This window comes from Somniosus microcephalus, chromosome 8 (assembly GCF_052327205.1).
Source record: "Somniosus microcephalus isolate GS21.2 chromosome 8, FLI_Smic_1.0, whole genome shotgun sequence".
Lineage (NCBI taxonomy): Eukaryota > Metazoa > Chordata > Chondrichthyes > Squaliformes > Somniosidae > Somniosus > Somniosus microcephalus.
In genome coordinates, this window is record NC_140994.1 from 238,674,835 (window position 1) to 238,819,013 (window position 144,179).

The 144,179-nt window shown below is 45.4% G+C and overlaps 1 protein-coding gene across 3 annotated transcripts; it reads right to left on the reverse strand.

Moving 5' to 3' along the window:
* Positions 1-50,259: 50,259 nt before the first annotated feature.
* Positions 50,260-100,515, reverse strand: ndfip1l (Nedd4 family interacting protein 1, like). Of its 3 annotated transcripts, XM_085995829.1 has the most exons (9): positions 100,426-100,515; positions 100,309-100,393; positions 92,754-92,844; positions 75,994-76,124; positions 69,523-69,610; positions 66,867-66,991; positions 65,294-65,360; positions 52,848-52,953; positions 50,260-50,918 (listed from the first exon to the last, which is right to left on the reverse strand). In XM_085995829.1, exons 2-8 carry the CDS (start codon positions 100,336-100,338, stop codon positions 52,850-52,852), a joined length of 636 nt encoding a protein of 211 aa, XP_085851955.1. In that variant the 5' UTR covers positions 100,339-100,393; positions 100,426-100,515; the 3' UTR covers positions 50,260-50,918; positions 52,848-52,849. The 3 variants fall into 3 exon arrangements, with proteins under 3 accessions (XP_085851955.1, XP_085851956.1, XP_085851954.1); XM_085995830.1 differs by having other exon boundaries at positions 52,842-52,953; positions 100,309-100,514; XM_085995828.1 differs by having other exon boundaries at positions 100,309-100,512.
* Positions 100,516-144,179: the final 43,664 nt, after the last annotated feature.

The following is a 144,179-nucleotide window of genomic DNA, read 5'->3' on the forward strand; positions in this document are numbered from 1 at the left end:
GGAGGGATGTGCTGTCGTAGTGAGCATGGAGGTGCATCTATCGTGACAATGCTCCACTAAAACATTTCTTCTTAAACTATATTTTTTTAAACTTCGAATGAGCTGCCACTGACTGATTTGGTAAGTGCACTGTAAAGTGTGGTAATGAGCCATTTGAACCCTGAAAGTTCCAGTGTAACCGTATAGAACCATAGAATGATACAGCACAGAAGGAGGCCCTTTGAACCATCATGCCTCTGCCAGCTCCCACTCCCCCGCTCTGTCCCTAGAGCCCTGCAATTTCTGCCTTTTCAAGTATTTATCCAGTTCCCTTTTGAAAGCTACAATTGAATCTGCTTCCACCACTTTTTCAGGCAATAACAACTCGCTGCGTAAAAAAAAAATTCTCCTAATTTCCCCTCTGATTCTTTTGCCAATTACTTTCAATCTATATCCTTCGGTTATTGACACATCTGTCACTGGAAACAGTTTCTCCTTATTTACTCGATCAAAACCCTTCTTGATTTTGAGCACCTCAATTAAACTCCCCCTTAACCTTCTCTGCTCTAAGGAGAACAATCCCAGTTTCTTTATTCTCCACTTAACTGAAGTCCCTAATCCCTGGTACCATTTTAACAAATCTCCTCCGCACCCTCTCCCAGGTCTATAGTAAAAGTATCCTATGAGCAAAGGCGGGGGAGATCAGACAGGGTCCCCACTCCTGCTCACTGTCCTGCGACTCCTACTGGAATTCAATCTGCGCACGTGCATGTCAGTGGAGGACAGGGTTCGGCTGCTTACTGACACTTGTTGCCTAGGTTCACACATGAAGAACAGCCAGAAGGGGTAGGTATCAGAGGGTAACAACTGCCTGTGAAGCTGTACTCCACCCTGAATCAGCTCCTTCAGGACAGGAGGAGGGGAAAGGAAAAAGAGAAACAAATCAGGGGGACAAATCATCAACATCAGGAACACTTGTTTTTTTAAATTCATCTGCATCCCACTTCAAGCCTGTTTTAAGGCCCAATTTGCAAATCTCCATGTAACCTAGTGACTCACCTCTTAAACCCAAATTCCCCCCAAAAGGGAGATGATTTACATATTGACCAATTCTGCTCACACCTGAAGAGTGGTTACTTGAAGGAGGTGCCAGAGAGTGACCGTAGAACGTGAGTCAGGAGAGGGGAGGGGCAGGAAAGGGGCAGAGAAATCCAAGAACACAGGAATGGTAATGGAATGTTGGTGCTGCCAGCAGATATGACAGCGTACGTCAGGGAGAAGAAAAGCCTTCAGTGTTTGCTGAAGGGTATAGACCACCAAGAATTTACCAGAGCTCAATGAAAGTTTTGCTGGTGGTATATAGGAATTGCTAGACAGAAAAAGACCAAGATCCATCTAGTTGGCCTTCTACCATCCTGGTAGTCGCATGATACAACGATAATGGAGTTCTTGACAAATCATCACAATCAATCTGTATCAATTAGTCTATAACGGACCCAGTCAAGGAAATGCCCAGTGGTGGAGAGCTTTGGGAACCATAGTTCCAAAGCCAGCTGTTCCTCCCAAGCATGCTACACTTACCACACGTCATGTCTTAAATTACTCATATTCTGTATCCCAAAATAATATTTTTTGAAAGCAATCTGTCTAATTTCCATTTGAATGAATCAATGCTAATTGCTTCTAGCATCTCCCTAAGGAGCCTGTTCCACAGTGTCACCAGCCGCTCACTGAAATAATGTTTCCGCAGTTTCGTTTTGAATTTACTCCCCTTCAAGCGCAGGCCGTGCCCTCTGGTTCTGCTGTTCTGGACAAGGAGAAACAGCTTGTCATGGTCTCCGGTGTCTAGTTACTTTGGAATAGGAGTAGGCCATTCGGCTCCTTCAGCCTGTTTCACCATTCAATTAGATCATGGGGCTGATCTGCAGGTCAACTCCATTGACTTGCCTTTATTCCATATCCCTTAACACCCTTACCTAACAAAAATCTATCAATCTTAGTTTTGAAATTTTCAATTGACACAGCCTCAACAGCTTTTTGGGAGAGAGTGTGAAGAGTTGCTTCCTGACATCACCCTTCAACAGCCTCGCTCTAATTTGAAGGTTATGCCCCCTTGTTCTGAACTCCCCTACCAGAGGAAATAGTTTCACTCTATCTACCCTATCAAATCCTTTAATCATCTTAAACATGTCAATTTGATTACCGTTTAATCTTCTATAGTCAAGGGAATACAATCCTAGTTCCTTTAGAATCCTAAAAACAACAATCATATCACCTCTCAACATTCTCTTTTCCAGTGAGAACATGCCTAATTTATATAATCACTCCTCATAATCCAATCCCTCCACTCCCTCAATCATTCTGGTTGCTCTCTTCTGTATCCTTTCAATAGCAGCAATATCCCTTTTGTATTGTGGTGACCTGAGCTGTACACAGTATTCTAAGTGTGGTTGCACCAATAAATATAAAGTGGCAAGGTTACCTCACTATTTTGGCTCAATACTGACCTTTTACTATATTCCAACATCTGATTTGCTTCACTCACTGCCACCAAGCATTGTTGCGATAGTTTCAATTTATTGCCAATCAAGATCCCCAGGCACATAGTTTTCTTTCCATTTAGTCCCTTCCTGGAATTTTTGTCCCCATGTGAAGCACTTTGCATTTCTCTACGTTGAATTGCATCTGCCACCTTTCTGCCCAATTCCCAGATATATTCAAATCCTCCTGTAATTTATCCTGTTCAGTTTTGGAGTCTACCACCGTCGTTAGCTTTGTACCAGGGCCTCAAACCCAGCAACAAGCTCATGGTCTACGGAGCAGTAGTGATACCCGCCCTCCTGTATGCTTCAGAGACATGGACCATGTACAGCAGGCACCTCAAAGCGCTGGAGAGGTACCACCAACGCTGCCTCTGCAAGATCCTGCAAATCCATTGGCAGGATAGGCGCACCAACGTCAGTGTTCTCGCTCAGGCCAACATCCCCAGCATCGAAGCTTTGACCACACTCGATCAGCTCCGATGGACGGGCCACATCGTCCGCATGCCCGATACGAGACTCCCAAAACAAGCGCTCTACTCGGAGCTCTGACGCGGCAAGACAGCCCCAGGTAGGCAGAGGAAATGCTTCAAGGACACCCTCAAATCCTCCTTGAAAAAGTGTAACATCACCACCGACACCTGGGAATCCCTGGCCCAAGACCGCACAAAGTGGAGGAGAAGCATCCGGGAAGGCGCCGAACACCTCGCGTCTCTTCGCCGGGAGCAAGCGGAAACCAAGGGCAAACAGCGGAAGGAGCGCACATCAACCCAATCACCCCACCCACCTGCCCCTTTAACCACCGTCTGCCCCACCTGTGACAGAGACTGTAGGTCCCACATTGGACTCATCAGTCACCTGAGAACTCATTTTAGTGTGGAAGCAAGTCATCCTCGGTTCCGAGGGACTGCCTAAGGAGAAGATCTGAAAATTGAGCCATTGTGCTTGTGAATCCTAGCTCCAGATCATTTATGAAGATACAGTATTAAAGAAAAGATGTCCCAAAACAGACACCTGTGGGACCTCACTGGTAGCATTCTCCCAAGTTGATGACAATCCCTGTACCACCACCCTCTGGGTTCTATCGATCAACCAATTACATATCCATTGTAAAATATTTCCACTGATTCCCGCTTTCTTTATTTTCAGTACCAGCCTTTCATGAGGAACTGTACACCACATCCACTGCCTATCAAGCACCTTTGTCACATCCTCAAAGAAAACCAATATGTTAGATTGGCAAGACCTCCCCTTCGTGAGCCCATATTGGCTATCTTTTATGATTTTATTTCTATCCAGATACTCCACGATCTTATCTTTAATAAGGGTTTCCATAATGAACACAATGAACATCAAACTCACTGGTCTATAGCATCCTGAGTCACTTTAGCTACCTAGTTTAAAAATAGGAGTACCATCTGCCTTTCTCCAGTCCCCAGGCACCTCTCCGGTATTCAGTGATTCTGGAAGATTCGTGCCAGAATTCCTTCAATTTCCTCTCTTATTTCCTTAAGGATCTTCAGATGCATCTTATCTGGCCCCTGAGATTTATTTACCTTAAGGTTGTACAGCTGTTCAGCAACCATGTTGGGTAGTGATGTGAAACCTACCTCTGCAACACCCTTTAGTTCCCTTTCCAAAAGACCGAGGCAAAAACCTTATTTAGCACTTTCACAGCCTGTGTAGCATCAGTTGTCATTGCCCTCACCCGATCCCACTTTCAGTGATCCCCACTCCATTCCTCGTTTTTCTTTTTCCTCTTAATATATATGAAGCAAAGGTGGTTGTAGTTCCAGCCTATCGTGATGATTGATATAAGGTGAATGCAGCCCTCACCTTTGGATGGCAGCTGCAATGGCACCAACAAACACTACTGTCACCACAACAACTACAATTTGCATTTATATAGCACCTTAAACGTAGTAAAATGTCGCAAGGCACCTCACTGGAGTGTTACCAAACAAAATTTGGCACCAAGTCACATAAAGAGATATTAGGACAGATGACCAAATGCTTGGTCAAAGAGGTAGGTTTTAAGGAGCATCTTAAAGAAATGGTGTGGAGATGCCGGTGTTGGACTGGGGTGGACAAATGTAAGAAATCACACAACACCAGGTTATAGTCCAACAGCTTTACTTGAAATCACAAGCTTTCGGAGCGCTGCTCCTTCGTTCACCTGACGAAAGAGCAGCGCTCCGAAAGCTTGTGATTTCAAATAAAGCTGTTGGACTATAACCTGGTGTTGTGTGATTTCTTACATTCATCTTAAAGAAAGAGAGAGAGGTAGAGAGGTGGAATCTTACGATGGGAATTTTAGCTACGAGGAAAGATTGGATAGGCTGGGGTTTTCTTTGGAACAGAGGAGGCTGAGGGGAGACCTAATTGAGGGGTATAAAATTATGAGGGGCCAAGATAGAGTGGATAGGAAGGACCTATTTCCCTTAGCAGAAGGGTCAATAACCAGGGGGCATAGATTTATAGTAATTGGTCGGAGGTTTAGAGAGGATTTGAGGAGACATTTTTCACCCAGAGGGTGGTGGGGGTCTGGAACTCACTGCCTGAAAGGGTGGAAGAGGCAGAAACCCTCATCACATTTAAGAAGTACTTGGATATGCAGTTGAAGTGCCGTAACCTACAAAGCTACGAACCAAGTGCTGGAAAGTGGGATTAGGCTGGATAGCTCTTTGTCGGCCGGCATGAACAAGATGGGCCAAATGGTCTCCTTCTGTGCTGTAAATTTCTAGGATTCTATGATTCTATGGAAAGGTTTAGTGAGGGAGTTCCAGAGCTTAGGGCTTAGGCAGCTGAAGGCACGGCCGCCAATGGTGGAGCAATGAAAATCATGGATGTGCAAGAGGCCGGAATTGGAGGAGCGCAGAGATCTCAGAGGGTTGTAGGGCTGGAGAAGGTTGAAGAGATAGGGAGGGACGAGGCCATGGAGAGATTTGAAAACAAGGATGAGAATTTTAAAGGCAGGGAATTGAAGCAGGGGAAAGTAGGGAAACGTCAGTTACAAATGGTGGTAGCATTTTTGCCAATTTTGTCCTTTTTTTCTGAGACTTACTGGGGTTCAGTTGAACAAGTACACACAGCCCTTTGGTATTTCACCCAAACATTCAGTCTGTTGGTGTCCAAGAAAGAAGAAAAAAAAGAACTTGCATTTATATAGCACCTTTCATGACCTCAGGACATCCCAAAGCACTTTACAGCCAAGTACTTTTGAAATGTAGCCACTGTTGTAATGTATGGAAACATAGCAGCCAATTTGTACACAGCAAGGTCCCACAATGTGATAAATGTTAGTAATGTCACTTGAGAGGGGCAACTCCCCTGCTCTTCTTTGAAATAGTGCCATGGGATCTTTTACATCCACTTAAGAAAGCAGATGGTTTAACATCTCACCTGAAAAACAGCACCTCCAACAGTGCAGCACTCCCACAGTACTAGCACCAGGAGTGTTAGCCTGGATTATGTGGTCGAGTCTCTGGCATGAGACCTGAACCCACAACCTTCCAACATCAAAGAGCAAGCATGCTGCCAACTGAGCCATTGCTGACACCTCACTGAGTGAGTCTAAACTCACTGTCTAAGGTCTCACACACAATGAATGGCCATTTCTGTGAGGGACCAGAGAGCTGCTGGCACCTGTGGAGCTGAACCCAGTCAAGAGTCAAGAGGGCAGGAGAGGAGAAAAAACAACTGGAAAAATATAACTTAAAAAGGCTTCTAAACTGTATTGGCGCCATAACATAAAACCTGGCAATGGAGTGACTGTATTTAGTGTCTTGAGCTTTGAAAACCAGATAATTGGGGAGTATTTTGTGCTTGGATCAGGATTTTTCTGTTTAAATATTATGCTTGGAGCAGAAATTCTATACAATGGAAGTCAATGGGAAGTGGTCTGGTACATTGCTGTACTAGGTCCAGGATTATGCTTGGATCAGCTATGCATTGATTTGGAGTTGATTTCAACAGTTAAACAGGATACTGTATTTTTGCTCTTTCTTCTGTTCGTGAAACCAGCTACCTCTGTAAGTCCTTGACCCTCCAATTCTATCCTTTCTTCTCCTAAGGCACGGACTCCTTTCTGAGGCACAGTGGATACTGGTCAACTCTGATACCTCACCCATTCTTTTTGTGTCGATCCAGAGAGTGAATACTGATAGACTATTTGATGTGGGGGCAGCATGTGTGAGGAGGGAGAAGGGGCATGCCCAAAACTCTTCTCCCACGATTACATAGAATTACATGTTACACACGCATGTAATATACATAATATAGTAGATTTGTTAGCAAAATTAAAGCCCATAGGATTAAGTGACAGCATGGATACAAAATTGACTAAGTTGGGACAGAAAGCAGAGAGCAGTGGTGAATGATTGTTTTTCAGACTGGAGGGAAGTACACAGTGGTGTTCCCAGGTTTCGGTATTAGGACCACTGCTCTTTTTGACATATACAAATGACCTGGACTTGGGTACACAGGGCATATTTCAAAGTTTGCAGATAACATGAAACTCGGAAATGTAGTAAACAATGAGAAGGATAGTAACAGAATTCAGGAGGACATAGACTGGTAAAATGGGCAGACGCATGGCAGATGAAATTTATTGCAGAGAAGTGTGAAATTCTACATTTTGGTAGCAAGAATGAGAAGAAGCAATACGAACTAAATGGTACAATTTTAAAGGGGATGCAGGAACAGAGAGACCCGGGGGGTGTATGTACACAAATCTTATGAAGGTGGCAGGACAAGTTGAGAAGGCTGTTAAAAAAACATGTGGGATCCTTGGCTTTATTCATAGAGAATAGAGTACAAAAGCAAGGAAGTTATGCTAAACTTTTATAAAACACTGGTTAGGCCTCAGCTGGAGTATTGTGTTCAATTCTGGGTACTGCACTTTCAGAAGGATGTCAAGGCCTTGGAGAGGGTGCAGAAGAGATTTACTAGAATGGTGCCAGGAATGAGGGACATCAGTTATGTGGAGAAACTGGAGAAGCTGGGGTTGTTCTCCTTAGAGCAGGGAAGGTTTAGAGGAGATTTGATAGAGGTGTTCAAAATCATGAAGGATTTTGATAGAATAAATAAGGAGAAACTGTTTCCAGTGGCAGAAGGGTCGGTAACCAGAGGACACAGATTTAAGGTGATTGGCAAAAGAACCAGAGGCGACATGAGAAAACATTTTTTACACAGCGAGTTGTCGTGATCTGCAAAGCACTGCCTGAAAGGGTGGTGGAAGCAGATTCAATAGTAACATGCAAAAGGGAATTGGGTAAATACTTGAAGGGAAAAAAATACAGGGCTATTGGGGAAAGAGCAGGGGACTGGGATTAATTGGATAGCTCTATCAAAGAGCCGGCACAGGCATGATGGGCCGAATGGCCTCCTTCTGTGCTGTATCATTCTATAATTCTATGATTCTATGTACTTTCTAGTGGAAATTATTGAATATTTCCCATCCCCAGTCTGCAGAGGCTGAGGTCAATTGCATTATTCCCACTGCCAGCCTCGCTGCGACCAGCTAGTTCAGGTTGAATATTCAACAAGAGGCGTTCCTGGTCTACAGAGCTCAGTTCCAAACAGGTAATGGTCTTATCAGTTGAGCCTTCAGTGAGCTGCTATCAAATATAAGTTCTGTATGGATAATGGCCAATTTATATAACATTTTAGCTACCAAATAAAAGGAGGACTATGTGAAACAGTAAGGGAGGGAATTTTGTCGGTGCTCAGGGGGTGGGTTTGGAGGCGGGACTGCTTACAAAATTGCAAAGATTGACAGCGGGTCCCGAACCTGCTGTTAACCCGCCTCCATACAATCTTCCCAAGTGTCGGGTCCCCGATTTGCGCATGGACCCGACACCTAGTGGCAGGAAGAGGATTATAGGCACCTAACTGCTTGTTAACAGGTAGTTAAGAGGCTTTTTTCAATTTTGACAGGTCGACTGCGGGCTTCCTGACATCCGGACACCACACCAGGGTAAGTGTGGCGTGCTGTGGGTATACTGTAAGGTTTGTGCATTGATGACAGCTGCAGAAGTGGTGTGAAGGAGCCAATGGAACACAGGTGAGTTTCAGAGCTAAGAAAATGTTGGGAAAATTATTTTTAATGTATTTAGACTTTTCAGTAGGTAACAAGGTTTGTAGTGTTTGTGTAGTCCCACCTCGTTGGGAGAACCTCTCTCACCAGTGACAGATCGCTTCTGAAACCTCACCTGCAGCTGCCATCTGTTTTATCCTAAGGAGGGAGTCACTGGAGAGCCTGGGTGCAAGGGCTCACCTTTGTACAGTGCTTGACAGTATTTGCAGCATCTCAATGCTGTCAAACACTGAAAAATCATCTGTAAAAAAAAATGTGCGTGTCCCCTTTAAGAAAACCGGCAGATGACGTGTCATCAAATGATGTCATCTGACACCGGCTTTCTCTTAATTGGGCGGCAAGCCCACAGGGTGGGCTTAACAAGGCAAGTTGACGTAAAATTACATCGGTGCATCGGGCGTCGGGGGCGGGACTGCAACCCGGAAGGCAGCTAACCCGCTCCCAACGTGCACTGAAAGGTAAGATTGCGGCCTAAGTGTCTGCCGTGGCTCAGTGGTAGCACTCTCAGAAGGTTGTATGTTCAAGTCCCACTCCAGGGACTTGAGCACAAAAATTTAGGCTGGCACTCCAGTGCAGAACAGAGGGACTGCTGCACTGTCGGAGGTGCCGTCTTTCCGATGAGACATTAAACCGAGGCCCCATCTGCTCTCTCAGGTAGATGTAAAAGATCCCATGGCACAATTCGAAGAAGATCAGGGGAGTTATCCCCAGTGTCCAATCCAATACTTATCCCTCAATCAATATCACTAAAACAGATTATCTGGTCATTTATCTCATTGCTGTTGGTGGAACCTTGCTGTGCTCAAATTAGCATTTCTTACATTACAACAGTGACTACACTTCAAAACTACTTCATTGGTTGTAAAGCATTTTGGGATGTCTTGAGGTCATGAAAGGCGCTATATAAATGCAAGTCTTTCTTTAGGTTAACATATTATCGTTTCATTTTTTATGGCCTGGGTTTTCTATGCAGCCTAGCTGATGTTATGAAAGTTGTCTTTGTCTATAGTGATCCTTTTGTGAAGTGCGTTTGACTGATCTTGACCCATTTCTTTGTAGGCACAGGTATTTAGCACAAATTAGAACTAGTTACTGCTATATTAGTAGATGCGTAGAAAGTAGAATTAGTTCCATTGGTATGGTAGGAGGTTCTCAGGCACATCACTGGGGTATAGTAGGGGGATTGTGCATTGCTACATATTACCTAGAAGTGTTTGAAGTTGATACTGGATGCAAAAAAATTTAGAATGATTTTAAGTCGCAACAATGACATCCTTTATATTCATAAGAAAAAAATTGAGCAAAAGATTTAAATATTTTTGTGCCTTGCACTCCAATTGTGCAGGTCTAATTTGTGTCAACACTTTAAATTGATCAACATCGTTCTTAAATGTCAAAACACAGCTATATCATAGTGATTGGAAAATGGATATAGAAATGGTGTTGCAGTCTTTAACGGGTTAATGCCATATTGTGACATTTTAAAAGCATTTTTCTAATAGAAGGAGGTTGCTGTGCATTTAATTTATGCACAAGTTTGAACAGAGAGACAGCGAGAGAGTTTGTTCCATTGCTTCCCCTGACAGTCTCTCACAGAAGCGTTATCACATTACATGTATTGTATAAATAGGAAGCCTGATTTCCGTTGGCAGATAGAAAATGCAGGTATCTTTTTACAAAGCTTCTACTTCAGTCACCCCTCATGCCTTTTGCAGTGCCTCCGAAATCCCACACTCTAATCCCGACTAACAAAGATCTGTTTCTTTCCTCTGCAGAAACCACACTGCAGAGGTTGTGCGCGCCTCGGCCTGTAGGCCAGGAGCAGCCTGTTTACAATTTCCCTGTTCCTGTTTTTAATGTTGCTCTAAGAGTAGTCACAAAGGGCCAGTTTTGTCCTTCAGGAACAAGGGAGCTATTAGAGACAGACTGAGGAAGGAAGGAAGGGAGATCCAAGGGGAAAAGCCCAGGAGGGATTAATGTATACTGGCATTCCCTGAGGGACTGTGTGTTATAGTTTGTTTTCCTACTTTTTTTTCTGTTCTAATCACTTTTTTCTCTATTATTTTTTTCTTGCATTATTCCTTTTGCTATTTGTTTCCGTCATTTTGGGAAAAAATGCCTTTTTCTCATTCTGCATTAGTTTTCTCCTTTCATCTCCTTGACTCCTTGCTGTGGTACTGTTCCACGGCGCCGGCTGCCCTTCTGGTGCCTCGCGCTGAGTGACCGTTATTCCTGTGGGAATCCTTGGCAGCGAGCGCAGCGTGCTGTTCAGCCACAGGGGTCGTCACATCCGAACCCAATCATATCTTCACCTGACATTTACGCACACACACGCACACACGCGCACACGCTTCCAGCAGGTGTCACTGGATAGCCATCAAGAGAAGGAACCTTGGACAGTTTTCTCCTTCCTAACCCAGGGGCGCTGCAACCAATGGAAGTGCCTCTGCCAAAATCAGCTAACTCTGCACAGAGCTGAGATTGAACTTGGGACCTTCCTGGTCTCTGTAGCTCTGCTATTCACTGGATAAACCCGTTGTGGCATCAAAGGGACCCTTGTCACGTTGTTTTAAGTCTTGTTCCCATTTTCATAATTCAATTTTCTCTATATTTTATTTTTTCTTTCTGTATGAGTGGCCTGTGCTACATTTTCATGTTTTTTTTAACCTTGCCTTTTTGATTTTATATATTTTTTTTGTTGCATTCAGTCATCTAAGGTTTCTTTTCCTCCCTTCACATTTTTTGTTCTTTCCCATTCATCCACAGCCGAGGCCAAATGGCCATCCTTGATCTCTGCCTAATTCCTGTTTGACATCTCTTCGACCGTGAGAGCTCTCCAGAGCCAGACCCCCACACTGGATGCTCTTTCAGTGGGTGTTTGACAGAAAGCCAGCAACATTTGGTAAACTCATCCGTGCTCCGCACATAAAACCCTTCCTTCCTGCAAACCCAGAAACGCTTCAAAGTGGAAAATGGAAATAAGTTATGAGCATTTTTCAGTATTTTTACTGAGTTAGTGCACAGATGTAGAAATCGAGGACATCGTGGAAAGTGCAACTGTAATTAGATAAGATTTAGCTGCAAGCTGTCAGAGGATTAAATCAGAACCTGTTTTTAACTCTAGGACTGCACAGTTCCTCAGAACTGGAAACCTATGACATTGCAAATTCTCTGGAGGGGGAGCCTTGCTAATAATTTCACTTCCTTCCGAAGATCAATAAATTCGTAGCTTCTGCGGTCTTTAGTGTGATTTCTGATATATTAAATTTGCTATGTTTGCTGTGAACTCTATATTTGGATTTCATCATTCTGTTGTGCCTCTAGGTGGCACCTCACAATGATTTTCCCATTATAAAACTATCTCCTGTTTCCTACATTACAACAGTGACTACATTTCAAAGGTTCTTCGTTGGCAGTAAAAAGTCTGTGACATCCTGAGGTCGTAAAAGGCGCTATATAAATGCAAGTCTTTCTGTCACACAGCCACCCTTGCACTGCACACCTCTACCACTAGATGGTGCTTCATCGTCACTACCCACTGCAGCACGAATGCACTGAGGAAAATTCACTGTCCTGACTTTCCATGGGCAATATCATGGGAGATCCACTGTTTTTTTAAATATTCTCTTCAAATTTGCTCCCCTCTTTTCCTGAAAACGCCCACGTTTTTTTTTCCCCACAGCCCCAATGATTATTCTTCATGTGTGAGCTTACATCATGATTTTTCAGCATGCTATTCGACTGTGAGGGCATCGCATCTGAGCCTGACATTGTCCTGACCTGACATTTGTCCCCGTGAAAAGTTTTCAGCAGGAGGCACTGAATACTGATTGTGATTAGAAAACTGTGGTTGATATTTGTTTCCTCCTTGCTACCCCAGGAGGAGAGGCAGAACATTGAGAAATTTCCCAAGTGCCCCTTTAATGGTTCCCGAGCACCCCTCCACTCTTGACAGCTGAATTTGGAGCATTCTAACTTTCTAAGCCAGTCTAGGGATGCCCCAATCCAGCGAACGCACTTTACACTGTTGGTTTGTTCTTGGAAAGTCTATGACTGGGAATTTTCTGCTTGGACTTGCTCCCTCTCCTCTTCGAAGCTTAGGCTCACTACCCTATCTTCTCAAAGAAATTGCTTGCTGACAATGTTTCCTTTTCTCAAAGGCACCCGTGGAAAAGAAGATCAATGGGATCCTCCTCGGGAACTTACTCGTTACCAAGAACTAGCTTATGACAGTTTTAGGAGTTTTACCCTTCGTAACATGAGCAATCCCGATGCTAAATTGGCTGAAATCACGTGCAAACCTGCTTTGCCTCTATAGTGTTGTACCTGCATACAGGTGACCTATCTGCATCCCTATACAATGTACTGTTGTTTTATTAGTTTGAAAGCAGTCAGCCTGGTACTTTCAGTTCGAATACCACTACACAAGCATATACAGTATGTTCCAGTTCATGAATTCCTTCCAGGGGAATGGGTGGTACAATCGCAATACAGTACTTTCATTTCTGAGGCAAACATCCAATTTCAACTGGGGCAGAGGTGATGGAACTTTGTCACTCCCTTATAGGAACATAGGAAACACAGGAACACAGGAAACACAGGAACATAGGAACATAGGAAACACAGGAACATAGGAAACACAGGAACATAGGAACAGGAACATAGGAACATAGGAAACACAGGAACACAGGAGCATAGGAACATAGGAAACACAGGAACATAGGAACAGGAACATAGGAACAGGAACATAGGAACACAGGAACATAGGAACATAGGAAACACAGGAACATAGGAAACACAGGAACATAGGAACATAGAAAACACAGGAACATAGGAACAGGAACATAGGAACACAGGAACATAGGAAACACAGGAACACAGGAAACACAGGAACATAGGAAACACAGGAACATAGGAACATAGGAAACACAGGAACATAGGAAACACAGGAACATAGGAACACAGGAACATAGGAAACACAGGAACATAGGAAACATAGGAGCATAGGAACACAGGAAACACAGGAACATAGGAAACACAGGAACATAGGAACACAGGAACATAGGAAACACAGGAACATAGGAAACACAGGAACATAGGGAACACAGGAACATAGGAAACACAGGAACACAGGAACATAGGAAACACAGGAACATAGGAAACACAGGAACATAGGAAACACAGGAACATAGGAACATAGGAAACACAGGAACATAGGAACATAGGAAACACAGGAACATAGTGTGGTAAACCACTGTTTGTATTCCACTGTGTACATGCCTGGACATGCCTCGGCTGACTCCTCCCACAAGTCCTAGTATAAAGGTGACTGCTCCCCAGCCCTTTGTATTTTCTGGACCGGTCGACCACTCGAGGCAGACCTTCATTCTTTTGTTAATAAAAGCCTTTAGTTACTCTCTTAACTCTCAGTCTTTTATGAGTAATTGATAGCGCATCACATAGGAAACACAGGAACATAGGAAACACGAGAACATAGGAACACAGGAAACACAGGAACATAGAAAACACAGGAACATAGGAAACACAGGAACACAGGAAACACAGGAACATAGGAAACACAGGAACACAGGAAACACAGGAACATAGGAAACACAGGAACATAAGAAACACAGGAACATAGGAAACACAGGAACATAGGAAACACAGGAACACAGGAACAGGAGGAGGCCATACAGCCCCTCGAGCCTGCTCCATCGTTCAATTAGATCATGATTGATTTGTACCTCGACTCCATTTACCCGCCTTTGTTCCCTTACCTAACAAAAATTTATCTATCTCAGTCTTGAAAGCTCCAATTGACCCCAGCACCCACAGCCTTTTGGGGGAGAGAATTCCAGATTTCTACTACCCTTTGTGTGAAAAAATGCTTCCTGACTTCCCTCCTAAATGGGCTAGCTCTAATTTTAAGATTATCTCCCCTCATTCTTGATTCCCCCACCAGGGAAAAAATAGTTTCTCTGTATCTACCCTATCGAATCCTCAGTCAGAGAGCCCCTCAGTCTGCTCAACCCAAGGGAACACCTGGCAAGTTTATGCAACATTAATGATTGTAATAGCTTCTAAATTAAATGAGTTTATGCGATCACTGGTTTCTGGATTTTGGTGCGATGGTATCCCCTTCCTATGAATTGGAGCCCCTCCATTTTACAGACTCTATGAAGAGAGACTGGACAGGCTGGGGTTGTTTTCCTTAGAGCAGAGAAGGCTGAGGGGGGACCTGATTGAGGTGTACAAAATTATGAGGGGCATAGATAGGGTAGATAGAAAGGAACTTTGTACCTTAGTAGAGGGGTCAATAACCAGTGGGCATAGTTTCAAGATAAGGGGCAGGAGGTTTAGAGGGGATTTGAGGAAAAACTTTTTTTCCAGAGGGTGGTTGGAATCTGGAACTCACTGCCTGAAAGGGTGGTAGAGGCAGGAACCCTCACAACATTCAAGAGGCATTTGGATGAGCACTTGAAACGCCATAGCATACAAGGCTACGGACCAAGTGCTGGAAAATGGGATTAGAATAGACAGGGTTTGATGGCCGGTGTGGACATGATGGGCCGAAGGACCTCTTTCTGTGCTGTATAACCCTATGACTCTATGACTCCCGAGCCCCTTTGGGGAGCCAGTCGGCCACTGTCCAGGCGCGGCCCTCCTTCTGCCACAGCTGAGCCAAGCTCACTCAGTTCGATGTTGGGATGTTCCTGGTTTTGCTCAGTTTCTACCCCACTTATGTTACAGAAATGTCCCTTCGCTGCTGGTGTCACTTTGTTGTCAGAGATACCGAACAAAGTCCCCATCCAAGGAATGCTGTTGTGCCTCTGATTGGACTGTCACAGGCCATTTACATCACAGTTTACTCCCAACACTGCCCCTTGTGGCCAGAGGCAGCCTTGCAAGGTAAAAAAGGATGTGACCAACTGAGCCATTGGGAAGCTCCAGTATTGTATTGTGAACCCCTTCAGTACAATGTTTCCTTTGTAGGTGAATACAAACTATCCTGAATTTAAATAAGAACTGTACTAGTATGGAAGCAATAGAGCATAGAAATGTGCAGCACAGCATTTTACAATACAGTACTGATATAGCATAGAACTGATATAGCACAGCACTGGTACAGCACAGCATTGTATGCAATAGCACTGGTACAGCACAGCATTGGAACAGAGCAGCATTGGTACAGGACAGTATTGGTACAGGACAGTATTGGAACAGAGCAGCATTGGTACAGGACAGTATTGGTACAGAACAGTATTGGTACAGCACAGCATTGGTACAGGACAGTATTGGAACAGAACAGCATTGGTACAGGACAGTATTGGTACAGAACAGTATTGGTACAGAACAGCATTGGTACAGAACAGTATTGGTACAGAACAGCATTGGAACAGAACAGTATTGGAACAGAACAGTATTGGAACAGAACAGTATTGGTACAGAACAGTATTGGTACAGAACAGCATTGGTACAGAACAGTATTGGTACAGAACAGCATTGGTATAGAACAGTATTGGTACAGAACAGCATTGGTATAGAACAGTATTGGAACAGAACAGTATTGGAACAGAACAGTATTGGTACAGAACAGTATTGGTACAGAACAGCATTGGTATAGAACAGTATTGGAACAGAACAGTATTGGTACAGAACAGTATTGGTACAGAACAGCATTGGTACAGAACAGTATTGGTACAGAACAGCATTGGTATAGAACAGTATTGGTACAGAACAGCATTGGTATAGAACAGTATTGGAACAGAACAGTATTGGAACAGAACAGTATTGGTACAGAACAGTATTGGAACAGAACAGTATTGGTACAGAACAGTATTGGTACAGAACAGCATTGGTATAGAACAGTATTGGAACAGAACAGTATTGGTACAGAACAGTATTGGTACAGAACAGCATTGGTACAGAACAGTATTGGTACAGAACAGCATTGGTATAGAACAGTATTGGTACAGAACAGCATTGGTATAGAACAGTATTGGAACAGAACAGTATTGGAACAGAACAGTATTGGTACAGAACAGTATTGGTACAGAACAGTATTGGTACAGAACAGCATTGGTATAGAACAGTATTGGAACAGAACAGTATTGGTACAGAACAGTATTGGTACAGAACAGCATTGGTACAGAACAGTATTGGTACAGAACAGTATTGGTACAGAACAGCATTGGTACAGAACAGTATTGGTACAGAACAGTATTGGTACAGAACAGTATTGGTACAGGACAGTATTGGTACAGAACAGTATTGGTACAGAACAGTATTGGTACAGAACAGCATTGGTACAGAACAGTATTGGTACAGAACAGCATTGGTACAGCACAGCATTGGTACAGAACAGCATTGGAACAGAACAGCATTGGTACAGGACAGTATTGGTACAGAACAGTATTGGTACAGAACAGTATTGGCACAGAACAGTATTGGTACAGAACAGTATTGGAACAGAGCAGTAATGGAACAGAACAGTATTGGAACAGAACAGTATTGGTACAGAACAGTATTGGTACAGAACAGTATTGGAACAGAACAGTATTGGTACAGAACAGCATTGGTACAGAACAGCATTGGTACAGAACAGTATTGGTACAGAACAGTATTGGAACAGAACAGTATTGGAACAGAACAGTATTGGTACAGAACAGTATTGGTACAGAACAGTATTGGAACAGAACAGCATTGGTACAGAACAGTATTGGTACAGAACAGTATTGGTACAGAACAGTATTGGTACAGAACAGTATTGGAACAGAACAGTATTGGTACAGAACAGTATTGGTACAGCACAGCATTGGTACAGAGCAGTATTGGTACAGCACAGCATTGGTACAGAACAGCATTGGTACAGAACAGCATTAGTACAGAACAGTATTGGTACAGAACAGTATTGGAACAGAACAGTGTTGGTACAGAACAGTATTGGTACAGAACAGTATTGGTACAGAACAGCATTAGTACAGAACAGTATTGGTACAGAACAGCATTGGTACAGAACAGTATTGGTACAGAACAGTATTGGAACAGAACAGTATTGGTACAGAACAGTATTGGTACAGAACAGTATTGGTACAGAACAGTATTGGTACAGAACAGTATTGGTACAGAACAGTATTGGTACAGAACAGCATTGGTACAGAACAGTATTGGTACAGAACAGTATTGGTACAGAACAGTATTGGTACAGAACAGCATTGGTACAGAACAGTATTGGTACAGAACAGTATTGGTACAGAACAGTATTGGTACAGAACAGCATTGGTACAGAACAGTATTGGTACAGAACAGTATTGGTACAGAACAGTATTGGTACAGAACAGTATTTGTACAGAACAGTATTGGTACAGAACAGTATTGGTACAGAACAGTATTGGTACAGAACAGTATTTTTACAGAACAGTATTGGTACAGAACAGTATTTGTACAGAACAGTATTGGTACAGAACAGTATTTGTACAGAACAGTATTGGTACAGAACAGTATTGGTACAGAACAGTATTTGTACAGAACAGTATTGGTACAGAACAGTATTGGTACAGCACAGCACTGGTACAGAACAGTACTGGTACAGCACATCACTGGTACAGAACCGTATTGGTACAGAACAGCATTGGTACAGAACAGTATTGGTACAGCACAGCACTGGTACAGAATAGTACTGGCACCAATGTTCCATCACTTTTTATGCCACCGTACAGCCCTTAAAGGGGCTGCACAGCCCATTCAAAATATTGCACATGCGCACTTTTTGCATTGAAGAGCCGGCTGCGCAGGATTCCCTGGAGCGCTGCATGGCCATGTGGCTGTGCAGCTTAAAGGGAACGTTGCCTGGCACAGCATGGCACTGGTAATGTTCAGCACGGGAACAGAATATAAATGGGACGTTTTACCACGTTGAAGGTGCTGTATAAGTGCAAGTTGCTGTTGTTGGGGCAGTACAGCACTCCCTGTTACAGCACTGGTACAACACTGCATTGTATGGTACAGCACTTGCACAGTATATTACAGTACTGGTACAACACAGGACTGGTACAGCATAGCACTGGTACAGCAGAGTGCAGTACCAGTACAACACAGGACTGATACAGCAATGAACTGGCACAGCACAGCGCAGTATTGGTAGAGCGGAGAACTGATGCAGCTCAGCGCTGGCACAGCGCAGCACATTACTGGTCTATAATGAGTGAGAAAGGATGGCCTAGAAATTGAGTTTTGGCGCTGCCAGGGCTTTAGCGCCGGAGGTTAGTGCCGGAGCTAAGTCGCGCTGGTCGGGCCCAAAATTCACTGGTTCTGCGCCCAAACGGCTGCCGGCGCTGCTGAAAGCTGTTAGCGCCTGAAAACTGGCGCTATGCGCTGAATTTCGGCGCTATTCCGGCGCTGCGGCGCCCGCTGCGGTGCGGCAGGTTCGGGAAGTGCAGGCCTCCTCCTTCCCTTAAGGAGGAGCTGCCTGCACCCGGCCGCGGCCCGCGATAATCTTATTAAAAATGAGCCCGGCACCTCGGACAAGTGCCGGGCTTGCTTCTGTTCCGGGGGGGGGGGGGGGGGGAAGTCCGGGGAGGGAGCTGCGGCCAGGCGGGCGGCGGGAAAGCGGCCGGCCGCCGCGGGGCCTTTAATGCGCCGGCGCAAACTTGTGCAAGGCACCTCTGCCAGAACGTTGCTTGCGGCTGCCACGGGCGAGGCGGCCGCAAGTCAATTTCGGCGCTGGGGCCCGTCACCACGGCAACCGGGACGCTGCGCACACCGATGACGTCATCGGTGCCGGCGCAGCGCTACCGGTCTACCGCGGCGGAAGGGCCCCAGGCAATTTAGGCGCCGGCGCCAATTGCAGCGCTAGGCCCTCTAGCGCCGCAAAATCGGCGCTAAGGGCACTGAATTTCTAGGCCGATGTCTGTAATGGAGCAGCAGTCGACCCATCTTTTTTGTTCCTTGTTGCCATTAGATCCTGTTCACTGGCCTGTGCGTAAAATCCAATTGCTATGCCGTCTGATCCGGTAAATAGCGGAACCATACGCTTTCAGGTGCTGAGTTAGCTGATCTCGACCGGCATGTTACAACTGAGCTCAGCATTCCCAAGTTAAAGAAGGGAAGGCTTGCCGGGATTCCCAATATGGATTACTATCCAACCATCCCTGTTGGCACCGAGTGAGGATGTGATTGGACTCAGCTGTAATGTCTCCCTGTGGTTAAAGAGCTTGCTGGCACTCGCTGTCAAGGCTTACGTATATATAATGGCCACTTTGGTGAGTTACTGGAGGGTACCTGGTATCCCTGGAAACAAAGAGTCACCTTTCAGATGAGACGTTAAACCGAGGCCCCGTCTGCTCTCTCAGGTAGATGTAAAAGATCCCATGACACTATTTTGAAGAAGAGCAGGGGAGTTATCCCCGGTATCCTGGGCAATATTTATCCCTCAATCAACGTAAGAAAATTAGATTATCTGGTTATTCTCACATTGCTGTTTGTGGGAGCTTGCTGTGTGCAAATTGGCTGCTACGTTTCCTACATTACAACAGAGACTACACTTCAGAAGTACTTCATTGGCTGTAAAGCACTTTGGGATGTCCTGAGGTCATGAAAGGCGCTATATAAATGCAAGTCTTTCTTTCTTCTAACACCTTCGGAGTGGGGGGGGCGGATGGATAAATCCATTTCTGTGTTAACCTGAAATGTTCAAAAAGTGTTCAAGATGGTTTGAACCTATAACGACAGAACTGAATGGGGTTTCAAACTAGGTTAAATGAGTCAGTCACACCAACAGAGGGCAGAATCCAGATACAGAAGAATTATATTGCTCCATTTTATTCAGAGGAAGTGCAGCAGGGGTTTTACTGTGCTGTGCTCAATGATGTATTACAAAAGCCACTACGGGTTATATGTAACACAACAGACAGCAAAGAATGAATTGGAAGGGTTCAATTTAATTTAGGGGTTTAAATGACATGAATCATGAAAGCAAAATTGGAGTGTTTTCGAAACATCAAGATTAGCTTCTGACCTTGAAACCACTCACAGCTATGTTAGATTTTATTATAATATATATAAACACGACAATCTTCATTAAATACATTTAATTTTGTAATTCTGACTTTTCAGGTAAAGTTCCACTAGATTAGTTCTTTATCAGGCTTGTGAGGTAAAGTGGGAGCAGTGCATGCAGTTGCACTGAGAGCGAACTGGAGTTTTTTGCGGGTAAGGAGAGACGATTAACACCAGCTCTCCCAGATCTGCTCACAGCTCCTCACTGCAAAGTCGGCTTTTATCCCCAGGTACGTTCTGATATTATGAAGGAAATACGAGTCAGGAACGGTTCAAGATTACAGTTACACCGCGGTAAGGAACGTGCCGTTCACCTGGGGAAGGGGAGGTTCATTTTCCAGTGTGCTGGGGAATCGCTGGTCTGACTCCATGGCCCCGATTTCAACCCCCACCCGCCCAGCGGGAACGGTGCGTAGGGTTGAAATGTAAAAATTCTGCCTCCCGTCTCCAACACGCTGCCTTCCTGACCGTTTAAATTTTTACAAACCCAAATCAGGCCATCGATAAGGCTCCCGCAAAAGGCAGGCGGGGGCATAGTTGATATTCAACAGTCACTGCCCGATGACATCATCAGCGCCGTGACATAAAACTAACTGAACGTCAGGGGAAGTCCCACTCTGTCAGCTGCCCAGCCGAGACGGGAAGTGCCGAATGGCCAAGTTAAGTATTCAAGATCTGCTCCTTTTAGAACTCCTTGTGGGCCAGGAGGAGCAGGAGTGATCCCCCCGAGGCTCCTCAAGGAGTCCTTGGGCCTCCCCGAGTCCTGGCCTCCCCCCCCCCCCCCCCCCGTTATAAATCTCATCATTCATCAAGAAACTACTCGTGAAATAACGCTGGACGCCCAGCTGGTGGCGCCGTCCAAGGAGTATAAATACTCGGGCATCGGCCCCAGCTTTCCAGGGACATTTTGTAAGACAAGGAACTAGTGAAGTACAACTAGACCTCCATGTTCTGAAACAAGTTGATTAAAGCCTTGCTTTATGCTCAAACCAAGTGTGTAGTGAGTTTTATTACGTCACCACCCTCCCCGATCTCACTGGAATCCCCAATCTCCTGCAATGCCCTCCTTCTACTGACTGCCAGCAACCGTTCCCACGTGTCCTGGGCTGTGGCCTCCTGACGCTAAATATCTACTCCCGCCCGCCAGCCAGACAGTCAATCTAGGCAGGAGTCAAGCGGGAGTCAGCGAAAAGTTATTTAAATGAGGCCCTGTCATTGAGATCAGCCGGGTCTCCACATCCCCAGCCTTGCTGAGTTCGTCACCCGTTACTGAGCTCTCCCGCACCCTTCCTGCCTTTCCGTTATTACCAAGGCCCATGTGTTTACTGTTGCAGAGAAGTGGGAGTCACTCTGCTGTCACCACACCCACACCAGGGTATCAAAGGAGTCTGCGTGTCCACTACAGGTCTACTGAGAAATTCGTAATTAACTTCAGGGAAATTCTACACGGAGTACATATTGGGAGTACATATTGTAAAGTGGTATCCTACAGTCCAGAGTCTCTGCTATGTACATAAAGAAAGATTGCTTACTGTTGACTGTAATGGACTGAAAAATGTTTCCTATATCAAACGGTTGACTCAAAGGGTTAAACGTTGATGTGTCCCTGCCCTTAATTAAAAATAGTGGCTGTATAAGCAGTGAGCTGATGTGGATCCAGCAGATTTTGAGGGTAACCTCTATGAACCATAGCCTGAAATATTCTGCCCTACTGTGACATTAGTGACAGCAAGCCAGTAATGATTAATCAGTACTCACCACTCCTCATCTGCTGGATAGTGTGCTTGTATAAAAAGGAAGATTTGTATTTATAGAGCGCCTTTCATGACCTCAGGATGTCCTAAAGCACTTTACAACCAAGGAAGTACTTTTGAAGTATAGTCACGTAATGTAAGGAAACGTGGCAGCCAATTTGCTCACACAAACAGCATTGACAAAAATGGCCACATCACTTGTTTTAGGTGTTGGTTGAGGGATAAATGTTGGCCAGGACACCGGGAGAACTCCCCTGCTCTTCTTCGAAATAATGCCATGGGATAAAAACAGAAAATGCTGGAAATAATCAGGTCAGGCAGCATCTGTGGAGAGAGAAACAGAGTTAAGGTTTCAGGTCGATGACCCTTGAAGGATCCACATCAGCTCGCTGCTTATACAGTCACTATTTTTAATTAAGGGCAGCGACACATTAACGTTTAACCCTTTGAGTCAACCATTTGATATAGGAAACATTTTTCAGTCCATTACAGTCAACAGTAAGCAACCTTTCTTTATGTATGTAGCAGAGACTCTGGACTGTAGGATACCACTTTACAATATGTACTCCGTGTAGAATTGCCCTGAAGTTAATTACAAATCTCTCAGTAGACCTGTAGTGGATGTCGCAGACTCCTTTGATACTCTGTTTCTCTCTCCACAGATGCTGCCCGACCTGCTGAGTATTTCCAGCATTTTCTGTTTTTATTTCAGATTTCCAGCATCCGCAGTATTTTGCTTTTGTATTAGTGCCATGGGATCTTTTACGCCACCTGAGAGGACAGACGGGGCCTCAGCTTAACGTCTCATCCGCAAGACAGCACCTCCAGCTATGCAGCACTCCCTCAGTACTGCAGTGAAGTGTCAGCCTAGATGATGTGCTCGAGTCTCTGGAGTGGGGCTTATTTGAATTGAGTTGGAACCCACAACCTCCTGACTCATAGGCGAGAGTGCTACCATTGAGCCACAGCTGACAATATAATGTATTGGGTAAGCACAGGAATGATTTCTCCGTTTTGATGATTCCCATAGTAAAACAGCCAACATTTATGGCCTGGTCCCACACATGAAAAATGGCCTCTGGGCAAGAGCCTGAAAGGCTGCTATTAGGTGAGATAGCATGAGTCAGCACCTGCAGGCGAGAAGGGCAGAAAATTGGAATCAAAATTCTATAAACGAGGAGCTAATGGAGGTATATAGCTCAGTTCAATGAATCCATCAGTCTCTGGATGGCAAATTGTCAACATATGCCAAAAATAAAATGTCATTACTGAATCTAACGACATAGAAACATAGAAGATGGGAGCAGGAGTAGGCCATTCAGCCCTTCGAGCCTGCTCCGCCATTCAACGAGATCATGGCTGATCATCCAAACCCTAGCACCCAGTCCGTACACCGACAGCCATCCCACCCAAGCTCTATCCCCGTAACCCCACGTATTTAATCCCCCCTAACACTAAGGGCCAATTTTTTTATCATGGCCAATCAACCTAACCTGCACATCTTTGGACTGTGGGAGGAAACCAGAGCACCCGGAGAAAACCCACGCAAACACGGGGAGAATGTGCAAACTCCACACAGACAGTCACCCGAGGCCGGATTTGAACCCAGGTCCCTGACGCTGTGAGGCAACAGTGCTAACCACTATGCCACCGTGCTGCCCAGTGGCATAATCAGATGGCCTTTGTCCCAAGACCTATCTCTGATATTACAGAGGTAATAATAGAGAAGGGGTGAGAGTAGCTGCTCTCAACATCAAGGCAGCATTCGATTCAGTGTGGCGCCCAGGAGCCCCAGCAACAGTGAGGTCAGTGGGTTTCAAGAGGAGTGTCATACCTGACACAAAAGGAGATGATTGTGGTTGTTAGAGGTCCAACATCGTAGCCCCAGGACATCGCTGCAGGAGTTCCTCGAGGATGCGTTCTTGTCTCCATCATCTTCAGCTGCTCTCTCATTCTCGCCATCATAAGGTCAGCAGTGGAGCTGTTCGCTGATGATTCTACAGTGTTAACAAGTCCTCTGATAATGAAGCAGCTCATGTCAGCATACAGCAGGACCTGGACAACATCCAGGCTTGGGCTGACAAGTAACATTCGTAAGTGTCAGGCAATGACCATCGCCAACAAGAAAAGAGCAACCACTGCCCCTTAATCTTCAACAGTGCCGCCATCACTGAGTTCCACCCTCATCCCCTAACAGCATCCTGCCGTCACAACTGACCAGAAGCGTAACTGGACCAGCCATATCAACACCTATAAAAGCAGGGCAGAGGCTAGGTGCTCTCGATGAGTGGCGCTCTTCCTGACCCCGCAAAGCCTCTCCACCCTGGCTCTCCACCACAAGGCTCAATTCAGGAGTGTGATGGAATACTTGCCACTTTCCTGGATGAGTGCTGCTGCAAAAGTACTCAAGTAGCTCCACACCACCCAGAACAGAGCAGTTGACTTGATCGGGGATCCTGCCACTGGAATCAATATCCATCCCCTCTGCCATTGGTGTGCTGTTGCTGCAGTATGTACTATCTGCAGGAGGCACTGCTGCAACTCGCCAACCTTACTTTGACAGCACCTCCCAGCCCCTCAACCTCCACCACCAAAAGAAGGATGCAAGCAGCAAGATCATGAGAACACCATCACAAATAGTGAACAATGAGCCCAGATTTGTACTCCTGATATCGATCCAATGACCCCTGCTGGGAAATGCATGTGTTTGGGCATTGGTTGAGGACAGAGTCTGCGATGCCAGCCCAGTCAAACAGCCTGCTGGCCCTCATTGTCTTTCTTCACGCACAAAGAACGAACTTTAGGATGAAATATCAGAAAGCAGCAGCAGCTATGGAACCATAGCCCAGGAAGCTGCGGCTTCAAGGAGCAGGAGATAACTGGAAGTTATGGTGAAAATACAGAACAATGGCTGCATTTGAAGTGATGCCGCGTGTTGATGATCCAACATTCTATCAGGGTGGTGAGAGGCAGATTCACTTCCCCTCCCCCCACCCCACCTTTTTGCCCAGGTGGTAAATATCCGAGCTCAGTTTCTGCTTTCCATCAAATACACACAGAAACGAGCTCCTCGACTCCATCACTTTGCTTTCTGCCAGATGTGCTAGCAAATTTAAAAAAATAAAAAGCAATGTCTGCCCTAAGAGTTTGCATTGCATTCATTTGTTGTCCAATTTCAGAGTTATTATAACATGAGTTGGATATTTCAGGTTAATGACTGTTAATCTTAAGCTACTTTGATATTGAATATTTTTTATGTTCTTATTGCATGATCTGCTCTCCCTCTTTTATTTTCAAATTGCTTTTATATTGGTATTTTAAGATGGATTGCAAGAATCCAGTGCCTATGTCCTAGCTCTCACTATTCACACTGTTAAATCTGATCTTGATAGACTGGCAGTAGATGTGTAAACGCAGATACATCCTGCTCAGAGATGATGTGGCCTTTCTCACTAAATGGGGTAAATTGCATGTCCCTCCATTCTCCACTGTGCGCTCTGTTTATGCCATTTAAAGGGTTAACCCTGGACTTTCATATGTCAGTACTTCCAGAACACAAACCTACAATAAAGATTTCATTCATTCACAAAATTCTCCTTCCCCTTCCATTATCCTCCCTGTTGTCTCTGAAATTCCTGTGGGTTTCCACCATTTCCCTGAAGAGGTGCCAACTATCACCTTACACTCAGCCAAGCAAATTTCTGAAAAGGAAAGAAAGCAGACAAATTGCTTAACGAGCAGGTGAACTGGGCCTTGGGAACACTAGGCTTCTTTAAAACCACCCGGCCACACCATCCATATGCACCTGGGGCTAAAGCCTGTTCACCTCCTTAAACACTTCTACAAAAATGTCTGTCTGTCTTTAAGCCGCCCCTGCACAGCGGCCAGTCTGTGCTCGATGTGTAGTGAATGGTCACTGGTGCTGTGTTTCCCCCCACCCCAAAAATGTGGCAGTTTTAATGACCTGGTTCTGAGGAATGTTTCTCCACCTGAAACATTAAACTGTCCTTTCTCTTTTCAGATGCTGAAGGACCTGCCGTATATTTCCAACATTTCCTGTTTTCATTTCAGGCTTTTGATAGCATTAAAATTTCCTTCCCATTTCTCCCCTCCTCTCCTAAAGCTGGTGACTTGTGCTCGCATATGGCTCCACATCCAACTGGCCATTGTTCATATATGTGACCCTGGACAGTGAGTGTCGACAGGAGCATAGAAATAGGAGTAGACCATTCAGCCCCTTGAGCTTGTTCCACCATTCAATTAAAACATGACTGATCCGTAACCCCATTTACCCGCTTTGGTTCCATATCGCTTAGTACCCTTGCCTATAAATCTCAGTGGAGCTAATCTACAGAACAAACGGGAAACTGCTCAACCTCTGTTGCCTACAGATCCAAGGTCGTCCCATCCTCTGTCATCAAATTATAGTATGCAGACGACACTTGCGTCCATGCACACTCGGAGGTCGAACTCCAAACCATCGTCAACACCTTCACCGAAGCGTACGGGAGCATGGGCCTTACACTAAACATCCGTAAGACAAAGGTCCTCTACCAACCTGCCTCCGCCACACAGTACTGCTCCCCAATTATCAAAATCCATGACAAGGCCTTGGACAACGTGGACCACTTTCCATACCTCAGGAGCCCACTGTCAACAAGGGCAGACATCGATGACGAAGTCTAACACTGCCTTCAGTGTGCCAGTGCAACCTTCGGTCGCCTAAGGAAGAGAGTGTTTGAAGACCAGGACCTCAAACCCAGCACCAAGCTCATGGTCTACAGAGTAGTAGTGATACCTGACTTCTGTATGCATCAGAGACATGGATCATGTACAACAGGCACCTCAAAGCACTGGAGAGGTACCACCAACATTGCCTCCGCAAGATCCTGCAAATCCATTGGCAGGATAGGCACACCAATGTCAGTGTGCTCGCTCAGGCCAACATCCCCAGCATCGAAGCTTTGACCACGCTCAATCTGCTCCAATGGTCCGCATGCCTGATACGAGGCTCCCAAAGCAAGAGCTCTACTTGGAGCTCCGACATGGCAAGAGAGCCCCAGGTGGGCAGAGGAAACACTTAAAAGGACACCCTCAAAGCCTCCTTGAAAAAGTGTAACATCCCCACCGACACCTGGGAATCCTGGCCCAAGACCGCACAAAGTGGAGGAGAAGCATCTGGGAAGGCGCCGAACACCTAGAATCTCTTCTCCGGGGGCAAGCGGAAGCCAAGCGCAAACAGCGGAAGGAGCGCACGTCAACTCAAGAACCTCACCCACCTGCCCCTTCAACCACCGTCTGCCCCACCTGTGACAGAGACTGTAGATCCCGCATTGGACTCATCAGTCACCTGACAACTCATTTTTAGTGTGGAAGCAAGTCATCCTCGGTTCCAAGGGACTGCCTAAGAAGAAGAAATCTCAGTTTTGAAATTTTCAATTGACCCCCAGCCTCAACAGTTTTTTTGGGGGGGGAGAGTTCCAGATTTCCACTACCCTTTGTCTAAAGTGCTTCCTGGCATCAGCCTTGAATGGCCCAGCTCTAATTTGTAAGTTATGCACCTTCTTTCTGGACTCCCCCATCAGAGGAAATCGTTTTTATTTACCCTATCAAATCCTTTAATTATCTTAAACACTTCAATTAGATCATCCCTTAATCTTCTGAACTTACCGGCTTTTAATTAGGAAAAATGGACACACTTTTTAGCAGGGCGGATCACTAAATAAAGAGGGAGCCCTGGCTGCCATTTCTCAAGTTCCCTCGTTCAGGAGCACAAAAAACAATTGGAGCACTTTCACCACTGAGATTAGCTACCTGCACAGACTAGGAATTCAACCTGGGACCATCCAGATGTGTATTTACTGTACTGAGGGAGTGCTGCACCGTCAGAGCCGTCTTTCAGAAGAGACGTTAAACTGAAGTCCCGTCTGCCCTCTCAAGCGGACGTAAAAGATCCCGTGGCACTATTTGAAAGAGCAGGGGAGTTATCCCTGGTGCCGATATTTATCCCTCAACCAACATCACTAAAACAGATTATCTGGTCATTATCACATTGCTGTTTGTGGGAGCTTGCTGTGCGCAAATTGGCTGCCGCATTTCCTACATTACAACAGTGACTACACTTCAAAAGTATTTCATTGGCTGTGAAGCGCTTTGGGAAGTCCTGAGGTCGCAAAAGGCGCTATAGAAATGCAGGTTCTTCTCTCTTTCTTATGGCTCAGACCACACCGGGTGGGGACTTTACTCACTGAAACATCATCAGAAGAGCTACCTGTTTCTATTCCATGTGCTGGGAGGAAAGCATTTTAGTGTCAAATTGACAAATGAGTTCTTAAAAATTTCATAGTATTTAACTGCCAAATTTGGATTAAACTGGCAGCCAAGCTGACTTTCTGGCTTGCTTAGCTAATTCTTTTATTATATAATTTTCACTTTTCTTTTCCTTGTTGGCGGGTCTCCTTGTGCTACTTTGGTTGTTGGAATTTGTAGCTTCCATTACTGCTACCGCTATTGTCCCTGAGCATCCCAACTACATTCCATTACTGTGGCCAAGCGGTCAATCTTCATGCGTGATACAGCTGGCTATTCAGCCCAGGGAGGCACCACAGTGCATTATCCAGCAGGAGTCATTGGTCAGAGCAGCAACAACCCAGGCTATTTTTTTTTTCCTTCCCAGAGGCCAACATATACCGCCCAGAACAACCGTCATTCCGGCTATTGTCAACTAACTTAGGATGAACCAAGGATCAAACATGGGGCCTTCCTGCTCTATATGCCTCAGCAACTCAATCATTAAACTCAAGGATTCATTGGGGAAACCAAATACAATGTTATTCCCTTTGTCAGAGACTTATGAGTCTCTTTCACTAATGCAATAATCATATTAAACTCCTAGGCCTAGAAATTCAGTAAGGCCCCGCCAGGTCTTTAGCGCCCGAAATTTAGCGCTCGCCCGGATTCCCGTAGCGCCCGCCTGAAATTCAGTTGCGACAGGCCAAGACGGAGGCGGGCGCTATTGCAGGGTTTGGCCGCCTCGCTTGGGGTGATGAAAGTCTATTTCAGGCGTCCAGCTGCCGCTGCGCCACCCAATGCGGTGCGGCAGGCTGGGGTACTGCAGGCCTCCTCCTTCTCTTAAGGAGGAGCTGCCTGCAGCCGTGAGGTCGCCGCTGGATTCCCCCGGCAAATGAGCCCGGCACCACGGAGAAGTGCCGGGCTCGCGGGAGTCAGACAGCAATGCCACGGGGGGGTGGTGCAGGAGTCCGGGGAGGGAGGTGCGGCCATGCGGCCGCCGGGAAAGCGGCCGGCCGCCCCTCCACCTTTATGCGCCGGCCTCTCGGAGCTGCAAGGCCCCGTTTTTCAAACGTTGTTTGCGGCCGCTGCGGGCGAGGCAGCCGCAACTGAATTTGGCCTTCGGCACGGAATCGCATTGGAACCGGGGCGCTGCGCACACCGATGACGTCATCGGTGCCGGCGCAGCGCTACCGGCTAACGCCGCTGTTAGGGACCAACTTAATTTCGGGCACTAAAAAACTTCCGGCGCAACCCACTCTTTCGCCCCTAAGTGGGCGCAAACGCGACTGAATTTCTAGGCCCTAGCCTTTATGGCATCATATTCCTGAGAGGTACACTGAGGTGTGATATACCTGGATTGACTATATTTACCAGGGGGATTACAATTCAATTTAAATGCTGCGGCTTGGGTTTACTATGCTACTGTTTCCATGATTTAGGGCAGATTACAGTCTGACGTGGGTCATTAATATATTGGTTTACACAAGAGAACAACTCACTTCACATCACATAAATCTGAACTCACTTTTTAATTCCACCAATTTTCTGTCTCATCTTCTGGAAGCATCAACTTCTTGTTGGGATTCATGGGCGTTAGTTGCCCTCCTCTATCTCCCCTGGGAGAGCACACTTCACATGTGAGGGTTAACAGTGTCAGTGAGCTATTTGCTCATCAGGGGATGGAGAAAGAGTGGGGCTATCGGTACCTTTATAACCTCTACATCACCAAAGGTCCACTTCCAGCAGGGGGTCACTGAATAGCAATCACGAGCAGAGATGATGTCCGATTTCCCCTCGAACACAGGATCACTGCGCCCATTTGTGGTGCCCTTACCGCATCCCTGGCTTAGATCTGCTGACTGGAAATGGACAAGTGATCGAACCAGCTTCCTGGTTTGTGCAGCTCAGCCACTCACTGGCCAGACTCATTCAGAGGCGGGAGGGTGAACAGCCAGAGGTCGTGGTCTGTATCGGTACCAACAATCAAAGGCTTAGTCAAAGAGGTAGGTTTTAAGGAGTATCTTAAAGGAGGAGAGGTAGAGAGGCGCAGAGGTTTAAGGAGGGAATTCCAGAGCTTAGGGCCTGGGCAGCTGAAGACACAGCCGCCAATGGTGGAGCGATTAAAATCAGGGATGCGCAAGAGGCCAGAATTGGAGGAGCGCAGAGATCTCAGTGGGTTGTAGTGCTACAGGAGGTTACAGAGATAGGGAGGGGCGAGGTCATGGTGGGATTTGAAAACAAGGATGAGAAAATCGAGGCATTGCCAGACTTGTAGGTCAGCGACAGTTCAGATCAACTTGCTGTTCAAGCTTGGTTTAAACCAGGCCTTCTCATTTGCTGTCAAACTCCAGATCGGGCAGGGGAGTAAAGTATTCAATGTAAAAACGATTAGACAAGGGAGCTAGTATCTTTTGCTAAATACCACAAAGCCTCTGGGAGCAGATGTTCTTTCGCTGAAACAACTTTCTGAATCCGGTGCCCAGGGATAAACTTGCGTGCATGGCTCCGCCCAGATTTATTGTCAATGCATTCAGGTTCTGACCTGCTGCAGCTGAAGTATTGCACAGGAACACACTATAAATCCTTCTACCTCCCTTCCACAACTTCATCAGTCTCTTCCTCCTTTGGTATCCAGGTCAAATAATTATCCATCGTTTCACTCCCAATTTCTTTTCTAATTACATTACAACAGTGACTACACTCCAAAAGCACTTCATTGGCTGTAAAGCGCTTTGAGACATCCGGTGGTCGTGAAAGGCGCTATCTAAGTGTAAGTCTTTCTTTAATGGCGGTAACAAACTCAAATGAATAAAAAGCCCAGGGTACTCCGGTGTTGAGCCCCAGAGGGCTGCATATACTTCCAATGAAGCTTTTTGCTTTCCACAGAAACTGTCCTTATCCATCCCAACAGGTGCACTTAGTGCCTCTCATCACTCGATCTCACTTAAGTAAAAGCTTTCTCTAGCTGTTTACACGGTGTTGATAACATAGGCCTCTCCCCCGCCATCCAGATAAGCGCAGATTGCTTTTTTAACTCCTGGCCTACAGAATAAAACATGAAACCATTGCTGTACAGGGGCACAACCAGAGAACAAAAACCTCCATTTACACAACCAAGTTTATACAGGAATGAAAGCAGCATTGAGACCATTCCAATATATAAGCTGGTTCTGTAATGCAGGCTAGCATACACCGGAATAAAAACACCTCTTAGCTCCAACACTTTTGGTTCCCTTTTGTGTCGTTGCTTCTATTACGAAGTTACTTACAATTAATCCAGGGCTGGTAACCCAAGAGCAGGGATAAAAAAAAACAAGAAAAACAAAATTAATTCATAACCGAGGCTCCGACATTATACCTCACTACAGAATTTCTGAGATTTCCTTCCATGCTATTTACCTCATGCATGCCTCTGCAGTGGCACCATTATGAATGCGAGAGGGAAAGCACTGAAATCTGCTCGGGTTTCTCATGCTGTCTCCCAAAAGTTGCTGCTATTCTGAAGGTGGCAACTCACCAGGTGGTAATGCTGCCCACCATACATCTGGCACTGTTGGTGACCATTCTGCACAGGAGCCAAGACAGCAAGTGTTGGCATGCACATTAACTTGGACAGCAGAGCCAAGCCTGATCCTGCCCTCACTGGACATCCACACAGCTGTACATACCAGCAGGGGTTACTGCATCATTTGCAGGACTGGGAATCATGGCTGACTTATTTTCCTTGCTCCAAGTCCAGAGATTCTGAGGCCAATTTAGCACTTTCACCACCTCCCATGCTAACAACGTAGAGGGTCAAAGGTGGCATTGTCCCACTACAAACAATGCAGGTATGGGCCGAACCATTGGAGCTTAGAGAGTTCTAATTCAACCTGAGTTTTTTCTGCTCAAACACCTGATTTTAAAATCCACATCGGTAATCTTATTAAAATAATAAGCTGGTAAACCTATAACAACAGAATCTTACTCAAGTAGCGAATAACAAACTTCCTCCTGGATCAACAGACAATTCTTGATCTTGGCTAAATAGGGTTAAACAGATTTAGAATCATAGAATGGTTACAGCACAGATGGAGACCATTCAGCCCGTCGAGCTCATGCTGGCTCTCTGCAAGAGCACTTCAGCTAATCTCACTTCCCCACCCTCTCCCCATGGCCCTGCAATTTTTTTTCCTTCAGGTACTTAACCAATTCCCTTTCGAAAGCCACGATTGAATCTGCCTCCACCACCCTTTCAGGCAGTGCATTCCAGATCATAACCACTCACTGCGTAAAAAAGTTTTTCCTCATGTTGCCTTTGGTTCTTCTGCCAATCACCTTAAATCTGTGTCCTCTAGTTCTCGACCCTTCCGCCAATGGGAGCAATTTCTCTCCATCTACTCTGTCTAGACCCCTCATGATTTTGAACACCTCTATCAAATCCCCTCGCAACCTTCTCTGTTCTAAGGAGAACATCCCCAGCTTCTCCAGTTAAATTTCATCGCGACGTGTCCGCCCATTCTACCTATGTCCTCTTGAAATCTATCACTATTGTAGTGTCCGAGGATCAATAATACTCAGACTGCAGGAGAACAATAAAACAGGTATTTACTGAACAGAGAGTAATTCAAGACTGAAGTACAGAAGCCTGCTATGGCTTTATATACAGGGTGGTCACTGCCGGTACTGCAGTATAAAATCAGTTCTTCTCTTACAGGCACATACACAACAATTCCTCCCCTTTTAGATAAACAGTACGTAACATTCATTTAACAACTAAATAATAACTAATTACAATTACAATTTTCTCTGTACTATATACATCAACTGAAATAATCATTTATAAGTTCAGTCTTTGAGGAGGCTTCCTGATCCTGACTGGATAACACCTTTCTCGAGTATCCTGTTCTTGCGGTGGAGTTGATTCTGGCTCATTGTCATTGGTTGGTTCGTCAGCTTCCAATACCACTGCTTCTGAGGTAGACGCAATCTGTACTTCGGGTTGATTACCAGATGCACCTGCTCGTGGTATGGGTTTGGCTTGTTCCTGTGACTCTAGAATCTGGTCAGCATGGCATCTCACGATGCTCTCTCCAACGTCCACTGTGTACATTAGTGGTCCCTGCTGTGTGCATATCATTCCTGGCTGCCATTTTTCTGTTCGGTCGTCGTGGGCCAAGACTGATTGCCCTATCTTGAAGCTCCTGGTTGGCTTCTCATTTATGTGCTGGAATTGCTTATCCTCAACATCTCGTCTTATGTTTGGTTTGAGCAAATCCAGGCGGCATCTTAGCCTTCGGTTGAAGAACATTATGGCTGGAGTTTGGTTGGTAACTGCATGTGTCGCATTCCGGTAAGCAAACAAGAAATTATCCAACTTGTGTTGTAGAGGTATGTCATCATTATGCATTGCCTTTATTGCCTTTTTAAAGGTCTGAACAAACCTCTCAGCCAATCCATTTGTGGCTGGATGATATGGGGCAGATGTGTAATGTTTCACCCCATTATTCCTCAGAAACCTCCGGAAATCCTCGGACATAGACTGTGGCCCATTATCGGAGCAAATCTGTTCTTGCAAGCCATTCCTGGTGAAGATGGTCTGTAGGACTGCAATAGTTTTCTCCGTGGTGGTGGAGGACATTTTGATGACCTCTGGCCATTTTGAATGGGCGTCCACAGCGATTAGGAACATTGAGTCCATAAATGGACCAGCAAAATCAATGTGTACCCATTGCCATGGAGATGAGGGCCACTCCCATGGATGTAGCGGGGCCTGTGGTGGAGCGTTTTGGACCTTCTGGCATCCTGTGCATCTCTTGGTCATATCCTCGATTTCTTTATCGATTCCCGGCCACCACACAAACGCCCTGGCTAGGCTCTTCATTTTTACCCCTCCCAGATGACCCTCATGAAGCTCATTGAGCACTCTATCTCACAACTTGGGTGGAATTACCACTCGGGATCCACACATCAAGGTCCCCCGGCACACTGACAGCTGTTCTCTCCTTGGCGAGAATGCTGGCAACAGTGGGTCGCCATGTGCTGGCCATCCCTTCACCGTCAAATCATAGACCCGAGAGAGTGTCGGGTCATTTCGGGTTTCCTTCTCTATACTTGAGTTTGTAACAGGTAGACATTCGACTATGGTCGCACGGAATATCTCAACAGGGTCCACTGCAGGTGCTTCCTCTACTGTAGGCAACGGTAGGCGCGACAGCCCATCAGCGTTTCCATGCTGTTTCGTACCCTTGTACTCTATGTCGTACTGATGTGCCCCTAGAAAAAGTGACCATCTTTGCAGCCGTTGCGCCGTCATCACCGGAACGCCCTTTCTTGGGTTAAAAATGGAGACCAGGGGCTGATGATCAGTCAGTAGGGTGAATTTCTGCCCGTGCAGATAGTGATTGAACTTCTTCACCCCCCACACCAGGCTGAGGGCCTCCCTGTCAATCTGGGCGTAGTTACGCTCGGCTGAGGTTAACGAGCATGACGCAAAGGCTATTGGCCTCTCTGAACCGTCAAGGAATTTGTGTGGCAGCACCGCTCCGATGCCGTAGGGAGACGCATCACATGCTAACCGAATCGGTAGTGTTGGATTGTAGTGGGCCAATACTTCTTTTGAAGTGATTAGGCATTTACATTTCTGAAAGGCACACTTACACTCATCACTCCATTTCCATGTTACTCCAGTTTGCAGTAGGGCATTCAGTGGGTGCAGAATTGTAGATAAATTCAGCAAGAACTGATGGTAGTAGTTCACCAACCCAAGGAACGACCTCAGTTGCGACACATTTTCCGGTGCTGGAGCCTTGACTACAGCCTCAATCTTGTCCGGCGACTTATGCAACCCTTCCTCATCAATCATGTGGCCACAGTACGAGATTTGTCTCCTGAAGAACTCGCATTTGGGGCGGCTGGCTCGTAGCCCATATTCCTGTAATCTCGTGAGCACCTGCTCCAGGTTGGCAAGGTGTTCACTGTCATTTTTGCCCGTAACCAGGATGTCGTCCAAATAACACTGGGTCCCCGGCATCCCTTGCAGGACTTGTTCCATCGCCCTCTGCCAAATAGCCGGGGCTGATGCTACCACGAATACCAGTCGATTGTACTGGTAAAGGCCTTTGTGAGTGTTTATCGTGAGGTATTTCCTAGATGCTTCTTCCACCTCCATTTGTAGATACGCTTGGGCCAGATCAATCTTTGTAAAGCGTTTCCCTCCAGATAGTGAGGCAAAAATATCTTCTATCCGTGGAAGTGGATATTGCACTGTGTGCAGGACTGGGTTCACAGTTACCTTGAAGTCCCCACAGATGCGAACCTTCTTCAGTTCCCCAGGCGTGCTGCTCAATGATTTCTTCATTACAGGAACGATGGGTGTGGCCCACTCGCTCCAGTCCACCTTGGACAGCACACCCGAATGCTCCAGACTCTCCAGCTCTGCTTCAACGGCTGGGCGGATCGCGTAAGGTACCGGTCTGGCCTTAAAAATTTGGGGTTTGCGTTATCTTCGATTTTTATCGTTGCCGTTACTCCTTTTAGAGTCCCAAGTCCTTGTTGGAACACCTCGTTTGCGTCAGTTAGAATTTTTGACAGTCGTCCAGGTGTGACGTCATCATCCTTTTTATCAGTCACAGTTAGCGCCTGAATGGAATGCCAATCCAATTGTATTTTTCGGATCCATTCACGTCCCAATAGTGGTGGTCCTTCATCCAGTAGTATATATAGATACAGTTTCTGTGTTTCCTTGCCGTTGTATTCAACTGGCACCCTTATTTTTCCTCTGGGATAGACTTTTTGCCCCGTGTATGTCTTCAATACAATGGACGTGTCCTTCAAGGGTATGTGTGAGAATAGCTGCTCATAGTCTTGTCGATTCATGACAGTTAGGGCTGATCCTGTATCCAATCCCATCTTTACTTGGGACCCTGCTATCATGAGGGTGACCCAAATGGTTCAGTGATCCTCCTTTGCAATCACGTTGTGTAACTTTAGACAACTTAGTCTCCTGCTCCCGGAGTCATTATCACTCTCCTGATCTTCCGAACTACTGTCTGTCATTTTTTTTTTTTACTTTCTTGTACTTTTCCTTAGTAGTTCTTGTAGTGTTGGTTTTCTTTCCCGACCTGCAGACTCTTGCTATATGTCCCATTTTCCCACATTGCCTGCATACTTTGTCCTTAAACCAGCAGTCCTTCTGATCATGGGTTGTTCTGCCGCAGCGATAGCACTTTTCTGCTCCATACGCCATTTCGTTAGCGCTGTATTCTTGTGGTTTCTGTTGTATTTCCGCAGCTCCCCGTGCTGCTGCTTCGTAGGATACCGCCACGCTGAAAGCCTGTTCTAGCATCAGGTCCTTTTCCGAAAGTAGTCGTTTCTGGGTTCCTTCACTCTGGAGCCCGCAGACAAACTTATCCCGTAAGGTGTCTGCCAGTCCTGCTCCGAACTGGCAGTGCTTCGATAACTTGTGTAGTTCCGTAAGATAGTCAGCATTGTTCTCATCTTTGTGCTGGTTTCTTTTATGGAACTTGAATCTTTCTGCTATCAGCAACGGTGTAGGGTTTAGGTGTTCCTGTAAGATATTAACAATCTCTTCAAAACTTTTCTCCATTGGTTTAGCTGGGGTAATTAAATTCCGCAATAGGCCGTACATTCTCGTGCCCATCAAATTTAATAATACCGACGCCTTCTTTCCATTGGCCACCTCATTGGCATTGCAGTACACTTCAATTCTTTCCACATACGTGGTCCAGTCTTCTACCTCGTTGTCAAAAGCAGTGATACTGCCTCTCTTCGGCATCTTGGGTGATTTAAAATGGCGCCTCCCGCGCTTTTCCTTCTTCTCCAATGGAATAAAATGGCGCCTCCCGCGCTTTTCCTTCTTCCCCTTGCTGCCACGCTGCTCCTAGCATTCTACAGGGTAATGGCTGTGACCCGCGGCTTCGGCGCGTCTCACTTTTCCTTCCCCGCATTCTATCCTCTCCACGCTGCCCTGTTCTTGAGCACCGACCGCGCCCTGTGCGCTCCACCCTGTCTCTCTCTTCCTCCCGACAACGCTGCACGGCCCCTTTGCAGAGCCGCTCGATCGAGCCCGAGCCCGCCGCAGTCCGGAAGGGTCAGCGCACTACCTGCTACCAGCATGACTTGCTGGAACACCTCGACTGGGGAGCCAGGCCCAGCTCTCCACAGCCTCCCCTGCAACTCTCCGATGGATCCCTGGGCGGTTGCCCGCGGTCGACGCCCGCCGTTCTGACTTTGACCTCCAAGAAGCTTCTCTTCAGGGAAAAGATCCCCGTGAGGTGATGCAGTACTGCAGGTGAGTTCAAACCTGCCTGTCGCCAGTGTAGTGTCCGAGGATCAATAATACTCAGACTGCAGGAGAACAATAAAACAGGTATTTACTGAACAGAGAGTAATTCAAGACTGAAGTACAGAAACCTGCTATGGCTTCATATACAGGGGTGGTCACTGCCGGTACTGCAGTATAGAATCAGTTCTTCCCTTAAAGGTACATACACAACAACTATCCTCCTCACTAACAAGTATTGTGTCATCTGCAAATTTTGAAATTGTGCCCTGTACACCCAAGTCCAAGTCATCAATATGTATCAAGAAAAGCAGTGATCCTAGTACCGTCCCCTGGGGAACACCACTGTATACCTTCCTCCAGTCCGAAAAACAACCCTTCACCACTACTATCTCTTCCTGTCACTTAGCCAATATCGTATCCACGCTGCCACTGTCCCTTTTATTCCATGGGCTTCAACTTTGCTGGCAAGCCTATTAGAGTCATAGAGTCAGTACGGCACAGAAGGAGGCCATTCGGCCCATCAAGTCCATGCCGGCTCTTTGTAGAGCAATTCAGTCGGTCCCATTCCCCCGCTCTATCCCCATATCCCTGCAAGTTTATTTCCCTCGAGTGCCTATCAAATTTCCTTTTGAAATCACTGATCATCTCCACTTCCACCAGCATTGTCGGCAGCGAGATCCAGGTCATTCCCACTCGCTGCGTGAAAAAGTTCTTCCTCATATCCCCCCTGTATCTCTTGCCTAAAACCTTAAATCTGTGTCCCCTAGTCCTTGTACCATCAACTAATGGGAACAGCCTTTCTCTGTCTACCTTATCCAAACCTGTCATAATCTTGTACACCTCTACCAAATCTCCCCTCAACATCCTTTGCTCCAAGGAGAACCCCAGCTTCTCCAACCTAACCTTGTAGCTAAAATCCCTCATCCCCGGAACCATTCTGGTAAATCTCCTCTGCACCCTCTGAAGGACCTTCACATCCTTCCTAAAGTGTGGTGACCAGAACTGGGTGCAATACTCTAGTTGTGGCCTAACCATAGCTTTATAAAGGTTCAGCCTAACTTCCCTGCTTTTGTACTCAATACCTTTATTTATGAAGCCCAAGATCCCATATGCTTTGCTAACTACTCTCTCAATATGTGCTGCCACCTTCAAAGATCTATGCACATGAACCCCCAGGTCCGTCTGTCCCTGCACACTCTTTAAAACTGTGCCATTAAGTCTGTATTGCCTCTCCCTATCCCTTCTGCCAAAATGCATCACCTCACACTTCTCTGTATTAAATTCCATTTGCCACTTGTCTGCCCATTGTGCTAGCCTATCTATGTCCTGTTGCAGTCGATTGGTGTCCTCCTCACTGTTTGCCACACCTCCAAGTTTGGTATCATCAGCAAATTTTGAAATTTTACTCTGTATTCCAATATCCAAGTCATTTATATACATCAACAAAAGCAGTGGTCTTAGTACTGACCCTTGGGGAACACCACCATCTACCATCCTCCAGTCTGAAAAACAACCATTTACCATGACTCGCTGTTTTCTGTCCTTAAGCCAATTTCTTATCCAAGCTGACACTGACCCTTCTATTCCATGAGCCTCAATTTTGTTAACCAGCCTTTTATGTGGTAATTTGTCAAACACTTTCTTAAAATCCATATAGACAACATCCACTGCATTCCCTTCATCAACCTTCTGTTACTTCATCAAAAAATTTAATTAGTCAAACACAATCTGCCTGTTACAAATCCATGCTGGCTCTCCTTAAAAAGGCTCTCCTTACTGCCCCTCCAAGTGCCTGTTAATTTTTTCCCTGATTATTGTTTCTAAAAGCTTACCCACCACTGATGTTAAACTTCCCATAGTTACTAGGATTTTCCTTGCACCCTTTCTTGAACAAGGGTGTCATATTTGCCACTTTCCAATCCTCTGGCACCTCCCCCGTATCTAGGGAAGATTGGAAGATTATGGCAAGCCCTTCCGTTATCTCCACCCCCACTTCCCTGAGCAACCTGGGATGCAAGCCATCCGGACCAGGTGACTTATCCACTCTAAGTACATCCTGCCTATCAATTTTCACCCCATCCATTACCTCTACCATCTCAGTTTCTACCGATATTTTGTCAGCATCCTCTTCCTTAGTAAACACTGATACAAAGTACTCATTAAGTATTCTAGCCTTGCCCTGCACCTCTAAGCATATATCACCTTCTTTGTCCCTAATAGGCCCCACCCGCCTCTTACTACCCGCTTACTATTAACATGCCAGTAGATTTTTGGGTTCCCTTTTATGTTAACTGCCATTCTATTCTCATATTCTCTCTTTGCCAGTCTTATTTTCATCTTCACTATCCCTCTCAACTTACTGTATTTGGCATGGTTCTCACTTGAAGAATTCACCTGACATGCATTATACACCTTTTTTTGTTTCATCATATTCTCTATCTCCCTCATCTTCCAATGAGCCCTGGCTTTGGTTCCCCTACCTTTCCCTCTTGTTGGAATGTACCTGAACCATCTCCTCCTTAAAGATCACCCATTGTTCCTTTACAGTTTTTCCTGTCAATCTTTGGTTCCATTTTACCCTGGCTAGATCCCCTTTCATCCCATTGAAGTTAGCCCTCTTCCAATTTTGAAGTTCTACTTTAGATTGTTCCTTGCTCTTCTCCATTACTAATCTAAACCTTATGATCCGATGATCACTCTTACCCAAGTGTTCTCCTATAGACACTTGGTCCACCTCATTCCCCAGCACCAAATCCAGCAATGCCTCCTTCCTAGTTGGGCCGAGAACATACTGGTCAAGGAAGTTCTCCTGAACACATTTCAGAAATTCCTCCCCTTCCTTTCCCTTTACTCTAACATTATCCCAATCGATATTTGGGTAAAGTCCCCCAATATCACCACTCTATAGTTCTTGCACATCTCTGATTTCCCTGCAGATTTGCTCCTCTCTCTCTCACTATTTGGAGGCCCATAGAATACCCCCAATAGCGTGATCATACCCTTTTTGCTTCTCAACCTTAACCAAATGGATTCTGTCCTTGCCCCCTCCAGGACATCCGCTCTTTCCAACACTACAATGTCTTCCCTAATCAGTACTGCCACCCTTTTTTCCTTCCCTATCTTTTCTGAACACCTTGTATCCGTAAATATTAAGCACCCAGTCCTCACCATTTTTAAGCCACGTTTCCATTATTGCCATATCATATTCCCACACGGCTAATTGTGCTTGTAGCTCACTAACCTTATTCACAACACTTTGTGTTTACATAGATGCATTCCAAACCTGTCTTTGTGTTCCTCAGTCAGCTGTGGCTCAGTTGGTACCACACTCGCCTCAGAGTCAGAAGGTTGTGGGTTCAAGTGCCACTCCGGGGACTTGAGCACATTGAGCTAGGTGGACACTCCAGTGAAGCGCCGAGGGAGTGCTGCACTATCGGAGGTGCCGTCTTTTGGATGAGACATTAAACCGAGGCCCCGTCTGCTCTCCGAGGTGGACGTAAAAGATCCCATGGCACTATTTCAAAGAAGAGTAGGGGAGTTATCTGTAATGTATGTACCTTTAAGGGAGAGAACTACTTTTTACAGCTCCTGTATGCTGTAGTACCGGCAGTGACCACACCTGTATATAAACCCTGAGTAGTGATCTGCATAGTTAGTTCTAGAGTAACCCTCATTCAGTAAACACCTGTTGTACCGTTTCTCCTGCAGTCTGTGTCATATTATACACAGACACAACATTGGCGATGAGCAGATTCGAACCTACCTGCAACTCTGCATCACCTCCCAGGGATTCGCTCCTGGAGAACAGTGGAAGGAGGTCGAGTCCAGAAGCACGGGCGTCGACCACGGGCAACCGCCCAGTCATCCAGCGGAGATTTGAGCATCGCAGGGGAGGCTGTCGAGAGCCAGGTTTGGCTTTCCAGTCACGGTGGTCCAGCAAAACGGGCTGGCAACAGGTACTGCGCAGACCCTTCCAGGACAGCGGCGGCTAGAGCCGACCGAGCGGCACAGAAACAGGCCGAGCAGCATCGACGGGAGAGAGAGAGAGGGCAGAGCGCACAGGGCACAGCCGGTGTTCAGGACCGAGCGGCGTCAACGGGGAGAGAGACGAGAGAGAGCACAGCGCAGCCAGTGTTCAAGGGCCGAGCAGCGTCAACGGGGGAGATGAGAGAGAGCAGAGCGCAGCCGGTGTTCAAGGGCCGAGCAGCGTCAACGGGGGAGAGAGGTGCGCAGGAAAACACGAGGCGCTGCCATTGCCACAAGGACCGCAGAGAGCGGCATTGGCAGCAGCGCAGGAGCAGCGCACGAAACCCACAGGGCATCGCCATTTGCCACGAGGACCGCCGAGAGCGACGTTGGCAGCAGCGCGGGAGACGCCATTTTAAGTCGCAGCGGGGAAGAAAGGAAAGCGCGGGAGACGCCATTTTAAGCCAGTCTAACCACACCCAAAAATGCCGAAGAGTGGCAGTATCACAGCGTTCGATAATGAAGTCGAAGATTGGACGACATATGTCGAACGCATAAAAGTATACTGCAAGGCGAATTAAGTGCCAGATGACAAGAAAGCACTGGTATTGTTGAATTCAATGGGTGCAAAAACGTATGGCTTACTACGAAACCTAGTAACCCCAGAGAAGTCAGTAGAAAAGGATTTTGAAAACAGTGTCAATCCTACAGGACCACTTAAACCCCACACCGCTGCTGATAGCAGAAAGATTTAAGTTTCACAAAAGGAACCAGCATAAAGATGAAAGTAATGCTGAGTATATAACGGAACTGCGCAAGCTATCGAAACACTGCCAGTTTCGAACGGGACTAGCAGATACTTTAAGGGACAAGTTTGTGTGTGGGCTTCAAAGTGAAGGAACCCAGAAACGGCTTCTATCAGAAAAGGATCTTACGCTGGACAAGGCTTTCAGCATTGTAGTATCACATGAAGCAGCAGCACGGGGCGCTGCAGAGATACAACGGAGACCGCAAGAATATGGCACAAATGAAATGTCATACGGAACAGTGAAGTGCTATAGCTGCGGCAGAACAACACACAACCATAATGATTGCTGGTTCAAGGACAAAGTGTGCAGACAGTGTGGAAAAGTAGGACACATAGCAAGAGTCTGCAGGTCGGGAAAGAAAACCAGCAGCAAGAAATCTCCACAGGAGAAGTACAAGAAGGTACATAAGGTGACGGAGAGTAGTTCAGATGAACAGAAAAGTGATACAGACTCCGGAAGCAAGGAGCTGGGTTGTCTGAAACTACATGTGTTCAAAACGGAGGATCACCAAACTATCTGTGTCACACTCAAGGTAGCAGGAGTCCAAGTGAAAATGGAATTGGACACAGGATCAGCCCTAACAGTCATAAACCGAAGGGACTACAAGCAGCTATTCTCACATATACCCTTGAGAGATACAAAGATTGTCTTGAAGATGTACACGGGGCAAAAAGTCTACCCCAAAGGAAAAATAAGGGTGAACGTTATATATAACGGCAAGGAAACACCAAAAATGGACCTATATGTATTGCCAGATGGAGGACCACCACTACTACGATGTGAATGGATCCGGAAGATACAGCTAGATTGGCATTCCATACAAGCACTGACTGTAGATGCCAAAAAGGATGACGACGTCACACCTGGACGACTGTCAAAAATGCTAACTGACGCACAAGAAGTGTTCCAGCAGGGACTCGGAACACTAAAAGGCATAACAGTGACGATCAAAATAGAGGAAAATGCAAGCCCAAAGTTTTTTTTAAGGCCAGACCGGTACCTTATGCGATCCGCCCAGCCATCGAAGCAGAGCTGGAAGGTTTGGAACGTTCAGGAGTACTGTCCAAAGTGGACTGGAGTGAGTGGGCTACACCCATCATTCCTGTAATGAAGAGGTCGTTGAGTAATACGCCTGGGGAACCAAAGAAGGTTCGCATCTGTGGGGACTTTAAGGTGACAGTGAACCCAGTCCTTCACACTGTACAATATCCGCTTCCGCAGATTGAAGATATTTTTGCCTCGCTATCTGGAGGGAAACGCTTCACTAAGATTGATCTGGCCCAGGCATACCTGCAAATGGAGGTAGAAGAAGCCTCGAAACAGTACCTCACGATCAACACTCATAAAGGTCTCTACCAATACAACCGGTTGGTGTTCGGGGTAGCATCAGCTCCGGCTATTTGGCAAAGGGCAATGGAACAAGTGCTGCAAGGGATTCCAGGGACCCAGTGTTATTTGGACGACATCCTGGTCACGGGCAAAAATGACAGTGATCACCTCGCCAACCTGGAGCAGGTGCTCACTAGATTGAAGGAATATGGGCTCCGAGCTAATCGCCACAAATGCGAGTTTTTCCAGAAGCAGATCTCGTATTGTGGCCACGTTATTGATAAAGAGGGGTTACATAAGTCCCCTGAAAAGATTGAGGCAGTAGTCAAGGCTCCAGCACCGGAAAATGTGTCACAACTGAGGTCGTTCCTCGGGCTGAACTACTACCATAAGTTCTTGCTGAATTTGTCTACAGTACTACACCCACTGAACACCCTACTGCAAATGGGGGTACCATGGAAGTGGAGTGACGAATGTAAACGAGCTTTCCAGAAGAGCAAAGCATTGATCACATCAAAAGAGGTGTTGGCTCATTTCAACCCAGCACTACCAATTCGGGTGGCGTGTGATGCATCACCCTATGGCATTGGAGCGGTGCAGTCGCACAAATTCCCGGACGGCTCGGAGAGGCCAGTAGCCTTTGCGTCTCGGTCACGAACCTCAGCCGAGCGTAACTACGCCCAGATTGACAGGGAGGCCCTCAGCGTAGTGTGGGGAGTGAAAAAGTTCAATCACTATCTGCATGGGCAGAAGTTCACCTTGCTGACTGACCACCAACCACTTGTCTCCATCTTTAATCCAAAGAAGGGCGTTCCGGTGATGACTGCGCAACGGCTACAAAGATGGTCCCTTTTTCTAGGGGCGCACCAATATGAAATCGAGTATAAGGGCACGAAACAGCATGGAAACGCTGATGGGCTATCACGCCTGCCACTGCCTACTGCGGAGGAAGCACCAGCAGTGGATCCTGTCAAAATATTTCATTCGACTATAATTGAATGCTTGCCAGTAACTAACGCTGGTAGAGAAGGAGACCCGAAATGACCCGACACTGTCTCAGGTATATGATTTGACGGTGAAGGGATGGTCAGCACATGGCGACTCACTGTTGCCAGCATTCTCATCCAGAAGAGAACAGCTGTCAGTATGCCAGGGGACCTTGATGTGTGGATCCCGAGTGGTAATTCCACCCAAGTTAAGGGAGAGAGTGCTCAATGAGCTTCACGAAGGTCATCTGGGAGGGGTGAAAATGAAAAGCCTTGCTAGGGCTTGTGTGTGGTGGCCAGGGATCGATCAGCAAATCGAGGACCTGACAAAGAGCTGCTCAGGATGCCAGAAGGTCCAAAATGCACCCATGGGAGTGGCCCTCATCCAAATGGCAACGGGTGCATATTGATTTTGCTGGTCCATTCATGGACTCGATGTTTTTAATAGCCGTGGATGCACACTCGAAATGGCCTGAGGTGATCAAAATGTCCTCCTCCACCACAGAGAAAACTATTGCAGTCCTACGGACCATTTTTGCCAGGAACGGCTTGCCAGAGCAGATTTGCTCTGATAACGGACCAGTTTGTGTCCGAAGAGTTTCGAAGATTTATGAAAAGGAATGGGGTAAGGCATTACACATGCACCCTGTATCATCCAGCCACAAATGGATTGGCTGAGAGGTTCATACAAACCTTTAAAAAAGCAGTAACGGCCATGTGCGATGACAACATTCCACTTCAGCATAACGTGAACAATTTCCTGTTAGCCTACAGAAATGCGACACATGCAGTCACCAACCAGGCCCCGGCCATGATGTTCTTTAACCGAAGGTTGAGATCTCGTCTGGATTTGCTCAGACCAAATGTACGAAGAGATATTGAGAGTAAGCAATTCCAGCACATCAATGAGAAGCCGACAAGGAGCTTCAATGTAGGGCAACCAGTCTTGGCCCGCGACTATCGAACAGAGAAATGGCAACCAGGAACGATATGCACACGGCCAGGGCCACTAATGTACACAGTGGATGTTGGGGAGAACATTGAGAGACGCTATGCTGGCCAGATCCTAGAGTCACAGGAACGAGTCAACCCCATATCTCAGCCATACGTACCTGGTGAGGAACCCGACGTACAGGTCGCATCTACCTCAGAAACAATAGCATTGGAAGCTGATGAATCAACTGACGACAGGGTGCTAGAATCGCCTCCACACCAAGAGCGAGACACTCGGGAAAGGCGTTATCCAGAAAGAATCAGGAAGCCTCCCCAAAGACTGAATTTATAAATAGACTATTTTCAGCTAATGTTGCATGTTAAAAGTGTTAATTGTAATTAGTTTGATATTTAATTGTTAAATGAGTGTTATGGTACTGTTAATCTAAAAGGGGAGGAATTGTAATGTATGTACCTTTAAGGGAGAGAACTACTTTTTACAGCTCCTGTATACTGTAGTACCGGCAGTGACCACACCTGTATATAAACCCTGAGTAGTGATCTGTATAGTTCGTTCTACAGTAACCCTCATTCAGTAAACACCTGTTGTACCGTTTCTCCTGCAGTCTGTGTCTTATTATACACAGACACATTATCCCTGGTGTCCTAGCCAGTATTTATCCCTCAACCAACGTAACAAAAATATTATCTGGTCATTATCACATTGCTGTTTGTGGAACCTTGCTGTGCGCAAATTGTCTGCCGCATTTCCCACATTACAACAGTGACTCCACTTCAAAAGTACTTCATTGGCTGTAAAGCGCTTTGAGACGTCCGGTGGTCATGAAAGGTGCTATAGAAATGCAAGTCTTTTTTTCTGTCTGCTTCCTTCTCTAGTACTATGCAACACTCTCCTTTATGCACCTTTTCTACTTCTATAAGCTGGTGCCCACCCCCCTGCCAATTTAGTTTAAATCCTCCCCAACCACACTAGTGAACCTCCCCGCAAGGGCATTGGTCCTAGTCCTGTTGAGGTGCAAACCGTCTCTTTTGAGTAGGTGGCCCCTGCCCCGGAACTGGTCCCAATGCCCCAAGAATCTGAAGTGGTCCCATCTGCACCATGCCTCAAGCCACGCACTGATCCTCCCGATCTTCCTATTTCTACTCTCACTGGCGCGTGGCACTGGGAGTAACCTTTGAGGTCCTACTTTTTAAACTTCCTAGCTCCTGGAAGTCTGACTGTAGGGCCTCAATACCTGCCCTATGTCGTTGGTACCGACGTGTACCACAGCTTCTGGCTCACTCCCTTCCCCCTGCAGAATATTCTGCACCCTCTCCGTGATGTCCTTTACCCTGGCACCAGGGAGACAACACACCATGCGGGACTCACGGTGACGGTTACAGAAACGCATGTCTGTCCCCCTAACTCTTGAATCTCCCACAACAATGTGGCACTTTATCAAACACCTTTGGAAATCCATGCATACATCAACTGCATTGCCCTCATCAAGAAGCTCAATTAGTTAAACACGATTTGCCTTTAACAAATCCGTGCTGCTTTCCTTAATTAATCCACACTTGTCCAAGTGACTGTTAATTTTGTCCCGGATTATCGTTCCTAAAAGCTTCCCCACCACCGAGGTTGAACTGACTGGCTTGTAGTTGCTGGGTTTATCCTTGCACCTTTTTTGAACAAGGGTTTAACATTTGCAATTTTCCAGTCCTCTGGCACCACCCCCGTATCTAAGGACGATTGGAAGATTATGGCCAGTACCTCTGCAATTTCCACCTTCAGCATCCTAGGATGCATCCCATCCGGTCCTGGTGACTTATCTAATTTAAGTACAGCCAGCCTTTCTAGTACCTCCTCTATCAATTTTTATCCCATCCAGTATCTCAACTACCTCCACTTTCACTATAACTTTGGCAGCATCTGCTTCCTTGATAAAGACAGATGCAAAGTACTCATTTAGTACCTCAGCCATGCCCTCTGCCTCCATGCGTAGGTCTCTAATCAGCCCCACCCCTCCTCTTACTACCCATTTACTATTTATATGCCTATAGAAGACTTTTGGATTTGATGCAGATCTTCATTAAAGGTCTTCCTCACCCTGAAACATGTGGGGAATCTCATTTGGTCAGATGCTGGAACCAGGTCATCCATCTTACCAAGTACAGTATTGCCATATCACAGAAAGCATTTAAATCATTTCCACTCAAGTAATTATGTTTGTGTTTGTTTAAATTCCACTGCTTTACTGTTAAAAGTACAGAAATAAAACTGCAGTTACAGCTCTTGTAAGGGTTCAGCAGGCATTGCATTAATAAAGTCAAAGCTTTCTTTTTAGGTAGGGGTCAGAAGAGTGCAAACATTTTAACCGTGGCGAGGTTCTAATGGGCAGCACGCGTTTTGCAGTGGGTGGTTTGCCTGCAGGGGAAAACATCTACTTGTTTTTTTTGGTCGCTCAGTAAACCTGCTACAGGAAACTTTTTTTTTTATCCGGCACCGACAGGACCGACGTGGTGCCAGTTCATCAAAAATTCCAGATAACCGAAAGCTATAGTAAAAGATACGAGAGCTGAGAGCTCCGTATAAAGCAACAAACCCTGTTGCTTAGCGACAGGTTCAGAACAATGGCCACAAGTTCCAAGCGTCTCTGTAGCTTAGCAACAGCTGCAGCCACACCCTTGCACAGCAATAGATCGAGGAAGGCAAGTACAATATGAAGTAAAACTTACCTGAACCTACTCCTGAATTTTGCCGGTTAACCGAGATTTCCGGTTATTTAGGTGCCGGTAAATCGAAAGTTTCCTGTACCTTTACAGCCTCAGGGGCAAACAGTGGAACAATATCCACAAGCCTCCGTCCAAATCAGTTAAGTGTCCAGGCGAGGACCCTATAGCAGATCACTGATCTATACAATGGACTTTCCAACTCTCATCTTCATCGATAAACAATTGGTATTTTTAAACATATACACTTTCCAACTCTCAACCTCATCTCTAAACAATTGGTATTTTTGAAACATACAAACACTTATTACAAGATACAACAGTAAACAACGTATCAAACAGAATAAATGAAGGGTACGTGACAATCGGTTTAGGGATTAAAAAAAACCCTGAGCTCCTGGCTCAAGCACACTTTTGGCAGTCTTCATACTCAAAATATTCTCAGAGCAGGGGAGTGCAGGTGTAAGGATAGAACTGCAAACAGGGACATTGATGCCTCAGACACACAGAACTAAATTCTGCCCACTGCCCAGATTATAGTTAGAACTCCTCCTTTTCTTTCTCTCACCTGAAGGTGCTGACTCAGTGTCTGATTCAACTGGCACTGTGACTTCTCCAGTACTTTGCCCAAGCCCACTCCAGGAACAAAAATCTAGGCTGACACTCCAGTGCAGTACTGAGGCAGCGCTGCACTGTCGGAGGTGCCGTCTTTCAGATGAGACGTTAAACCGAGGCCCCATCTGTTCTGAGGTGGACGTAAAAGATCCCGTGGTACTATTTCAAAGAAGAGCAGGGGAGTTATCCCCGGTGTCTGGACCAATATTTACCCCTCAATCAAAATAACAAAAATGGATTATCTGGTCATTATCACATTGCTGTTTGTGGAACCTTGCTGTGCGCAAATTGTCTGCCGCGTTTCCCACATTACAACAGTGACTACACTTCAAAAAGTACTTCATTGGCTATAAAGGGCTTTGGGATGTCCGGTGGTCATGAAAGGCGCTACAGAAATGAAAGTCTTTTTTTCCTGTCTAAATCTAGATGAGAGTGTGGGCAAGTTATTTGAGTGTTGGGAAACATCACTGGCAAGATTGATCCTCACCAGAGGCCCACACATGTGCACTGGATAGCAATCAGGAGTGGGATCCCCTGGCTGATTCTTCCTTCCTTGGTCTGGGGCCACTTAGACCAATTGTAGCACCACTTACTGACTCAGCTCACACACCGGGAAGCAAATTGAGACCCTCTGGTCTGTATGTCTCAAGCATCCTTGCTAATCAATAGCGTCTTGCACAGCCAGCTACAACACAAAAGTGAAACTTGCCGGGATTTGCTAAGGCCAGCAGCTGGGAAGATCTTGGGAAATTTTTTAAAAAGCAATGTGACAACACATCAGGAAGGAGAAGAGAGAAATAATGAATGGTGAAAATGTGGAAGAATAGAAACTAGTGTGCGAAGGAGTTCGTACTTTTCACTGAAACGGCACTGATCCCAAAGGCTGCTATAGAAGTCACATTTATTAGGTGTTCTGATCTATTTACAGTCATATACTTTAGAACATAATAAAACCCAAAGGTACAGTCCAATACCTCTTGGCAGAAAGCACAAAAAGTGCATTAGTATAGTCTGTTCTTAAAATGCAGAAGAGCAGTTCTGCAAACGATAACACATCATCTCACCACTTTACAGAGATCTTAAGCTCCAAGTACAATTATTTTAAACATATATCATGACCAGCATCATTTCTACGCTATGTTGTTTTTTTTAAATCCACTGATGATAGAACCTGAAGAAAAAAGTAAAGCAATTGTGCCCTCTATTGGCTACAAGGGCAAAGTGCATGCTAGGTAATGACTACAAATGAGTAAGGCATTGTTAGTACATCACAGACCAGTTTTGCGGGAGCACTTCAACAGTAGCCACTAAAACAGTTTAATGATTACAAGTTTTCAGCATTCACTATTAAAATTGTACATCTAAAAACATCGATATGAAACACCATCCTCGTTTTCCTTTTTAACCCAGTGATTTATCCCCCACCCCCCCCCCCCCACCCCTTTTGTGTCCTGGTTGTGAGGTCCACTTCCTGCAGGTGTCAGTTGTTGGCGAGCGAGCTGTTCAATCTACGGATGCAGGAACTCACTCTCCAGGAAACCATCTGTAGAGAGGAAGAAAGAGACATTTTGAATTATAATGAGATCCATTCTATTTTCAGGCAGAACAGGAAAAAATGCCAAGAGGATTACAGTAATACTGTCAGACATGGAAGTATCCGATGCTATATAAATACAAGAGGGTGAATAATGCAATACTGTGAAAAGACGAATGCTGTATTACGCTCCCTTCTGGTCATGTGATACTGGGATCTTTCATCTTAAAGCTGGCATCATTCTTCTTCCTGTCATTTGACGTCAATCACAAACAGCACAATAGTGCCGTCAATACCTCCTGTTTACTGCTGCCTAACTCACATCCTAGGCACATTTTATTCTGCTGAAAAGGTGCACTTGGCTCTCAAAGCATGGAGCGAATCTTGAACCAAAATTGAACATTGCGCTCCTCCCTCTCCCTTCCCCCTGGAGGAACTGAAAGGTCTTGGAACAAAACAGCTAAAATCTCTTTCCAAGTTTCAACTTTGCAAATAAAAATATATTTCGAACATAAATATATAAAGCCAAATTGTTTTCAACGATTACATTGGAGCTGAGGAATTTTAAATAAGGGGATTGATTGAAGTACACAAGCTGCTGCACTGGAGAGCTTGCTATCTCCTGCGAACCTCAGTGTGGCCGAGGACATTCCAAGCTTGTTGCCAGCGAGCTGAAACGTTAATGCTGTTTCTCTCTCCACAGATGCTGTCTTGTAAGAATTCGCAATAATTTACAGTTCTGAAGATCAATTTTTTTGATTAAAGAATCCCTGGACGTTGTGCTTTTAAATTTCCAGGGATAAAAATGGCTGTCACCACATGGCCGAAGACAAAGGACAATGCTTTGTTTACAAAGCAATTGAATGCTATTAGCATTTGTTTGTATATCGAGTGGATACATCTAAACTGCAGAAGAGACTTTTGTATCTTGAATGGGAACCGTTTAAGAACTGAATGGGTTTTTGAAATCACCCAGCACTGGACAATAGAGCTGTTGCATTCTCTTTTGTTTTAGCCCAGGTGAACTCCAGATGTGGGCGGGATCATTTCGGCCCCACAGTGCAGACTCTAACCCAGTCTAACCACTTTGAGTTAGCCAATCACAGCTTTCTCTTGTGTATTGGACCCTTTGGGCGGGGAACTTTGCACACAGCCCTCGCAGGGCAGAACGGCAGGACCTCACCAGGTATAAAAGATAGCTGCTGAGAAGCTATCTCTCTCTTTACTTCGCTGGACCACAGGTGAGCAGGGTGTTCTGACTCCTCGGCAAGGCAACCTAGCAGGAGTTAGGGGGATGGTGATTTGAGGGTAATTGCCAAGATTGTTTAAGTAACATTGGAGCCATTTTATCCCTCGTTTTCGCCGTCTGCAACCCCGTTATATAGTTTTACTGTAATTACTGTGTTCGTGTGGTATAGTTTATTCTTTTGATTGTAGTTTATTTAGGTAATAAAACTTGATTTTTCTCTCATCCAAACCACTTGTCCGTTTTAATATCATTAATTGTAAGTTCCTCCACTCAGAACTGAAGGAGGGGTAGTGATTCGAAACCGCTGTTTGTAAATTGGTTTAGAGTGCAGCAGCAAAAGCCTGCTGACCAGGTGAATTACCGTAAACCAGGTAAAAGATGCCCCCCTTACAGTCTGACCTGCTGAGTATTTCCAGCATTTTCTGTTTTTATTTCTAATGTTGAGCTGTTTAAAAAAAAAAAAAATGTTTTGACTCCAAACTAACTCAGCACTGCACACAAACTGATAAATTATCAACCAACCTTATGTTTGGTTTATATACAGGCTGCATTTCCTCATCCTCTCTCCAGGTTAAAAAAGTGTCATGTAAATTTCAATACAGTGGGCGAGGTAGCTACCTCATTGCCTGAAAAGTGTCTATTAGCAATGCAAGTCCTTTATTAAATATGAATCAGTAACAGACCTTTACCTTTAGTAGATGAAAAGGACCCTAGTCCTTGGCAGAGTGGCAAAAGTATCTGGCATTTTCCGAACCTTCGCATAATTAATGAATCCTCGGAGGAACAGCAGAAATCCTGAAAGACAGTTAGTAAAAAAATTAGACAAATTCTTCTTCTTGAACAAAAATAATGGAAGCAGCCGCATCATCGTTGATCGATGCAGGATTTACAAGAATGTATGAAAGTGCTTAGTCCCTCAATACTGCATCATTCAGCTGATATGTCTTCAATCAGTACACTATTAACAAGACAGTCTGATATAACGCTCAACACTGCACTTCAGAGGTTTCCTATTAAAATATTGGGCTCAATTCATACCAACATACAACCACCAAGGCCAAAATTTCCATCATTTAACAATTGGGTCCTGCAAATTCGATAAACTGTAATTGTGGAAATAATATTTAGCAAACTGCAAGATGAAGAGAAATACAACTAACAAATGGGATAAAAAATAAATAAGAGGGAGCAGAGCTGCAGAGTAGAGTACCGTAGGGATCAGTGTTTTGACCCTTATTGTTTCTGGATGCAGAAATGAGTTGCAAGCTTGTTAAATTTGCAGACAAAATAATAGAGTACAACAACAACAACTTGCATTTCTATAGTGCTTTTAATTTAGAAAACACCCCAAGGAACTTTATAGTGGAGGGGAGGGAAGAAAAAAATGATAAATGGAATAAACAAATGGACACCAAGCTATGGTGCGACTTAGGACAGCTTGGTCGCAAAGGTAGGTTTTGAGATTTCTAACGGTCGAGGAATTTAGGGAGGGAATTCTAGAGAATAGGGCCGAGACAGATGAAATACTCTACCACTAATGGTGAGAGGGGGAAGAGACAAAAAAGGCCAGTCAGAATAACAGTGTGTGGGAGGGGATGGACTGCTGGAAATGGTTGCCGGGATAGGGTGGGACAAGGCCCTGGAGGGATTTGAAGCACAGGATGGAGATTTTAAATTTAACACTGGGGAAACAGGAAGCCTATATAGGTCAGAGAGGACAGAAGTGATGGGCGACCAGGACATGGGTTGCCGAGTTGGACTTTATAAGGAGTGAAGGATGGGCGGCCAGCAGGTCTAAAGACAAAAGTGTGGGTAAAGGTTTCAAAAGTAGCGAGGGGATAGGAAGGGTCAGAGACAAGTGCTACTAAGAAGATGGAAGTGAGCGATCTTGGTGATGGGTATTATATGGGGTCTGAATCTCAGTTCTGGATCAAACCATCATCTTGTTCAGATTGAGCAGGTGCCTGGTTAGGAGGATGGAGTCAGTGGTAGAATCTGATGATGATGGTTTCAGTAGGGATGGAGAATGCAGCTAAGATTAAGATCTGTTATCCAATGGGGCAGACAAATGGAAAATTACATTTAACACTGATAAATGCAAAGCTTTGTGTAGTGAAAGAAAGAATGGGAAACATAGCTCAAAAAGGGACAACATTTGTGTGAGCAGATTTGAAAGGGAGCTGGGAATTAGAGTAGATTTATCACTTTCAGTGAGCAGAAGGAATTAATAAAGCAAACAGAATGTCGAGACACAAAGAAACTATAAATCTGCAGAAGTAATGCTGAGGCTTTATAATCCACTGGTCAACCTTCACTTAGAATATTGTCTGCAATTCTGATCATAACACTTTAAAAAGAGACACAAATGGATTGCAAAGGGTAACGAAAAGAGCAATAAGGATGATCCCAAGTGTAAAAGGGAAGGAGTTAAAAGACAAAGCTTAATCTCTACAGTCTAGACAGCAAGTTAACATGATTTCAGGAAAGTATATAATATACTAAATGCCATATAGAGGAGGAGAAACCTGAATATTACTTTAAAGTCAGTCAAGCCAGTAGAACCCAGACGAAGCAGAGCAGATCTTAGGGAACAAAAACTTCGCCAGAAGGTAATAAACATTTCAAATAGCCTCGCAGGTATGGCAGTGGATTGAAAGGCATTAGGGGGGGTTAAAGATGCAGTTGGATGCTGGGCTGGGTTACCTGAAATACTCGTGGGGTGAGATCAATAGTGGAATGTCCTCTGCCTTCCCGGATACTCTTATTTTAGGACAGGAAGGGTGGAATTGTAATAAGGATGAGAAACATAATAGGAGCAGGAGTAGGCCAAACAGCCCCTCAAGCCTGCGCCGCCATTCAATAAGATCATGGCTGAACTTCCGACATCAACTCCACTTTACTGGCCTAGCCCCATATCCCTTCGTGCCCAAGAATCTATCGATCTCAGTCTTGAATATACTCAACGACTGAGCATCCACAGGCCTCTGGTAATCTGCATTCAACTGCACCTTTGCACTCACCTTTCACAAAGATTGGCAACAGCGATACAGGAAACTGTGTGTTATCTGGAGGCTAACTGTCCGGAATGCTCGAGCCACCGGCAAAAATCAGGTGCCGTTTTCGTTAGGGTTTTTTTTCCTCGTTGCTTTTTTCCTCAACAGTCAAGCTCTGCAAGGTCTGCTGAAGCTGTTGCTAAGCTACAGAGACGCTTGGACTGTTTAGAAGCTGTACAGGGTTTGTTGACAGATACGGAGCTCAGAAGCTTCCGTATCTTTCAACATTAGCGCTGGAGTGTCCGGCAGTTTTGAGGGAACGGCAACAGCTCGGTCCCGTCGGTGCCGGATAGCACAAAGTTTCCTGTCTATTTATATATCCACTACATCACTCAGCACTAGATAGTTCAATACAGCTGCTTGGGTTTTTATTTATTTTCCAATTTCTTCTCGAAAGTTCATGCTTGGTATTACGTACAGCATTTTAGAAGTGTTTGCATCATTCAGGGTACTGAGAGTTCGTTTGATGGAGGATTTTATGGTATTTTTTCCACTTTGGCATTTATGTGACTGCCAGACAGGGCTGTGCTCCGGGGAAGCCCGAATACTGTGAATGCCGTCTTCAGTCAGCTTTAATTGGATTTTCAACATTTTCTTTTTGTTACTTTTTATTGTGAAATGTAAAGTCAGCAAGTGCTGTTTCTGGGAGAGCAATACTGCCGACATAAAATTTTAATGCAACTCAGCGACGCCGCTCAGCACAGATGTCAAAGTGCTGCGTACAGCATCCAGTATTGGCGCGTGATCATGCTATTTTGGAGCATTTGCGAACAGAATTATTGGCCGTGCTCTCTCAATATGCACAAAAGCTGCTGAAATATATTAAAAACTAAAAACACAAGGAATACTTAAAAAAAAAAAAAAAAAAAATGTTTTCTCCTCTTGCCAATTTCCTTCCTTTGTCCATGCTGTGGTACATTCTTTGGACACTGCTTGCCCTCGGGGAGCTTGTCTCCAGAGTGAATGTTGGCGAGCTATTCAACTGCAGAAGAGGAGGAAGGGGGGCATCGCAGTTGAGCCAAATCCCATCCTGACCCAATGACCACACAGGTGGGCTTCCAACAGGGGTTTGCTGGATAATAATCAGGAGCAAGACTCTTGGCCGAGTCTCTTCTCACCGCCGCCCCCTCCAACCCGCCCGCCAAATAGACCAACTGTAACACCTCTATCCAATGTTTCCTGTAAGTTGCGCAGCGCTCCAGGGGTCCTGCGCAGCGGCTTTTCACTAGAAAAACCACACATGTGCGGTATTTTGAAGTGGCCACGCGGCCCAAATAAAAAATTACAGGGAACATTGCCTCGATTAGTACCCCCTGCAATCAATTCAGCAGAGACCAGTAACTGAAACTGGGTCCTTCCTGATCTGTATGGCTCAAATACATACTGGACAAATTCATAGAATTTATAGAAACTCACAGCACAGAAGGAGGCCATTCGGCCCGTCGTGCCTGTGCTGGCTCTTTGAAAAGCAGTCGTGCTCAGCCCCACATCCCCACTTTTTTGTCCGTAACCCTCTAATTTTGCTCATCCTCAAGTACCTGTCCAACTCGGTTTTAAAATTATTTATGGAATCAGCTTCCACCAGCTTTTCAGGTAGTGTGTTCCAGATTCCGACAAATCTCTGAGTGAAAACATTTCTCCTCATCTCCCCTCTAGATCTTTTTCCAATGATTTTCAATCTATGGCCTCTGGTTAGTGACCCACTCGCCAGAGGGAATATTTTTTCCCTGTTTACTCTATCAAAGCCGCTCATCATCTTGAAAACCTTGATTAGGTCACCTCTTAACCTTCTCTGCTCCAAGGAGAACAGTCCTAACTTTTCCAACCTCGTAACTGAAGTCCCTCATCCCTGGTAACATCCTGGTAAACCTCCTCTGCACCCTTTCTAATGCCTTCACATCTTTCCTGAAATGTGGTGCCCAGAATAGTCCACAATACTCCAACTGAGGCCTAACCATTGGTTTGTAAAGTTCGAGCATGATCTGTTTTTATATTCTATTCCTCTATTTAGAAAATCAAGTAAGCCATATGCTTTTCTAACCACCTTATCAACTTGCCTTGCCACTTTTAAGGATTTGTGTATATGGACACCAAGGTCTCTCTGTTAAGAACATAAGAAATAGGAGCAGGAGTAGGCCAATCGGCCCCTCGAGCCTGCTCCGCCATTCAATAAGATCATGGCTGATCTGATCCTAACCGCCAATCCACTATCACAGAACCATCTCCTGAATCTAACAGAATTAGACACACGAAATAGGAGCAGGATCAGGCTACACGGCCCCTGGGCCCGCTCCGCTACCCACAGGGCCATGACCGATCCGAACCAAGACTCATGTCCAAATTCCTGCCCGCTCCCCATAACCCTTAATTCCCTTTACTTCTAGGAAACTGTCTATTTCTGTTTTAAATTTATGTAATGACGTAGCTTCTACAGCTTTTTGGGGCAGCATATTCCATGGACCTACCACCGAGTGAAGTAGTTCCTCCTCATCTCAGTTTTGAAAGAGCAGCCCCTTATTCTAAGACTATGCCCCGTAGTTCTAGTTTCACCCATCATCGGGAACATATTCCCCGCATCCACCCGATCCAACCCCTTCACAATCTTATATGTTTCAATAAGATCGCCTCTCATTCTTCTGAACTCCAATGAGTAGAGTCCCAATCTACTCAACCTCTCCTCACATGTCCATCCCCTCATCCCCGGGATTAACCGAGTGAACCTTCTTTGTACTGACTCGAGAGCAAGTATGTCCTTTCTTAAGTATGGACACCAAAACTGTACGCAGTATTCCAGGTGCGGTCTCACCAATACCTTGTACAACTGAAGCAATACCTCCCTATTTTTATATTCTATCCCTCTAGCAATGAAAGCCAACATTCCATTGGCCTTCTTAATCACTTGCTTCTGCCCGTTTCACCATCTTATGCCAGCCTATAACTATCCTCATCATGACCTACTACTTTGCCAAGTTTTGTATCATCTGCAAACTTTATAATGCTGCTCCCTACACCAGAGTCTAGGTCGTTTATAAAACTTGCAAAGAGTAATGGACCCAAAACTGACCCTTGGGGAACACCACCTTTACTTCCTGTCACTGAGCCAATTAAAAAAAAATGTTTTATTCGTTTATGGGATCTGGGCATCGCTGGCAAGGCCAGCATTTATTGCCCATCCCTAATTGCCCTCGAGAAGGTGGTGGTGAGCAGCCTTCTTGAACTGCTGCAGTCTGTGTGGTAAACATACTCCCACAGTGCTGTTAGGGAGGGAGGTTCCAGGATTTTGACCCAATGACGATGAAGGATCGGCAATATACTTCTAAGTCAGGGTGGTGTGTGACTTGGAGGGGAACTTGGAGGTGGTGGTGTTCCCGTGCGCCTGCTGCCCTTATCCTTCTAGGTGGAAGAGGTCGCGGGTTTGGGAGGTGCTGCCGAAGAAGCCTTGGCGAGTTGCTGCAGTGCATCTTGTAGATGGTACACACTGCAGCCACGGTACACCAGTGGTGGAGGGAGTGAATGTTTAAGGTGGTGGATGGGGTGCCAATCAAGCAGGCTGCTTTGTCCTGGATGGTGTTGCGCTTCTGAGTGTTGTTGGAGCTGCACTCATCCAGGCAAGTGGAGAGTATTCCATCACACTCCTTACCTGTGCCTTGTGGATGGTGGATTGGCTTTGGGGAGTCAGGAGGTGAGACACTCGCCGCAGAATACCTAGCCCCTGACCTGCTCTTGTTGCCACAGTATTTATGTGGCTGGTCCAGTTAAGTTTCTGGTCAATGGTGACCCCCAGGATGTTGATGGTGGGGGATTCTGCGATGGTAATGCCGTTGAATGTCATGGGGAGGTGGTTAGACTCTTGCTTGTTGGAGATAGTCATTGCCTCACACTTCTGTGGTGTGAATGTTACCTGCCACTTATCAGCCCAAGCCTGAACGTCGTCCAGGTCTTGTTGCATGCGGGCATGGACTGCTTCATTATCTGAGGAGTTGTGAATGGCACTGAACACTGTGCAGTCATCAGCGAACATCCCCATTTCTGACCTGATGTTGGAGGGAAGATCATTGATGAAGCAGCTGAAGATGGTTGGGCCTAGGACACTGTCCTGCGGAATTCCTGCAGCTATGTCCTGGAGTTGTGATGATTGACCTTCAACCACAACCATCTTCCTTTGTGCTAGGTATGACTCCAGCCAGTGGAGCGTCCCCCCTCCCCCACAATTCCCATTGACTTCAGTTTTATTAGGACTCCTTGATGCCACACTCGGTCAAATGCTGCCTTGATGTCAAGGGCAGTCACTCTCACCTCACCTCTGCAATTCAGCTCCTTTGTCCATGTTTGGACCATGCCTGTAATGAGGTCGGGAGCCGAGTGGTCTTGGCGTAACCCAAACTGGGCATCAGTGAGCAGGTTTTCTGTGAGTAAGTGCCGCTTGATAGCACTGTCGATGACACCTTCCATCACTTTGCTGATGATTGAGAGTAGACTGATGGGGCGATAATTGGCCGGGTTGGATTTGTCCTTTTTGTGGACCGGACATACCTGGGCAGTTTTCCACTTTGCCAGATAGATGCCAGTGGAACAGCTTGGCTAGAAGCGCGGCTAGTTCTGGAGCACAAGTCTTCAGCACGATAGCCGGGATGCTGTCGGGGTCCATAGCCTTTGCTGTATCCAGTGCATTCAGCCGTTTCTTGATATCACATGGAGCGAATCGAATTGGCTGAAGACTGGCTTCTGTGATGGAGACCTCAGGAGGAGGCTGAAAAGGATCATCCACTCGGCACTTCTGGCTGAAGATGGTTGTAAACGCTTCAGCCTTGTCTTTTGCACTCACATGCTGGGCTCCACCATCATTGAGAATGGGGATATTCATGGAGCCTCTTCCTCCAGTTAGTTTCTTAATGGTACACCATTCACGACTGGATTGTGTCAGGATTGCAGAGCTTTGATCTGATCCGTTGATTGTGGGATCACTTAGCCCTGTGTATAGCATGCTGCTTCTGCTTTTTAGCATGCATGGTGTCCTGTGTTGCAGCTTCCCCAGGTTGGCACCTCATTTTTAGGTACGCCTGGTGCTGCTCCTGGCATGCTCTTCTACACTCCTTATTGAACTAGGGTTGGTCCCCTGGCTTGGTGGTAATGGTAGAGTGAGGGATATGCCGGGCCATGAGGTTACAGATTGTGGTGGAATACAATTCTGCTGCTGCTGATGGCCCACAGCGCCTCATGGATGCCCAGTTTTAAGCTGCTAGAACTGTTCTGAATCTATCCCATTTAGCACGGTGGTAGTGCCATACAACACGATGGAGGGTGTCCTCAGTGTGAAGACGGGACTTCATCTCCACAATGACTGTGCGGTGGTCACTGCTACCAATACTGTCATGGACAGATACATCTGCGACAGGTAGATTGGTGAGGACGAGGTCAAGTAGGTTTTTCCCTCGTGTTGGTTCTCTCACCACCTGTCGCAGGCCCAGACTGACAGTTATGTCTTTTGTATCCATACTGCCACTTTCCCCTTAATTCCATGGGCTCCCATCAACCTAAGCCTCCCGAGTGGCACTTTGTTGAATGCCTTCCAAAAGTCCACATATACAACATCTGCTGCACTACCTTGATCAACCTTCTCTGTTACCTTGTTAAAGAACTCAATCAAGTTCGTCAGACACTATTTACCTTTAACAAATCCATGCTGGCTCTCCTTTATTAACCCATGCCTTTCCAAATGAAAGTTTATTTTGTCCCCGATAATGGTTTCCAATAACTTCGCCACCAAGGGTGTTAGGCTGATTGGCCTGTAATTTCCCGGTTTATCCCTCTCCACTTCATTGAATAGTGGTATAATATTAGCAACCCTCCAGTCCTCCAGCACTACTCCTGCATCCAATGAGGACTTAAGTATTGTGACCAATGCCTCTGCTATTTCTACCGTTGCTTCTTTCAGCAACCTAGGATACATTCCATTTGGACCAGGTGACTTACCAACTTTCAGCAATGCTAATCTTTTTAGTAAGTCTTCTCTATCTATTACTATCCTGTCCATAACTTCCCTCTCTTCTTTTAGTGTAACCTTCACATCATCCGCTTCCTTTGTGAAGCCAGATGCAAGTACTCATTTAATACTTTTGCCACATCCTCTGGCTCCACATGAAGATTTCCCTTTGGGTCCTTAATAGGCCCAACTTTTCCCCTAGCAAACCGTTTAAACTCTTTGGGCCGTATTTTCCGATCGGAGGCTTCCTGTGTGCGGAGACCTCCGATCTGGAAAAAATCTACGGACTTACCCGAGGGCTCCAGAGGTCTGGACACTTCCGCTCCTGGGCCTCTCCAACTCGAAATGTGCAGGGCCCACGTATCCCAGAGGCGCAGGCGGTTTGCAAGCGTCCCTGGGATCACGTGGGCCATGGGGAGCCAATAGGAGAAGGGAATCTCCCTTCATACACTTGACAGATAGACCTATCAAATATATGAATGGAGATCACCCCAAAAACACAGTAAACCATTAAATACATTTTTTAAAGAATCACATTTTTTAAATTAGTTAAAATTACAATAAATTAAATATTTTAAACAAAAATGTAATTTTTAAAAATAAAAAAAAAGTTTTTTTACAGGGCTAAAAATAAGCTTTGCTTTTTAAATGATAAATGGGTGAAAACTTTTTTTAAAACTTTTTTTTCAAATCTTATGCTGGTAAAAGCAGGCCTTATGCTTTTACCAGGCATAAGACTTCTAAGGGTTTTCTGCGGGCGGAGGTTCTCCAGAAAGCGGAACTATCCGCCCCCAGAGGCCCTTCTAAAGGGCAGGTGTCCGATCTGTCAAGAGCATTCTTGACAGATCGGAAATGCCGGTTTTCAGCGCATGCGCTTGGCATGCCTGAATCCGCCATTTCCGATGTCCCTATGGGTGTGTACACAGCTCGTACCCACCCGTCGGGATCGGAATATACGGCTCTACATGTTTATAAAAAGTTTTCGGGTTCAATTTAATGTGGCCTGCTAATCTTTTCTCGTAACCTCTCTTTGCCTCCCATATTCACTTTTTCCAATTCCCCCCTGTACTTTCTATAACCTTCCTGGTTATTAACTGAATCTTGCTCCTGACATTTGTCATAAGCCTCCTTATTCTGTTTTATTTTAACTTTTATTTATTTTGTCATCCAGGGCGCATTAGCTTTGGATGCTCTACCTTTTCCCTTCAAAGGAATATGCTTAGATTGCACCTGAGCACTCTCTTCCCTGAACGCCCTGCATTGCTCCATTACTGCTTTACCCTGCAATCATCTTTACCAATCTACCTGTGCTAGGTCAATTCTTAAATCACTGAAATTAGCTCTTCCCCAGTTTAGCGTTTTTTCCTTTTTCTGGTCACTTTCCAGAATTACTTTAATCCGAGTTATGTTGTGGTCACTGTTAGCCATTGGGCCAAACTGTAATTTTTAAATCAAGTTTCTGTCAGTACCTTAGGGGCAAAGTTCACAAAAAAAAAATTTTCCCGCAGTATTTCTTTGACATAACTATGCCTTTAAAAAAAAAACAATGAAATGCATCTTATAATTGCAAATTGTATTTGTAAGTTGCCTCTAAAATACAAACACAAGGCAGGAGAAGGATTCCATTACAGTAACAGACCGACAGCTCTGCATTCTTATTCTACAAGACAGTTTGGTCACTTTCATTACAGTTTATTTCAGCTGGTGAATTGTTCATTAATAAAAATGACATTTAAAAAAACTCAAGCCAAATCTGGTCAGACTGCGGTCTGAAAGTTGCAGAGATGATACTGTGGTATGAACTGAAACACTGCAGGCTCAATTATTTCACTTGTTCTCCTCCATTTACAAAAATAAACTATTTAGACAGCCCGTCCTGGGAACAAGAAACCGTTTCACTTCAACCACTGTACAATATTAAGATACTTAGAATCGACAAAGATTACTTTATAGATGCAATCAACCTCCAACATCTTTATGATTTTTAAAAATACAATATCTTATTGTAAGAAGTCAGAAAGTACTGTTCGCTGGGAGGACAATATTGCTGACATAAAATTTTAATGCAAGCTCAGCACTGATGTCAAACTGCTGCACTGTTTAATCACGTCACTTGTGGGAACACGTAGGAACAGACAAATGGCTCAATATTCTGTCTCTGTATGCACAATAGCTGATGAAATATATTAAAAACTGAAATAACATCACAACCTGGAGCAATCAAAAACTATGTACTTCCCTGGAGCTCCATAAATCCTGATTTGGAAAGGTTGGGTGATTGGGCAGAAACATGGCAAATGCAGTATAATGTGGATAAATGTGAGGTTATCCACTTTGGTGGCAAAAACAGGAAGGCAGATTATTATTTGAATGGCAATAGATTGGGAGAAGGGGAAGTGCAAAGAGACCTGGGTGTTCTTGTGCACCAGTCGCTGAAGGTAAGCATGCAGGTGCAGCAGGCGGTTAAGAAGGCAAATGGTATGTTGGCCTTCGTTGCGAGAGGGTTTGAGTACAGGAACAAGGATGTCTTGCTGCAGCTGTACAGGGCCTTGGTGAGACCGCACCTTGAGTATTGTGTGCAGTTTTGGTCGCCTTATCTGAGGAAGGACGTTCTTGCCATGGAAGGAGTGCAGCAAAGATTCACCAGGCTGATACCTGGGATGGCAGGAATGACGTACGAGGAGAGATTGTGTCGATTGGGCTTATACTCACTGGAGTTTAGAAGATTGAGAGGGGATCTCATCGAAACCTATAAAATTCTGTCAGGCCTGGACAGACTAGATGCAGGAAGGATGTTTCCGATGGCCGGGGAGTCCAGAACCAGGGGTCATAGTCTAAGGATAAGGGGTAAGGCATTTAGGACTGAGATGAGGAGGAATTTCTTCACCCAGAGAGTGGTGAACCTGTGGAATTCTCTGCCACAGAGGGCGGTGGAGGCCAGTTCATTAAATATATTCAAGAAGGAGTTGGATATATTTCTTAAGGCTAAAGGGATCAAGGGATATGGGGAGAAAGCAGGGACAGGGTACTGAATTTGGATGATCAGCCATGATCTCATTGAATGGCGGAGCAGGCTCGAGGGGCCGAATGGCCTACTCCTGCTCCTATCTTCTATGTTTCTATGTTCTCCAATTACCCGACAGTCGGGTAAATGCAGGGACACACAGAACCAGACAAGATGGTAACAATGACAGGAGACACACTCAAAGCTGTGGCTAATCTTCTTCATCCCAGATGGGGCAGCTTTACTTTTGTAAGATGCTGTGCTTTGTGGCCTTGAGGAGAACATAAGAGTCTCGCTGGGGCTATGGCAGACAACCCTGGGATTAATCTAGCTACTTAAGCAAGTATTCAACAGATTATGCTGCCTGAAACATTTCACTCTACCTCCCACATGATTTTATAAAAGTTTATTTTTGCCCTATTTTATAGGTGCCATTCATTTGCCCCATGCCGCACACTATTGTCTGGTCAAAATGGCTGCTGTGAAATGTTCTCACCTTAAGCTGACCATTTCTCCTGTACTAAGTACTGCATTCCTATGCTCACCAACCTTTCTTGGCTCAACATTCCCCCAGTGCATAGACTTTAAAATCTTCAGCTTCTCTGTACTTCAAAATTATATCCATCCTCTGCTCTTCCAACCCCGGTCTACTGTACAATTCCACCATTGGTAACACAGCCGTCAGCCACTGTATCTCGGCATTATGAAATTCATTTCTTAAACCCCTCTACCTTGCTAATCTTCTTTCAAAAGCCTCCAGATCGATCTCTTCCTTCCTCTCAGTCACATCCCCCAACTTCTCTTCCCGCTTCCTCCTTTGATAGCCTATAAAGCATTGGGGCATTTCATTACATGAATGGTGCTACGCAAATGGGAACGGTTGTTTCGGAGGCACACATGAGCTGCACAGGAATTTCCTCTCCTCATGAGGAACTGCTTGGGTCTCCAAATACACTGCAGAGATTCTAAATCTGGTGGAGTAGAAATACTGAATTAAATAAAACTAACAGTGACTAGATCATGCAAGCCCTGAAACTCGGTTTTAAAAGAATGATCAAAAATAAGAATATTTAAAAAAGGAGATTAGACACTTACCCAGTACCAGGAAAACCCACCAGAGCCAGTATTGACCGTCAAAGTATCCAGGGAAATAAGTAGAGAACTGAAAGACAGAATCAGTATTATTATTTTATTTTTATTTATTTTTTTTTAAGTCCACAGATGTAACAGAATATATTGCTTTAGCTCTTCAATGACTGCAGTGACATTTCTGTATCAACAATAAAAGTAATAATTAATGTGGGGCTCAGATAGCAATCTCATTATTTTCACTAAAGTGAGTAGAGAAGCGGGAAGCAATTCAGCCCATCCAGCCCATCCCTCCATAGAAACCTACATTCTTCCCACATCACAAGAAAAACCCAACATTAATAGGCGTTTCTCTTCGACATCACAACAGTGACTACATTTCAAAAGTACTTCATTGTCTGTAAAGCACTTTGGGACGTCCCGAGGTCCTGAAAAGTGCAATATAAATTCAAGTCTTTCTTTCTTACCGTGTAACCAGAATTTCCCTTACATCTCAAAGGCTAAAAACTATTCCAGCCTCTGGTCTAGGCAAGAGAGAGACTGAACCATGAAAGCACAGGAAGCAGCGTGGTCCTGGGTGAAACTAAACCAAAACGAGTGCGGGAGCATATTACAGAGAGACAGTTAGTAAAGAGACCGTTTATACTGACTGCTGCCAGGAGCAGTGTGTAGTTTTAAAAGATCAGTGCTTTTACTGCTGTCATTGTTTCAGAGTTTGCATTATTCTGCAGGGTTAGTGGTTTCATTTCAATATAAATAAATCTAACTTGGTTTATTCGGAATCTGAGCCCTGCTCAAGCGTTGTGCGTTGGTAATACCATCTTCTGGAATTGCTCAGAGAGAAATCAAGTGCAGTGTGTGCTAGTGATCTAGGATTGTGTGAACCCTAAAGGCCACATGGTTCCTGTGACAGCAGAAAATTATAGGACTACAGCTTCTGGCACATAAGGTCTGCTTATGGGAAGAATTCAAGAAGTATGACGAAGCCCACCTCAAAAAGGAACAGCTCAGTAAAACACCTTTAAATTACATCACACTGGTGGCAGCAAGTTGAGAGAATTTCCTGTCACGCCAAGTTATGAAAATGATGTCTGAATATTTTTGGGACTATGTGAAAGGTCTCAATCACACAAAGCAGTATAAAAACTGGAATTACAATTTACAGAATGCATTCTTTGATTGCAATAGTCTCTTCTTTCATCTCATGAAGACATTGCTTTCATGAAAACACTTCTGTGCCATTATCATCAGAACTACCTTTGTACCCATGCCGACATTTTCCTATTAAAATGGGAAATGGCTACCATAGTGTAGAAGTCACAATATTGTATAAAGATACAAATAAAAAAAGTGTGCTTGTGCCATTACTTGGCAGCAGAATGCCCACTTTAGCACACAAATTGCAGCACCAGGCTTGACGATGATAAAACCTTACGAGAAGTTGAAATTGATGTTACTGAGGAGAATAAATCTTCATTTGGATTTAATAACCAAAAGGAAAGCTCAATTTTAATTTATTATATAGATGGGAACAACATAGGGAAAGACAAAACATGAAATGGGCAAACATTTCACTCACCCGGACAATGAGGATCCATTTAATGAGCGAGAGGCCAAATCCAGAGATGGCCCCATACCGACCAGCAGCTGAAGTGGTCAAACAAAATGATAAGAAGAAACCAATCCAGTTGAACAGGAATGCCACTAGGAAACATAGGAAAGGCGAAAGAGTGTTACGATCGAAAATTTTAATTTGTTTATTTCTTGTAACTTCTCTATCATTCTCAGATCCCCATCCCCCCCAACTAATACCTTCCTGATGCGCTATCAATTACTCAAAAGACTGAGGTTAAGCGAGTAACTAACAGGCTTTTATTAACAAGAGAATGAAGGTGTGCCTCGAGTGGTCGACCAGTCCAGAATACAGAGGGACTGTGGAGCAGTCACCTTTATACCTGGACTCGTGGGAGGAGTCAGCCGAGGCATGTACAGACATGTACACAGTGGAATACAAACACCCACACAGGCAGGTATAACAGTGGTTTACCACACTTCCCACAGCTAGTAAACTACGATGTTCCGGAATGTAGACTTCTAAATACCACTCCGCCAACATTAAGTGCGGCAGCGCAGCAGCTCTGGCCACCAGTCTGCCTTAGCCTGACCTTGTCCCAGATCCAAATCGAAGGAACAGGGTCAATGGCATAAGGGGAAGGTGCCTGCAGCATTTTCAGTAATCCTTAGACGTCCACTGTATATAGGCCAGGAATTTCAGAGTGGCACCATGCCATCCAGATGGGAGGGGCAGGTCATTCTGCCAGAAGATTGAAGCATTTTTAGAAAAATAATCCATTTTGCAGAAACCACTTTCCTAATGGCAGCTGAGCTGTTAAGAACCCAACACCGTGAGCCCCACTTATTCCACTGGAATGCATCATGCAGGTGTCCTTTGCATTTGGGGCAATGGAGGTGAAGCAGGCAGGATTTATCATGGGTGCCATAATTTCACCAGTCCCGCCTCCTCTTGAGGTGAGAAAGGGCATGTTGGCAGGAGGAGTAATTGGAAATTTCTCACTGGGCAAAAAATGAGGCAGAGGCTCTTCAGACCTGGGTTCCACTCCAAATTCCAGCATGCCCACACACCCCTGTAACACCCACCTAGGTGCAGGAATTTCAGGCCTCTAATGTTAAAGCCACTCCAGTAACTTGCACACATCGGTGTAGTAGGACTGGACCTGCCAGTTATCCTTCATTCCAGACAGGGAAGTTCTAAAGATCACGCAGGGAAATTGGTGAAACGTTATCAATTCAGCAAATCTAAACGTCTGTTAAGGCAATCTCTTTCTGATGAGACGTTAAACCAAGGCCCTGTCTGCTCTCGCGGGTGGACGTAAAAGATCCCATGGCACTATTTCGAAAGAGAGCAGGGGAGTTATCCCTGGTGTCCTGGTCAATATTTATCTCTCAATCAACATAACAAAAACAGAATGGCCCAGAAATTCAGGTCGGGGGCTTCCCGCGGGTGCAAGCCCCCGACCTGCACTTACCTTGCGCGCTGGCAGTTGAGCTCTGGGGCCCTGTGGAATTCCGATCCGGGGCCTGGTCCAGCTGCCGGCGCGCTGTGCTTGCGTATCCCAGGGGCGTAGTTAGTGCGATGCGTCCCCTGGGATCACGTGAGCCATGGGCAGCCAATCGGAGGAGGGAAAAGCCCATTCATAAGATTGACAGGAAGACCTGTCAAAACTTATAAATACTACGGCCCCAAAATAGCACTAAACCTTCAAATAATTTTTTTTTTTTTTTTAAATCACACTTTTTAAATAAACTATAAATTACATTAAATAACTATTTTAAACAATAATTTAAATTTTTGAAAAAAATAATTTTATATTCTAACGGGGCTAAAAATAAACTTACCTTGCTTTAAAGTATTTAAAAATAATAAACCGGTGGAAAAAATGTTTTAATTTTAATTAATTGACCACTTACCTTGTAAAAAGCAGGCCTTACATTTCTAAATACTGCAGGCTTACGATCCCGGGAAAACCTGCAAAAAAAACCCTAAGTTCAAAGCGCACGCGCAGCCTCTCCTGCGCGCGCGTTCGACCTCTGAACCCCTTCATTCAGAGGATCGGAAGTGCCAGTTTCCCGCGCATGCGCAGTGCATGCAGGAAACCGGCACTTCCATTCGGCCTACGGGTGAGTACCCCGTGCGTACTCTCACCCGGGGAGACCTGAATTTCTGGGCCAACATCTGGTCATTCTCACATTGCTGTTTGTGGGAGCTTGCTGTGCGCAAATTGGCTGCCGCTTTTCCTACATTACAAGAGTGACTGAACTTCAAAAGTACTTCATTGGCTGTAAAGCGCTTTGGGACGTCCGGAGGTCGTGAATGGCGCAATATAACTGCAAGTATCTCTCTTTATAATATTAATGTTCCAAATTACTGGAGCTGCTAACTCAAATTTAACACTAGCACGATTTGTTAACCATCTCCTGGAGTTTAGTTTTACAGTATTAAATTATACAGGTACCATAAAATAATTAGAAATGGCAGCCAGTAAAGTTTTGTCTGTCGATACTTAATGCACTGACCAGGCCGCCACTCTATATCCATACATTTGCCGTTTAATTCTTTTACATAAATTTCTATCTTCTGATTAGTAAATAATCTGGTTACACAATTCTCAGAAATGCTAATGTTAGTATGAATATAATGTAAAAATAATCCTTACTGAAGAATGTCAGCATGAATATACCATCATTCCCTATCCTGAGCTGGTCTGCATCATCAAAGTCATCCCTTCCTGAAAAATCATCATCCTGTTTGGACAAAAAGAAATACATTTTAGATTTGTCCTTTTTTTTTTGGAGGATGAAAACATACAAACAGGATAACCACATTAAGCATCTAAAAATTTTGACCAGAAAGCTAGCAAATAAATCAGAAAGCCATCAAGTTAAAGTCCTGCACCAGTTGTAATGCTGAGGCCCTGCACCTTAATCTACTTTCCAACCTCAAACTTGAATACTACTCTTCTCTGCATCATTGATTTGGCAACTTGTGGTTGAACCTTCTGCACCCACTTTTATGCTCCTCATCCCGAGTGTTAATATTTCATTCAGGGCTCATGCTTAGTTACTTCTCTCACAATTGAATCACCCACTACTAATGAATTCCCACACTCAACTTTCTCCCCTTAACTCCCTCTGCCAACCTCAGGCACATACATTTTTTTTTATTTTTTTTTAAAATAAAAACAGCGCAGTGGCATTGCTCAAGGCTGCCCTCCTCCAATCAACACCCTTGTAACAAGCATTCAGTATTGATACAAAAGCAAAATACTACAGATGCTGGAAATCTGAAATAAAAACAGAAAATGTTCTGACAAAAGGTCATCGACCTGAAACGTTAACTCTGTTTCTCTCAACAGATGCTGCTTGACCTGCTGAGTATATCCAGCAATTTCTGTTTTAATTCAGAATTGATAACTTATTTGCCAAAAAAGTGCACATACTTTTTACCTCTTCCCACCTTGAATGGTCGCTACTTCCAATCTTTAATCCTATCACTCTGTCTCTCTGCCTGTCGGGTGAACACCGCCTGGACCATATATTCCAAAAACCCTTCCACCTGCTGCATATGATGCAGCATCTCCTGCTGTTCAAGCTCAGTAACTCTGAACTTCTGAGCCACTGAAACACTTTCCAAAAGTGTCTCTGCCCTGGATGCTCAAACCATTAGGAACTTCCACATCCAGATTCACACAATGCAGGTCAAAACTGTGCTGCCATTTTAAAACCTGCTTACATTTTTGTGTATTATATAGCATTAGGCAGATAAACTTAAAATACACAGTATAAAAATCTAACTAATGAATCCAACATTTATACACCAATTACTGTACCACACACAAACACTAATTACAGTATGTAAAAATAAACACTCTCATCAGAAGCAGCAGGAGCCCCTTCACCAATTCCTGGGGCATTCCACTTAGTACATCTTCCTGACCTGACATCACTCCCCTAACCAGTACCTGCTGCTTTCTCCCTTTCAGCCAGTTCTATCCATCTCTATGTTTTATCCAGGATACTTTTTAAAAATTCATTCATGGGATGTGGGCGTCGCTGGCAAGGCCAGCATTTATTGCCCATCCCTAGTTGCCCTTGAGAAGGTGGTGGTGAGCCGCCTTCTTGAACCGCTGCAGTCCATGTGGTGAAGGTACTCCCACAGTGCTTTTAGGGAGGGAGTGCCAGGATTTTGACCCAGCGACGATGAAGGAACTGCAATATACAGGAAACTCTCGATTTACCGACACCTAAATAACCGGAAATCTCTGTTAACCGGCAAAATGCGGGAGTAGGTTCAGGTAAGTTTTACTTCATATTAGTGGCCGTTCCTGGATCTGTGGCTGTGTAACTGTGGTTCCTGCAGCTGTTGCTAACAGGGACGCTTGGTCTGCGGCCGGGGTTCCTGCACCTGTTGCTAAGCAACAGGGAAGCCTGGCTTTGTTGCGGTGTACAGAGCTCTCGTACCTTTTACTATACCTCTCTGTAATCCAGACTTTTTGATAAACCGGCACCACGCCGGTCCCGGATAAAAAAGAGTTTCCTGTACTTCCAAGTCAGGATGGTGTGTGACTTGGAGGTGGTGGTGTTCCCATGTGCCTGCTGCCCTTGTCCTTCTTGGTGGAAGAGGTCGCGGGTTTGGGAGGTGCTGCCGAAGAAGCCTTGGCAAGTTGCTGCAGTGCACCTTGTAGATGGTGCACACTGCAGCCACAGTACGCCGGTGGTGGAGGGTGTGAATGCTTAAGGTGGTGGATGGGGTACCAATTAAGCGGTCTGCTTTGTCTTGGATGATGTCGAGCTTCTTGAGTGTTGTTGGAGCTGTACTCATCCAGGCAAGTGGAGAGTATTCCATCACAATCCCGATATCTCTGCGCTCCGCCAATTCTGGCCTCTTGAAACATCCCCGATTTTAATCGCTCCACCATTGGCGGTCATGCCTTCAGCTGCCTATATCCTAAACTCTGGAATTCCCTCCCTAAACCTCTACGCCTCGCTACTTCTTTCCTCCTTGAAGAAGCTCCTTAAAACCTACCTCTTTGACCAAGCTTTTGGTCATCTGCTTTAACATCTCCTTAAATGGCTCGGTTTGAGAACGCTCCTGTGAAGTGCCTTGGGATGTATTATGTTAAAGGCGCTATATAAATGTAAGTTGTTGCTGTTGTTTTGTTGCCTTTTCTGAAACTGGAAACCATGGTGGCATTTCTCCAATTGAGTGGGAACTCCCTTGTATTCACTAAATTCACCTCATGATGACTGCCACCACATGGGAGATTTTGTCCCTAATCTCACTTAGCACCCCAAGGTAGATCATTAATTCCTTGAAACTTATTGGTTTTAACACCTTCAAGGCTGTCTCAGACCTCCATGGAAGTGATGACCGCCATGCTGCTAGTGTCTTCCATGGTGAACACTTCCAGGAAGTAATCAATTATGTTAACTAGTTTTAGTTTCAATCTCCATTTGAATCTTTGGGAAATCTCAATTCTTCTTTGCTAACCCTTTTGTTGTGTGATATGGAGAATTTCTTTAACACTGCTCTGGTTAACAACACCTTTAAATCCCTCATTGTACGAAAAGCTACAAACAGTAAATACATTGAGTTAAAACTTGGATGATCAGCAGAACATGAATCTAAAAATGATTCCAGCTTTAAAGATTGTTATAGACAGTAGTTGCACATGTCAAGCTGTTGAATCCATTTTCTACACATGAAACCCTTTGACATTAACTTCCTTTAGAGCTAACAAGACTTGGAAAGATTAACCAATGCCCAGATGTCACTATTAGATCTTTTGCAAAGCACATACAATGACCCAGGGTTGCGTTTCAGAACTGGAACCATTACACTGCAACTGCAGTGACTGAGAACAAAGTGATGACATGATACTGCTCTCCAAATAGTTCATTAGTTGAACGCACCACAGGAATAAACCATATTTGATCCTTGGTTTGTACCATGATTTAAATATAGCTCTTGCTGTAGTTGTATGTATTTGTTCCATTTTCAGGACTATACATTGGCACTATTCATTGCTATCAAATACCATCAGTAACTTCCTACTTAAAATTAACATGTTAATACCAAGAAACAACTTGGTCAGCAGTGGTCAAGTGGTAATATTTCAGTGATAATTTTTTGTTAATTAACATCTTTTGCCTTTGAATCCATCCTAGTTCATTTCTACTGTTTGGATTTCACAGGGATCGGCTTTAAGCAGCTATTAGGATCAGATCAGCCATGATCTTATTGAATGGCGGAGCAGGCTCGAGGGGCCGATTGGCCTACTCCTGCTCCTATTTCTTATGTTATTAGTCTACAGTGTCACCATGCATGGATCCTGAAATCCAGACAATTACAAACTAAGGTCACTGCTAATATACAGGAAATGAGCCGAAGAGAAGGAAGTTTTAATTTAATAGTGAGATGCTGTACAAATATATACATTTTACACAATCTTCTTTACCTAAAAAGTGCAAAGAATGTGGAACTCGGTATCACAAGGAGTAATTGAGGCAAACAGTATAGATGCATTTAAGGGGAAGCTAGATAAGTACATATGGGAGAAAGGAATAGGAGGATATGCTGATAGGGTTAGATGAAGAGGGGTGGGAGGAGGCTAGGAGGCTCATGTGCAGCATTAACACCGACATAGACCTGTTGGGCTGAATGGCCTGTTTCTGTGCTGTACATTCTATGTAATCGCTTTGTGTTGCAATTAAAATTCCTTTGTTTCTGTGCATGATTTTTAAGTATCTCCATGTGTTTGAAAGTCTCTTTATAATGTCATGAGCTTAATAGGAGAGAAGGAGACACTTATCTTACCAACAAAATCCACTATAAGATTGGCATGAGACCATCTCATTTAAGCAGCACAATACTTGACTCCATTAACAACTATCCAAACAAGCAATATTTCATGGTTTAACATCCCATTTTTTCACAAGCACAGATTATCTTAAAAACTAATAACTGTGCTTATCCTTGCTTGCAGATCTCTTACGAATTTTGCAGTTCCTCTCCCAGGGGCTTATTTTAGTAGCAAAGCCACTCAATTCTGTAACAGATGTCTGGTAATATCCGTGCTTAGAGGAATTCTATGGTCCCTAGTTTACACATTCTGTGCTAACTTGAGATCTTCGGCGCATCAGGAACTTGAGACTTGATAATCTCAGCCACAAAATTTAACCGCCTGAGATTCAAAGAGAAGCACAATGCCGGGGAGACTAAAATGTAATTTAAAGACCCCAAGAGAAAAAGAGATTTAACTGACGATTATGGAAGTAAAGTCAATACTGAATCAATTATCAGTGGATCAACAATCTTAAACGATGCTGGCTGCTACTCTAGGTTACAGTGATTCAGCATTTCTCTTCAAAATGGCCATACCTAATTCATGGAATTCACTATCTTTGTGGAACAGACTAGAGCGGAGGTAAAATGGTTACTAAAATTAACTCCCTCCCCCCCTCACAATTAACCAATCTTGTTAGATACTCAATTTTTTGTAAGATGATTCATGAAGTTGTAATTGCTTCACGTCAAATCTGAACTTTAATTTGAAGTAGTGAAGCACAGAAGACACTCATTAAATGGTCTCTTAAGAAAGATGGACTATTTCTCTGCGTTATCTTGCACTGTCACTTAGACATATAGGCCCGTATTTTCCGATTGCAGGCCTCCCGCGGGCGGAGGCCTGTGATCTGGAAAAATCTATGCCCTTACAGGAAGACCTGTCAAATACACGAATGGAGATCACCCCAAAAACATAGTAAAACTTTAAATAATTTTTTTTTAAATCATATTTTTTAAATGACTTGAAATTACAATTAATTATTTTAAACAAAAATTAAGTTTTTTGAAAAAAGTATTTTTAAATGATAAATTAGTGAAAAAATTTTATTTTTACTTTTTTCAACTCTTATCCTGGTAAAAGCAGGCCTTATGCCTGCTTTTACCAGGCGTAAGAATTGTAAGGGTTTTCTGCAGGCAGAGGGTCTCCAAAAAGCGGAACTATCCGCCCGCAGAGGCCCTTCTCCCGGAGTATCCGTCAAGACCATTCTTGACAGATCGGAAATGCCGGTTTCCAGCGCATGCACTGTGCATGCCTGAAACCGGCATTTCCGAGTTCCTACGGGTGGGTACACAGCGCGTACCCACCCCTAGGGATCGGAATATCTGGGCCATAGAGAATGCTCATCAAAGCGCACTCTCAAGTTTAAAACTGCATCAGCTGCACCTCAAACTCAGAAATAACATCTACTGAAATCTGTCACTCATTTAAATACTTAACAACATAGCAGAGTAATGGATTAGTTAATGTTACCTCACATATAAACATTTTGTTGTCTGTACATTTTTCTAATGTTATTTCCAACATTTGAAAACTACACATTACAACACTAAAATTGTCTCTCCCCATAAAAATCTAATTCTAGCAGCTGTAAGTAAAAGCAACAGCCGCCTCAGGGAATCCAGCTTTTCAATAGCACAAGTAGAGACAGGTTTATTGATGTGGGTTGTCCTCAAACCCAGATCAGAGGAAGGTAGAATTTAACAGCTACAATAGTTGGAGAATATATAACAAATATTGCTAGTGTGCCTTAGAACAAAACCAAACATATGTTATAGAAACAGACAAAAAGTAACAGGTATGAAGAGAACAGGTAGATTTGAATCTAGTGGCTAAGTAGATGCAAGTTATAAAAAGTAAGACCAGATTCCTGTTACTATTAGAATGGAATGAGAATTGGGATGCCAGGGAAATCATATTTATATAAATAGAAAATTATTTTTGTAATTTCTCCTGAAAAATGTGTGAAGCATCCAAAATGATAGAGGTTGTGTTGTCAATTAAATCTTGGTTGGCCTGCCAAGACCGTCTATGTTATCATAATAGGGAAATGGAGAGGGTTCCTTCTCAGAAAGGACAAACCCTTTTAACTTATCTCATTGAGGGCAGGATGAAGTTAGAGATGGAATAAATCAAAATGGGGCGAGAGATCTGTTTTTCATAGCTTTTTAAAGAAAAACATATTAGCGGACATATAATGCATTAGACTTTGTTGAACATATTTTTGTCTAGTGGTCCAGCTGTAGTATAACTTGTGCATTCGTGTGCAGGTTAGATTCTCACCCGTCCAGAAACCAGAGGCAAGGTTGCTTCAACTTTTGTTCGTTCAGCCTCGTCATATGAAGGGAGTGTGGTTGCCACGCTGTAGGACGGGGGCTTTGGAAATGCAGAATCCTCTTTGTAATCAAAGTAGGCTGGAGGAAAAAAAAAAGCATTAAAAATATATGGTACAGTGCAGAGCCATTTTCGCTCAGTCTATGTACAGAATTGCTTCTTTTTGGTCAATTGTTTTCTTTCTGTGGAACATTCCACACACCTTACAGGATGGGCTGCAGAGCTGCTCTAGCCCTCTGCCAAAGGCACACTACAACCAGCTACTGTGTGATTAAAGGTTGTTCAGAGACACTGGTCCACTGATTTTCCCTTCATTTACTCAAAGACTCCCTCAATTTGTTAAGTACATTAACAATTTATATTCCCACTATATTCACACGTGGCCCAAGATTAACATGTGGAAATTTACCATGTCTCTACAAACTTACTCCTGTGCCTATGCTTTAAAAAAGGTACTGGCCAGAGGCAGCCCGAGAACAAACATTTTGTGCTGAATTCTCTCTTCAGTGACACTGTGAAATATGATCTGCCAGCCACAAATATCAGCGCCAGCCAGAAATACTCCAAGACCAGCCACAAGCCCCAGCACACTATTCTGTGATGCCACTGGAAGCGCTCCAACTATTGATGGGTGCCAAAACATCCTTTTCTTCAGGCACCTATCCTGACAAGAGTCCATTCATGATTGCAATGCTGCAGCAATGTGTTTCTACCCTTAGAGGGCCTCAGGGAGCCTTGCAAATAGTAAAGCTCAAGTCTGGTAGGGGGGGGGGGGGGGGGAAATCTAGAAGCTTTTCAAATTTACCACACAGGGACTCATGACCTTCACACCAAAGAGCTTTGAAAATCAGTGAGGATTTAAAAGAACTGAAAACTAACAAATTTCCTGGGCCAGATGGCATCTATCCTAGCGTGTTGAAGGAGACTTAGGGAGAATACTGGCTGCAATCATGCAAGATTCATGCAGTGTTAGAAAGGTTGGAGAAGTATCTTTATAATACCTTAACAAGTCAGAGGGGAAGGTACTGCTTGACAAAATTCCCCAACTTCTTTTTGTTTCCCTACAATACAACAGTGGCTACACTTCAAAAATACTTAATCTGTAAAGCGCTTTGGGACGTCCTGCGGTCGTGAAAGGTGCTGTATAAATGAAAGTCTTTCTTTCTTTGAAGATTCTACAATTAAAATGGAGAGTGGAAGCCCCACAATGCAATTCATTTGGACTTCCAGAATGCCTTCAACAAAGTCCCACATAAAAGATTATAATTGAAATTAAAATCCATGGAAATCCAGGGTTGAATGCACGACTGGATAAGAAATTGGACAAAAAAGGGAAACAAACAGCAGACAGAGCTGCAATGTCAAACGAGGAAGGGAGTAGGGGTTGCTGCATGGAGTACCTTGGCGGCATGTGCTTAGACCCTCGTTTCTTGTGTATATTAACGAACTGGATGCAGAAACTAATTGCAAGCCTGATAAATTTGAAGACAACAGCGTGCGATAGGAATGGAGGATGCAGTTAAGGTTTTGCAGAAGGATTTAAGTGTTATGCAAATGTGCAGCAAAATAGCAAATGAAGTTTAATGCTGACAAATGTAAAGTATTGCATATTGGAGAAGGAATCAGTGACAAAGCTATATAATGAAAGGAACAGGATTATGGAAAAAAGTGACACTTTTGAAAGTGATGACAGACTCACTATTTTCAATGTGAAGACAACAGTGCGAAACACAACAAGACCTGCAGGGTACGAATCTAAAAGAGGTTATGCTGAGGCTTTATAATACTCTGGTTAGACATCACTTAGGATAATTTGCGCAATTCTGGTCAATACACTTCAGAGAAGCACACTGGAAAAGGGCAGAGAAGAAGAATGATTGCAAGTGTAAAGGGGATAAGCTATGAGGAAAGATTAGAAACGATTAAGCTTTTAGTTTATTGAAAAGGTTAAAGGGTGACCTCATTTATTTTGCATAAGGTATTAAATGGCATAGATAAGGTGAACCCTGAATATCGTCCAATTCAGCCATTTTTGCATTTAAAAATTTTAATTCAATAATTTGAATTAAGCAATGTAAATCATATTAAAGTGGGAATTTAGCACTAATAATTGAATTAGGTAACTGAATTAAGAGTAAACTATATTACTTTGTCAATCAGGCCAATAAAACTAGAAGGCATAAATTTGAATTATTGATGAGCAAAACAGATCTTAGAAAAAATGTCTTTAGTCAAACAGCTGAGATAATCTCCCCTGTAAGGTAGTGTAATAAAATACAGTAGAGGAGTTCCAGGTATAGCTGGGTGCTCGGCAAGCTGAAGTACTGGAGGGAGCCCTCAATTGGCCTTTGCATGATCTTGACACTTCATACATTTTTTCTTATATGCTCTGTCTCATAAAACAGATTATATACATCTGGTCTATGGTATTTTCTACCACTGAATTGTTTTAGAAAGCGGTAATTGGATCTGAACCTTCTTAAAGCGTAACAAGTTCGTAGCAGGTGGGTGAGTGCTAGCCACTGTGGCTCCGAGTGCAAGTTAAGTACTATACTTGTGATACGGTAGCTAGGGCTCCTCCTGTTCAGCCACAGAATTTCAATTTCAGTAATCAATATGCACCCAGAGCACAGCAAGTGGGAGCTGAACACAACACGTAACCACATTGTATGCAGTTAGTAAGTACACTACTCAACCTGTGATCCTTATACTGTATCTAGCTTTCTACCCACACGTTAGAGGACTCAAACAGTGACATACATTCTGTGTCGTTATGTAAGTATGCGGTGACTCATTTTTTTGAAACTCTCTCCACTGCTGCTTTAAAATGGCTAGGAGGGATCGAGAAAGATAATGAATTAAGCTCAAACTGACAATGGTTCAACATCATCACATAGAAATAAATATATTAGGCTTTGCCCTTTCTCCAAGTAGTAATGATTTTGGATGTTAATTTGGAATCGATTGCGCTGACTGTAGAGAATTTCCTACAAATTGAATATAAAACTATCTAAAATGGAATCACATACATGTCATGACTATCTACTGCACAGATGGTTAGAGATAGACACGTGCATTGTTATTTTAGGTCTTGAATACATAGAAAACAGGCTACAAAAGTCCCACCATTTATTAAAAAAAGGCTGGTTAAAGGCCGTCGTGGAAACTGGGTAAAAGGTAGCTGTATATCTGTTAAATGCGACTAGCAATGTGAATCAATTTGTTAAAGGTTATCTTCAATCAACCTCTCATTGATAATCTAGCTACAGGCAGGTTTACTACTCCAGCAATATTGATGCTTTTGTGACATACATGTACAGAAATGGAAAGTAGTTCAAGAAGCATGAAAATTTAACTGAGGGGGTTTGATGGGGTGAGGTTACAAATCCAAGTGATTTAATTATGGCTGCCTACTTTCTCCAAACAATTCTGACAGCATTATGGTATGGCTTTTATTTTATTGAGACAATTAAATACTGAAATTACTATAAAAATACATGTAAAAGTCTCCATTGCAAATTTTATGCTGGGTGACCAAGCAGTAAAATATTACGTCCACAAGTGCTCATTACTCCCATCAGTTTGAGCTGCATATAGTGAGACCACTATTTCCAGGATTGATTATAAGCACATCGTTTATATGTAACTATCCTCCACTCACTGCATTTTCACCGTGCTTTTATCGGGAGAAGTTGCAGCAGTTTTGGTCATGCACGAGTTTTGTTTGCTGCAAGTCCTGCCCCGCCTCCAACTCATTGGCTGACCCAGTGGTGTCAACAGACACTCCGAAGTTTGCACCTTCCCCCCATCTGCTCCAGCGCATGGAACTATTCCAGCAATGGGTTTGCTTCTGGCTGGTGAAAGGACTTGGGGGTACTTTAGGAAGATGATGAGCACCAATGCTCCAGACTTTGAAAGCATTCAATACGTGGTGGGGGTAGGTGGAGAGAAGACCATATTGAATGCTGCAGCTCTGGAAGTTCCTGCTGTCAGGGGACAATCGCTTTCCCAAATCGCCCAAAGGTCACAAATTTGGCCTTTGAAGGTTTGAAACTGTTGCCAAGTGAGTCTGATCGGATATACACAAGTAGCCTGGGATATGAGCCAAGGTAAACAAGACCCATCAGATCCACTATGCCTACCACAACCTGTCATACGATAGTCAGATCACCAAACGCGGGTGTTTCAGTGTTCCGGGGGTGAAATTCGCTATCACCCCATTTGGGGCGCAATTATCAGCCGGGCGCAAAGTTTAGCGCCTGGCGCTAATTATCGCCTCCGACTGTAAACTTGGCTTCTAACGCCCCTGGAGGTGATTGGAACGCTAAATCAGGCGCTACTCACCTCTCAAGGCGCTAACGCCGAGGAGCGAGGCGCTACCGCAGATCGCTGGCGAAGCTCATGTGATGTCAGTTAGCAATGGAACACAGACACACTGGCACCGGCCAGTTCTTAAAGGGGAGGCTCTATCTTGCCCTCCATCCACACCCTGCTCATTGCAGCCTTGAATCTCGGCCTGGAGAGACCTGTACATCAAATCTGCTGAAAAGAACAATGGAGAGACCCAGGGAAAGAGCTCAGAGTGCAGCCCCCACAGTCTTGTCTAAATCGATGCAAGGAAGATCAAATCAAAATGAACCTGCAAAGTGCTGCTCAGTACCCAAAACTCCTCAACCGGAAGTCTCTCTCTCTCTCACACACTCAGAATGCGCGGTGCAAAAATGTCACCAACAAAAAAAGGCAGGAAGCGGTCGCCTTTAAATAGCACTCCCCCAGTCCCTTCCCAACTGCAAAACGCTCCCCTCAACCTGTCATTGCTAGCGGCAGGTGGTAAGGCAGGGGGCGCCACTCAATATCCGGTCTGGGGCGCTACTGGGGCGTTGCACACTCGACTGATGTCATGATCTGCCACCGCAAAATGTCTGGTCAATTTCACGAGCAGCGCAAACATCGCCGCGACCGGGCGCTAGTTGCTTTGCGCCCCATTAGCGCCCTCTTAAGGCGCTAACCAATCGAATTTTCCCCCCATAGAATAATGCCAATTCTTAAATTCCCAGTGAGTCAGATGACTGGGGTCTTCCAGAGTTTACCACACATGGATCACTTGTCACCAGAATCACTGGGTTGGTTTTGCTCAAGTGTCATAGCTCCACACTGTGGCAAAGGTGAGCCATGGTCTTTCCAGAGGTAGTTTCTTTTATCGACTGAAACCTATGATGTTACCGCAGATAAGGGGTTACCGTTACAAGACTGACTCGAGAAGTTAGGACTTTTTAAACTGGACTTGAGGGGTCCTCAAATTATGAAGTGTTATGATAAAGAAAATGTGAAACTTTTTAACTGATTGGCGAAGTGATAAAGATGAGAATTTTCACTGTACTATCCAGCATAATTCCATGTTTGACAAATTTTAAATCAAAAACAGAATTAAGGGGAGGCTAAGTATGGAGAACCAGCAAGAGAGTGGGACTAGGTTTGGTGGTTTATGTGGCGAAAAACACTGATGGACTAATCTGAGGCTATAATTCTATAAGATATGCTGTTATGTAAAAAGGATTTTTTTGGTCCCATTTCCTAAATGAGTGTCTCCTGTTGGCACATCATTTCATAAAGGCAGCAGCTCTGTAGTACCTTGCCCAAGTGACCACTCTTAATTTACGAGCCAGATAGACCATGATGAGCATCACAGCCATGCCTGGTCCTGTCCTCCAATGTCTCGACAAGTATATTTAACTTTTGCAGCATAGCTGCTCTTGTAGCTCTGTGGTAAAGGCAGTACGCAGCCGAGTTCTACAAACCAGAAATATCCTGGCACCAGTCCCTGGTCTGTGTTGAGTTAGCTGGACTCTGCTGGGGTGGCAGCAGGAAACAACAATCCGCCTTAGCACACTGGACTAGAAATAGGTAAAATCAGTCAGGGCTCCTACCCCTGATCATTGGCCAGTGCACGCGAATGGGCACTGGGTGAGTCAAAGATTTGGCTCGTCAGCCGTGGCTCAGCTGGTAGCACCCTCGCATCCGAGTCAGAAGGTTGTGGGTGCAAGTCCCACTCCAGGGACTTGAGCCAAAAAAAAACTAGGCTGACACTCCAGTGCAGTACTGAGGGAGTGCTGCACTGTCAGAGGTGCCGTCTTATGGATGAGACGTTAAACCGAGGCCCTGTCTGCTCTCGCAGGTGGACGTAAAAGATCCCACGGCCACTAATTCGAAGAAGAGCAGGGGAGTTATCCCTGGTGTCCTGGCCAATATTTATTCCTCAATCAACCTCACTAATACAGATTATCTGGTCATTATCACATTGCTGTTGGTGGGAGCTTGCTGTGCGCATATTGGCTGCCTCGTTTCCTACATTACAAGTGACTACACTTCAAAAAGTACTTCATTGGCTGGAAAGCGCTTTGAGACATCCAGAAAGGCACTAAATAAATGCAAGTCTTTCTTTCTTTTTTGACTATGATATTTCTATCGTCCAAAAGACTGATGACAGTTTAGGCTCACATTTGTAGTATGGGCACTTTGGTGAGGTACTAAAGGCCGACCCATGGAATTATACCCAGCTGTAATTAATGAGTTCAGCGCGCAAGAAAACATTTTCTGCAGCAGGAGTCAGTGGATAGCAATCAGGAATTGACGTTCAGTCTGATTTTTCCCCTTCCCTAACCCAAGGGCGCGGAGGTGAATTGTAATTAACTTACCACCAACTCATTCAAGATCAGCTAAGATCACAAATCAAACATGGAATTGTGCTGAATAGTGCAGTGAAACTACTTAAATCAAAAAAAAGCAACAAAGGACACAGGTTTTCGATGTGCATGAGGATAGGTAGAGAAACAAACAGCAAAACCAGGCTATATCAAGACCTCCATTAATTTCAATCAAAACATGTTTTTCGAAAATTGCCGTGCAAAATGTTGTTGGTATTTATTTCACAACTTCCATTTTTACTGCATGGCTTCAAACACGATGTAATGTTCTGAATTGTAATTCTGTATTTCCATTACCGGACAAAGCATTGCATTGTGTTAGAGGAGATCAAGAACAGATGCCATCACAATCATGTAATGCAGCATTTGCACATCTCACACAGACTTTTCCTTGGCCCAGTATCCAGCCAAGATGTAACTGTGCACCTCTTAGACAGACGGAAAATCAAAGAAAATGAGATTAAAACCCTTTAATTTAGGAACATATGAATTGCTAGGTGAAAAAAGACCACGGTCCTTATAGTTCACCGTCTACCAGCCTGGTAGTTGCGTGATACAATAATAATGGAGCTGTTGACTAATCCTGGCAATCAATCTCTTATCAATTAGTCTATAACAGACCCAGACATGACACAAGGAAAACCATCGGTGGTGGAAAGCTTTGGGTACCATCGGTCCAAAGTCACCTGTTCCTCCCAAGCAAGCTGCACTTACCATATGTTACATCTCAAATTACTCATATACTTGCCTTGCTTTTTTTTTTGCAATCTCACTCGGAGAATCAGGGCTATAATGTCGTAACCCTATCTCCCTGAGAGCACTAGAAGGCCCTAAAGTACAGAGTCCAGATATGCCCTGCGTCTGCTGTTTGTTGTATCTGTGCTGCTCCCTGTCCAGCTATACACCTGAAATGTCTTTTTAAAATACCATTACTTGTGCAAATTTTAATTGGCATGAAATTCCAGAATGTTGTCCAGGAAGTCCAGCCTATGATCCTTGCTAAATCCAATGTAACCCAATCGCTCCCAAAGTTTGTAACAGCATCCTACCTCCCAGTGTAAAAGCTATAAAAAAAACTCTAATCTATGTATACTGTATTGTTTGAGATGAAATTATCTCATTTACATCACACCCAACAGACTTTCCCATATCAATCTGAGCTAAAGAACAAGTGAACAAAAATGCAATTAATTGAAAGCACATAAGAACTTAAGAATTAGGAGCAGGAGTGTGCCACGATTTCCCTTTCATAAAACCATGCTGACTCTGCCTAACCATATTATGATTTTCTAAGTCCCCTGTTACCATTTCCTTAATAATGGATTCCAGCATTATCTGGACAACTGACGTGAGGCTAACTGGCCTGCAGTTCCCCGTTTTCTCTCTCCCTCCTTTCTTGAATACCAGGGTTACATTTGCTATCTTCCAATCTGCTGGGACCGTTCCTCAATCTGGGGAATTTTGGAAGATCACACACAATGCATCCACTATCTCTGCAGCCACCTCTTTTAGAACCCTAGGATGTAGGCCATCAGGTCCAGGGGATTTGTGGGCTTTTAGTCCCATTAGTCTCTCAAGTACTTTGTTTCTACTGACAGTTCCCCACTGTCATTTGCCTCTTGGTTCCCCACTATTTTTGGTATGCTTTTTGTGTCTTCTACTGTGAAGGCAGATACAAAATATTTATTTAAAGTCTCTGCCACTTCCTTACTCCCCATTATAATTTCTCCTGTCTCGGCCTCTAAGGGACCAATGCTTACTTTTGCTACCTTCTTCCTTTTTACATACTTGCAGAAGCTCTTGCAATCTGTTTTTATATTTCTTGCTAGTTTACTCTCATATTCTGTTTACTCTTTTTTATCAAATTTTTTGGTCATCCTTTGCTGGTTTCTAAAGCTCTCCCAATCCTCAGGCTTACTACTATTCTTCGCAACATTGCGAACAGACTCTTGACTTCTACCTGTTCTTTCCTCTCTGTTTTGGTCAGTCCCATAAAGGAACTTCTCCATGCTGACCATATTACTCTGATGAAGGGCCTCACCAGATACCTGCCTCTCTGTCTCAGATGCTATGCATTTCCAGTATTTTCTGTTTTTAGTTCAGATTTCTTGTTTATATTTTTGTCCTTTTAAACCATTATATAACATCTGCGCGGTGTAACGATTAATTCTCCTGTCCGGTCACATCACAAAGTAGAATATCCATAAAAATCTTTTAAGCAACTACAGGAAACTCTTTATCTGGCACCGACTGAACCGGCGTGGTGCCGGTTGATCAAAAAGTCCGGATTACACAGAGGTATACTTACCAAGGTACGAGAGCCCCGTACACAGCCACGGGTGCAGGAGCCCCGGTTACACGGCACTTGTGCAGGAATCCCGTTTACACGGCCACAGATCCAGGAGTCCCTGTTGCACGGCCACAGGTGCAGGAACCCCGGTTACACGGCCACAGGTGCAGGAACCCCGGATACACGGCCACTAATATATAGTAAAACTTACCTGAACCTACTCCTGAATTTTGCCGGTTAAGAGAGATTTCCTGCCGTTGGGTCCTGACGAAGGGTTTCGACCTGAAACGTTGACTCTATTTCTCTCTCCACAGATGTTGCTTGACCTGCTGAGTTTTTCCAGCATTTTCTGTTATTTCGGATTTCCAGCATCCGCAGTATTTTGCTAACATAAAACTGGAGACTGATCACTCCATAGTCAGAGGTCCCCATTTTCCATTGTCTTTAAATAAATCCCATCTTTCCACTGTTTTACATTCAGCAACTAATGTTGTTGTTTCCTTGGTTCGAAAAATGCTGCAAATTCTCCTGTCACATTGAAACCTTCACCAGTGTTAAGGGACTCAGCCAACCAGCCTCTCCAGCAGTTTTCTTCATTTTTTCCTTATCAACGCCCACATCCCATGAATGAATATTTAAAAAAAAACTACCAGAACTTCCCTTCCTCTCCCTCCCCGATGCAGCAAACCGGCTTCAACAATTACTTTCTGTTGTTAACCACAGATCTTGCCACCCCGATGAGAAATTAACTGCTTTTGCCAATGTTATGCATCCTGACAGCGTGATCAAAACCCCAGGGATGGCACCTTCACAAGTTCAAGTTAGAATGAATGCTAGAGCTAGTGCGAGCTTCTACTAAACCCATTTCTACCGATAATTTTTTATTCAGTATGTGGATGTGGGCATCCCCAGTTGCCCCGAGGTGGTGGTGCTGGGTCTTCTTTGTAGCAGTTTGATACAACTGACTGGCTTGCTTGGGAACTTCAGAGGCCAGTTAAGAATCAACCACATTGGTGTGGGTGTGGAGTCGCATATAGGCCAGACCAGGTAAGGATGGCAGGTTTTCTTCCCTAAAGGGCTTTAGTGAATCAGTCGGCTGTTTATGACAATCCGACAGCATCATGGTCACCTTTAATTATACCAGTTTTTATTTGCAGATTTTTTTAAAAACTACACTGAATTCAAATACTCAAATTGCCACGGTGGTGTTTGAAGTCACCTTCTTGGATTATTAGTCTAGGCCTCTGGATTACCAATACAAAAGCAAAATACTGCGGGTGTTGGAAATCTGAAATAAAAACAGAAAATGCTGGAAATACTCAGCAGGCCATGACGAAAGGTCGTCGACCTGAAATGTTCATTCTGTTTCTCTCTCTCCACAGATGCTGCCTGACTGGCTGAGCATTTCCATCATTTTCTGTTTTTACCCCTGGATGACTAGTCCAGTAACATAACCACTATACAACCAGATCCCTAAATTGTTACTTAGTTGCCCAAATAATATTCTGGGCCAATGGGGTCTGAGGGAAAGCCACTTGAAAACACAGGATCTGATTCCCTTCCAAATTTTGTAAAGTTAGTGGCAAATACTCGAGGCAAATGAACAAGCTGGACCATAGCCACTTAATTCACAGTGAGACCCATATCTCAATACTTTCACTAGAGCTACAGTTCCCAGCTCTAATCAGTGCACGGTAGTGGGATGTCAAAACAAATTACTGGTCTTCCATTCATGTGCTACAAAAGTTTAACATTTTGACAGGTTTTCTGGTAGTTCAGTGGTTAAATGCACTGCCCAGTGTAGTGCAAAATTATTCAAACTGATCTGCTCGTTGGTCTGGGCCGAGTTCATGATCGCACCCAGGCAGTAAGAGCACGAAAAATGGTCTCAGAATCCCCAGGCTTTGGAGTGAGTAGAAAGGAAAATCAGCAGGGATTCCACTATTCATCATTATATCCAGTGTCTCCCGCTGCAAAGTGCATGTGTCTGGATGTTTGATGAGCCCAGGTTTAGACTTGCCTGCAAAGCCCTGCCCGTGTGAATAGACTGCTGACATTTGCTGTCTCGACTGGTGGTGAATGGCCATTTGAATAAAGTATTGGAGGGCTGCAGTTACACATGGAGCGGCGTCCCAGCATAAGTCACTGACTTCAGGAGAGAAACATGGTTTAAAATAAAAACAAATTTGAATCTTTTCTCACTTCTGAAAGCTTAAAATTACTGTAAACTGCCAAACATTGGACATTTTGTTTGCATTCACTATAAAAATGGTATGATCTTAAAATACTTATTTATTTGACAGCACAAGCTATGCTACATTATAAACCACAGACTCACTTTTGGGGGGGGGGGGGGGGGGGGGGGGGAGAGTTGGGAGGGAGGGAAAAGGAATGCTTTAAGGCTTCCCTACGACAAAGGAAAGTACACTTAGAAAACTGATTGGGTCACATGAATATAAATCATTTCAGCAACAGTTTATTGCTAATGGTCTTGTATATACAATAAGACCCTAAATCCTTCATACATATCTCACATCTTTAATTTACAACATTTCAAATTATTCTTGGCACAGGAAACTGTCTCTATGCAAGTGATACATTTTGGTAGAAAGAATGAGGAGAGGACATATAAACTAAATGGTACAATCCTGAAGCGGGTGCACGAACAGGGAGACCTGGGGGTATGTGTACACAAATCATTGAAGGGCAGGTTGAGAAAGCAATTAAAAAGGCTTACGGGACGGTGTTTTAACTTTTCCAGGTTTTCAAAATGTGCATTTTAAGGGGCAGCACGGTGGCATAGTGGTTAGCACTGTTGCCTCACAGCGCCAGGGACCCGGGTTCGAATCCGGCCTCGGGTGACTGTCTGTGTGGAGTTTGCACATTCTCCCAGTGTTTGCGTGGGTTTCCTCCGGGTGCTCCGGTTTCCTCCCACAGTCCAAAGATGTGCGGGGTAGGTTGATTGTCTATGATAAATTGACCCTTAGTGTTAGGGGGATTAAATACGTGGGGTTACGGGGATAGGGTGGGATATGTGTTGGTGTAGGGGTTACGGGGATCGGGAGGGATATGTGTCGGTGCAGGCTCGATGGGCCGAAATGGCCTCTATCTGCACTGTGTGATTCTGTGATTCTGTGATCCTGGGCTTCATGAATAGAGGTATAGAGTACAAAAGTGTAGAAATTATGAAGAACCTGTATAAAACACTGGTTCAGCCCCAACTGGAGTACTGTGTCCAATTCTGGGCACCACACTTCAGGATGGATATGAAGGCCTTAGAGAGGGTGCAGAAAAGATTGACGAGAATGATTCCAGGAATGAGGGACGTCAGTTACATTGATAGACTGGAGAAGCTGGGGTTGTTCTCCTTGGAGCAGAGAAAGTTGAGAGGAGATTTGATAGAGGTGTTCAAAATCATGAGGGGTCAGGACAGAGTAGATAGAGAGAAACTGTTCCCATTGGCGGAAGGGTCGAGAACCAGAGGACACAGATTTAAAGTGATTGACAAAAGAACCAAAGGCGACGTAAGAAAAAACTTTTTTACGCAGCGAGTGGTTAGGATCTGGAATGTACTGCCTGAAAGGGTGGTGGAGGCAGACTCAATCTCATCTTTCAAAAGGGAGTTGGGTAAGTATCTGAAGGAATGAAATTTGCAGGAAAGGGCGGGGGAGTGGGACTAGCGGAAGTGCCCTTGCAGAGAGCCGGCATGGGTTAGACGGGCCGAATGGCCTTCTTCTGTGCTGTAACCATTCAAAAAAAAATTTTAACAAAAATAGTTACCATACTAGGTTCAGTGCAAGATGGTCAAAAATTGATTGGTGCAAGTAGTTTTAAATTGGTGTCTATTGAAAGTCTATTAGAACTATTTTCTACATTGGGACTAAATTGTTCAGTAAAATGTGCGAAATTGTCTTATTCTGTGAGCCTGAAAGAAGTAGGAAGAGTGTGATTATAAAATGTGCCCACTATTAGCTGAAAGGGACAACAAAGTAATTCTGCAAATAATGTTCTACTTAACATCATGCCATTGTGGAGCAGAGTGGTTACTTGGCCCGAAACCTATTTGAAATGTTGCTGGTTTTCAAAACCGCTACCTCTTACCAGCACCATTAACCTCATAATATTTACTGGGAAACGGCTGTCTGCAGCTCATCTTCATTCGCCTCTTACTACAGCAACTGGAAGAGCCATACAGATGGGGGAGATTTCTAAGCATTTAACCGATTGCATGCCGCCTCAAATTGCTGATATATGTAATGTGTAACTGTTTCGACCGACAATTCAATTTGAATAAATCTTGTTTATACAATGGTTCCTAGGGAGGTAGCCTTATAGGGCGTTAAATTACTGACATTACCGTGTGCAATTACAGAACATTACACAATTCTGTAACAGGGCTGCTGTAATCTTCATGCAACCGAGGCACAGGGAAGGCATTTAAAAAAATGACAAGTGTCAATGTTAAATCTCAAAACCTACTTTGGACAAAAAGCATACACACAGTCTATTCAAGTGATACAAAGGCATACTCCAGTCGTATATGTTATTTCTTATATCTAGTCATGTAACAATTTCTATTTCATGGAGATTTTTAATTATCAAGTTGTCAATGATGGTTTGAAATGGCGGCAGTGGGAAGAGGTGGGAGGAAAGAGGAAAGGATGGAACAGAATACAGGGAACTTTGCTGTGTTTCTGGGTCCTTCTATGCCCAAGTCAGAAATCTTTGTTGCCAACACTAGACGCCAAGAGAACAAATGTTGCATTCTCAGCATGAATAGCATTCTTCATCTTAATGAATACAAAATGTATTTAAAATATACAGTCCCCGTCACTTATGACAGTCACATTTAAATCAGCCAAAAAGCGCTAACCATTTTCCATTTGCATTATAGTCAATTACAAAGTTGCCGTGTTAAACGCTACGTGTATTTTGGCCAGAAACAGGTGTTTACTCAATAGTTGACTGCTTCAATAAATAAGTTTCTTGAATAAATGTTGCAAAGCATAAAATTAAGGCATCTGTCACAGGTAACACTGGAAGGGAGCGGATACCAGACAAGCAAATTATACCCTCTCCATTAACCTTCTTCCCTGAAATTTAGTTATCCTGACTTATCAAAGCCTTTTTCTTCTTTATTACTGGAAGAGTGCTTCCTATCCAGTTTCATTATCCAGCTAGTCAACTTTTTTTTTTGCTGGAAAAGTAGTGATAAAACAGCATTTACACTTTTGACAAAGGACTGCGAAATGCAAGTACGGTGTAGAATATTCTCTCTGCAAATGGCATTACATGTACAGGAAACACCCGTACAATGAGGCACATCAACACAGGAAACCCAGGGTACACCAAAAATAAACCAAATACTGAACTCCGAATGCAGAAAAATAATAAATTGCTGAAGGGTTTACCTTGCTAGAGCAAGTGTTAACTTAAAGAGCAAAATTATCATGCACCATATATAAAAGTGAATCACACAACATAATTGCAACTGAAACCAAAACATGAGCAACAGTCGCACAGGTAATACTTCCCAGGCAAGAAGCTAATAGAAGTGTAGTATCAGTTACTTGCAAAGCAAAATGATGGAGTGACCAAACTTTGGTCAGTGATGTTGGTTTTAAGGAGGGTCTGAAGGAGCAAATGAAGCTGGAGGTGGCTTAGGTAAGGAATTCCGTAGGGCTGAGGCAGCTGAAGACATGGCTGCCACTGTTGAGGTGGAGGGAGGATGAATCCACAAAAGGCCAGAGTTGCAGAATGGAGAGTTCTGGGGTAGTCGTTGGGGAGGGGTTATTCGGGCTGGAGGAAGTCAGATAGATAGGGAGAGGAAAGGCGATGAAAGGCTTTAAACACAAGGATGAGAATTTTGAATTGGAGGCATTGGGAGAGTGAGAGCTATTGTAGGACCGCAAGGACATACGTGATAGGTTAGTGGGACTTGGTGTGGGATAGAATACGGGCAGCAGAGTTATGGATGAAATGGTTAATGGAGGTAAAGGATGGGAGGCCAGCCAGGAGAGAATTCGCGTAGTAGAATCTGGAGGTGACGAAGGCATGTTTTGGAGTTTCAGCAGCAGATCGGAGATGTGTAATGTTAGAGGTGAAAGTAGGCTGTCTTTGTGAAGGAGAGGATATGGGGTCGGAAACTCAGCTTGGAGTCGAATAGGACCAATGTTGCGAAAAGTCTGTTTCAGTCTGAGGCACTGCCCAGGAGTGGGATGGAATTGGTGGCAAGGGTACGGAGTTTGTGGCACAGGCCAATGACAATTGCTTTGGTGTTCCCAATGTTTAACAGGCGGAAACTGCAACTCATCCTAGACTGGATGTCAGACCAACAGTCTAACAACACAGAGGCTGTGGAGAGATCAAAAGAGGTGGTGGAGAGGTAAAGTTGGGTGTCATCAGTGTACTTATGGGAGCTGATTCCATGTCTGTGGATGATGTCACCAAAAGGCAGCACGTAGAGAAGGAGGCCTAGGATGGATCTTTGGAGGATTCCGGAGGTGACGGCTTTGAAGTGAGAAGTAAAACCATTGTTGGAGGAGCTCTAGTTATTGGATAGGCAAGATTGGAACCAAGTGAAGGCAATCCCTCCCTTTCACTCCCTCCACCACCAGCGTACCGTGGCTGCAGTGTGCACCATCTACAAGATGTACTGCAGCAACTCGCCAAGGCTTCTTCGGAAGCACCTCCCAAACCCGCGACCTCTTCCACCTAGAAGGACAAGGGCAGCAGGCGCATGGGAACACCACCACCTCCAAGTACCCCGCTAAGTCACACACCATCCTGACTTGGAAGTATATTGCCGATCCTTCATCGTTGCTGGGTCAAAATCCTGGAACTCCCTCCCTAACAGCACTGTGGGAGTACCTTCACCACACGGACTTCAGCGGTTCAAGGCGGCGGCCCACCACCACCTTCTCACGGGCAATTAGGGATGGGCAATAAACGCTGGCCTTGCCAGCGACGCCCACATCCCATAAACGAATTTTAAAAAATCCCACTGAGCTCGACAATTGAGGAGAGGCGTTAGAGGAGACTGGCGACTGTGTCAAAGTCTACAGAATGGTCAAGGAGGGATAATGCATTATGGTCATAGCCAGAGGAGATTTCATTTGTGACTTTGATTAGGGCAGTTTCTGTACTGTAAAGGAGAATTAATCGGATTGAAGAGATGCAATTAGGGAGTTGCAGGAAAAATGGATATGGATTTGAGACAAACACATTTTAGTGGTGCAGTAGTTTGCAAGGATGGAGGGGGTACGGTTGGATTTATTGAGGAGGATGGTGACGGTGATTTTGAAAGGCAGGGGGCTGGTACCCGAGGAGAGAGTCAGCTAACATGGAGGCCAGGAAGGCACGTTGGGCGGACAGCCGTTTAGTGGGAATTTGTAGACAAGGATTTTTGAGGCGAGACTCGAACGCAAGCCCCTGTCTCTTCAAATGGTTGGTGGGTTAGGTGTACAGGAGAGAAAGGAGAAGTAAGTTTAAAGAAACTTAACAAATTCTTGACTAATTCCCAATTTACAGTAGTTTGATCAAATATTTTCCAAAATTTAAATTAAAACTTTTTCCCCCACCATCATTCAGGATCTCTATGAAAAACTGGTGAGCTACTACATATGCCCATCCTGCAAAACTATCAGGGAACATGTGATAAATGTACCCTTTTGACGTAACTATTTTCCTTCTGGTTGCTGCACAGTTCTACATACCTGCACTTTCTACTGCGATGCTGCTGTAGGGTGGCGGGGCAGCCTCAGCCCCAGATTCGGACACCTCCAACGGCTCTTCCTCATTCTGCAACTGAATCAACAAAACACCAGATACAAGTTAAAACTCCGTCACTAACAGCAGACCTGCGAAATGTGAAAAGCAAACTTCAGGAAACAACCCAAAAATGCTCATTTATCAAAGCCTGTTCACATGCCTCTCTCCTACCCCCCAATGCAATGCCTTTTCACAGAATCATCTTTTTTCCACCTCCCTAATGCAATACAATGTCAGTTTACCCACATCAAACTACAAAATAAAAAAAAGTTGCTCCCTCGCATCCCGAGAAGAAAATACAATATTAGAGACTGTCAATCAACGCAGATATTTTACAGGAAACTTTCGTTTATCCGGAGGTTAAATGTCCGGAAAGCTCTATCTACCGGCAAAATTCAGGAGTCGGTTCAGATCATTTTTTTTTCTTTTCGTTGCTTCTTTTCTCCAGTCCTGGCTCTGCAAGCGTCTCTGTAGCTAAGCAACAGCTTCAGCTAGACGCTTGCAAGCTACGCCGACTGTTTTGAAGCTGTTGCTAAGCAACAGGGTTTGTTGCTTCACACGGAGCTCTGAGCTCCGAATGTTTTAACATTAGCGCTGGTTTCTATGGCAGTTTTGATCTAACGGCACCAGCTCGGTCCCGTCGGTGCCGGATACCAGAAAGTTTCCTGTACTTCTATGCAGAAAAAAATATTTTTCTCGTCTCCTCGCCTGAAGGCACTGCCTCATTGCTGGGCTACAGCTCCAGAGGTGCTATTTGTGCTCTATTATTCATGAGTGGGGGAGGGAGAAATAAATCGCAGTTGAGTTCAATCTTCTCCTCTGCCCGCACGCGGAGTCCCAACAGGGGTCTAAGAGAGCGATCAGCTACTAAAACCACGGCTGATTTTACCCTCTCCGAGCCACGGGTGCGGAGGCCAACTACAGTGCCTCTGACTCCGTTCCAGGTGAAACCACCACAAACTGGGGATCAAACCTGGTCTGTAGAACTCAACTACTCACTGAACTATTGGGGAAGCTCAAGATAGTTTCATAAAATCAGTAGAATTCTTTAAATGATGTTCCTATTCTCTTTCTCTTCTCTGCGTGGATCTTGTTGTCACACATGTCCACCTGTATCTAATTTCCTCCAAAATTGGTCTGGCAAAGGCAGGTACCATTTCTGACATTTGTATGCAAGGACTTTTGGGAATCTCTCTCAGGCAGGAACTATTCTTGGAAATTTTGCTTTTATAGCATTTTTGACAACAAAACAGTCAGATTTTGATCTCAGCCATGACAGCAATGTGGAAGGTCAGGATTCCCGAGCAATGGAAGGGGGAAAAGACAATTAGCAAATCTTCTGATTTCAGATTACTAGCCAGTCACTCCTGCTGCAAAGTGCAGGTATGGACAGCATCTAAGGGCAGATTTGGGCTTGGCTCTGACATCCTTGCACGTCAACAGCCTGCTGTAACTCACCATCTAAGCTCACACTGGAAACATGGCCACTTGGACAAGGTACAGGAGACTGCGGGTGATCATCAGCTTCAGCAGAGATGGGGAAAGAAAGAGGGGCCAGAGAGAAGCTAACTGGCTATTTCTTGGTGACCAACAAATTCAGTGGAGTCTTTTTAGCAACTCAGATACATTTTTTTAAACATTTGTATTGATTGGTTCTCAGGAGGTGGGCGATGCTAGCAAGCCTGCACTTCTTGCCAATCTCTAGTTGCCCTAAGCAGGTAATGGTTTTGGGCCTTCTTGAAGTGGTACAGTCCTTATGGTGATGATCGTTTCCACACAATGTTAAATAGGCAAAGATTTTGACCCAGCAACAATGAAGGAGTAGCAATGTGTATCCATGTTAATTTGGAGGGAGGCGATGGTGCTCCCATCAAGCTGCTGCTCATTCCTCTTGGTGGTAGAGATGATGGGGACTGAGGTGCTGTTGAATTGCGACAATGCATCCTGCAGGTAGTACATACTGCAGCCACAGTGCATCATTGGTGGATAGTGTGGGGATTAAATCCAGTGGCAAGGAAGCTAATCAAGCAGATCGCTCAGTCCTATCTCCGCTTTCTAGTGAGGATAAATTCTGCCACAAACATGACAATCATGATCTCTTCAATATATGCACCCTCATACCAAAAGTGCACATTTTGTCTTTCATTTATATCAAAGTAAGCTTATTTATTGTTAAAAGTAAAATTATGCCAATGCCAGTAGCCCCCAAAGTCATCCAGGGCGACAGATACAGTCACCATGCCGTTTCCTAGACTGGCACACATTCAATTATTTGGAACAATCCAATGGTGCATTAAAAAGGTGGCACGACTAAATGATTGAGAGAGATCAGCACAATGGCTAGTTGAAATAAGGGCATGCAGTACCACTCCAGTGGTTTATGGGGACATTTTATTTTATTAGCAGAAGCTGGCAGAAAACAAATCCAGGAAGGACAGCCTACCCTCAATAAAAATGATTTAAGTTTTAAGATAACATCTGTGTAAAGATTACTTGATATTTTAAGCTACTTTTTCATATCCTGTTCCTTGCTCCAATATATTCACTACAGCACACCTATAGGCAGATTACTCATTAGGGCTGCATTATGCTTATATCATAAGCAATGTTCCCTTTAAGCTGCACAGCCACACCGTACTCTGCAGCTCCTGCGCAGCCGGCTCTTAAAATAGGAAAAATCACACGTGTGGTATTCTGAATGGGCCGCGCACCCGGAAAAAATTAAAAGGGAACATTGATCATAAGTGATATTTTACCAAGGTCATTTGGTACGCAAGAGGGCGAGAGGTGAACTGACAAATTGAGAAATGCTCATTGTATGACTCCACAGGTGAGAAATAGGAGAATAAATGTTTTGGACTACAAGTTTTTACAGAACTTTCCTTTTTCAGTAAGAGGAATGTCCCCACACAATAATATCGGAGACTCCATTCGCAATACCCATTTTCAGAGACCAAGTACTACAGAGCAATTAACGCCTTGAGGATTACAAAAACAAGGTCATCAGTCCAAAAATATAGCAACTCGTACAGGAGATTAACCTGATTTGATCAAATGTTTCACTGTGGTGCTGGTTTTCTGCACTGTCTGTAATATTATGGAAATCCTTCCTTACACAAGAAATCTGGAATAGGTAGGTAAAACTATATTGTAAATAAAGCTGCATGCACTATTATAATAACTGTAACTGTACTTACAACCTTTAAAATAGTTAAAAGAAATTGCCCTGCTTTAGCCCAATAAACTGTCAGTAACATGAAATCCTCCAAAAAGCAAAAGTACATAAAGTAACCCATGGCCAATTTCAGGAAAAATCAGGCAAGCGCCAGGAGACTATGGTGACCCGTGATGCCTTACTCAGCAAATTTGACTAACCCCACAGCCCACAACCAATGATATTCTTCCTCTGGGCAAGCCCCTCCCTCTGATGGCTTGACTGATGAGAAGAACTTGCATGAGAAGTTTGGTGTGGGGCATTTAATTGTGTCTTACTAGACATATAACATCATATTGTAAAATACAGAGGATGTACTGATGAAGAGCTGGGGGATACAATGATATAACATCAGTAAGCTGCCCTAACTCATACATGGGGAGTCGTGGTCAGCACTACAAACGAATATATAAATTATATAGCACAGCTTATCACTATCCTATTTACACCACACCGTAGCAAGTAATGAAAGGAACTGGATCTATCTAAATATTAACTGACACAGCTATGCTGGTATGCAAATTACATTCTGCTCCATTCTTTATTACAATGCATTTGTTCTCAACTAGGAGATCTTGTGCAAAACAAAGTTCTTGGAGACGACGCACTCACGTGTGCATTAAATTTACACCTTCCAAATTCTTTGAAATATTATAGTGGAATGGCCTTACTGGAGTCCTCAAACCATTTTTTGTTGGTCCATCACAAATTACTTACAAATAACAAGAGAGATCATGCATATAATACACTGGTCTTTAACTTTGCGCCCAATTAATGTCTACCCTCATGAGCGGGGGCGCGCAATGGTGAGATATGCAGGGTCCATTCAGGTCATGTTGGCTCCAAGGCAAATTGCCTGGTGATGGGAGATTGTAACCAAGCCACGCCTCTATGGCAAACTTAGTCCAAATCCAAGTTAGCAGGTCCACAATACCACAGGGTGTTTTTGCTGGTTCACCAGTCAACCAGGCTTATTGACAAGAACCTTTGGGGATTCTTCCCACTCAACTCTTTATAACCTTCATTATCACTGGGTCAATATATTGGAATCCCCTATCTAACACTATCACGGGAGCACTAGCAAAAACAATTTGCAGTTATGTGACATCTTTAACACCAGAGAAACATCCCAAGGTGCGTCAGAGGTGCAAAGAAAAAAGGACACCGAGCCACAGGAGGTTCGGAGAGATCACCAAGAGCTTGGTAACAGAGATGACTTTTAAGAATTATCTTAAAGGAGGAAAGGCAGAGGAATTTATGGAGGGAATTTCACAGAGTGGAATCTAGGAGATTTTGGATTCAACAGAGGGGATGAATTTCCTCTTTCAAAACGAAGAATCGTCCGTCAAAGCATGGATGCAGTTTCCAAAACAATTCTCACTGGACATATTAGAATGTAATCTTTCTCATGCTGACATTCATCTCAACTGGGAATATAAGAAATTGTTGGAAAAAAAAAACAGTAAAGGTCTACCAACTTGCTTAGCAAAATGTGTGTTTTCCTCACACCATGGACAAGCAGCAAGTGAAAGTGAGGACCTCCCCCACAGGGAAGGCAAAGTCCCTTAGAGCATTCTTGCATATTTAGCAGCCAATGTGAAAGTAGGTTACTCATCAAAATAGGGACGGGTGCCAACCCCTAATGGAGTAGATGTTTCTGGGACCTGGTCAGTGCAAAGGTAGAGGTACATATCTACCTATCTTAAGTACAGTACATTAGAACAAAAGTGAGGTAAAAAATTAACTCCAGTAAGATATTTCAACTGTACAATTCTGAAATTTGCAGAGGTACTGGAATCACAGACATCAAGCGAGCACAAGAATCCCAATACAAACATTTGCAGCGTATTTCACTGTATTTAATCATGTACAGGAGTCTCTCCCTCACCCCCCTCCCCCACAATTTGCATATTTCAAGAAGATTTCGACAAAGGAAGAAGCACTTCGCTCTGGATCATGCCCAAGTCACCTGCCTTTGGCAGCAGCAGTTTCCAAAGAGGAACACAACCAGTCAGCTAGTTAAATGAATCATGTGACTTCACCTTCCCTTCCCCCTTTCTCTTGGAGACATACATTTAGTGTACTCTGTACTAACACTGCATGTCCCAAATGTCTACTTTTCTAAACCCCCCTGAATGATGCTCAGAAATGACTTCTTCTTGGGGATTATTAGGGCCTCCACTGTCATTAGAAAACTAAAGGTATTCAATCTAAATACTTCTTTTTAAAAAAAGGTTGTTTCCAATTTTACCAAGTTCTACAGCTGCGACAATTTGTCCAGTAGCCATTATGTGTCTGGAGTCAAAATAAATTATACCCCTTCCTATTCAACCTCTAAATAACATGCCTGCTAAGATTTACAAGTCACAACAACTGCCTGCTATGATAGGATTCACGTATTTTGTATACTTTATTTCACTGCATCTCCCGCTCAATTATTGGGCACTGTATTCTAAAAATGCATTTAAAGTTTTTTTTTAAATATAAATTCTACAGCATAAATGGAGACATGCTAATGGAGCTAATTATATGGTAGGTGAGGGAATTAATAGAAATCAATAGAACATATTTATCTTATGTCTCCTGTTTGGTTTCAGGACAATTCTTGGTTGTAAAAATCAGCAGAGACAACAATTTGCATTTATATAGCACCTTTAATGTAGTAAACCGTCCCAAAGCATTTCATTAAAACATTCAGGACCAAGATTAAATGGTACAGTAACATTACCAAATGAGTTTCATCAGGTCAAGCAGCATACTTACAGGTGCAATTGGGTTCAGGATGGTTTTTTATTTGTGGTATCTGGTAGCCACCCTTTACTTGTCACAAACTAATATTGTTACAAAACTTCCCCTACATAACTCAAGAACCCATTGCTTTCCCTCAATATCAGTTACCAGCAGGGAAGGAGCAGCCATAAATCAAGATTGGTCCTCATCACTCAAAAGGTAATCTGATCAGCTGTTAAATATTTATAGTACTGGGGAGTATTTATAGTGCTGGTAAATCCTGCACTGCATCTCAGACTCCCTTTACATCAGAGTGCTTCCCTTTCTTTATCATAAACAATGACTATAAATGTTATTTTGAACCATATAAATGGGTCCAACCCAGAGATGTGTGCACTTTAAAAAAAAGATTCACTTGCATTGTCTTTAGGTGACAGACAGTATTAAATAGACCTTCAATAATTGTAGGAAAAGCTTTGAGGTAGATAGGCGAATGCCAATCACTCATTTTGTAACCTATTTTTGTGTAGGTCACTCTCAAGAACAATATAGCTCGTGTTGAAATGAGTTTGCAATTCCAGCCACTCTTCAGTTTCTAATTGCCACTCTTAACTTTTTTTTTTAATTATTCGTTCCTGGCTAGTATTTATTGCCCATCCTTAATTGCCCTTGAGAAGGTGGTGATGACAATTGAGTGACTTGCTAGGCCATTTCAGAGGGCAGTCAAGAGTCAACCACATTCCAAGTAAGGACAGCAGACTTCCTTCCCTAAAAAACATTGGTGAACCAGATGGTTTTTTGACAATCTGGTAGTTTCACAATTACTGACACAAGCTTTTTTTATTTCAGATTTATTTAATTAACTGAATTTAAATTCTCCAGCTGCCGTGGTGAACTCACATCTCTGGATCATTAATCCAGGCCTCTGAATTACTAGTCCAGCAACATAACCCACTAGTCGTCCAGCAACAGAACCCCCTGATGTTGACAAGCTCCTGTAACATTTCCAGAAGAGTGTTGGATTCCGTGATCCTTTGACCCAAGGTTATCAACAAGAGAATGAAGTGGGACTCGCCATCTCACCCAGAACCAGACAGTCTGGAAATCCATTTAAAGACTTCAGATGCAAGAGGGACATGGACCCAATGCAGATGACATTTTAAAACAAAATGTGTGACCGTCACTTCCAATGATCGACAGTCTCCGCCAACACTGCATTTCCCAACACAGAAGGCAATTCTACCGCGATTCACAAAGCCCTCCTTTTGTATGTGACATATTTTATTTAAAAGAAAAACAAAATGGAGTTAGTGTGATTCCTGATTACATCAATAATTGATGGTGGGCTATTAAATCCGGTGCCATGACTCGCGAGGTTGCCGTCAGTCAGCAGCGAGACCAACAATTTCTCCGTTTCCCTTCCTAATCCTTCGCCCCCGTCCATGTTAACAATAGCACGAGGCCTAGAGAACAGCCCCAAGCCTCGGTGTCTCCTGGCGATCGCCGCCCATCGCCCGCCCGGGGCTGACAGAGACCCGCCCTCCCCCGCTACTCACCGCCTGATACCGGCTGCTGCTATCCGCCATGGCGCAGGGAGGGAGCGAGCGTTGCTGCTGGTAGCGGGAGTGGGGGGCTGCTGCTGCTGCTGCTGGTAGCGGGAGTGGGAGTGGGGGGCTGCTGCTGCCGCTCTCTCTTCTCCCCGCTTATTTTTTGCGGTCTGATCGACAGCTGAATCAGCTCGCAGCCGCACCGGATGTGAGTGCCTGAGATTGGGGGGGAAACAGCGCCACCTGGCCTGGCAGTACCGGTACTGCAAATGTTAGATGGTGTGAGGAGCCTCTACCTGACAACACCGGTACTGCAAGTGTGAGATGGTGTGAGGAGCCTCTACCTGACAACACCGGTACTGCAAGTGTTAGAATAAATAAATGTATTTTGATGCTTTGGCAACATAAGATGTACCTTATCATGCCAATAAAGCGATTTGTATTGTATTGTATTGTATTATTGTTAGAGGGCACGGGGAGCCCCTACCTGACAACACTGGTACTGCAAGTGTTAGAGGGCATGGGGAGCCTCTACCTGACAACCCCGGTACTGCAGGTGTTGGAGGGCATAGGAAGCCCCTACCTGACAACACCGGTACTGGCAGCATCCACAGCTGTATGCAAATTAGCTTCAGAAATGAGCGAATTAGAAGTGCTGCACAGCAGAACTGACAGACTGTCTGCCCCTCAGAGCAGCAACCAGTACTCCCCTCCCCCACTGCACTGAGAGCACCCTCTTTCAGTTTCCCCCTGACATCAAAGACAGTACAAGAAAACAGTTCAAGCAAAAGCTGATGAGAGAGAGGCCAGAGACTCTTTTTGCTGACTTGTACAAAAATGGGAATATGAGTAATCTTACTTTTTACTCAGATCAGTCCACTGCTTGGCACAAAGCAATCACCACACACTACCCCTGTGTTCAGCATGAGGAAACCACTAATGGGTTCAAACTGAAAATAAGGGAATCAGAGGACCTTGAGAGTGCAATGACAACTGTCAACATGTACAACAATGGGACAATAATGGTGCAAGGCAACCTCAAAGACTTTGAAATGGCCTTCCAGACACTGAGAGGATTAGTAGAGAAGGGAGAGACCAGCCCCAGTGTAACTGTCAGGGAGAAAGCCACACACACTCCCCCCACCACTTGCAGCTCACCAGGAGTAAAGCAGCTTAGCCAGGAGGAGAGTGAGCCCCTCAGTTCTGACCAGGCACCCACTCTGTTGCCCCACAGCTCCCTGGTACAATTAAAGGAGCAGTTCACGCAGCTGGAGATAGAGCTGGTTCAGCTCAGAGAGACGGTCCTTACTCAGAATCCAGAGCAACACACAACAAAACAGTTACAAAACCAGGTTGCTAAACTGAAAAGCGATCAAGTAAGCAGCATCTCAGCACTAAAGCAAGAACTAAAGCAAGAGAGGGAGAGCTACAGGAGAGAGCTGACTTTACTTGGGGAGCAGGTAAGAGAGCTGCAGAGGGACAGGGAGAGCTACAGGGGAGAGATAGATACATTGGCCCAGCAGCTAGAGGCCAGAGACAGGACAGTGCAGAGCCTTACTGAGCAGCTGCACTCTTTCACTGAGCAACAGCAGCAGACCCACACTACAGGGAGTGCCACACAGACCAACCAGCACACTGAAGCCCAGTCTGCCCCCCCCCCACTTTGGAATCACAGCCGAGCCCCTCAGCCTCCGTCTCACAAGAGGAGCGCCCACACCGGACACGACCCCCCACGTCCAACATACAACCTGTGAGTCCAGGCGAGAGTCACCAGCCAGCAAACACCAACAAGGCTGACATTGTAATACTAATAGACTCAAATGGGAAATTCCTCCGGGAGAAAAAGCTCTTCCCTAAACATAAAGTAGCCAAGCTCTGGTGCCCAACATCAGACAAAGCCCTGGAAATGTTGTCCACAAGCCACTTAGGCTCCCCCCAACACATCATAATACACACCGGCACGAATGACCTAAGGGCCCAGCAGGAGAGGGTGGCAACATCCCTCCGAACAGTGATTGAGAAGGCAAGTACCACCTTCCCAAACACAAAGATCACTGTTTCCACACTGTTGCCGAGAAAAGACTTTCACTACAAAACAATCCACAAGGTAAATGCCAGCATATCATGAGACTGTGCATTAAAACAAAACGTGTACCTGGCCCAACATCCCACCCTCGATGTGGAATGCCTTTACGACCACGTCCATCTTTATAAGGAGCTAGTGCCTGTCTTTGCTAAGGCCCTGAAGGACGTCGCTCTTAACCGTGACCACACCCAGACTCCAAGAGGAAAAGGACACCCCCCCCGGCCATCAGAGACCAGCGAGGTACAGCCCAGGACCACTACAGAGACCACCACCACCCTGGACCCCGCTATCAAGACCCAGACATCCCCATCCCCATCCCCACCACCCAGCCCAACCAGGACCAGAGAGGATCCCCACGTACACGCCATCAGAGCACAGCACCACTGTCCGACCTGCACCACTCCTGCCCCCCAGGAGAGCAGGACCACCCCAGCAGCAGGAACTCCAGCCCGGCAGATTGAGGTATGCTCAGGCTGTAAGCAATACTACAGGCAGAGACAATCCATTGAGAGACATACAGCAGATGCTCAGCATCATCTGCCCCTGCCTTGTGGAACAGGAAGTATAATGACTAGCCCATTTCACACCTGACAAAAAAAAGGTGTGATTGTTAGAAAGAGTTGCAGTTATATATTCTCAGTATTTGTAGACACTTGAAATATTCTTTTTTTCTCATTTAACATGACAAACACACACATTCACTCACACACACACCTATTACAGTAAAAGACCAATCTTAACATGAAATCCTTGTGCATCTCAACCTGGAATATCCAAGGCCTACGCTCTTCTGTGTTTGGTTTGAAGAGCAGGACCTCAGAGTTCTTAGATGAAATCAAAGATCTAGACGTTGGCCCAGAAATTAGTGTCCCAACGCGCGAGTAAGCACCGTGTACTCACGCGTGGGACCGATGGAATTGCCGGTTTTCAGCATGCACAGCGCATGCGCGGGAAACCGGCATTTCCGATCCTCTGAACCAAGGGGTTCAGAGGTGGAACGTGTGCGCGCAGGAGTCTGCGCGTGCACGTTGAACTTCCTTTTTTGTTCCAGGTTTGCCCGTGCATGAAGGCCTCCACTTTTTACACTTTAAAAAAGCAGACGTAAGGACTTAATTTTAAAAGGTAAGTGGTCTATTAATTAAAATTAGAATTTTTTTTCCACAGGTTTATTTTTAAAGACTTTACAGTAAGGTAAGTGTATTTTTAGCCCCGATTTTTTATAAAATTATTTTTTTCAAAAATTTAAATTATTGTTTAAAATAGTTATTTAAAGTTATTTATAGTTCATTTAATTAGTGGGATGTTTTTTTAAATTTTATTTCAAGTTTAAGTACTGTTTTGGGCGCCCGGAGTTTTCATGAGTTTGACAGTTCTTGTCAAACTCATGAATGAACTTTTGCATGCTCCGATTGGTTGCCCAGTGCTCACGTGATCCCAGCCGACGTATCGCACTAAGTACGCCGCTGGGTCATGCAAGCACAGCGCGCCAGGAGCTGAACTGGGCCACAGACAGGAAATCCACGCAGGCCCAGGCTTCAACTGCTGGCGCGCTAGGTAAGTGTAGGTCAGGGGCTTGCACCCGCGGGAAGCCCCCGACACGAATTTCTGGGCCATTATCATTTTGCAAGAAACCTGGTGTAGAGGAGAAGGGTCCACTGGTTGTCCCCCTGGGTACACAGAGCTGGTGGTTCCCTCCAATAAACTGCCAGGAGTAACCCAGGGCAGAGACTCTGGAGGCATACTGATTTGGTTTAAAGCAGAGCTTAGGAATTACATTGAATTTATAAAAAAGAACGAAAATCATTTATGGCTCAAGATTAAGAAAGACATCATTTCTAGCATGAAAAATGTTTTCATTTGCGCAATCTATATCCCCCCTATAGAATCCCCATACTTCAAAGAGGACACCTTCTCCAACATTGAGAGGGAGATTAACCATTTCCAGGCCCAGGGGAATGTATTGATCTGTGGTGATCTCAACTCAAGAACTGGTGAAGAACCAGACTTTATCAGTACTCAGGGGAATAATTACATATTTGGGAATAACCATTTTGATCTTCCTTTTCATTCACACAGGAATAATTACGACAAACAGACAAATGCAAACGGAAAGCAGCTCCTGCAGCTCTGTCGAAGCCTGGGTCTGTACATTGTCAATGGTAGGTTCAGAGGGGACTCTCTAGGAAGATCGACCTATTCTTCACCTCTTGGCATCAGCACCGTAGACTATATGATTACAGATCTGGACCCATCCTCTTTCAGAGCATTCACAGTCAAACCACTAACACCTCTGTCAGATCACAGCCAAATTACTGCGTATCTTAAAAGGACAGAAACAACCAACACAGAAACACAGCCCAGTAAGTTATACAACATTAAAAAATCCTACAGATGGGCCCAAAACAGCACTGAAAAATACCAGAAAGCAATTAGCAGTCAATCAACTCAATCTCTCTTAGACACCTTTCTGGAAAACACATACACTCACAATAAAGAAGGCGTAAACCTGGCAGTGAATAATCTAAATAATATCTTTGATAATTTGGCATCAATGTCCAACTTGAAATCTTCCAAGAGTAAATCCAAAACACAAAACCACAAAAAATGGTTTGATTCAGACTGTTATAACATGAGGAAAAAACTCAGAAAAATATCAAACCAAAAACACAGACAACCAGAAAATGAGGAATTACGTCTTGCTTATTGTCAGGCACTAACACAATACAAAAATACACTCAGAACCAAGAAAGAACAGTATATTAAGAATAAACTCAGCACCATTGAAGAAGCTATTGATTCTAATTGTTTCTGGGACAACTGGAATACATTACACAAAAGCAACACGATGAATTGTCCATTCAAAATAGAGACATATGGGAAAACCATTTTGAAAAATTATACCAGAAAAACACACTAAGCCCAGAGCAAGATCAAATATGTAAACAATTGGAAAAGCTCAAACTGACCATAAAAGATTACCAAAACCCTTTTGACTCCTCAATAACTGAAAAAGAGCTATTTGAAAAACTCAAGGACCTGCGACCAAGAAAAGCCTGTGGTGCAGGTGGCATCCTAAATGAGATGCTTAAACACACTGATGATAAACTGAAATTGGCTATCCTAAAACTCTTCAACTTGGTTCTGAGTGTCGGTTACTTCCCTGATGTCTGGAACAAAGGACTCACAATGCCCATATATAAAAGTGGAGACAAAGTTGACCCAAATAACTACTGAGGCATCTGTGTGAACAGTAATCTGGGGAAGGTATTCTGTAGTATCATAAACAAAAGACTTATAAACTTCCTTATGGAGCACAATGTCTTGAGTAAAAGCCAAATTGGATTCTTACCAAATTATAGAACATCGGATCATATTTTCACCCTACACACCCTAATTGACAAACATGTTCACCAAACAAAAGCAAAATTTTTGCCTGCTTTATAGATTTCCAGAAGGCTTTCGATTCTATTTGGCACGACGGTCTATTCTTAAAACTTATTGAAAGTGGTGTAGGGGGGAAAACATATGATGTAATTAAATCAATGTATACAAACAATAAATGTGCAGTTAAAATTGGAGACAAACAAACAAAATATTTCTCACAGGGGCGTGACGTGGCGCAGGGCTCGTTTATCTCACCAACTCTTTTAAATATTTATATAAATGAATTGGCAAAACTACTTGAACAATCTACAGCACCTGGTCTTGCCCTATGTGACTCCAAGGTTAAATTCCTCCTCTATGCAGATGACCTGGTTCTGCTCTCACCAACAGAAGAGGGTCTACAGCAGAACCTGGATCTGCTAGAGTCATTCTGTCAGACCTGGGCCCTGACAATAAGCCCCCAAAAAACTAAAGTTCTTGTGTTCCAGCAAAGATCCAGATATCAGGGACCCAAAATAAACTTCACATTAGGAGCAACTAAAATTGAACAAACTACAAATTACACATACTTAGGCTTAAAAATCAGTTCTACGGGAAATTTTCATTTGGTTGTGAATGAACTGAAAGAGATAGCAAAAAGGGCTTTCTATGCCATTAAAAAGTCAATCCAAATAGAAATTCCAATTGGCATTTGGCTCAAAATGTTTAAATCAGTAATTGAACCAATTGCACTTTATGGCAGTGAGGTGTGGGGTCCGCTAACACAACACAAATTTGCAAAATGGGACAAACATCCAATTGAGACCCTGCATGCAGAATTCTGTAAAAGTATCCTCCGGACTCAGAGGAAAACCACAAACAATGCATGCAGGGCAGAATTAGGCCAATATCCACTACTAATTAATATCCAAAAAAGAGCCATCAAATTTTGGAAACATCTAAAAATGAGCAACCCCCACTGCTATCATTACAAAGCCCTGAAATGCCAAGAGGTGAACATAAAGAAGAGTCCCCTCAGTCAACTGGTCCTGGGACTCAGTGAAGTAACTACTAACACTACTAATAATAATCAGCCTGTAAGGGGTTTTAGATCACAGAGGTTTCTCTCTCTAGAGGCCTCTCTCTCTTGCACAGTAAAACCTTGAGTGGTTCGACCCACTCGCCCCTTAGATTCTATACTCTGGACTTTGGGGCAGGAACTACAATGTAGAGAAAACTCTTATAGACCAAGTTTGATGAAACGAAATGAAATGTTATTGCATATGGAAACACAAATCAAATGCAAGCAAATAAGAGAGTACATGGGAGGGAAAAACACAAACAAATCATAACGACACAATACTAACTAAGGCAAATACAGGCATATTATACTCTACAAAAATCATCATGAAATAGGGAAACACACGGAACATCGAGGGATAACAACTCATGTTAATTATACCCTTAAATATCCACCCCCTTAAACCTATCTAGATCTGATTATGGAGGGCCAGAAACATGCTCACCAATCCAACTAGGAAGTGCAAGGTTTTGAACCAGTCTGCGTTTGGTCCTTTCAGGCATCCCGTCTCCATGTGGATCATGGAGCCCCAGCGAGCTGCGCCTCACCTCTCTCCTGAGGTGGGGGTCGGGGGCGGCTGGACACCGGCTGGCCTGGATGTCGGCGGGGTCGGGGATCGTCGGCTTGACCCCAGTCAGAGGAGCCTTGGGCTGGCCCCCATCGTTTCTTCAGCTTTATTTTATCTCTTCTCCCGAGCCGGGAGAGGGCCTCTCGTTTTCGTCAACAGCCCGGGGTTGGTCGATGATCTCCCGAAGTTTGACCCCGGGGCGGGACGCCGGCTCGAATGGTCTTCTTGATGGCGGTTTGGTCTTCTTCTCCTTCCTCTCCGTCGATGGAGAGGAGTCCCGCTGATCTTCTCCCGAAGCGACTCCTCTTTACCCAGCTCAAAAGCTGGGCAGGCCTGCAAGCTGGCAAGCTGATGAGAGAGATAACCCCTACCCGTGTGTTCTCACAATTATACTTCTTCTCCAGAAGCCCTTATCTCGCGCCAAATCAGGTTAGTCTTTGTTTAACTTTTGGCGAGCTTGTTGCACAACGGGGTAGTTATTATATTTTAAACTGTTCTTGGATGGCCGGTAATGGCCCATCTCTGGTCTGGAATGACCTTCATTGGTTTTAATGTCCTGGTGATGTCCTTAACGGGCCCTTGATGCTCTTCTCATGAATATGAAACTGTTCCCTTTTGTCTGGGTCAACATTTAGATGGCCTTTATCTACAGGCCGATCTCGACTGGATAGGTATCCAATCTATATGTATATGTGGGTGTCTGGTTTCGTTCTCTCAGAAACGGCTTCCAGAATTTACTTTGGGCTGAATCCACAAAGCTGTCTGAGGATTTGCAGGAACCATTTTAAAGTGTCCCAATAAGCTGATCACGGGGTCTGGTGGCCATTTTGAATGCCCCTTTTTCTGGGCTTCTTTTAAAATAGTCTTTAAAATCATGGCCTCTTCTGCCATTCGACCCTTTATAATATAAAGTATAATTTTGCGAATCCTACAAGCCCTAGGACAGTGACATCCTAGCACAGAGAATTCGACCCAGCACAATTATTACTAAACAAAAAGAAAAATATTTGACAGATTGGACAGAATCGACAAAAACCCAAAACAAACTCGATTGCTATTTGGCCCTAAACAGACTGTACACCATGGCTGATTACCTGACCATGGTGAAAGATAGCAAACTGAGAAAAACCTTGACAATGTACAGACTTAGTGAGCACAGCCTGGCCATCGAAAAAGGCAGATACAGGCAGACCTGGCTGCCCAGAGAGGACAGGCTGTGCTCTCACTGCAGTCAGGGAGTGGTGGAGACAGAGCTGCACTTCCTCACAACTTATGGAAACTATCAGGACATAAGGGGGAATTTCTACCCAAAATTCATAAAAATATGCTCTGAATTCAAAAATTTGAATGACCACCAAAAACTCCCATATCTATTAGGGGAACAGAGAAAATGTGTAACTTTAGCGGCAAACTATGTTACAGCTTGCCATAAGCAAAGGGACAACCAGTGACCATTGAATCTAAGAAAAGATTATATGTATATTATATGTGTGTATATATTTATGTATACATGCGTATATTTGTCTATACACTGTATGTCTGGATCTGCGTTTATGTGCTCAATTATACATGTTCTTTTTCTGTGCTTTGGCAACATAAGATGTATCTTGTCATCATCATGCCAATAAAGCAATTTGAATTGAATTGGTGTGAGGAGCCTCTACCTGACAACACCGGTACTGCAGGTGTTAGAGGGCATAGGGAGCCCCTACCTGACAACACCGGTACTGCAGGTGTTAGAGGGCATAGGGAGCCCCTACCTGACAACACCGGTACTGCAAGTGTTAGAGGGCATAGGGAGCCCCTACCTGACAACACCGGTACTGCAGGTGTTAGAGGGCATAGGGAGCCCCTACCTGACAACACCGGTACTGCAGGTGTTAGAGGGCATAGGGAGCCCCTACCTGACAACACCGGTACTGCAAGTGTTAGAGGGCATAGGAAGCCCCTACCTGACAACACCGGTACTGCAAGTGTTAGAGGGCATAGGGAGCCCCTACCTGACAACACCGGGACTGCAAGTGTTAGAGGGCATAGGGAGCCCCTACCTGACAACACCGGTACTGCAGGTGTTAGAGGGCATAGGGAGCCCCTACCTGACAACACCGGTACTGCAGGTGTTGAGGGCATAGGGAGCCCCTACCTGACAACACCGGTACTGCAGGTGTTAGAGGGCATAGGGAGCCCCTACCTGACAACACCGGTACTGCAGGTGTTAGAGGGCATAGGGAGCCCCTACCTGACAACACCGGTACTGCAAGTGTTAGAGGGCATAGGAAGCGCCTACCTGACAACACCGGTACTGCAAGTGTTAGAGGGCATAGGGAGCCCCTACCTGACAACACCGGGACTGCAAGTGTTAGAGGGCATAGGGAGCCCCTACCTGACAACACCGGTACTGCAAGTGTTAGAGGACACGGGGAACCACCACCTGACAACACCGGTACTGCAAGTGTTAGAGGGCATCGGGAGCCCCTACCTGACAACACCGGTACTGCAAGTGTTAGAGGGCACGAGGAGCCCCTATCTGACAACACCGGTACTGCAAGTGTTAGAGGGCATCGGGAGCCCCTACCTGACAACACCAGTACTGCAAGTGTTAGAGAGCATGGGGAGCCCCTACCTGACAACCCCGGTACTGCAAGTGTTAGAGGGCACGAGGAGCCCCTACCTGATAACACCGGTACTGCAAGTGTTAGAGGGCATAGGAAGCCCCTACCTGACAACACCGGTACTACAAGTGTTAGAGGGCATGAGGAGCCCCTACCTGACAACACCGGTACTGCAAGTGTTAGAGGGCACAGGGAGCCCCTACCTGACAACACTGGTACTGCAAGTGTTAGAGGGCACAGGGAGCCCCTACCTGACAACACTGGTACTGCAAGTGTTAGAGGGCACGGGAGCCCCTACCTGACAACACTGGTACTGCAAGTGTTAGAGGGTATAGGGAGCCCCTACCTGACAACACCAGTACTGCAAGTTTTAGAGGGCATAGGGAGCCCCTACCTGACAACACTGCTACTGCAAGTGTTAGAGGGCACAGGAAGCCCCTACCTGACAACACCGGTACTGCAAGTGTTAGAGGGCATAGGGAACCCCTACCTGACAACACTGGTACTGCAAGTGTTAAAGGGTATAGGGAGCCCCTACCTGACAACACCGGTACTGCAAGTGTTAGAGGGCATGGGAGCCCCTACCTGACAACACCGGTACTGCAAGTGTTAGAGGGCATAGGGAACCCCTACCTGACAACACTGGTACTGCAAGTGTTAGAGGGTATAGGGAGCCCCTACCTGACAACACCAGTACTGCAAGTGTTAGAGGGCACGGGGAGCCCCTACCTGACAACACTGGTACTGCAAGTGTTAGAGGGCACAGGGAGCCCCTACCTGACAACACTGGTACTGCAAGTGTTAGAGGGCACGGGCGCCCCTACCTGACAACACCAGTATTGCAAGTGTTAGAGGGCACAGGGAGCCCCTACCTGACAACACTGGTACTGCAAGTGTTAGAGGGCACGGGAGCCCCTACCTGACAACACTGGTACTGCAAGTGTTAGAGGGCACGGGGAGCCCCTAGCTGACAACACCGGTATTGCAAGTGTTACAGGGCACGGGAGCCCCTACCTGACAACACTGGTACTGCAAGTGTTAGAGGGCACGGGGAGCCCCTACCTGACAACACCGGTACTGCATGTTTTAGAGGGCATAGGGAGCCCCTTCCTGACAACACTGGTACTGCAAGTGTTAGCGGGCATGGGAGCCCCTACCTGACAACACTGGTATTGCAACTGTTAGAGGGCACAGGGAGCCCCTACCTGACAACACCGGTACTGCAAGTGTTAGAGGGCACGGGAGCCCCTACCTGACAACACTGGTACTGCAAGTGTTAGAGGGCACGGGGAGCCCCTACCTGACAACCCCGGTACTGTAAGTGTTAGAGGGCACAGGGAGCCCCTACCTGACAACACTGGCACTGCAAGTGTTAGAGGGCACAGGGAGCCCCTACCTGGCAACACCGGTACTGCAAGTGTTAGAGGACACGGGAGCCCCTGCCTGACAACACCGGTACTGCAAGTGTTAGAGGGTATAGGGAGCCCCTACCTGACAACACCGGTACTGCAAGTGTTAGAGGGCATAGGGCACCCCTACCTGACAACACTGGTACTCCAAGTGTTAGAGGGCACGGGAGCCCCTACCTGACAACACTGGTACTGCAAGTGTTAGAGGGTATAGGGAGCCCCTACCTGACAACACCAGTACTGCAAGTTTTAGAGGGCATAGGGAGCCACTACCTGACAACACTGGTACTGCAAGTGTTAGAGGGCATAGGGAGCCCCTACCTGACAACACTGGTACTGCAAGTGTTAGAGGGTATAGGGAGCCCCTACCTGACAACACCGGTATTACAACTGTTAGAGGGCATCGGGAGCCCCTACCTGACAACACCAGTACTGCAAGTGTTAGAGGGCACGGGGAGCCCCTACCTGACAACACCGGTATTGCAAGTGTTAGAGGGCACGGGAGCCCCTACCTGACAACACTGGTACTGCAAGTGTTAGAGGGCACAGGGAGCCCTACCTGACAACACTGGTACTGCAAGTGTTAGAAGGCACGGGGAGTCCCTACCTGACAACACCGGTACTGCAAGTGTTAGAGGGCACGGGAGCCCCTACCTGACAACACTGGTACTGCAAGTGTTAGAGGGCACGGGAGCCCCTACCTGACAACACTGGTACTGCAAGTGTTAGAGGGCACGGGGAGCCCCTACCTGACAACACCGGTATTGCAAGTGTTAGAGGGCACGGGAGCCCCTACCTGACAACACTGGTACTGCAAGTGTTAGAGGGCACGGTGAGCCCCTACCTGACAACACTGGTACTGCAAGTGTTAGAGGGTATAGGGAGCCCCTACCTGACAACACCAGTACTGCAGGTTTTAGAGGGCATAGGGAGCCCCTACCTGACAACACTGGTACTGCAAGTGTTAGAGGGCACGGGAGCCCCTACCTGACAACACCGGTACTGCAAGTGTTAGAGGGCATAGGGAACCCCTACCTGACAACACTGGTACTGCAAGTGTTAGAGGGCACAGGAGCCCCTACCTGACAACACTGGTATTGCAAGTGTTAGAGGGCATGGGAGACCCTACCTGACAACACTGGTATTGCAAGTGTTAGAGGATATAGGGAGCCCCTACCTGACAACACCGGTACTGCAAGTGTTAGAGGGCACGGGAGCCCCTACCTGACAACACTGGTACTGCAAGTGTTAGAGGGCACGGGGAGCCCCTACCTGACAACACCGGTATTGCAAGTGTTAGAGGGCATAGGGAGCCCCTACCTGACAACACTGGTACTGCAAGTGTTAGAGGGCACAGGGAGCCCCTACCTGACAACACTGGCACTGCAAGTGTTAGAGGGCACAGGGAGCCCCTACCTGACAACACCGGTACTGCAAGTGTTAGAGGGCACGGGAGCCCCTGCCTGACAACACCGGTACTGCAAGTGTTAGAGGGTATAGGGAGCCCCTACCTGACAACACCGGTACTGCAAGTGTTAGAGGGCATAGGGCACCCCTACCTGACAACACTGGTACTCCAAGTGTTAGAGGGCACGGGAGCCCCTACCTGACAACACCGGTACTGCAAGTGTTAGAGGGCACGGGAGCCCCTACCTGACAACACCGGTATTGCAAGTGTTAGAGGGCACGGGAGCCCCTACCTGACAACACTGGTACTCCAAGTGTTAGAGGGCACGAGGAGCCCCTACCTGACAACACTGGTACTGCAAGTGTTAGAGGGTATAGGGAGCCCCTACCTGACAACACCAGTACTGCAAGTTTTAGAGGGCATAGGGAGCCACTACCTGACAACACTGGTACTGCAAGTGTTAGAGGGCATAGGGAGCCCCTACCTGACAACACTGGTACTGCAAGTGTTAGAGGGTATAGGGAGCCCCTACCTGACAACACCGGTATTGCAAGTGTTAGAGGGCACGGGAGCCCCTACCTGACAACACTGGTACTGCAAGTGTTAGAGGGCACGGGGAGCCCCTACCTGACAACACCGGTATTGCAAGTGTTAGAGGGCACGGGAGCCCCTACCTGACAACACTGGTACTGCAAGTGTTAGAGGGCACGGTGAGCCCCTACCTGACAACACTGGTACTGCAAGTGTTAGAGGGTATAGGGAGCCCCTACCTGACAACACCAGTACTGCAGGTTTTAGAGGGCATAGGGAGCCCCTACCTGACAACACTGGTACTGCAAGTGTTAGAGGGCACGGGAGCCCCTACCTGACAACACCGGTACTGCAAGTGTTAGAGGGCATAGGGAACCCCTACCTGACAACACTGGTACTGCAAGTGTTAGAGGGCACGGGAGCCCCTACCTGACAACACCAGTACTGCAAGTGTTAGAGGGCACAGGGAGCCCCTACCTGACAACACCGGTATTGCAAGTGTTAGTGGGTATAGGGAGCCCCTACCTGACAACACCGGTACTGCAAGTGTTAGAGGGCATAGGGAACCCCTACCTGACAACACTGGTACTGCAAGTGTTAGAGGGCACAGGAGCCCCTACCTGACAACACTGGTATTGCAAGTGTTAGAGGGCATGGGAGACCCTACCTGACAACACTGGTATTGCAAGTGTTAGAGGGCACAGGGAGCCCCTACCTGACAACACTGGTACTGCAAGTGTTAGAGGGCACACGGAGCCCCTACCTGACAACACCAGTATTGCAAGTGTTAGAGGGCATAGGGAGCCCCTACCTGACAACACTGGTACTGCAAGTGTTAGAGGGTATAGGGAGCCCCTACCTGACAACACCGGTACTGCAAGTGTTAGAGGGCACGGGGAGCCCCTACCTGACAACACTGGTACTGCAAGTTTTAGAGGGTATAGGGAGCCCCTATCTGACAACACTGGTACTGCAAGTGTTAGAGGGTATAGGGAGCCCCTACCTGACAACACCGGTACTGCAAGTGTTAGAGGGCACGAGAGCCCCTACCTGACAACACTGGTACTGCAAGTGTTAGAGGGTATAGGGAGCCCCTAGCTGACAACACTGGTACTGCAAGTGTTAGAGGGCATAGGGAGCCCCTACCTGACAACACTGGTACTGCAAGTGTTAGAGGGTATAGTGAGCCCCTACCTGACAACACCGGTATTGCAAGTGTTAGAGGGCATAGGGAGCCCCTACCTGACAACACCAGTACTGCAAGTGTTAGAGGGCACAGGGAGCTCCTACCTGACAGCACCGGTACTGCAAGTGTTAGAGGGCACAGGGAGCCCCTACCTGACAACACCAGTACTGCAAGTGTTAGAGGGCATAGGGAGCCCCTACCTGACAACACTGGTACTGCAAGTGTTAGATGGCATGGTGGAGCAGCTGCTACCAGACAACAAAAGTGTAGATGAGCAGAGAGACCTTGGTGTCCATGTACACAAATCCTTAAAGTTGGCAGAGCAATTTGATCAGGTGTTTAAAAAAGCATATGGGTTGCTTGGGTTTATAAATAGAAGAATAGGGGGGTGGTAGTGGTTAGCAACTTCTACCAGACAACACCGGTACTGGAAGTGTTAGTGGTCTTAAGGAGCCGATACCTGACAACAACAACAACAATTTGTATCTATTTAGCTCCTTTAACGGAGTCACAGGAGTATTATAAGACAAAAATTCGACACCGATCTAGAAGGAGAAATTAGGGCTGCTGACTAAAAGCTTGGTCAAAGAGGTAGGTTTGAAGGAGCATCTTAAAGGAGGAAAAAGAGGTAGAGAGGCAGAGAGGTTTAGGCAGGGAATTCCAGAGCTTAGGGCTTAGGCAACAGAAGGCACGACACCAATGGGTGAGCGATTATAATCAGGGATGCTAAAGAGGGCAGAATTAGAGGAGTGCAGATATCTTGGGCGTTTGTGGGGCTGGAGGAAATTACAGGGATAGGAAGGGGCGAGGCCATAGAGGGATCTGAAAACAAGGATGAGTACTTTGAAATTGAGGCATTACTTAACCGGGAGCCAATGTAGGTCAGCGAGCACTGGGGCGATGGGTAAATAGGACTTGGTGCGGGTTAGCACACGGGAAGCTGAGTTTTTGATGATGTTTATGTAGGGTAGAACATGGGAGGCCAGCCTGGAGTGCATTGGAATAGTCAAGTCTAGAGATAACAAAGGCATGAATGAAGGTTTCAGCAGCGGATGAGCTGAGGCAAGGGCGGAGACGGGCAAGACGCTTTGCAGGACTCTATTCCATTCTCCCAGTTTCTCCGTCTCCGCCGCATCTGCTCCGACGATGCCACCTTCCACACCAGTGCTTCCGACATGTCTTCCTTTTTCCTCAACCGAGGATTCCCCTCTACCGTGGTTGACACGGCCCTCGACCGGGTTCGGTCTATCTCCCGCACGTCAGCCCTCACCCCTTCTCCACCCTCCCAGAACCACGATAGGGTTCCCCTTGTCCTCAGCTTTCACTCCACCAGCCTCCACATTCAACGGATCATCCTCTGCCATTTCCGCCACCTCCAACGTGATCCCACCACCAATCGCATCTTCCCCTCCCCTCCCCTTTCAGCATTCCGTAGGGACCGCTCCCTCCGAGACACCCTAGTCCACTCCTCTATCACCCCCAGCACCCCTTCCCCTTCGCCCGGCACCTTCCCGTGCAAGTGCAGGAGATGCAACACCTGCCCTTATACCTCCCCCCTTCCCAGTGTCCAGGGCCCCAAACACCCCTTCCAGGTGAAACAGCGATTTACTTGTACTTCTTGCAATCTAGTATAATGTATTCGCTGCTCCCAATGTGGGCTCCTCTAAATTGGGGAGACCAAATGCAGATTGGGCGACCGCTTTGCGGAACACCTCCGTTCAGTCCGTAAGGGTGACCCCGAGCTTCTGGTCGCCTGTCATTTCAATTCACTGCTTCACTCCCGCTCTGACCTCACTGTACTCGGGCTCTTGCATTGTTCCACGGAAGCTCACCGTAAACTCGAGGAACAGCACCTCATCTTCCGATTAGGCACTTTACAGCCTTCCGGACTCAATATCGAGTTCAACAACTTCAGATCATAACCTCCGCCCCTATTATATTTTTATATTTTTTATCCACACTTTTGGTTTGTGCCTTTTCCTTTTTCCCTCTCTCTCCCACATGGCAGCTGTCTTTCACTCTGCCAGCGCATTTCACACTTCATCTAGAGCCATTGTTTGTTTCTTTACCTGTCCTATTACCATCTCGTCTCACCTTGAATATCTCTTAATGTCTCTTCTTTCATTCCCCTCCCCCATTTCCCAGCCCCCAAACTGCCTTTTGTTTCATGTCCTGCCTTTTCTCTCAGTTCTGTAGAAGGGTTTCGACCCGAAACATTGACTCTATTTCTCTCTCCATGGATGTTGCCTGGCCTGCTGAGTTTTTCCAGCATTTTCTGTTGTTATTTCGGATTTCCAGCATCCGCAGTATTTTGCTATCCCATCGGAGATGGGCAATGTTACAGAGGTGGAAATAGACAGTCTTAGTTATGCTGCGGATATGTGGTCGGAAGCTCATTTCAAGGTCACAAAAGACAGCAAGGTTGCCAACAGTGTGGTTCAGCCTCAGACAGATGTTAGGGAGAGGGATGGAGTCAGTGGTTAGGGAACGGAGTTTGTGGCGGGGACTGAAAACAATGGCTTCGGTCTTCCCAATATTTAATTGGAGAAAATTCCTGCTTGTCCAGTACTGGGAACGGTAGCATAGTGGTTATGTTACTGGACTAATCCAGAGATCTGGACTAATGATCTGGAGACGTGAATTCAAATCCCACCATGGCAGCTGGGGAATTTAAATTCAGTTAATTATATAAATCTGGAATAAAAAGTTAGCATCAGTAATGGTGACCATTGAAACTATCGGATTGTCGTAAAAACCCATCTGGTTCACTAATGTTTCCTTCGGAGAAGAAAATCTGCCATCCTTACCTGGTCTGGCCTATATGCGACTCCAGCAATGTGGTTGGCTCTTAATGGCCTAGCAAGCCACTTAGTTGTAAAGCAATAAGAATAAAACCAGACGGACCACCCGGCATCGACCTCGGCTACGGACATGACAACAGCACACCCAGCCCAGTCGACCCTGCAAAGTCCTCCTCACCAACACCTGGGGATTTGTGCCAAAATTGGGAGAGTTGTCCCACAGACTAGTCAAGCAACAGCCTGACATAGTCATACTCATAGAATCATACCTTTCAGCCAATATCCCAAACTCCTCCATAACCATCCCTGGGTATGTCCTGTCCCACTGGCAGGAGAGACCCACCAGCAGAGGCGGCACAGTGGTATACAGTCAGGAAGGAGTGGCTCTGGGAGTCCTCAACATTGACTCTGGTCTCCATAAAGTCTCAGCTCAAGCATGGGCAAGGAAACCTCCAGCTGAACACGACTTGTAAGAAGCATTGAGAGTAGCAAGGGCACAAAATGTACTCTGGATGGGAGACTTCAAAGTCCGTCACCAAGAGTGGCTCGGTAGCACCACTACTGACCGAGCTGGCCAAGTCCTAAAGGGCATAGCTGCCAGTCTGAGCCTGCGACAGGTGGTGAGAGAACCAACACAAGGGAAAAACCTACTCGACCTCATCCTCACCAATCTACCTATCGCAGATGCATCTGTCCATGACAGCATTGGTAACAGTGACCCCCACACAGTCATTGTGGAGATGAAGTCCCATCTTCACACTGAGGACACCTTCCGTCGTGTTGTGTGCTAAATGGGACAGATTCAGAACAGATCTAGCAGCTCAAAACTGGGCATCCATGAGGCGCTGTGTGCCATCAGCAGCAGCAGAATTGTATTCTATCACAATTTGTAACCTCATGGCCTGGCATATCCCTCACTCTACCATTACCATCAAGCCAGGGGACTAACCCTGGTTCAATAAGGAGTGTAGAAGAGCATGCCAGGAGCAGCACCAGGCGTACCTAAAAATGAAGTGCCAACCTGGGGAAACTGCAACACAGGACTACATGCATGCTAATAAGGGAAGCAGCATGCTATAGACAGAGCTAAGTGATCCTACAATCAACGGATCAGATCAAAGCTCTGCAGTCCTGCCACATCCGGTCATGAATGGTGGTGGACCATTAAACAACTAACGGGAGGATGAGGCTCCATGAATATCCCCATCCTCAAAGATGGTGGAGCCCAGCACATCAGTGCAAAAGACAAAGCTGAAGCATTTGCAACCATCTTCAGCCAGAAGTGCCAAGTGGATGATTCATATCGGCCTCCTCCTGAGGTCCCCACCACCACAGAAGCCAGTCTTCAACCAATTCGATTCACTCCATGTGATATCAAGAAACGGCTGAGCGCACTGGATACAGCAAAAGCTATGGGCCCTGACAACATCCCGGCTATTGTGCTGAAGACTTGTGCTCTAGAACTAGCCGCGCCTCTAGCCAAGCTGTTCCAGTACAGCTACAACACTGGCATCTATCCGACAATGTGGAAACCTGCCCAGGTATATCCCATCCACAAAAAGCAGGACAAATCCAATCTGGCCAGTTACCGCCCCATCAGTCTACTCTCAGTCATCAGCAAAGTGATAGAAGGTGTCATTGACAGTGCTATCAAGCGTCACTTACTCAGCAATAACCTGCTCACTGATGCCCAGTTTGGGTTCCGCCATGACCACTCAGCTCCTGATCTCATTACAGCTTTGGTTCAAACATGGACAAAAGAGCTGAATTCCAGAGGTGAAGTAAGAGTGAGGGCCTTGACATCAAGGCAGCATTTGACCGAGTGTGGCATCAAAAAGCCCTAATAAAACGGAAGTCAATGGGAATCGGGGGGAAAATTCTCCACTGGCTGGAGTCATACCTAGCACAAAGGAAGATGGTTGTGGTGGTTTGAGGTCAATCATCACAGCCCCAGGACATCACTGCAGGAGTTCCTCAGGGCAGTGTCCTCGGCCCAACCATCTTCAGCTGCTTCATCAATGACCTTCCCTCCATCATAAGGTCAGAAGTGGGGATGTTCACTGATGACTGCACAGTGTTCAGTGCCATTCACAACTCCTCAGATAATGAAGCAGTCCATGTCCGCATGCAGCAAGGCCTGGACGACATTCAGGCTTGGGCTGATAAGTGGCAGGTAACATTCTCGCCACACAAGTGCCAGGAAATGACTATCTCCAAAAAGCATGTGCCTAACCACCGCCCCATGACATTCAATGGCATTACCATGGCCGAATCCCCCACCATCAACATCCTGGGGGTCACCATTGACCAGAAATTTAAACTGGACTAGCTACATAAATACTGTGGCAACAAGAGCAGGTCAGAGGCTAGGTATTCTGTGGCGAGTGTCTCACCTCCTGACTCCCCAAAGCCTTTCCACCATCTACAAGGCACAAGTAAGGAGTGTGATGGAATACTCTCCACTTGCCTCGATGAGTGCAACTCCAACAACACTGAAGAAGCTCGACACATTCCAAGACAAAGCAGCCCGCTTGATTGGCACCCCATCTACCACCTTAAACATTCACTCCCTCCACCACCAGTGTACCGTGGCTGCAGTGTGTACCATCTACAAGATGCATGGCAGCAACTCACCAAGGCTTCTTTGGCAGCACCTCCGAAACCCAGGATCTCTACCACCTAGAAGGACAAGGGCAGCAGGCGCATGGAAACACCACCACCTCCAAGTTCCCCTCCAAGTCGCACACCATCCTGACTTAGATATCGCCGATCCTTCATCGTCCTGGAACTCCCTCCCTAACAGCACTGTGGGAGTACCTTCACCACACGGACTGCAGCGGTTCAAGAAGATGGCTCACCACCACCTTCTCAAGAGCAACTAGGGATGGGCAATAAATGCTGGACCTTGCCAGCGATGCCCACATCCCATGAACGAATAAAAAAAAAGGATGTCAGACAAGCAGTCTGAGAATTAGAATTAGAGACCGTGGAGGGGTTGAGAGAAGTGGTGGTGAGGTAAAGCTGGGTGTCGTCAGCGTACATGTGGAAACTGGCACCGTGTTTTCAGATGATGTTGCCAGGAGGCAGCATGTAGATGAGAAATAGGAGGCCAAGGATAGACCCTTGGGGGACACCAGAGGTATTGATAGGGGAGCGAGAAGAGAAGCCATTACAGGTGATTCTCTGGCTACGATTAGATAGATAAGAATGGAACCAGGCGAGTGCAGTCCCAACCAGCTGGATGGTGGTGGAGAGGCGTTGGAGGAGGATGGATAGGTCAACCGTGTCAAAAGCTGCAGACAAGTCGAGAAGGACGAGGAGGGATAGTTTACCTTTGTCACAGTCACAAAGGATGTCATTTGTGACTTTGATGAGAGCCAATTTGGTTCTGTGGTGGGGCAGAAACCTGATTGGAGGGATTCAAACATGGAGTTGCAGGAAAGATGGGCACGGATTTGGGAGGCGACAACACGTTCAAGGACTTTGGAGAGGAAAGGGAGGTTGGAGAAGGGGAGGTAGTTTGCAAGGACGGAGGGGTCAAGGGTTGTTTTTTTGAGGAGAGGGGTGATGATGGCAGATTTGAGGGAGAGGGGGACAGTACCTGAGGAGACAGAACCATTAACAATGTCAGCTAACATGGGAGCCAGAAAAGGAAGTTGGGTGGTCAGCGGTTTGGTGGGAATAGGGTCGAGGGAGCCGGAAGTGGGTCTCATGGACAAGATGAGCGTGGAGAGGTCATGAGGGGAGATTGGAGAGAAACTGGAGAAAGATGCGAGTTCAGGGCTAGGGCAGGGGGGAACCTTAGAGGAAGTTTGGCCCGGTGGGTTAGGGGAAGGAAGGGAAGTAGCAGAGGCAGCTGAACGGGTGGTCTCAATCTTAGAGACAAAGAAGTCCATGAGTTCCTCACACATGTTGTCGGAGGTGAGGGTGGAGGAGACAGAGGAGAGGGGTTTAAGAAAACGGTTAGCAGTAGAGAATTGAAGCTGGGGTTTACCTTTGCATTGCAGAATGATTCTGGAATCGTGAGCAGTTTTGGCAGACGAGAGCAGGATCCGATAATGCTTTATGTGGTCCAGCCAGATCTGGCAGTGAATGGCTAAGCCACTTGTCCGCCATATCCATTCAAGTCTGCATCCCTTGGACTTAAGGGAGGGAAGATGAGGGCCATACCAGGGGGAATGACCAGGGTGAGAGAGGGTAATTGTTTTAATAGGGACTAAGGCATCAAAGGTGGTGGTGAGGGTGTGGCTGGTCATTCGGTAGCTGCAGAAATGTCATGGTGAATGGAGGGCCAAAGGCTGGACAGTTGGGATTTGTTAAGTGCAGTTGTAAGAGAGTTGGGAGAGAGTTTTTTCCAGGGGCGGACACAGAGGAAGTAGGGTTGGGGGGGTGGGGAAGGGAGATGTGGGTGGAGAGCGATACGAGGAAGTGGTCAGGTATGGCCTTATCCGCGATTGACACGATGGGAGTTGTGAGGCCACGAGAGATGGCAAGATCGAGAATACGGGTTGGGGCGTTTACATGGAGGGAGAGATTAAGGGAGGATAGGAGGGTAGTGAACTCAGAGGAGAAAGAGCATGATGAATTGAGATCACCAAGGACAAGAAGTCGCTCGGTGCAGAGGGTGAGGGAGGAAAGCAGTGAAGATATCTCGGTAATAACTTGGGTGGGCGGTAGAGAACGAGAATTTTAAATGATAGGTGAGAGGGGTGGAATAAGGTGAGATGCTCAAAGGAGGAGAAAGTGCCAGGGGAGTAAGAGGACAGACCAAGGTTTGATTTGGTGATGAGAGCCACACCGCCACCACAGCAGTCTAGGCGGGGCAAGTGGTGGAAGATATAGCCAGGCGGGGAGGCTTCATTTAAGGGTAAGGTGTCATCAACCCTCAACCAAGTTTCCGTCAGGGGCCATGATGTCACTGCAATTATCCACGATAAGCTCATGGATGGCAAGGGCCTTGTTCGCAAATGAATGGACATTCTGGAGGGAGATGCGGAGAGGGTCGGTGATGGCTGACCCACTGCCAGCGTCCACAGGGTCAGCGCTGGGAGGGATGAGTTGGACAACACCGGCACTGCAAGTGTTTGAGGGCGTGGGGAGCCTCTACCTGACAACACCGGTACTGCAAATGTTAGAGGGCATGGGGTGCCCCTACCTGACAACACCGGTACTGCAAATGTTAGAGGGCATGGGGTGCCCCTACCTGACAACACCGGTACTGCAAATGTTAGAGGGCATGGGGTGACCCTACCTGACAACACCGGTACTGCAAGTGTTAGAGGGCATGGGTTGCCCCTAGCTGACAACACCGGTACTGCAAGTGTTAGAGGGCATGGTGGAGCAGCTGCTACCAGACAACAAAAGTGTAGATGAGCAGAGAGACCTTGGTGTCCATATACACAAATCCTTAAAGTTGGCAGAGCAATTTGATAAGGTGTTTAAAAAAGCATATGGGTTGCTTGGGTTTATAAATAGAAGAATAGAATATAAAAGCAAAGAGATCATGCTATAACTTTATAAATCACTGGTTAGGCCTCAGCTGGAGTATTGTGGACAATTCTGGGCCCCCCCATTTCAGGAAAGATGTAAAGGCCTTAGAAAGGGTGCAGAGGAGGTTTACCAGGATGTTACCAGGGCTGAGGGATTTCAGTTATGAGGAGAGGTTGAAAAAGTTAAGAGTGTTTTCCTTGCAACAGAGAAGGTTAAGAGGTAACCTATTAGATGTTTTCAAGATGATGAGAGGTTTTGACAGAGTAAACAGGGAAAAAATATTTGCTGTGGCGAGTGGGTCAATAACTAGAGGTCATAGATTCAAAATCATTGGAAAAAGATCTAGCGGAGAGATGAGGAGAAATGTTTTCACTCAGAGAGTTGTCGGGATCTGGAATGCTCGGCCTGAAAAGGTGGTGGAAGCTGATTCCATAAATAATTTTAAAAGGCAGTTGGACAGGTACTGGAGGATGAGGAACTTACATGGGTACAGACAAAAAGCGGGGATGTGGGACTAAGCACGACTGTTGTTTCAAAGAGCCAGCACAGGCACGACGGGCCGAATGCCTCTTTCTGTGCTGTGAGTTTCTATGATTCTATGAACGTATAATACTGTATTAAGTTATATGGAGTCTACAGCAGAGAAACAGGCCATTAGGCCCAATTGATCTATGCCGGTGTTAATGCTCCACACGAGGCTCCTCCCACCCTACTTCATATAACCCTATCAGCATATCCTTCTATTCCTTTCTCCCTCATGTGCTTATCTAGCTTCCCCTTAAATGCATCTATGCTATTTGTCTCAACTACTCCTTGTGGTAGCAAGTTCCACATTCTTACCACTCTTCAGATAAAGAAGTTTCTCCTGAATTCCCTATCGGATTTATTAGTGACTATGTTATATTTATGACCTCTAGTTTTGGACTCCCGAGGGACTGCCTAAGAAGGAGAAGAAGAGTTTTAGACTCCCCCACAAGTAGAAACATTTTCTTTACATCTACCCTTTCAAACTCTTTCATAATCTTAAAGACCACGATCAGGTCACCCCTCAGCCTTCTGTTTTCAATAGAAAAGAGCCCCAGCCTGTTCAGCCTTTCCTGATAAGTATATCTTCTCAGTTCTGGTATCATCCTTGTTAATCGTTTTTGCACTTTCTCTAGTGCCTCTATATCCTTTTTATAATATGGACACCAGAACTGTGCACAGTACTCCACTGCTTTTCAATTCTATCCTGCGAGAAATGAACTCCAGTACTTGGTTTGCTATTTTTATGGCCTTATTAACCTGCATCGATACTTTTAATGACGTGTTTCTGTACCTCAAGTGTTAGAGGGCGTGGAGAAAGCTTTACCAGAAGTGCAGATACTGCAAGCGTTAGAGGGTATGGCAGAGTGGGGTGGTGGGAGGGGGGACTGGGGGTGGGGGGGGATGGGGGAAAGGGGAGCAGCCTCTACCAGACAGTGGAACATAGGAAAATAGAAACATAGAACAGGACTAGGCCATTCAGCCCCTCGAGCCTGTTCCACCATTCAATTAGATCATGGCTGATCTCAACTTAATTTACCTGCCTTGGTTCCATATCCCTTAACTAACCTTACCCAACATAAATCTATCAATTTCAGTTTTGACATTTTCAATTGACACAGCCTCAAGGGCTTTGTGGGAGAGAGTTCCAGATTTCCACTACTCTTTGTATGAAGAAGTGCTACCTGACATCACCCCTGAACAGCCTAGTCTAATTTGAAGGTTATGTCCCCTTGTTCTGGACTCCCCCATCAGAGGAAATAGTTTCTCTCTGTCTACCCGATCAAATCCTTTAATTATCTTAAACACCTCAATTAGATCACCCCTTAAACTTCTATATTCAAGGGAATTCAAGCCTAGTCCATGCAACCTATCCTCATAATTTAAACCGTTTAGCCCCAGTATAATTCTGGCGACACTGTGCTGCACCCCCTCCAAGGCCAATACATCCTTCCTGAGGTTCGGTGCCCAGAACTGAATGCAGTACTCCAGGTGGGGTCTAACCAGAGCACTGTACAGCTGTAACATAACTTCCATCACTTTGTATACCAGTCTCCTGAGATGCAGTAAACAATGAGGAGGATAGTAACAGACTTCAGGAGGACATAGACAGACTGGTGAAATGGGCAGACACATGGCGGATGCAATTTAACGCAGGGTAGTATGAAGTGATACATTTTGGTAGGAAAATTGAATAAAGGCAATATGAACTAAATGGTACAATTTTAAAGGGGGTGCAGGAACAGAGAGATCTGGGGATGTATGCACACAAATCTTTAAAGGTGAGCAGGCTATTGTAAAAGCATATGGGATATTTTTATTAATAGAGGAATAGAGTACATAAGCAAGGAAGTTATGCTAAACCTTTATAAAACACTGGTTAGGCCTCAGCTGGAGTATTGTGTTCAATTCTGGGCACCACACTTTAGGAAGGATGTCAAGGCCTTGGTAAGTATGCAGGAGAGATTTACCAGAATGGTACCAGGGATGAGAGACTTCAGTTATGTGGAGAAACTGGAGAAGCTGGAGTTGTTCTCCTCAGAGCAAAGAAGGTAAAGAGGAGATTTGATAGAGGTGTTCAAAATCATGAATGGCTTTGATGGAGTAAATAAGGAGAAACTGTTTCCAGTGGCAGAAGGGTCGGTAACCAGAGGACACAGATTGGCAAAAAGAACCAGAGGTGACATGAGGAAATGTTTTTTACACAGCAAGTTGTTGTGGTCTGGAATGCAATGCCTGATAGGATGGTGGAAACATATTCAATCGTAACATTCAAAAGAGAATTGGATAAATACGTGAAGGGAAAAAATTTACATGGCTATGGGGAAAGAGCAGGGGAGTGGGATTAATTGGATAGCACTACCAGAGAGCCGGCACGGGCATGGTGGGCCAAATGGCCTCCTTCTGTGCTGTATGATTCCAAGATTCCATTAACCTTTTAAATTATTTTTTGTACCTGTTCACCAGCTTTTAGTGTTTTCTGTACTTGGGCCCCTAAATCTCTCTGCTCCTCCACAGTTCCTCGCTTCTCGCCATTTAGAAAATACTCTGACCTAGCTTTCTTAGGTCCAAAGTGGATGGCCTCACACTTTCCCACATTGAACTCCATCTGCCACAGTTTTGCCCACTCACTTAATCTATCAATGTCCCCTTGCAACTTTCTGTTCTCATCTACACTATTTACTGCGCCATCTGAATTGGCGTCATCAGCAAACTTGGATATACGGCTCTCTATTCCTTCATCCAAGTCCTTTATAAATATTGTAAAAGCTGAGGCCTCAGTACAGATCACTGGGGGACACCACTAGTCACATCCTGCCACACCCTTCTCTCTGTCTCCAACCTCCTAACCAATTCCCTATCCAATAGGTTGCCTCCAATTCCATGTTCTATTAACAGTCTCTTGTGTGAAACCTTATCGAATGCCTTTTGGAAGTCATTAGACACTCCCTTATCTACCACATTTGTAACCTCCTCAAAAAATTCAAGTAGGTTCGTTAGACATGACTTTCCCTTTACAAATCTATGCTGGCTCTCTCTGATCAGCTCATATTTGTCCAAATGCTCAGACACTCTCTCCCAGTGCAGGTACTTCAATTGTTGGGGGCATGTTGAACAGCATTTACCAGTGTAGATACTGCAAGTGTTAGGAGGCATGGCAAGCCTTATTGGGCAGTGCAGGTACTGTACGTGTTACAGTACATCAAGCTGCCAATTACAGAGCGCTCCAGCAAATTAAGGACCCTGCTCTCTTTTCAAAGGATTCAGAAATAAATGGCAATCAAAGTCACTAATTCCAGGTTATAGGCCTGTCATCAGATGTGTAACTAGGGACCTTTAAGACTTTCCTGGCTACATGCCACTCTGTACGACTCGAATTGTGCATTATATATGAATAGTGAGAGAAAGATGGATGTCCCTACTGGACAAATACAGGCATTGCAAGCTTTGCTGTGTATAACCAACCGAGGGCTGGGGTTGAGTATCTCTACTGGACAAATTTCAAATGTCATGCCAGCAATGCAATCCCAAATAGATTTAACGTGTATATAGGGATAAACAGAAACACAGCAAATGTTGGGATAAACAGAAATTGCTGGAAAATTGCAGCAGGTCAATCAGTAACCCATTCCCTTTCAGATGGCAACTGTGCAGCTGTGTATTTTCAGCCTTTCTAGTTTCTATTGTTAAAATATATACAGTGGGGCTCCCCTAAACGCTCAGGTGATTAAGGTAGCATTTATCTGACTTATACAGACCAGGAAGGTTCCACTTCAATCCCTAGTTTATGCAAAAGGTACTGGTCTCAGTGATTGGCTTCAGCACCCCTGGATTAGGGAAGAGCAAACATTGACCAGTTTTCACACTTCTTATCGCTGTCAAGTGACCACTGCTGCAAAGTGTGTAGGTACATGGACCTCAGTTGAGGACAGCAGGCCCTGGAACGTCAGACACCGCGGGAGGCTCGGAGGTCAGACCGGGTGGAAGGAGAGCCAGGGAGAAGCAGGCCCCGGGATGTCGGTACCACGGCGGCTGAAGATTGTCGGGCAGGAGTGTGGGAAAGGCGGAGCGAGGCGAGAGCAGACCCTATTGTGATGGCGCCGATGAAGATGGCTGCCGTCCTTGCGGGCTCCGTGCATACCAGGCAGCTAAGTGTCCTTTGCTGCTTGGTGCGCTCGGCTGAAAAAAGCATTTCACTGACTGGATTTTGTTGAATCCGTGATTCTTAAAGTATGGTGTTTTCCAATAACTAGACGGAGGCTGCAAATTAACAATCAACAGGTGTTTACTGGAGGAGGGTAGTCTAAAGACTAACAGTACAGAGGCATGCTCAAGGCTTATATACAGGTGTGGTCACTGCCGGTACTACAGTATACAGGAGCTGTAAAAGTAGTTCTCTCTTAAAGGTACATACACTACAATTCCTCCCCTTTTAGATTAACAGTACCCATAACATTCAAATAACAGTTAACACTTTAACATGCACATTTAACTGAAATAGTCCATTTATAGATTCAGTCTTTGGGGCGGCTTCCTGATCCTTTCTGGATAGCGCCTTTCCTGAGGTTCTTGTTCTTGGTGTGGAGGCGATTCTGGCCCCCTTTCGTCGGTTAGTTCATCAGTTTCAGCTGCTACTGTTTCTGAGGTAGATGCTACCGGTATGTCGGGTTCATCCCCAGGTACGCGAGACATGGGGTTGACTCGTTCCTGTGACGCTAGGATCTGGTCGACGTGGCGTCTCACAATGTTCTCCCCGACATCCACTGTGTACATTAGTGGCCCCTGCCGTGTGCATATCGTTCCGGGTTGCCATTTCTCTGTTCGGTAGTCGCGGGCCAAGACTGGTTGTCCTACATTGAAGCTCCTTGTCGGCTTCTCATTGATGTGCTGGAATTGCTTATCCTCAACATTTCTTCGCACATTTGGTCTGAGCAAATCCAGACGAGATCTCAACCTTCGGTTAAAGAACATCATGGCCGGGGTCTGGTTGGTAACTGCATGTGTCGCATTTCTGTAGGCTAACAGGAAATTGTCCACCTTATGCTGTAGTGGAATGTCATCATCGCACATGGCCCTTACTGCCTTTTTAAAGGTTTGTACGAACCTCTCAGCCAATCCATTTGTGGCTGGATGATACGGGGCGGATGTGTAATGCCTTACCCCATTCCTTCTCATAAATTTCCGAAACTCTTCGGACACAAACTGTGGTCCGTTATCAGAGCAAATCTGCTCTGGCAAGCCGTTCCTGGCAAATATGGTCCGTAGGACTGCAATCATTTTCTCTGTAGTGGTGGAGGACATTTTGATCACCTCAGGCCATTTCGAGTGCGCATCCACTGCTATTAAGAACATTGAGTCCATGAATGGACCAGCAAAATCAATATGCACCCGTTGCCATGGCGAGGAGGGCCACTCCCATGGGTGTAGGGGAGCATGTGGTGGTGCATTTTGGACCTTCTGGCATTCTGAGCAGCTCTTTGTTAGGTCCTCGATTTGTTGATTGATCCCCGGCCACCGCACATAAGCCCTAGCAAGGCTTTTCATTTTCACCCCTCCCAGATGGCCTTCGTGAAGCTCATTGAGCACTCTCTCCCTTAACTTGGGTGGAATTACCACTCGGGATCCACACATCAAGGTCCCCTGGCATACTGACAGCTGTTCTCTTCTGGATGAGAATGCTGGCAACAGTGAGTCGCCATGTGTTGGCCATCCCTTCACCGTCAAATCATATACCCGAGACAGTGTCGGATCATTTCGGGTCTCCTTCTCTATATCCGCGTTAGATACTGGCAAGCGTTCAATTATCGACGAATAAAATATTTCGATAGGGTCCACTGCTGGTGCTTCCTCCGCAGTAGGCAGTGGCAGGCGTGATAGCCCATCAGCGTTTCCATGCTGTTTCGTGCCCTTATAGTCTATTTCATATTGGTTCGCCCCTAGAAAAAGGGACCATCTTTGTAGCCGTTGTGCAGTCATCACCGGAACGCCCTTCTTTGGATTAAAGATGGAGACAAGTGGTTGGTGGTCAGTCAGCAAGGTGAACTTCTGCCCATGCAGATAGTGGTTGAATTTTTTACTCCCCATACTAGGCTGAGGGCCTCCCTGTCAATCTGGGCGTAGTTGCGCTCGGCTGAGGTTAGTGACCGAGACGCAAAGGCTACTGGCCTCTCCAACCCGTCTGGGAATTTGTGCGATAGCACCGCTCCAATACCATAGGGTGATGCATCACACGCCAACCGAATTGGTAGTGCTGGGTTGAAATGGGCCAACACCTCTTTTGATGTGATCAATTCTTTGCACTTCTGGAAAGCTCATTTACATTTGTCATTCCACTTCCATGGTACCCCCGTTTGCAGTAGGGTGTTCAGTGGGTGTAATACTGTAGACAAATTTGGTAAGAACTTATGGTAGTAGTTCACCAGCCCGAGGAACGACCTCAGTTGTGACACATTTTCCGGTGCTGGAGCCTTGACTACTGCCTCAATCTTTTCAGGGGACTTATGTAACCCCTCTTCATCAATGACGTGGCCACAATACGAGATCTGCTTCTGGAAAAACTCGCACTTGTGGCGATTAGCTTGGAGCCCATATTCCTTTAATCTAGTGAGCACCTTCTCCAGGTTGGCGAGGTGATCACTGTCATTTTCGCCCGTGACCAGGATGTCGTCCAAATAACACTGGGTCCCTGGAATCCCTTGCAGGACTTGATCTATTGCCCTTTGCCAAATAGCCGGAGCCGATGCTACCCCGAACACCAGCCGGTTGTATTGGTAGAGACCTTTATGAGTGTTGATCGTGAGGTATTGTTTCGAGGCTTCTTCTACCTCCATTTGCAGGTACGCCTGGGCCAGATCAATCTTAGTGAAGCGTTTACCTCCAGATAGTGAGGTGAAAATATCCTCAATCCATGGAAGCGGATATTGTACCGTGTGAAGGACTGGGTTCACTGTCACCTTAAAATCCCCACAGATGCGGACCTTCTTTGGTTCCCCAGGCGTATTACTCAACGACCTCTTCATTACAGGAACGATGGGTGTCGCCCACTCGCTCCAGTCCACTTTGGACAGTACTCCTGAACGTTCCAAACCTTCCAGCTCTGCTTCGACGGCTGGTCGGATCGCATAAGGTCTGGCCTTAAAAAACTTTGGGCTTGCATTTTCCTCTATTTTAATCATTGCTGTTATGCCTTTTAGTGTTCCGAGTCCCTCCTGGAATACTTCTTGTGCGTCAGTTAGCATTTTTGACAGTCGTCCAGGTGTGACGTCGTCATCCTTTTTGGCCTCAACCTTCAGTGTCTGTATGGAATGCCAATCTAATTGTATCTTCCGGATCCATTCACGTCCTAGTAGTGGTGGTCCTCCATCTGGCAATACATATAGGTCCATTTTGGGTATTTCCTGGCCTTTGTATATCACGTTCACCCTTATTTTTCCTTTGGGGTAGACTTTTTGCCCCATGTACGTCTTCAAGACAATCTCTGTAGCTTTCAAGGATATATGTGAAAATAGCCGCTTGTAGTCCCTTCGGTTTATGACTGTTAGGGCTGATCCTTTGTCCAATTCCATTTTCACTTGGACTCCGTCTATCTTGAGCGTGACCCAGATAGTCTGGTGATCCTCCATTTTGATTACCTTATGTAGTTTCAGACAACCCAGCTCCTTGCTTCCGGAGTCTGTATCACTTTTCTGTTCGTCTGAACTACTGTCCATCACCTTATGTACCTTTTTGTACTTCTCCTGTGGCGATTTCTTGCTGCTGGTTTTCTTCCTTGACCTGCAGACTCTTGCTATGTGTCCTGCTTTTCCACACTGTCTGCACACTTGGTCCTTGAACCAACAATCCTTCTGGTCGTGTGTTGTTCTGTCGCAGCGATAACACTTCCCTGCTCCATATGACATTTCATTGGTGCCATATTCTTGCGGTCTCCATTGTATCTCTGCAGCGCCCCGTGCGGCTGCTTCGTGTGATACTGCCATGCTGAAAGCCTTGTCCAGCGTAAGATCCTTTTCTGATAGAAGCCGTTTCTGGGTTCCTTCACTTTGAAGCCCACACACAAACTTGTCCCTTAACGTATCTGCTAGTCCCAATCCAAACTGGCAGTGTTTCGATAGCTTGCGCAGTTCCGTTAAGTACTCAGCATTACTTTTGTCTTTATGCTGGTTCCTTTTGTGGAACTTAAATCTTTCTGCTATCAGCAGCGGTGTGGGGTTTAAGTGGTTCTGTAGGATTTCCACTATGCTTTCGAAATCCTTATCCACTGGCTACTCTGGGGTTATTAGGTTTCGCAGTAAGTCATAAGTTTTTGCACCCATGGAATGCAACAAAACCAGTGCTTTCCTAGCATCTGGCACTTCATTCGCCTTGCAGTACACCTCAATGCGTTCCACATATGTCGCCCAATCTTCGACTTCATTGTCGAACGCAGTGACACTGCCACTCTTCGGCATCATCTGGTTAAACTGTCTAAAATGGCGTCTCCCGCGCTCTCCCTTCTTCTCCGCTGGCTCAAAATGGCGTCTCCCGCGCTTTCCTTTCTTCCCGCGCTCGCCCTTCTTCTCCGCTGCGGCTTCTAAAATGGCGTCTCCTGCGCTCTCCCTTCTTCTCCGCAGCTCAATGGCATCTCCCGCGCTTCCTTTCTTTCCCCGCGGACGCTGCTCAGCCCTTTGAGCCCTGGCTGCGCTCTGCGCGTTCTCCTGTGCGCCTCTCTCGTTGCCGCCGCTTGGTCCTGAACCCCGGCTGCGCTTCACCCTCTCTCTTACCCCGTCGACGCTGCTCGGCATTTTCTGTGCTGTCGGTCGGCTCCAGCCGCTGCTGTCTGGGAAGGGTGTGCGCTGTACCTGTAGCCAGTCTGTTGCTGGATCGTCGTGGCTGGAGAACTAAGCCCAGCTCTCAACAGCCTTCCCTGCGATGTTCACTCTCTGCCGGATGACTGGGCGGTTGCTCGTGGTCGACGCCCGTGCTTCTGGCCTCGACTTTCTTCCACCGTCCTCCCGGAGCGAATCCTTGAAGGAAATGCAGAGTTGCAGGTAGATTCGAATCGACCTCGTCGCCACTGTTGAATCCGTGATTCTTAAAGTATGGTGTTTTCCAATAACTAGACGGAGGCTGTAAATTAACAATCAACAGGTGTTTACTGGAGGAGGGTAGTCTAAAGACTAACAGTACAGAGGCATGCTCAAGGCTTATATACAGGTGTAGTCACGGCCGGTACTACAGTATACAGGAGCTGTAAAAGTAGTTCTCTCTTAAAGGTACATACACTACAGATTTCACTTGTTGTATCTGGTTATGTGACAAATAAAATTGAAATTGAAATTGAATTGAAATTGAAATTGAATTAAGCTTGGCTGTGATATTCTCCACAGTCAATTAGATTGTCAACATTCAGTGTCAAGGCTCACAGTGAATGATGGTACTGGAGGGTACCCTGCACCCAGAGAATGATTCCTACCAAGGAGCCACTAATTTCAGGAAAGGGGAATAAATAAAGGCAGCTTCTACATTAGGATTAGAAGCTGTAGGCTGATATTGTAAATATGTATGTATGTTTCTCTGTTATAAAATCATCAGCACAATACATTTCTCACAGAGTAAAATCAGAGATCCTGAGCATTTCTGAATTTCCAGGGTTATTCTTTGATTTTCCCACATTCTCAACATTTGTATCCCATGTTGAAACCAGCTAGGATGTGAAGTTCCCAACTCTCAGCATTTCTTCTTGTGAGCTTATCAAAGTAAGGGATGTTTGTATCAGGGAACTGATCACTTTATCAGCCAATGCTGACCACAGCCAGTTAACCTTCTTTGTCAAACGATGACCTGCAAGTCAGAGCAGCTGACGGTTTCTGTGCTGTGAGTGATTGAATTATGGTATTCACCCACAAGAATGATATTTATAACTACAAAGCAACTGCAAAGCGAAGAAGAGCTGTTAGGCAAAGACAGAAGCCTTTAAAGTGGTACTGAAAGCCTCTTTGGAGTAATCTGCTGCAAAGGTAGATTATGACGCCTTTTATTGTGAGGCCAAGACGGTTATTAGGGAGATGTAGCAGGATCAGTGGGTTGCCTTCATCTGTAAAAATGTGCAATATAGTCATCCATAAAGTAAAATAATTTTTCGGTTGGTTAGAGGTCTGTCATGAATCATATTGAAAGGGTTCCTCTGGGCCAGTGCCAATGACCGCAAAGCCCATTACAAACCTGTTCTGGAGGGGGGTAGGGAGGGGGGCGGGGGTTAGAATATCTAACAATATGATAGCATAACCCAGGGGGTTAACAACAGATCTTAAGATCTGAACTGGATATTTGTGTGTTTTGTACATGGTCCCACATGCACCTCTTCAATCTTTTCCAAGGTGGACTGAGAGAACACTTGATTAAAAGAGGCCAGATACGAATCATTAAGCGGCTTTATTTCCCAACATTTGGATATGCAGAGCAACAATTATAATCAAACCCATTCAATTCAGTCAGTACAGCCTGTCTTTGCGTCGTAATACAAAATAATGAACAAGTTGTACATCCCCATATCAGTGGATCATTTTGTTTGAATTAAACAAAATAACTTCTAACTGTCTTCCTGCATTCTAAACTTCTAAGCCTGGGAAAAGCTTGCTGCCACAGCTTCCTATTAAAAACCTGCCTGTTAATGAATGCTTCTCTTTTTTTTTTATTTCCCAGTCTTCAGAATCCAAGGGAAGGGCCTATGTAAGACAAACTAGGTATCTCTGTGTTTTTTCAAAGACTCGTATAAATGCAATTCCTTTTCAAATCCTTTCTGTGGAAAAACGGTCAAAAAAATCCTGAAACATTACACTGACCAATATTCCAAACATCACAGCTTTCAACATTTTTGACTCATTAAAGAGTGCATCTTGCTCAGGGATTAAATTAAAGCTTCTCCACCTGTTGCATGATGATATTTCTATTTTAATACCTCAATAAACAAGGGCATACATTTGAACAATGTGTTCACCTTTTTTCCCCAGCGTTAACAGTCCTTCAAAAAAGAATAAGATATGTTCGGGAATAATTCTTGCAAACTATTACATATGTAAAGGACAGAAATTGACATTGCAATTTAATCCCCTTCATATATAAACTCTGGGTTATTTAAATTTCCCTGCAGGTTGCTGAGCCTGTGAAAAGGTGAGATGCCTGGGTGAATTCCCTCAGCATTGCCTGCAAGTAGTTGAGGCCCTGTCGTCCCCAGTTGTTCTTGTGCTGGAGTCAAGGTGCTCCAAGCTTTGCCTGTGCTAGGGAACAAAAGCCCCTCAGCTCAACCTGTCGAACATCAAAGCCATAGATGATCCACAACTTCGTTAAACTGAACTCTGAGACGACTGAATCCATCATTCTTGGCGTATCTGCTCTCTCAATCCTGGGTACAGTGGTTATGTTACTGGACTGGGCAAAACTGTGGCAAATGGATTTCAATATAGGCAAGTGTGAGGTCATCCACTTTGGACCTAAAAAGTACAGATCGGAGTACTTTCTAAATGGCGAAAAGCTAGACGCAGTGGAGATCCTAAGAGATATAGGGGTCCATGTACATAGATCATTAAAATGTCATGGACAGGTACAAAAAATAATCAAAAAGCTTAATGGAATGCTGGCCTTTATATCTGGACGACTAGAATACAAGGGGGGTAGAAGTTATGCTACAGCTATACAAAACCCCGGTTAGACCACACTTGGAGTACTGTGTTCAGTTGCGGGCATCACACCTTAGGAAGGATATATTGGCCTTGGAGGGAGTGCAGCATGGAATTACTAGAGTGATATCTGGACTCCAAGAGTTAAATTATGAGGAGAGAGTACACAAACTAGGGTGGTATTCACTGGTTAAGGGGTGATTTAATCGAAGTTTTCGAGATATTAAGGGGAACTGGTAGGGTAGATAGGGAGAAACTAATTCTGCTGGTTGGTGAATCTAGGACGAGGGGACATAGCCTAAAAAATAGAGCCAGGCCTTTCAGGAGTAAAGTTAGGAAACACTTCTACATGGAAAGGGTGGTAGAAGTTTGGAACTCTCTTCCACAAATGGTAGTTGATGCTGGGTCAATTGTTAATTTTAAATCTGTGATTGACAGATTTCTGCTAACCAAAGGTATTAAGGGATATGGGGGCAAAGGCTATAAAGGGTATAGGGAGTTAGGTCACAGATCAGCCATGATCTCATTGAATGGTGGAGCAGGCTCGAGGGGCTAAATGGCCTACTCCTGATCCTATGTTCCTTTAGACTAGTAATCCAGAGATTAGATTGATAATCCAGAGGGCCCCGATTTTCGGCTTGTGTGGGAAATGGTCGGATTTCCCCGAATGTGGGGTTTCTGACACACATAAAAAAGTGTCAGCCAGCTCCACGCAATTTTCCCTCAAGTGGCCAATTAATTCCCAGCATGTGGGAAGCCTTGCTAATTGTTCAATTCGAGTCAGAAATCCCCACAGTATGATGTCATCATTCGTTGTGCTTTCAAAGTGTCCAGCAAGCTTCTCCACCTCTGCAGGCTTCTCAACCACTCTTGCACAATGGCAGAGGAGCCTGCACCAGCTGCTGCCAGCGGCAGAGGCCGAGCTGCCTTCAAATTCGACGAGGCTTCACTGCAGGCATTATTGGATGGGGTTAGGGCCCACAGGGAGGCCCTCTTCCCGAGGTCAGGGAGGCAGAGTCCTCCCACTGAGACCAATGCTGCATGGATGCAGATGTCAGCAGATGCCAACTCGCTGGGAGTCACCAGAAGAACCTTGGCATTATATCTCTATCTCCTTCCTTTACTCCCCCACAGTACCATCCAGAGCCCCCGTCCTCACTGTGGAGGAGGAAGAGGCTGTGCAGCCAGACTCCTCAGAGGAAGCTCCAACCTCTGAGGGCACAGCGTCAGATGTAAGCGCACCCAGCACCAGCGCAGACACTCACACCTCGGGGGGACCTTCGGGACATAGAGTAGTGTTGTCACCTGGTGTTTCACAGCTCACAAGTGAGCCTCAGCAGATTCTGGAGACAGAGACAGCAGTGGAGAGTCCTCGTCGGAGGGCGTAGGACTCTGCCAGCTCAGCTCAGCTGTGCTGCATGACGACCCTCTGCCTCTGGGTCCATCTGCAAGAGAAGAGGTGATGGATCTCCATGCACAGATGCAGGAGTCTCTGGCAGGTTTTGTCTCCAGGGTCGCTGCGAGTGCAGAGCAAATGGAGGAGTCCATAGCGACCATGAGCAGAGCCTTTGTGGAGTCATTGGCGCAAGAACGCATCACCATGGAAAGGTTGGCAACCTCCATGCAGGAGATAACTCGCCAGGGTACGGAAAACATGGTGAGTGCTCATAAGAGAATGACATCTCTTGAGGAGCGTTGGCCATCTGTTGAACAGATAAATCAGATCTTCATGGAAGTCCTTCTGAGTAGGACTGCCAGTGCAGAAACGGGTCCCACTGGCCCACTAAAGCGCAGCAAGGTGCTCTCAAGCCACTTCCAAGCGCTGGCCCCTTCTGGCCTGTGCAGCTTCAGGTGAGTGAGCAGCAGCCTGGTGCTCCTGGTGTTCATCCTGCTGTTCCTGGTTCTGCTGCTGATGCCTCCGCTGTGGGAGATCCTCTAATGCCAGGAAGGGAATGTCCCAAAGGCCTCCCATGCTTCTGGCAGATGCCTCCGTTGAGGGGGCGCTGAGTTAGGGTGGTGAGAGGGGCTTCCCAGGAGCTCACACTGAAGAAGTGTGTGAGGCTACAACTTTCTGCAGCTGCTCATAAGGCTTCAAAAAGTCCCCCCAAGCCTTGATCAACAAGGTCCTGCAACCTGCAAATGCTGCCTATTTAAATCTCTTCAGCCCTCAGCGACCTGCTGCTGCAAGCAAGCAAGCCAGCTGTTTTCACGCCAGCTCTCAGCAGCGGGGTTTCCCGCAGGCGGGTTTCAGGTGGGGAAAGCCCAAAGTCGCAACGGCACGGGAAAATCCACTTCAACAAGCAGATAATTGCTTGTTAGTGCTCCGACAACCAGTCCCGCCAGCGGCGGCCGGGACTGAAGCGGGGCGCGCGGAAACGGCAGTCCGAAAGTTGGACGGGGCGGGGAATCAGGCGGGGGGCGTCCCGACCCGCTTTTTCGCCGATTTTCGGCCCCCGGCCGCATGAAAAGCCGCCCGACGGCGGCCAGAAAATCGGGGCCGAGTTCAAATTCCACAATGGCATTTCAGAATTTGAATTCAGTTCCAAAAATCAGTAAAAGTAACCATAACGCTGTCGGATTGTCATAAAAATCCAACTGGTTCACCCTGTTCCTGGAACTAGGGACAGGGTCACTGGCAAGGCTTGGAAGCCTAAGCAGAGCCAGGCCTGGTTAGTACCTGGAGGGGTGACCATCAGGGAAGATCGGTGCAGAAAGTCACGGAAGGAGCCCCGAGGAGGGGCGGTTGGAGAGAAGGTCACGGAAGGAGCCCCGGGAGGGGCGGCTGGTGAGCAGGCCCGGGCGTTGGGCTGAAGATTGTCGGACAGGAGGAATGGTGGAAATGGAATGGCGGCGCGCACAGACGCAGCGGCTTTGCTTCTCCCAGGACGGTGCTATTTACGTTTAATGTTAATGTTATTTGTACTGGACTCATGGGAGCTTGCAAGATCACATTTTGTTGTTCATGTACTTGTACAATGACAATAAAGTTGAATTATTATTATTACACTTTAGTGAAAGAAACCTGCCATTCTTACCTGGTCTGCCTATATATGATTCCAGTCACACAGCAATGTGGTTGACTCTTAACTGCCCGAGAAAGCCACTCAGTTGAAGAAGGCCCATAACCACCACTTTAGGGCAACTAGAGGTGGGCAAACAATGCCCACATCCTGAGAATTAATAAATTAAAAAAAAAATACTGATTGCATCCTCCTCCCTGGTATGTATCTCAGGTTTTGCAAGGACTCTGAGCTGATCTTCAAACCCCAAATGACCAATACCACTAATTACCATCTCCACAACATTGCCTGTCTCTGCCCCACCTCAGTCCCTACACCGCTCATGCTCTTATTCATGCTCTTGCCACTTCATTTTCAATGTAAAAATTAAAATTTTCCATGGAAGCATGCCCCTGGAACAACCCCGCCCAGAAATGCATTACCAATTTTGTTCCTTTAATGATTGTATTTCCCCATTCAGACTTGAGTGCAAAAATCTAGACTGACACTCCAGTGCAGTACCGAGGGAGTCTTTTGGATGAGATGTTAAACCGAGGCCCCGTCTGCCCTCTCAGATGGATGTAAAAGATCCCATGGCACTCGTTCGAAGAAGAGCAGGGGAGTTATAGATTAAGAGATTAGCGTGCAAAGTTAAAGCACATGGGATTGGGGGTAAGGTACTGACTTGGATAGAGAACTGGTTGGCAGACAGGAAGCAAAGAGTTGGAATAATTGGGTCTTTTTCCGAGTGGCAGGCAGTGACTGGTGGGGTACCGCAGGGATCGGTGCGAGGACCCCAGCTATTCACAATATATATTAATGATTTAGACAAGGAAACTAGATGTAATATCTCCAAGTTTGCAGACGACACAAAGCTGGGTGGTCAAGTGTGCTGTGAGGAGGATGCAGAGAAACTCCAGTATGATTTGGACAGGTTGCGTGATTGGGCAAATGCAAGGCAGATGCAGTATAATGTGGATAAATGTGAGGTTATCCACTTTGGTGGCAAAAACAGGAAGGCAGATTATTATCTGAACGGCAATAGATTGGGAAAAGGGGAGATGCAACGAGACCTGGGTGTCCTTGTGCACCAGTCGCTGAAGGTAAGCATGCAGGTGGTTAAGAAGGCAAATGGTATGTTGGCCTTCATAGCGGGAGGATTCGAGTACAGGAGCAGGAATGACTTGCTGCAATTGTACAGGGCCTTGGTGAGACCACACCTTGAGTATTGTGTACAGTTTTGGTCGCCTTATCTGAGGAAGGATGTTCTTGCCATGGAGGGAGTGCAGCGAAGATTCACCAGACTGATACCTGGGATGGCAGGGATGACGTATGAAGAGAGATTGGGTCGATTAGGCTTATATTCGCTAGAGTGTAGAAGAATGAGAGGGGATCTCATTGAAACTTATAAAATTCTAACAGGACTAGACAAACTAGATGCAGGAAGGATGTTCCCGATGGCAGGGGAGTCCAGAACCAGGGGTCACAGTCTAAGGATAAGGGGTAAGCTATTTAGGACGGAGATGAGGAGGAATTTCTTCACCCAGAGATTGGTGAACCTGTGGAATTCTCTACCACAGAAGGCAGTTGAGGCCAAATCATTAAATATATTCAAGAAGGAGTTAGATATAGTTCTTAAGGCTAAAGGGATCAAGGGATATGGGAAGAAAGCAGGGACAGGGTACTGAATTTGGATGATCAGCCATGATCTCATTGAATGGCGGAGCAGGCTTGAAGGGCCGAATGGCCTACTCCTGCTCCTATCTTCTATGTTTCTATGTTTATTCCCGGTATCCTGGCCAATATATATCCCTCAATCAACATCACTAAAACAGATTATCTGGTCATTCTCACATCATTGCTGTTTGTGGGAGCTTGCTGTGCACAAATTGGCTGCCGCGTTTCCTACATTACAACAGTGACTACACTTCAAAAAGTACTTCATTGGGTGTAAAGCGCTTTGGGACGTCTGTGTTATGTTCATAAATAAATAGACGTTTTCATTATGAACAGCTAGCTTGAGCTAGTCATTTATTCAGCCATGTGGACTAGTGTACAGGCATCCATCGTGACTACTGCCTTGTGGGTAGCCCACTACTAAACATACAGCTCCACCTAGTGTACCATTCTAGAATGACATGTTACTGATCATTACATCCCCCTTCCTTAGAGGTTAAACAAAATCAATATCAATCAATCATAACGACATAAACATCTTCACAACAGTCAACACATTTTCAAAGCTTTACTTTATGAACTCTAAGCTTTTCATTCTTTTATTATAGTTTTCTTTGTACTCAAAGATTAAGTCTATCAGGCTTTTTTACTTCACGTGTGGGTCTTCTCAGCACAGGTAAGTCTGATGTGTTTTCATGAGAGCCTGTATGTGTGTTTGTGTTAGATTGTTCTGGTGGTGAGTGACAAGATTCAGTTGCGGCATTGTCATCGATTTGCTCTTGGATAGTTTCTTGTGTTTTCAGGAGGGAACGGCGGTTCCTCCTGAGAATCTGTCCTTCCTCAGTTCTAACAGTGTATGACCTTGGTCCTACTTCCTCAAGGACTGTAGGTTTCCTGTTCCATGCATCTGGATCCTCAATCCTGACAACATCATCCCTTGTCAATGGTTTCAGAGTTTTGGATGACTTGTCATAGTGTGATTTCTGTTTCAGCTTTAACAGTTGAAGTCTCTGTCTTAGTTCCTTACTCTGCTTTTCTTTTGCACAGCAGGGTAGCATGGTGCACAACTTGCGACCCATTAGGAGTTCAGCAGGTGAAGAACCAGAGTCTAAAGGGGAGGCTCGGTAGCTCAGCAGGGCGAGATAAGGGTCAGACTTGCTTTCTGTTGCTTTCTTCAGTAGCTGTTTGAGAACTTGAACACCTTTCTCTGCCTTACCATTCGACTGGATGGTGAGAGGGGCTTCCCAGGAGCTCACACTGGAGAAGTGTGTGAGGCTCCAACTTTCTGCAGCTGCTCCTAAGGCTTCAAAAAGTTCCCCAAGCCTTGATCAACAAGGTCCTGCAGCCTGCAAATGCTGCCTATTTAAATCTCTTCAGCCCTCAGTGACCTGCTGCTGCAAGCAAGCAAGCCAGCTGTTTTCACGCCAGCTCTCAGCAGCGGGGTTCCCCGCAGGCGGGTTTCAGCTGGGGAAAGCCCCAAAGTTGCAAAGGCACGGGAAAATCCACTTCAACAAGCAGATAATTGCTTGTTAGTGCTCCGACGACCAGTCCCACCAGCGGCAGCCGGGACTGAAGCGGGGCGCGGGGAAACGGCGGTCCGAAAGCCGGACGGGGCGGGGAATCAGGCGTGGGGGGGGGTTCTGACCTGCTTTTTCGCCGATTTTCGGCCCCCGGCCGCATGAAAAGCCGCCCGACGGCGGCCAGAAAATCGGGGCCGATGTGTTTGCCTGGTGTGTAGATCAGTTCAAAGTCATATCTTTGCAGCTTCATCATGAGTCATTGAATCCTTGGAGACATCTCATTCAGATTTTATTTTATGATGGCAACCAGTGGGCAGTGGTCTGTCTCAACTGTGAAGGTGGGAAGTCCATATATGTAGCCATGGAACATTTCTAGTCCAGCTACCAAGCCTAGACATTCCTTTTCAATCTGGGCGTATCAACACTCAGAGTCAGTCATAGACCTGGAGGCATAGGCAACAGGCTTCCAATCTTCACCCTCTGCTTGTAGCAAGACCGCGCCTAGGCCATCTTTTGATGCATCCATTGACACTTTGATTCTCTTTGTTGGGTCAAAGAAGGTGAGTACAGGTGTGGTTGTCAGCACTGTTTTGAGGTTCATCCACTCTTGTTCATGTCTTTCTGTCCATGCGAACTCATTTGTTTTATGTAGCAGGTCTCGTAGACAGGCTGTCTTGGCTGACAAGTTAGGAATGAACTTTCCAATGAAGTTTATCATCCCCATGATGCGTAGCACTCCTTTTTTGTCAGTGGGTCGGGGCATGTTGAGTATGGCGTTTACTTTTTCCATATCTGGCTCTATTCCTTTACCAGATAGATTATCTCCCACGAAAGTGACTTCCTGGATGCCAAACTGACACTTGGCTTTGTTGAGCTTCAGTCCATTCCGGCGTATGCTCTGTAGCACTTTAGTCAGTCTCTCATTGTGTTCTTTCAGTGTGGAGCCCCAGATGATGATGTCATCAACATAGACCCGAACTCCTTCCAGACCTTCAATTATGTGTTCCATCACTCTATGAAAGATTTCAGATGCAGATATTATCCCGAAAGGCATTCTGAGGAAACAATACCTGCCAAATGGTGTGTTGAAGGTACAGTATTTGGTGCTCTCTTCATCCAGTTTTAGTTGCCAAAATCCTTGTGAGGCATCGAGCTTTGTGAAGTATCTGGCACCTGACATTTCACTGGTGATTTCTTCTCGCTTGGGAATCTGGTAGTGTTCACGTTTTATGTTTGCATTTAAGTCCTTTGGATCCATGCATACTCTTAGATCATTGTTCTTTTTCTTTACACATACCATGGAGTTAACCCAGTCTGTTGGCTCTTTGACTTTCCTGATGACTCCTAGTGTGGTCATTCTGTCCAGTTCTTTCTTGAGCCGGTCACGCAGGGGTGCTGGAACTCTCCTTGGAGCATGTACCACTGGCTGAGCATCCTCCTTTAGCTGGATCTTATCAGTGAATGGTAAAACTCCAAATCCTTTGAACACATCCTGGAAATTACTCACTACAGAATCCACTGAGTCATCTGGTCTGCTTATGGCACAGTTTATACGGTAGACTCTCTTGACCAGTTCTAAGTCCTCACAAGCTTTGTCACCTAGTAGTGAATCAAGTCCTTCAGCCACAACAGAAAACATGAGATGATGCACTTTGTCTTTGACTGTCACTTTAAGTCTGCATACACCTAAGCTATCTATTTTCTGTCCATTATAGTTCTTCAGTAGTGCTGACTTTTTCTGTATTTTGGGCTTTTCTTTCATATTTTAATGTCACTCATACTGATTAAGTTTGCTTTTGCCCCAGTGTCTAGTTTTAATGTAACTAATGCTCCATTTACCTGCAGTGGCATTATCCATTTGTCCTCTTTTACTGCATTAACTTTATGTTCAGCATTGTCCATTCCTGAGGGCAGCACATTTTCTGTATCCTTTTCTATATTGTCACATGACACCATTCCTACAAAAAATGTCTCACTTAAATCAGTGTCCTCAATCACATTGACTTGTTGCCCTTTCTTTGTTTTTACTTTTGAAAAGCATTGTTTGGCAAAGTGATTCTTTCCATTACATTTTGTGCACATTTCCCCAAACGCTGGGCATTGTCTTGACTGGTGCTGGTAACCACAGCATTTACAATTAAAAATTCCATCCTCCGATTGCTTTGCATTTCTGTTCTGCCCATGTTTCTTCCCCTTGTTGGACACAGCACCGACAGCAGCACAGTCACTCATTACAGTCGCATTATTATTAATTTCACTGAAAGTCTTTGCATGATGTTGAGCTAGCTCACTGGCATGGCATATTTTCACAGCATCCTCCAATGTTAGTTCGGTTTCTCTCAACAAACGTTCCCTAACCTTTTTATCATGAATACCAAACACAATCTGGTCACGAATCATGGATGATTTCAGTTCAGAGAAATTACATGTCTGTGCTTTCAGTTTCAGATCGGTCACAAAGCTATCAAAAGTCTCATTTTGCTGCTGTGTCCGTGAACGGAACACATACCTCTCATAGGTCTCGTTCTTTTTGGGAGAACAATGAGTATCAAACTTCTTTAGCACATTGTCCATTTTTTCTCTGTCCTCCTCTTGATCAAATACAAACATATTAAATACCTCTATCGCCTGTGGGCCTGCAACCGTGAGCAGTAATGCTATTTTCCTTGCGTCTGGCATCGTACCGAACCCGATGGCAGCAATATAGAGTTCGAATTGTTGTTTGAAAGTCTGCCAATTGCAGTCGACATTCCCCGTGAGTTTCAAACCCTCCGGTGGCTTCAAATTCTCCATGTCGTGTTTCACAATATTCAGCAGATATTACCAATCCTGGTACCATGTTTTATGTTCATAAATAAATAGACGTTTTCATTATGAACAGCTAGCTTGAGCTAGTCATTTATTCAGCCATGTGGACTAGTGTACAGGCATCCATCTTGACTACTGCCTTGTGGGTAGCCCACTACTAAA

Coding starts and splice junctions, on each gene's coding strand:
- ndfip1l (XM_085995829.1), bottom strand. CDS start 100,338: ATGGCGGATAGCAGCAGCCGGTATCAGGCG. Junction 92,845..100,308: donor GCAGCAGCCGGTATCAGGCG/GTGAGTAGCGGG, acceptor TTGTTGATTCAG/TTGCAGAATGAGGAAGAGCC. Junction 52,954..65,293: donor GTGGGTTTTCCTGGTACTGG/GTAAGTGTCTAA, acceptor ACTGTCTTTCAG/GATTTCTGCTGTTCCTCCGA.